The 121,896-nt window shown below is 40.7% G+C and overlaps 2 long non-coding RNA genes across 3 annotated transcripts; one reads left to right on the top strand and one right to left on the bottom strand.

Moving 5' to 3' along the window:
* The first annotated feature begins 9,970 nt into the window (after positions 1–9,970).
* LOC102553498 (uncharacterized) lies at positions 9,971–93,379 on the top strand. 2 transcript variants are annotated; one of them, XR_010054068.1, is made up of 6 exons: positions 9,971–10,196; positions 15,961–16,100; positions 35,858–36,000; positions 65,286–65,353; positions 70,532–91,944; positions 92,686–93,379. It is a non-coding gene; the product is annotated as an uncharacterized LOC102553498 (long non-coding RNA). The 2 variants fall into 2 exon arrangements; XR_356050.5 differs by lacking the exons at positions 35,858–36,000; positions 65,286–65,353; positions 70,532–91,944; positions 92,686–93,379 and adding an exon at positions 19,461–19,650.
* An 11,733-nt stretch (positions 93,380–105,112) lies between these two features.
* LOC120094357 (uncharacterized) lies at positions 105,113–108,860 on the bottom strand. The gene is made up of 3 exons (XR_005488706.2): positions 108,713–108,860; positions 108,224–108,327; positions 105,113–105,340 (listed from the first exon to the last, which is right to left on the bottom strand). It is a non-coding gene; the product is annotated as an uncharacterized LOC120094357 (long non-coding RNA).
* Between the last annotated feature and the right edge of the window lie 13,036 nt (positions 108,861–121,896).

Below are 121,896 nucleotides of genomic sequence, written 5' to 3'. Positions count from 1 at the left end.
ACAAACTGGTAATGAGCATCATTCCTTCATTGCTTCTGCATCAGTCCTCATCTCTAGATTCTTGCCTTGAGTTCCTGACCTGATTTTTCTTTGTGATGGAAGGTGACTATAACATAGAATAAGCTCTTGCCTTCCAAGTTACTTTTGGTTGAGGTATTTTGGCATAGTCATAGAAACCCTACCTAAGACAGTCTATCATATACAAGGCCTTGGGTTTGATTTCCAATATGGGAAAAATACCCCTTTTCCTCTTGGAGGAAATGTGTAGACATGAGCTCTATGGACTCTCCACACAAATACTTGCAGGCATGCTCATGGTCTGGCTTTTGTCTGTCTCATGCATAAGACTATTAAGTGATACAGTTTCCTAAGCTTGCCTGCAAAACGACCAAGCAAGACCTAAGCAGACTGCTCATGTGGCTATGACTACATTTTTCATGGTAAAGTATAGAACTATTTTTAAAATTTTGCTAATCTTTGATTGAAGTTTTTAATACTCTAGAAAATACCACAGTGAAGACTACCACTGTATCAGGCACTCAAATTGAGTTTTTTAGAAACTGGTATTTGAGGTCCAGTCTTTGGCTGCAGCTTTATCTGCACCTTGTTTGATGACTCCAAGCTTAAGTCTCTCTGACCCCCATGAACTCAAGATCCTTATCTTACACGAAGCTTCATACTGAAGGTTCTGACTTTGCACTCATCTAGTCTGTCACTCAGGACAGCTCACATTATCTTCCAATTGTGTTTTCCCTTAGGGATGTTAATGAGGACATGTAGCACAGAAGACTGGATAAGCTCTGAATGAGATGGTACATGCTTGGCCCATTGTTATACAACTCATACATGGAAGGTCATGGTTTATAAACATTCAATTTAATGTCCCTTGTACCTATGAGGAAAACAAAGTTGTTATGTAGATTTTCGAGACATTGCTGTCAAGGGCAGAATTCCACTGTTTTTAAACGGTTGACTTCAAAGACTCAGTAGATGGAAAATTCAATTACACCAAAGATATGCAGTTCTCCCATCCCTGGTTCAGCTCCCTCAGTTTCATAGAACTTTAAGCTAGAACATTTTATCGGGGTTTCTGGTCTCTACATTTTGACACGTTGTCTTAGAATGAAACTCTAGGGCATAAATATGTAAATGAGGAAAGGTGATCATGGGCCAACTTGTGGTGGAACAGGCCAGAGTGAATTACCATGATGTGACCCGATTATAATAAATAGCTAAGTCCCTACAACATCTTACACTAAAAGTCCCTCACTGGGTGTGTGGTGGGGGTCTGTCTAGCCTGTAATTGTGAAGCAAACTATCACCTGTATTTTCATTAGTTTTTTCTCTGTCTTTTTTAAAGTTTATGGAAAATAAATCTATGAAGTCTCATCTTTGATAGATCTTTTAGCTCCCACTATTTGGTGGACGTAGCAGGCAACTCACAAATCCTGTCTTTACGACAGGGGAAAGGACCCAGTAAGTTAATGCACTTGCCACTAAAGTATGAGGAATGGATTTCCCCAAGACAACATATCACATATCACATACAAAATGATGGGTGTGTTGGCCTGACTGGGTAAATCTAGTGAGTCAGAGCCAGAGAATTTCCTAGAGTGGCCTGGACAGTATGATAAGACCAAATGGCAAACTATAGGTACAATGACAAGCCTAACTTCAAAATATTAAAGGAAGACACATGAACCTCAGGCTTCCATGCCAGAGTGGTCACACAGATGCATACAAATGTGCAAAGATCATTCATACTACATACATGCATCCCTCTATTTACATGGTTCATTTGGTTAGAAAGGTATAGGAAAAAATTCTTAACCCCTTGACTGCTAGCCATCTCAGTAGACCCTACTGAGTCCTGGTAGCTTTCACTTTGTAGATTTAAGCAGTTCAAGTTACAAGAGCATCCACTAGTCCTTCTACACAAATAGTTTACACTTACAACCAGACCAAAAAATACCCCAATGTGGTTTCATACAGGCTTCAGACTTGTAAGCAGCATCAGTGGCCAAAAGTCACTCTTTGTCCTCTTCAGAGACAGCAATTTAATTAGGATGTTTATTACCCATGTTAACATTTTGATAGCAGAAATGCAAACATCTATGACATCAAATATTTAAGGAGCATAATTTCCTCCAGAAAACAGATTGCCAGGTTTCACTTACAGAAAATGCTCTGCCTTGAGGGCTAGCTCTTCAGCAGCTGCCCTTCCCTTTCTCCGCAATTTAGCAGAACATAAATGAGTCAAGGTCTTGGAAACCAAACTCAGTTACCTGGAAAGAGTAGCAAGTGCTCTTAAGTGCTCAGCTACCTTCTTAGTCACATCTAGGTCTTTATTCTTCCACTTCTCACCATAGTAACCTTTCAGATGGGAAAAACGCCATTACTTAGTTATTCATTAGTCAATTCAACAAATACATGTATCCTGCTAGGCCGATAGAGACCCAGGAGAGAACACTATTGTCTCAGTTATTAAAATACATAAATATGCTTTTGTTTGAGGGTAAGAAGGTGTTGCCCAGAACCTTCATAGTGCTTAGCTCTAGGTTCTCTTTAAAGAGGAGACACCTACCCTGAGAAATCCTTCATAGTGCTTAGCTCTAGGTTCTCTTTAAAGAGGAGACACCTACCCTGAGAAATATTGTCCCCAAGCTAAAGCTTACCCCTTTCATAACAGCACCACCAGGATTTGTTCAAGCTAATGGTCATATACATGTTGCACCTGGGATTAGAAACACTGGGTAATACCTGTGTGTGTGTGTGTGTGTGTGTGTGTGTGTGTGTGTGTGTGTGTGTATACATTTGTATATGAACATTTGTATACATGTGTGCGAGTACATGTATGTGTACATGTATGTACATGTGTGTATGTACATGTGTGTAAATATGTGTACATGTGTGTGAGTACATGTATGTGTATGTGTGGGGTGTGTGTGTGTGTGTGTGTGTGTGTGTGTAGGGTAATTGTGGTAAACTAGTCATTGGCCCTTCAAAGGGTCAAATCATAACTGTGTGACAGAGCCTATGAGGCGTGCCCTTTTCCTTCATGTTGTTGCTTGTCTCTCTTCCAGCTTCTAGCCTTTACATGCTGTTTTATGCCATATCCTCTGTGCACAAATGCATTGATAGTTCAGTGTCTAACACTCCAAAGCCCTCCCACATCAGTCTTCAGTGCTGCATGATTCTTACAATTTCTTTCTTACATTTCTCACAGGTATTGCATATTTATTTTATTATTTGGATTTTATGCATTTCACCCAACATCACCGAAGTACCATGAAGAGAAACACCTTGCATATTTTATTCACTGCTTCATCTTCAGTGCCAACCAAAGCCTCTGACATCATACAGAGTCAATCCTTTTGTATTGAAAAGGGTGGCTTTAGGCCCAGGCATACCAGTGGCCTTTGTACTCTGGAGTTTCTGAGTGCCAGGTAGACACTCGCATCTTCTTTTGCAGAGCATCTGTGAAGGTGACTAAGTTTGTTCAAATTCACTGACTGACAGCTCTGGTCTGGACTGTGCTGTCACAGTCTCAGGTTATACACTGTGCTCTGGTTACTTGAATTTAAACTAGTTCATTCCAATGTGGAACAGCATAAACTGTCAGCTTAATTATTTCTGTAACAGACAATGCAAATCAACCTCCAGCACTTATTATGCCTTCCATCCTTTCCTGGTGAAAGTCTCAACAACAAAGAGTACCCCAAATTAAAGCAAAGCTATGGGGGTGGCTTGTCTTGTCTCCCAGTTCCTTAAGTCTTCATCTCTGAGTACCAACTAGGGCAAGAATTAGGTGGGACACCAGCAGGTACTGCAGCGCTAGTCAGAAGGCCATGTGCAAGACCTGTGGGATCCTGCACCCTCTAGGCCATTGATTTCTGCAAGCACAGTAGGCCTGCTACATGGAAAGCAATTAATCCAGGCATTTTATGCACACTCCAGCCAGCAGGACTCCCTTTCTTATGTAGAAAACACTGGATGCCTCCTATCAGCTTTACAAAGATCAAGAGGAGGAGCTGAGGAAAACTGGGAGGCAAAGACAGATAATTTGTAAAGTACCTTGTATAGCTTCAAGGTCCCTTTTTCGCAGGGCTCTTTCTGGTTCTACTTCATCTCTCTTTTTCATTTCTATTCTCCATCCATTCACTCATGTACTCCTTAATGTAACATGCATTATAGGGATGCTTTCCATTTGCAGGCACCAACAAATATAAAGATAAGGAAGGATCAACAAAAAGATATAGTTTGTGCACTTAAGAGTTGAATGTATGATTTAATTTGCTTTCCTTTGATATAATAAACAGCCTGACAAAAAGCAAGCTAGAGAGAACAGTTTTACTTCATTTTTTAACTCTCAGGTCATAATCCAACACTGAGGGATGTCACGTCAGGAATTTAAGACAGAAACTAAAGCAAAGGCCACTGCAGAATGATGCTTGCTGCCTTGCTCCCCTGGCCTTGCGTAGTTTGCTTTCTTATTCACCTGGAGACCACCTGCCCAGGAGTGGCACAGTGGGCTGGGCTTTTCCATATCAACTGTTAATCAAATGCCCTGCCCATTTGTTCTCAGGCAAATCTAGTGAGGGCAATTCCTTCAGAGGCTTGCTCTTCTCAGATGATTCAAGATGTGTCAAGGTGACCTCGAACAAACAAACAAACAAGCAAACAAACAGGAAAACAGACAGACAGACAAATAACCTGTAAGTGCAATCATATCATACTTTCTGGCAGGACTGTGTATTTCTGTTTGAGTCATATAATCTGTGCATCAGCTCTGTGTAGAGTAGAGTTTAGACACTGAATGTATCCATCCAGAAGTAGGATAAACAAAACCATCTCATCTTCCTTAAGAAGTTCATAGTCTAGGGAAGAATAGAACTCTGAAGAAGTCATGTAAGAGAATAGAGTGCTCAGTTAACTGCAGGATCAGAACAATCCTACTAAAATCTATAGACTTTTAGAAGAATTTATATCCAGGGTTATATTTAGAGTTTATGTACAAGTAGGGAGTGTTAGGTGATGCTTGGTGAAGAAGGGGCCAGTTCATTAGAAGTTGAAGGATGGCTGGAATTATTCTCACACTGAACTTAAATATAGGAAAGAGGGTAGCAGAAATGAATATCAGTTCTTAAATGCCTGAGTGAGGGACTAACGCTATGGGCTTTCTTCACTTCAGTTGTTTTCTTTTACTAAAGATTCCCGTGGAGAGAAGGAAATCTAATTCTTAACCATGTGAGGGATTACTGCTCACCTGATTCACAAACAAAAGTCCCCACTGGTCTCTAGAATGACTGACCAGTGACAGATCACTCACAGTGTAAGGTTACAAGGAGGTACTGATTGAAAGGGAGGATCCAAGTCCTGTGTCTAAGGGATATGTATGGTTACGGTGAACAGGAATCTTGTGGGCTGAGTATGGTGGTACACTCCTTTAATCCTAGCACTCTGGAAACACAGGCTGGCAAAACATCATGACCAAGAAGCAAGTGCCAAGGTGAGTCTGGTCCACACAGAGAGTTTGGAAACAGCCAAGGCTATACAGAGAAACACTGTCTTGAAAAAACAAAGCAAAACAGCAACAACAAAAAATGGGCCTGGGGGCTGGAGAGAAGGCTCATCAGGCAAGAGCTCTAACCGCTCCTAAAGAGGATCAGGATTTAGTTACCAGGATGCAGCACCGGGCAGCTCTAAATTTTCTATAACTCCAGATGCAGCACCCACACCTCACCTTCATTAATAAATATGAAATAAAAATAGATACTAAAGTTTCTTTGTACCCCTTTTTATGGATCTCCCTCCCTTTTATTAAAAACAAAACAAACAACAAAAAAACCCATGGTTCTATAATTAGGTGATAAAAGAACAGATCTGTAGAGGCTCAATCTTTTCATAGCCACTGAGGTGATAAAGAAAATGCCAGTGGTGGAAGTTTACACAGGAAACCTGATGGCAGAACGTGGCCAGCCACCTTGGAAAATAGCCTGAGTAGTTTGTTTTGCTCGTGGCTGATGGTGAAATTAATTAGCAGGGAGGGAAAGATGCAGTTCCAGGGAGTCACTCTGACCTAGATACAGATGTAAGTGTCCCTGTAAAAGGCTTCCAATACAAGCACAGCTCTTCATGATCATTGATAGCCACTGGTAAAGTCTTAGTGGCTGGGTCAGTAGAAAGGGTGGTTAGTTGACTTGTTTGACAAGTGGAGAGGCATTGCTTTGCAGTGGAGTCATGGGAGGACTTGGGAGCCTCAGAGTCATAACAGTAAACAGAGAGAAGCTACTACTAACATCTAATGGGGTGCAATGCAGTCCACATGGTCTTTTAACTCATGGACACCTTTTCTTCCTACCTAAACTAATCCCCAGATTCCCTCATTAGAAATTCACTCTTTACCCAAGGTCAGGAAAAGCTGACTTCAGTTAACTCATAACTTTTAACATCTTTATTTTCCAAAATATTGAAAGAAGAAATGGGGCAGACCTTATTTGTTTAGGCAAGCTGTTTCTTAAAACTGATATTTGGAGTTCAATCTGAAAAAAATCATATTACTCAAATAATTAAAGTCAGTGCAAATGCTTATCACGCTTCCCTGAGTCCAATCAGATGGCAAATATTATCATTATTGCTTGGAATTGGATGCATTTAGAGCTCATAATTGACTTTTAATTAAGTGCCGAACTGTTTGCCTCTGCGACACATCCCCTACAGGTTTCTGCACCACCTCTCATTTACTTGAGGTACCTTCCCAGAGCAACGAGTGCTTCTGAATGCCCTGACTACAGACCCACAAGAGGAGGCTCTATGCTACAAAATACCACCTTTAAGAGAACTGCTAAGAACTTTCTTATGCTTCATGTATACAGATACTCAGTAATTATTTTGAAATCGAAAGGAAAGGTATAGTTCAAAAGTCAGTTCTCAAAAAAAAAATTGAAAGAACAGGAGCTGAACCTGCTACATCCCCCAGACATTTGTAGCAAATGTGCAACTTGCTTTTCATATATGTCCCTTAATAAATGGAGCATGGGCTGCCTCTGACCCTGTAGCTTGCCATTGGATCCCCTTCCCCTAGCAGCACTGCCTGGTTGACCTTAGTGGGAGAGGATGCACTTATTCCTACCTGGACTAGATGTCCTAGGGTGGCATGTACCCAAAGGGCTTCTCCTTTTCTGAGGTAGAGGAAGTCATAGAGGGAGGAATTTTTAAGGGCATGATTGGGAGGGTGGGGGTATGGTTGGGATGTAATGTGGATAAAACAAATAAATTATGAAAAAAATCATAGGCTTACAAAATGGTTCTTAGGCCTCCTTGGCATTGTTCAGAACAGGAAGAAATACTGACATGTTGTACTATATAACACAAATCATGGGAAAACTGTCTCTGTAGGATATTTATGGCTAAAAGAAAATTAAATTGCCAATAGGAAAGCAAACCAAACTTTGAGAGCCCAGACAATGGAGGGAGACCACATAGCATCTCCAGTGTCTTCAGGGATAGCACATACTCCCACCTTCAAGATACCGTACTATAAAGACTGTCTAGAAATCTCTTCATGCCTCTGGGTGTCTTCACATTTAATTGTTCAGATGTTGAACAGACATTGTCAAATCAGAGAAGCTGTCTTAGTTAGGTTTTGTATTCTCCTGCACAAAACATCATGACCAAGAAGCAAGTTGGAGAAGAAAGGGTTTATTCAGCTTACACTTCCACATTGCTGTTCATCCCCAAAGGAAGTCATGATAGGAACTCGCACAGGGCAGAAACCTTGAGGCAACAGTTGATGCAGAGACCATGGAATAATGCTGCTTATTGGCTTGCTCCTCATGGCTTGAGCAGTTTGCTCTCTTATAGAACCCAGGACAACCAACCCAAAGATGGCACCACCCACAATGGGCTAGGCCCTCCCTCTCTATCACTAATTGAGAAAATGGCTTATAGCTGGATCTCATGGAGTCATTTCCTCACCTGAGGCTCCTTTCTCTGTCATAACTCCAGCTTCTGTCAAGTTGACACACAAAATCGGCCTGTATAGAAACCTTGCATGAATGCCTATGTTTGTAACTTTTCTCGATGCTATGATGAAGAATCTAGACAAAGGCAATGCATGGGAGAAGGATTTACTTAGTTCTCCATTGTAGAGAGGGTCTACCATGGCAGGAATGTCCTAGTGTGAGATGTTCATGTGGTATTCGGTCAGGAAGCAGAGGATGAGGAATACTCAGAGCTGGTTAGCTCTCTCCTTTTTATACAGTCCAGTACCCAATCCCAGGGAATGCTAGATCACTAGCACCCATAATTAGGGCGAGTTCCCCCACCTCAGTTATCCTACTCAAGATAATCCTTCAAGGAGTGCCCATTGGCTAATCGAAAGAGCCCCTCATGGATATGCCTGGCAATTTGTCTGCTAGGTAATTTCAGATCCTCTGAAGCTTGCCCACCCTACCCTATATGAATAAGTGGTTTTATTTTCTTCCATTAATTGAGACAATTTATAATCAGGGAGTATATATGTTTGTTGAGTGAATAAATTGTCCTTCTTAAAAACATAATTCAAATGAGCATTCATCAGTCATAATAGCACTAGCGCTAGCCGCGTGTTTCGCCGCGTGTTTCACGTTAAGCTCTCTTTAACTGATACTGACACACATTTTTCATCTCCATTCTGGCTCTTTGTATTTGTACAATTTTCCTGTCCAATGCATCATCACCCACCTCACCAAGCAGTTGTGTGTGACAGGCTTTTTTTACTGCCAACTAGTGTGCCATATACTGGCATATTTATACACATGTATATTGCAGTTTTTAAAAAAAAGATATAGAACAATCAGTCTATTACAAGACTCCACCCCTCATCAGCCCACCAGACTTCAGTCTTGAGACACTGACTATTGAGGAGATTTGCATCCACATCTCCTCTCATTCTCACAGTGTAGCTAATGAGTATGTTTGTATACCTTGACATACCACACCGACCACTGCCTTCTTTCACAGGGCAGTCCCACGAACGAGCACGTCATCTGAGCACATCTTAGGTGTGTGGGGTATATGTGTAGTCTTTGAATGCAGGGTTTAATTTCTTCTCAGGTGTTAGTCACCATTTTTTTCTCATCTTTTTCATCTTTTCTCAGGGCAATGGAATTGCAAGCATACACCACTATTCCTGCCTGCCACTTTAATATCTGATAAAACTCAAATTGTTGTACTTGTGAAACAAGAATTTTACAGATTGAACTGTTCCCCTGGCTTCCTTTCCCTGAGATTTTTGATGTTTTAATAGTCTGCCTACAACGAACTGAGTGTCAGAGGGTTGGGATGTACTCATCCACAGTACCAGAGCTGGTAGATCAGTTCTGAGCTAAATATTTTTTCATGTAATTTTTAAATGTCTATTCAGAAACTTGGTTGTAAGGAATCTCATTACAACCGATATAATTAAAAAGAGGATCCAACTTAGATACACAGTGCACATATAAAAGTCAGGTATTAAAAGCAGTATCTTTGGCACCAGTGGTGGAAGGCAGATAAAGGCAGATTCAGTGAGAGAGACTGTCTCAAAAGTAAAGAAAAAAAAGGAGGGGGAAATCTGAACAAGAGAGGAATACACATGTTGGCCTCTAGCCACCACGAACTCACATGCATTTATGTCCACCCCCAACCCACCCCCATTCATTGTGTTTACATTGTTAGTAGTACTTTTCACTAAGAGATATTTTCCTTTGTGTAAATGAATTCTCTTTGGTCTTTCTGGTCAGCTTTATTTTTCTACATGTCATCCAACCCAAATTTCTTTGCCAAGTGTCTAAATCTTCTCTCAGGATGTTCATAAATGTCCAGTTTTCTATAAAATTTTCCATCCCCAAAGCCACCTGCCGACCCATTTCAACCTGACCTAGTTTCTCTCTGGGCTTCGGTCCAACTTTTGTGCAGGGATGTCCTTGTAATAATCATGTTTCTCTCTTCTGCCTGTGGAGTTCCTGTTCCCAGTATCATCTGCCCCATTCCATGGTCTTCCTTATCTTCTAGGGAAGAGCACATTCTTTTTCAGATTTGTGAGAAAGGACTCAGGGGCATTCTTTTGAGGCAGTCTACTACTCAGTAAGCTTGAATCCTAATGTCTGACTTAATGTGTGAATGGCTACAGAATTTTTAACTGGAAGATGGCTACCAGTGCTTTTAGGTATTTGGTGAGTATTTGGAATGCTGTTTAGAAATATGAGCTTATTCTGACTTTGGGACTTTTGCATAGAGCTCAGTTTTGCTCTGAAAACTTAGGAGTCTTTTCGTGAAGATGAGACTCAGTGTGAAGGTAAATTTAAACATAAATCTGAGCAAACTTTGGATTTCTTCAATTTAGAAACCCTTATCCTTCACTGTGAGAAAAATCTCCTCTTAACTTCCAATTTCACTTACAATGAGTTTATTTTGTGATTTATTCTGATCTGATACCATTTTTCCATTTGTAGTTTACTGGAGTGAGCGTTTTAGAGACATTAGATTCTATTGGAAGTTGAATCCAGTCTGCTTTCTTTATCACAAAATTGTAATTCAGTAACATTTTTTTCTTCAATGATTTTTTTGAGGATAAATAATTCAAGTATAATTTGGTAAACATCATATATACTTAGATTATAGTTTTACGTTAGAATTTCCTCCAAGGAATAAAATCTGAGGTGAGAATTTGAATGACTTATTAAAGATGGGATTTTTTAAAAGGAACTAATGAGGCAGTAACTAGAATGGAGGGCAAGGAAGGTCTAGAGCTTGACTTAGAGAATGATGGCAAGCTCGTAAAAGAGACATGAGCACAACGAAGGCAAACAGAGGGGTCATGGTGTTTATCATTAATTGCAGATTCTATTTCTTTAAAAGAATAAACTTTAATGAGAATTTGGAACATAGGGAAGATTTTGTTTTCCTCACTTAACTACGCTAAGTCACTTTTAACTGACTACTGTGAAATCTGAAATTTTACTTCTTGCTGATAGGGAGGAAGACAAGTCTTGAATTCTACCACAGATCAGAGGCAAGCAATGAGATAGACCCTGAGAGACAAAGTTTGCTAGGACCCTAGACACAGCCCACTCTAGGAAAAGTCCTGAGAGAAGTCTTGGGGGAGCCAGAAAAGAATGAGAGAGTGGGGGCATGGCAGTGCTACCAGCCACACTTGTATACCGCTTTGATTTGCTTGGGAGAGGAGGAGGGGTGGACAGAGGTTTTAACCCCTTTTCTTCAAATAAGAGTGAACCCCTCTGAGAGGCGGTTAAGCTACAGATGATAAGATGGTGGCAGGGACATGTGGGCCTTTGATTATGTCCCTGAGCACAATTTTTAGTCAGTAAAATGACTGTGAGTCTGCTTGATTAACCTGTGGATAAAGTTACCTTATTTTTTTTCCATTACTCCCATGAAAAACAGTGTGGTTCCACTGATCGCTAACATTATGTCTGAGCGAACAGGCATGTTCTGTTACATATATATAGTTATCTCATGAGGAAAGGTAAAGGAAGAAGGGACAAAGGAAGGGGATGGGGAGGAAAGAAAGTAAACCAGCGAAAGCTTACTTTACAGAGCATCTGCTATGACACAAGACTTTATTGATCTTGATTTTTAACAAATAAATTCTGGTACCAGTGCAAAGTAGCCATTTCTCTGAGTGAGATCATTTTTCTTCTGCCAAATCAAGGCCTTGTAGAAAGTTGTGTTGTAAGTATGAGAGGAGCTTCAGGCTTCTGGGTTCCTTCCATTTCCAAGATAAGGTCCTGCTCAAGAGGACTTTCTTCTACATCCTCCTTCTGGGACCTGATGGTCACAGAAACTGTGTGTGTGTGTGTGTGTGTGTGTGTGTGTGTGTGTGTGTGTGTGTACAGGCATCCATGTAGTGTGTTTGTTTACATATGTGCATGTATGTGTGGTATGTGTGCAGGTGTACATATATAGTATATTTACATGTGTTTATGTGTATTTGTATACATATGATATTGTAGATTTGGTTTATTGCTTATATTATGTTAATTTGTTTCCCAGAATTACATGGAATTTGTAGGTTGATGTCATTATGCAGGTGAAGGCAGGTACAGGATAGAATGAGGTCTGTCATTGGACGAGAAGGAAAGATGGGCAGGAGAAAAGTTTTAGAGGAGGAGGAGACTGGAGCAAGAGGAGAGCAGCTGAGGGAACATGACAGCAGATGTTAAGATTTCTGCACATCTACAGGTTGTTATGACTATTCTTAAGGGATGAATGTGTACAGGATTTGTGTGTCTAGATGAACAAACTATAACTTATCTCGGTGGGCAAGTATATCTCATCAATTAGATCAGAGCTTATTTTGCTGTGTCTTCTTTCTGGTGGTGATTTAATTGAATTCAAAAGAGTGTGTGGTGGCAGGACACTGGGCCCGCCACAGAATTAGGATGTGTATGTCTGGCATGGTAGCAACCTGCCTTGGGAACTGGATGGGTAGACAGATTGTTGTCAGGCTCAGAGAGTAGCCATTGGCAGTGTGATATGGGATGGAGCCTAGCAGGTGAGATGCTATGTTGACTGTGATGAAACTATCCTACAGATGCCATGTGTCCCTACAGTGCTAGCACTAGTTCGGGATAAAAAGAAACCTTATTTAGTTTTAGTGCTACAGGGATTCACAGGTTTGCATGTAAGATGCTAAGGGTTCCTGCCCTCAGTTGGCTTTGATTGGTAAATAAAGTTGCTGGGTAGGGAGACAGAGGTGGGACTTTTAACATTCCTCAGCAAGAAATGAAGTAGAGAGAGAAAGAAGGTTTGCCTTGCCAGGAAAGAGATAAGATCCAGGCTTGAAAGCAACAGAAGAAAAAGTATACCAATCATGTAAGAGTTGGGGAAGGTGGCTCTGGGGGCCTCCCATTGGGTCTAGGGTAGCAAAGATTAAATATGGATTTTAGTAAGTAGTAACTCAGGAGTATTGGAGGGGAGTTGCTAGTAATGTGGAAGTTTGGGAATGGCCCAGCCATTGAACTGATTAAGGCATATTAAATATAGTGTGTGTGTGTGTGTGTGTGTGTGTGTGTGTGTGTGTGTGTGTGTGTGTTTCATTTGAAAATCCAGAGCATTGGGGGTACTGAGGATCTCATGCTGCTCTACCTTTGGGGGAGATTAGAGTGGTTTAATCAACTACAAGTACGATGTGGTTTCTAAAACACCAAAACAACCAAAAGGACATCATTAGGGCAATATCAAGAGGAATCCCTACAGGTACTGCTGGAGAACCAGAAGTGATTGCCTAAATAGTGAAGTTTCTTTTTCTCAAATCATTACATATGAATACTTACATTTAAATTAGTTTTATCATTAAACCAATCCATGTTTTTATCATTTACTGTAGCCATGGAGTAGAAATTATGCTTCCTCTTCATCATTATTTTTCTCCTTCAAAATATTGATATTTATCTCAACATTTAAGTTACTAAATTGGTAAGAACATATCAATGGCTGGAATGGTTTTCTCTCTTCTATACCCATATGCTCACCCACTGAAGCTTCCATTGGTTAGTGAACTTGTGAAGAAGTCAAGGAAAGTGTTCTGACAAAAGTGGGAACCACATGGAATTTTCATTCAGTTCAGGATTTTCTGTTTTGTGAGCAGGGGGAATGTGGAAGTGGGTTGAACTGAACCACCTTGATTTTTCACAGCTCTATTGATTTGCCTTTGAGCAGCAATTATGCAGCAGTCACCTCACTCCATCCCTTTCAAATGATCCAGTCTTCTTGACAGATTCCCCTTGCAAACAAACTAGCCCAGGACCTTCCAAGATATAGAGAATCCATGTGATGGATGTAGTGCCTGGGATAGGCAGGCTGGCACATAGTTTACCATCAATTAGCAGGTCCTCAAATGGATGTCTTTATTCTTTTCAAGTTCTGTATACTATTGATGGGCAGAGTTGCCTGTTTTTATCATGTCTATCCAAAATCCAGTCTCAGATGACCACAGATATCTTTACTTATTGTATAGAAGATATTAGTGACTTCAAGCATAGAAAACTTTGTTTTTATCCTACTGTGTCTGTTTAGAAATGAATAGTTCAAGGTGGTTGAAGGTTCTCTGTTCTGAGATTGAAAGACCTCCGGAGAGGACCTTTCCCTCAGGAGGAGACCCCAAGCGCCCAATGACCGAGCCGAGTCCACTCGGATGCAATCAGCAAGAGGGTTTATTGGAAAACACAGGTACCTGCGGGCACACAGTCTCTTCAGAGGACTTGCGCGCCCAGCAGCTCCAGCATGGGGCTTTTATAGGGTTTGGGGAAGCAGAAGCGGGCGTACAGAAGCAGATGCGTAGTTACGGGGATTGGTGGATTTAAACGAGGCATATAGACATGTTCACATGTGATTGGTTATTTCACATGATGAGGTAATAAATAAGGTATAGCTACACACATTGGCAAGGTTTGAATCATATTCGAATGAGGTTGTAACATGGTAAAAGAGTACGTGCGGGCTGGGACGTCCTGAATGTCGGGGGTTGGGGGTTTATCCCTTCCTGCCAGATCCGGTACTCCTAGTCTGTTCTGTATTCCGTTCCTTTTATGGTTTGTTAGTTTTAACGGTGACTCGGCCCTAGGTATCTGGGCGTGCCTGGGCTCGTTCAAGCCTGTTGCAGCTCTGATTTAAGACTCATGGGGTGGGTCTTTCAAGATCATCCTGGGACTAAGCATTCTCTCACTGAATTAAGTCAACCTCAAAGCTTTTTGTATTGTTCTTCCATCCTGAAGGTTCAGGTGTAGTTGGTGGGGCTGAGATCTTGAGGAAATGGTGTGGAGAACTGTGGTGCATCCTTTCATTCATAAGCCTTAGGTGAGCCTTTAGTTAAGATTGACAACCAACTGCAAAGGAGGCTAAAATAGTATTGACCAGACCAGTTAGGCAACTGGTATCATTGGGTTTTGTACACAGCTAGAAGTTTGGGCCCTACATATTTATAATACATTTGTCTTTCTACCAAATGGACCTTTCTTGGGTGCTAGGCAACATTTCTATAAATGACAGGGTTCATCATAAGTCAGCCACCTGCTTAATGAAGGCACTCTCTACAGACTCAATCTTTTACTTCAGATAGTGGAATCTGTTTCAAGTACAGCCTTGGCATGCACACAAGTGCCCAGATGTATGTGGAAGAGCCCCTGGGGCAATCTCATGTAAAATATTTCATTTCAGAGCAAGAGACTTTTTTCCCAGACAGGAATGTGTACAGAGGACAGGAGCAGGTCCACAATGAGATAGAAATTCAGCATGGGGGCATGAGAAGGACCAATAGAGACTGAAAGTGAAAACCGAATTCACAAAGAATGCTCCTTTAGAAAACTAAAGGCAAAAATAGTGGTCAGGTGTGCTTGACTCACTTAGGTACACTACGGACTTAATGACAAGAGGGAGATCACTAAGGAAGTAAAGAGTAGTTGCTAAAGGCTCTCTTGTAAAAAGAAATTACCAAATGGAAGGTAGACCACTTGAGGAACTGAAGTCAACACCTTTTTGCAAGACTTAACTCCTGCAGTATCAATCAAATCTAGTGCAATAGGGAAGACAATGGACTCCAATGAGAGAGCAGGATGTGCCAATGGGCAGTCACTGGAAGACATTTGACAGAAGGTTGCTCAGTGTGGCCTGGCCTTCTGTGTTTGGTAGTTTTCTCTTGGAGCTGGGTTCCTACATACCTGTAGATAAGATAAGGAACCCTATCTTGATAATTATTGTTCCAACTTTCAAGTCTTTGGAAAAGACATTTCTGAGTTATAACAAAGGCAAGATACTGAGAGGCAATGAACAGTTCAAAAGGCAGAAAATCAACACACAATTAAATGTTTTCTAATGTAAATGGCTTAAGGGAGGGTTGTAAGAGTCCACAGACAGGAGGAAAGCTGCCTATACTTTAATTGAGCAGACAGTCTATGAAGAGTGCTTTGTGTCTCACAGGCTGGTCTGCTGCTTCCTCCCAGCAATGCCTATTCTCATGGCCAAGGAACCACAGCTGCTAGCCTATGGAGATGTCTCTGGTACACTTTACAGAGCATTGTCCAGTCTCCAGCAATCACAGAGACCTTCACTTAAAACAGGTAAGATTTCTATTGATGTGACCCAAACCAACTTGGGACAGGTTGATTTCAGGTTACAACTCTCAGGTCACAGAACATCTGTGAAGGAAGTCAGATCAGAAACTCAAGGCAGGACAGAAGAAGAAGCCAGAGAGGAGAGCGACTTACTGGCATGCTCCCCACAGTTTGCTCAACCTGCTTTCTTATAGTACCCAGGACTACCAGCCCAAGGTGGTACCATCCAGAGTGGGCTGGGCCTTCTCACATCAGTTATTATTGAAGTAAATGTCCTGCAGAATCTCACAGGCCAATCTAGTGGGCCATTTTCAATTGGGAATATTTCCTTTTCCCAACTGACTTTAACTTGTGTCAAGTAGGCAGGACACATACCTTCTAATGTTTTAACTAAGGTAATCTTTACCTTAAAAAACAGTTGTTGACAGGGAAACTACGAATGCATCTAGTTAGCAAACTAAGCCCAAGTCTTCAGCTTCAAATACTTAAGGGACAAGAAACATTGCTGCTTCTTCAGCAGTGCCGCCTTTGGACGGATAGGGGTATTAGATGCTGGGAGATGAACACACACTGTTCATGATACACTCTAACACAAGTATCCATTCTTGTTTTTCCATGGGGAGTTCACAAAACTGGTTCAATTTTATTTTTAATTAAGAATATACAATTCATTAATATTTTCACTTTTATTCAGTTGGCCAACATACATGAAAACACTACTCCCCCCTTCAGGCCACCTTACTCTGGCACAGTTCCCATATCATCAAATCTACCTTGTTTCAAATTGAGAAAGAGGGGGTAGTCCTCTTGTTCGAAACAGACATCATGAAGTTTGCTTATTTACCCAGATTTTCTATTTACCAGCTAAGAAAAAAAGTTTTTTAATAATTGAAAATAAATTTTCCACCCACTGAAATTATTTTTGTCTTGTGAAACAGAAGTCTCTTACTTCCATGAGATAGTTGGATAGATCAGTGACATAAAATGAAAAAAAAAATCACAAGGATAGGCAAGAGTCCATAAAAAAGTCTTTTGATTCTAAATGAAGAAACTGAGCGAGGTGTTCTTCTGTGTGAATGAGCCTAGTAGGTAATTGCAAAGTCAGCTTTCTGGTTGTTCCCGTGTAAGTGAACACTTAAGGAGACGTTCCAGTGCAGCAGGCAAGTGCCAGGCATGCAGAACTTGAGCAGGGAGCAAAAGCTTTCCACTTCCTGGTGGGACGATGGACTCATCAGGGCTTAGATTCAGACTAGACTAGTCCAAAACAGCTACAGTCTAGTGTGCAGAAATGACAGCTGAACAAAGCTCACGGCTTAGGAAGTAGGGCTTTGTAATTGTAGAGTTAAAGATGGGATGTTTACTGGAGCAAAGATGTTTCTTATGGACCCCGTGCTAGGTTTCACAGTTGAAGGAGAGAGGGAAATCACTGACCTTAAGCCAGGTCTCTTAGGGACGCACAATCCTTTACCAGTCAGTTGGGTTGGCACCTGATGGACTCCTCTGTGTAGAGCTGAGCCTTGCCCAAGATACACAAACTGATGGTGAGTGAGGTAATTTCCAAGCCCCAGTAGAGGTCCACCTAGTGAGGTCATCCCTGAACCAAAGAGCAGAACGGCCTAAAAATGCATCCTTGAAGCGTTCATCTCAGCATATTCTTTCAGCATTTTGTGTATAGGTTAAAGACATCTTCGTTTTCCATTTTCTCTTAAGCACTTTCTGCAGTTTTGGTTTATAGCAGGACTTTAGACAAGTTAATGCAGACATAATCTAGGGTGATACCGAGAAAGACTGAGCCTCGGGTTAAATTCCTGAACTCATGTGGAGAATTAGTCAGAGATTAGTGAAAGAAAATCAGCAAAGAAGTCATGGGCCAGTCTGTAACCACTGGTGGAAAGGCAGTGGCTTAGAAATTCTACTGAGATCCCATGAGGTCCTCAAATATGGAAATCCAGTCTTCGTAAAGGCCTCAAAGAAAGCCAGTTTGCTGGGAATACATGGAAGGTTGTGGGGAGCAACATTGAAATAAAAATCTAAGGAGGGTACAGAAAAAAAGTGTGAGAAAGGAGCGGGGCAAGACACACGGAGAAAATGATCGACCAGGGACCGAGTCTGAGAGAGGATAAATCTGCCCCGTGGGTGGAGATTAGGGCAGAGTTAAGGGTGGAGAGTGCTTGCCTGCTCGACTCATGACGTTTTGGCATTCCTCTGAGCTCTGTTCACGACTCCTATTCAGTTGCTAAGCTTCAGTCCATTCCTCTTCCTCCTCACCACGCCCTTTCTCCTTATGGACCCCAGGAAATGAAATCATTTCCTAGCTGCGGTACCAAAATTTTTCAAAGGCAGAGAGACAAACAATTCTCCCTTGCTCAATCAAGTCTATGTTTGATCCCCGTGCAAGATTTGCAGCAGGAAATTATTTTAACTGCTTTGGCTCCTGGCAGATCACTTGCGCTGCACCTGCGCAGGAGCTCTGTGGATTCTCAAATGAAAGACATGCATGCCAGCTAATTTTGATATGCCTCAACTACCTCAGTGGCTGAGCACTTCTAAACCTCCCTGCAGCTAGCACATACCGCTCTGGTGTTCCTGAGTTAAAAATCTTTTAAAATCTGTATTTCATCTCTGCTACCCGAGACCCAGTGGGGGAGTGGCCCCTAGGGCCACTCCTGGATTCTTACATGTTGGCGGCCGTTAAGTTTCATCTTTCTGCTTCCTTGTCATGGTGATTCTTCTCCTTCTCCCCTCTCTCTAAGTCCATTGATGGCACAATCTAAAAGTCTCGCCCCATCTTCCTGCCCAGTCATTGACTCTAAGGCTTGTCTTTATTACCATTCGAAGTCATTCCATCCCTCAGGTCTGGAAGCATAGCCTTGGGAGCTGAATTAAGACAAAGCATTAGAACCAATTACCAACAGGGACTTGATAAGTTTATGGTGAGAAGAATAACAAACTGCCTTACTGTTTAACACACTGTACTTCCATATGAAAGAGGGAGCTGGATCATTTTCATCAAGAATGTCAAATTTGCCTGGGGTCATTTAGCTGGTCACCACCCCAGGCCTTTTGGGGCAAGGACAGGCTAGTCTACCCACCTACAGGAAGCCTCCTGTCATTACTTGAGGTGTCCTGCATGCAGTCTGAGTCCTTGGCAAATTTCTAGCCTGCCGTGAACACAGAGGAAGCTGAACCAGCAACTGATCAGTTAACTGAATATCATTTTTCCCTCTTAGCTGCTACAGGGCTGTTTATGCATTAGGTCCCTGGGGAATTTGCCTTTCTCTTCAGTAACAGCAGGACTGACATCTTTCTTCTGGGGGCTCTTGCTGCTTGCTTGTTCTGCTAGTGCCTGATTATTCTTTCCTTAAGGTGCCTGGCAAGTGACTGGAGTTCCCTCCCTTCCCAGGAGTTGCAGTGAGGCCTTCTACTTTATATCCATATCATGAGCTATGGAATTTTCCTGTCACAGTATGGAAGCTAAAGACACAGTTTGGGCTCAGGGTTTGTATCTGAGAACTGCCATTGAAAGTTATTAAATAAAGAACACTAAATTAGTAAACCTGACTGAGTCTCTTACTTGTCAAAGATAATATGGAAATTTAATTGGTCTGGTTTTGGCATTTTATGACGATTTTACCTACAAAATAACTGTCTGAGGTGGGCATGGTTGTTCTAATTGGTGGATCTGTCGTAGCAGAGGCAGGGGATCTACATGAAAATAGAAAGCAAGTGAGTGGATACGTGCATAGTATAGCACCTCATGTCTTCAGAAGAGGCAGAGGGCCAAGTTAGGCATTTGAGGTAAGGTCTCCAACCACTGGGCAATCCTGCTGGAACCCACACTGTGCCTAAGTTCTGATCTACTTCCTCATTACGTAAGCCAGGCCCCTACAGTTGTCTTGAAAAATCCGTTTCCTGCCTGGATTTTGCCAGAGCCATTTCAGGGATAGGGTGGAGCTGACCAACTCTGTGCTGTGTGACTGTTGACTCTGAACACTGCAGGGTGAGCTATGTCATTGCTGCACTCCTGAGTCCTGCAAGTGTAAGTTCAAGACTGACTATATAACCTGGAAGGCCCCATGCAAAATGGAACCGCAGATCTTCTTGATCTAAAAATATAAGCTTCAGGACAGAGGTAACAGAGTTAAGTCATGCCAAACACCCTCCCGCATGCTATATTGCCTGGTGAAGATGAACTTCGGTTTAGCCCATCCAGTTGAAATAGTTCACTTTCTTCCTTACAGCAATTTTCTGAGCAGCATGATTTAGGTTGAAAGACCTGGTATGAAACAAAATGCCAAAGATCCTTCTTAACTTGTCTGATTCTGCAATATATTGGTTGCTTTCTTGCCTATGTGACAGAAGCAACTTAATGACAGATTGCAAGGTAGTCTGTCACTGTGAGGGAGACAGGGTGGCTGAGAGGTTCTATCTGTGGTGGTCATGGTTGTGGGCAGATTGTTTTTAGACTGGAAAGCCAGGAAAAAAGAATTTCAGTGAAAGCAAAGAGAATCCATAATCCCCAAAGCCCCAATCTCATGACAGAGCCATGCCTCACAGCCTCCCCAAATGGTGCCAAAAATTGGGGATCAAAGAAGTAGGAGCTCTAAACACACGAGAATTAGACCATCAGTGGAGTGCAGGCCTCCTTCAGGGACAAATTGTTTGACTGGAATGTATTGAAGAGTGAACCAAACACAAAAGTGAAGATAAATCTGCAGTTAGAAGAGAGAAAGAGAAAGAGAGAGAGAGAGAGAGAGAGAGAGAGAGAGAGAGAGAGAGGTGGTTGAACCGGAGGAGCCCTGTATTTGGAGAAGCCAAATTATGGGCAGGTCTTGCATTACATTATGCACTCCATTGAGTTCTGAGCAAGCAATCCAGTATATATGGAGTATATATGGAGTCTGTGAGAATAAGGAAGGGCTTAAAGTTAGAGAAGCTGTACCCTGAGTTAGCTGCTTTTCATATCTGTGATAAAATGTCTGTCAAGAAATTATTTAAGGAATAAAAGCCTTATTTATACTCCCAGGTAAGGATGATACTGTGTATCAAAATAGGCTAAATTAGGCACAACCAGACTTAATATTTCAGCCATTGTGTGGGTACACACTTTTAATCCTAGTACTTGGGAAGTTAAGGTAGACCAATCACTGTGACTTCAGGGCCAGGGTTGTCTACATAACGATTTCTAGGCCAGGTGGAACTACATAGTGAGACCCGATCTCTAAAACTATATCTATTTGAAATGCTTTAATTGCACATTTATACTTAAAAATAATACATTTCATAAAAGTAATTTAAGTTTAAATAGAAAGTCTAACTTTAAAATACATAGCGGAAAAATTACCAATTCATTTAATAAAAACATTTTTTTTAGAATCAAACAAGCTGCACTATGGCAGCACAGTTATTGTGAGGGAATTGCCTAAAGGACCATTTTCTCTGAAATCTTTAAGTCCAGAGTGAGTTTTCTTAGCACAACTATGTAGTACATTTTGTGTGACTGTGGCAAAATACTGAAGTCTACAGGCATTGTAAGGAAATAACTTCATATCAGCTCCCAACTCTGGAGGGTCAAGAGAAAGCATTTTGATTTGCTCAGGAGCAAGTGACAGGAAGGGGCTGGCCTTGCCCTTTATACAACCCTGGCCAGAAGTGATCTACCTCTATGAGACCTGACCCACTTCCTGGGCCGAGCCTTAATTCTTATTTCCCAGTGACCTAATTATTTTCATCTGGACTCATCCCTGGACATTTCTACCTCCTAAACTCTGGCATCCAAGAGATAAAGCTTTCAAAATGAAAATCGTAGGGGGAAGCTATAACAAACCTTAGCAATCTCAAGACTGAGAAACATGAAAGGTTCAGAGAATTACTTCAGACAGTTGAGAGCCGAAAGATGGAATTCCAAAACCTATGATTTTTCTTTCTCTACTGAGGCAGCAAGACAAGAAATCCTTGGGGGAACTGGCAAACCAGTCTGTCAGCCCAAGAAGATGCTGGAATTTCATCACCGAAGGCTCACATGATTGGCAGGACTGCAGCAGATCCAATCTGTTCTGTTATTAGTAAATTTAGATAAAGCCAATGGCGAGCAAGCCTCCTGAGCTTGTCAAAATTTCTACAGTTTTTCAGTGAAGAACAATCTAGAATAGTGCAGAGTAGTGCCAGGTGTCAGGTACTGCACCAGTTTTCCACACACCAACTTTGTGATGCTAAGCAAACCCTTTGAGCCCCGAGAGCGGCAGTTCACTCACCCATGAGAGGCACAAGGATTTCCACACTGCTCACACTGGAAAATGATCCATCTTCCAGCTTTTGGGTGTGATTGCCAGTGCTTGAGGCCAGCTCTGTGAAAAATTCTAAGGAACAGTCAGTGAACAGTTCTGACGACAACTGCCTCACAGTCTCGTCCACACCTTCTTGTGGCCATGTATGATACCTGTGCTTTCCAAAAGACCTCTGCCTCTGGGGATTTTGTACTCAATCTATCAAGTTAGCACAAGTTCTGTGTGTGTCTCCCTCATATACAGCGAATCTTCTTAGAAGATTCAAGAAGAAACAACAACAAAGAGAATGGTTAAGGAAGAGAATTTAGAAACATATTTAGAATGTTTAAAATGTACCAGTAAGATGATATGTATTTTTTAGTTTTCCCCATAAAAATATAACGTTTAGTGCTATGTTGTTTTCATACTCAAAATAAGTTATTTTAAAATGATTAGTTTCCCATACTATAATTTATTTCATGATCCCTCTAATGTTTACTATCACTGTCTCCCTTTTATGTGTTCTGATATCTAAGGAGAAAAGGTTGGTGTGAGGAGTGCTTCCAAGGGTCTCTTGAAAGTTTTACAGCTCTGAGGGAAATGGTGTCCTGGCAGTGGGAACCAAGGAATACAACAGAATCATACCACACAACGAAGTTGACACAAGAGATTTATTGGGAGGGAAAAGCCCAGGAAGAAGGCAAGAAGCAGTAGCAAACTGAGCAGAAAACAGGGTTTATACAGAGTTTTCTGTGGCAGGTGGATTAGAGGGATTATGTGGCAAATTCAGCTATTGGTAGGATTTTTTTCTGTAGGGAAGGGCCTAGCCACTCTCCCACCTCTGGAGCCTGAGAATGCCTGTTACAGTCATAGGACACCTGGTTCCTTCAGTCTGATCAAGTCTGGCTGCCAGAGTAGTCTAGGGGTGATGGCTGGCAAACAGAGATCACGAGGGTAGGGTTCACAACAGGAAAGCTATTCCTGACCTCAAGCTGGAATGAACAGCTATCAGTGGACACACAGTAAGTTGTACATATCACGATTGTTATTAAACAAATAAATAAACATGAAGACCAAGGAAATATTGTATTCATAAATATCAAGCAGTTTTTTGTGAGGGTGGAGTAAGTGTATTCTAAGGTGGGCAGGTTGGTGAACAAATCTCGAACACCAGAAAGAGAGACAAGAGAGACTTGGGCTCAGGCAGTATTTTACCTGAGAAGGCAGGCTCTGGGCACTTTGCAGAGACGATAAAAAGCTATGGAGTGGGAGTTAGTGGACAGGACTAGGTAGAACACAAAGCACAAAGCAAGGCATGGAAGGTGAAGAGGGAAAATCAAAGGCCTCTCCCCCTTTCTTCTGTTATAATGAGATCGATGGACTCCTTCTTGATGGATCCTTTGCCTTATTAATTCCCAGGATCTGTTTGGTGGAGGCAGCAGAGGATAGTGGCTCATGCTATACTTACAATTCTCTGGTGCTTTTAATCTTTTTTGGGTAATGCAACTTTTTTTCTGTTATTTCTCATTGAAGGCTGAAAGAAAAAAATAAAACCCACCATGAGCTAAATTATGCTATCCTCCATGGAGAAAAGGCAGCAGTATCTTACAGGCAGCAATCATTTTGGCCCATTACTACTTGGAAGCAGTCCTTTTTGGGAAAAGGTGTTTATATTTGTTTAGCCAGGGAGACAGAATTGTTGTCATTGACTGATGGGCTAAAATTACCTGTGACTTCTGCCTCTTCCATGCCTGAGGCCAGGATAAATACCCAGAAATATGACAGCTTGGGTTAATGGTGTTTCATTGTTACTACTGCTGCTGTTGTTGCAGCAGCAATAGCAATAGCAGCAACAACAGCAGCAACAGTAGCAGCAGCAACAACAGCAGTAGCAGCAACAACAGTAGCAGCAGTAACAGCAGTAGCAGCAGCAACAGCAACAACAGCAGCAACAATAGCAGAAGTAGCAACAGCAGCAGCAACAACACCAGCAGCAACAACACCAGCAGCAGTAGTAACAATGAAACACCATCTATCCAAGCTGTCAGATTTCATTCAAAGGACGTTAAGTTGTGATCTAGTAGATCGTAACTCTGTATTCACTGAAACAATCATTTACAATAGCTAAGATATAGAAACAGCCTGATCTCACTGTAGTACACTGTAGTACACACACACACACACACACACACACACACACACACACACACACACACAAACACACACACAAATGTAATCAGACATTTTAAAAGGATATATTGCCACGTGAAACACCCTGTTGTCCCTTAGGTATGTTGTACTAAATGAAATAAGCCATGGTAGAAAAGCAAATACTGATTACATAAGGAATGTAACAGAGTGGACCTCACAGAAGCAGGAAGGAGGATGGAGACTGCTGGAATAAAGTAGGGAGCTGATGCACAGAAGACAAAGGTTCCTCATGGAAATGATGAGGCTCTATATGTCAACATTGTATTGCAATTATGTATCTGCTAAGAGGCAGATCTTATACTGAGTTTCTATTATAAGCTGAAAAAATATACACAAGACAAGGAAAAATTCACCTGTTGCTATTAACAAAAAATTAAATTAGGTATTTTGTGATAAAAATAGAAGAACTCCCTTTGGTTCATAGTTTAGGAGGCAGGAATTCAAAGTATGGTACTTATATCTGGATCATGCTGTTCATGAAGGAGTAGGTTTTCATCTTCTTGCATGTGGGTCACAGTTATTAAACTCATGTGTGTGTTGACAGTAGAAGCCTCCACCTTCGAAGCTGAGTCAGTCCTGATTAAAGAGTTTGAAAGAAAAAGATATTGTTCTATTTATTCATTGGAAAGCCATTTGAAAGGGACTTACAAACAAACAAGCAAGCAAGCAAGCAAACTATATTTGAACCTCAATGTATTTCATTCTAACTTGCTTTAAGTAGAACGGTAGGATGTCTATAGAGATCTCTCATCAGTGTGGGAGCTTGCTGTCTCTTGATAGCCTCAGATAGTTCTCATTACTTACAAAGGCATATGCATAAAAGACTTGGTCACTACCTGTGATTCTGTAGAGCTGGTAGGAGTTTTAGGAGACAGGAAATACCCGGAGAGGTTTTGATTAACTGCAGCATGCTCTTGAAGGGTCCATTGTGATTTGGTCTTTTCCTGTTTGCCCTTTTTTTCTACAGCTACCATAGGTTAATATCTTAGCTGCTTGCTTCTGTCATGATGCACAGGCTTAATGTGTGACCTGAAATCTCAGAAAGTGAGGAATAACAAGTATTCCTGTCAATAAATTGATTATTCCAGATATTCTGTCACAGTGACAGAATAGATCTAGTTCTGTTATCACAGACTCTTGGTTCATGCCTACCACAAGAGAAATTATTTCCAGTTTTCACCCACCCCCTCACCAATCTCTTAATAAAAAAATGTTTTCAGGCATTTTTAAGTCAGGAACAGACAACATTTAACAAATAAATGCAATACCAGCCATTAAAGGAGAACTGAGAGGAACAGCTGTAGGCTGAGTTCTGCCAATGTATACTCTAGAGTATGGCGCGCGCGCGCACACACACACACACACACACACACACACACACACACACACACACACACACATCAATAAGACTGTTCTCCTTCTTTGGGTTAGGGAGTTCCAGCCATTTGTGAGTCACTTGTTTGGGTGCTGGGAACCAAATCAGGTTTTCTGGAAGAGCACTGGCTCCTTTTTGCCACTAAGTCATCATTTTAGTCCTGGGATTGTTATGTTTTAAAGTACTGTTTTGGAATGAATTAGAGAAAAAAAATAGAGATCTAAAATCCCAGGAGAGAGAGAGAGAGAGAGAGAGAGAGAGAGAGAGAGAGAGAGAGAGGGAGAGAGAGAGAGAGAGAGAGAGAGAGAGAGAGAAAGAGAGAGTGTGTGTGTGTGATTTTATAATTTATGTTCCTATAGAAAATACAAGAAAAACATGTGAAAGGAATCATGACCTGCTTTTCTAAGACTGATTTAAGTTACTGAATAGAAGGGGATAAAGGGAAAGGCAAGTGAGTATGGAAATGAGGTTGCACAATGTGTTGTATGTGCTTGTATAAAAATATTTTTTCAGACACAGTAACATGTACAATGCCCATATGAAGTAAAATGTTTAAATGAGAGAGAGAGAGAGAGAGAGAGAGAGAGAGAGAGAGAGAGAGCCAGCCCATGGGATACCATGTCAAAACAACAGTATGTATGTCTACAAGAAGGTGGTATTTTATCTGAACTGCCTGCCGAAAAGCAGACACATGGGAGGATTGTGGAATTGAATGGCTGAAAGCGGGCATAGAAGTGTATAAATAATAAACAGTATGACCAGTACTTCAAGGGTTATGGTCAGAGCTGCAAACAGGTTGACTGAAAGTGACATAGACCAGGGAGGAACACCGGTCTAACCTTAGCACCGTTATTGCAGTTGCTGGTTCTGGTCTGTCAGAACAATAGCTGTGTGCTTGTCCCATCAAACTGCACCTGTGAGAGGATGAATGGAGAAGGGGAAATGGAGGAGGAGAAGGAGGAGAAAAAAGAGGAGGATGAGGAGGAGAAGAAATGGTAAGGTACTGTTAGACCGTAGTGTCCAGAAAGAACTTACTCCCTCATTGGTCTTGGTTTCATCTGAAAAGATATGAAATATGTGTTGTTGAATTAAAATTCTGTTTGTATCCTCTCTAGGCAGGGTTAGCTTTTTGCTGGTCCCACAGATGTGTTTTCAAATTGTCAACCAATTAAAACACACCAACTTAGCAAATTGGTTACTCGTTTCCCCCCAAATGTGCATTGAATGTGTTGTAATGAGCATGCTTTAGAAAGTTCAGTGAAGTAGACGATTCCAGTTACTGGTAATGACTTAAAATACAGCAATAAGAACGGCACAGCCGAGCGTGGTCTTTACTCTTCACTTTGAGTTCTTGGTGCGGCTCACTGGAAACTGTAATTGAAATGACTGTCTGAGCTATGACTACAGAACTCTGCTAACATGGAAAGAAGAGAAGATAGGGAGTGAGAGGTAGAGGAAGCAAGCGTGCTGGGGGAGGGGACTGGAGGAAGGAGATTACTTGCATTAGACTTGTCACAACTCAGTGGTGCCTGAATCCCCAAGCTTTCCAATCTGTCTGCCTAATGAAAAATAAGATCTATGCCTCTCCAGTATCAGTTGGTTCACACCACAACTGTATTTCAGATTAAAATATTTTACTTGAGTCGTATTATCAAACCTTGCAACATAAAATTTGAAATAGTTGTAAGAAAGACTTGTCTGTTTTAGATCCACATGGGCTCATATGGCCAAACATAAATTAAAGGGAGAATTGTCTAGAGGACTTTAAAACCATAAAAGGAAACAATACTCAGAGTAAGGCAATAGGAAATTTATAAAGAAGGGTAGGTGGTCCCATTTCTCAACTAGGGCTATGCCTAAGCTCTGGATATGGTCTCAACAGGTTCTTTCTCCCCTTTGTTGGGTATTTCAGCTAATGTCATCTCCATTTGATCCTAGGAGCCTCTTGCTTTCCTGGCATCTGGGACTTGCTGGAACCCCTAGTTCCCCATCTCCCATTGCTACAAACCTCTGTTCAATTTCCTGATCCTCTGTACATCTCCCCTGTGTCGTCTCACACCAGATCCTGCCCTCTTTGTTCCTCTCTCCCTCCTCTCTTCCTCCCAAGTCCCCCACCCTCTACCTCCTGTTATTATTTTGTTCCCCCTTCTAAGTAGTACTGAAGCCTGCACACTTTGGTTTTTCCTTCTTCTTGAGCTTAATGTGGTCTGTATCATGGGTATTCCGAGCTTTTTTCCTAATAGCAACTTATCAGTGAGTTCATACCATGTGCGTGTTTTTGTGACTGTGTTATCTCATTCAGGATGTTATTTTTTAGTTTCATCCATTTGTCTGAGAATTTCATGAAGTCATTGTTTTTAATAGCTAAATAGTACTCCATTGTGTAAATGTACCACATTTTCTGTATCCATTCTTTTGTTGAAGGACATCTGGGTTGATTCTGGCTATTATACATAAGGCTGCTATGAACATAGTGGAACACTTGCACCTGTGGCATGGCAGGATATTCTTTGGGTATATACCTAGGAGTAGTATAACTGGGTCCTGAGGTAGAATTATTTCTAATTTTCTGAGGAACTGCCAGGCTGACTTCCAGAGTAGTTGTATCAGCTTGCAATCCCACCAACCTTGTAGGAGTGTTCCTCTTTCTCCACATCCTGGCCAGCATCTGCTGTCACCTGAGTTTTTGATCTTAATCATTCCAATTGATGTGAAGTGGGATCTCAGGGTCATTTTGATTTGCATTCCTCTGATGACTAAGGATGTTGAGCATTTCTTTAGGTGCTTCTCGGTCATTTGAGATTCCTCAGTTGAGAATTCTTTGTTTACCTCTGTACCCCATTTTTAAATAGGGTTATTTGGTTCTCTGGAGTCTAACTTCTTGAATTCTTTGTATATATTGTATATTAGTGTGCTATCAGATGTAGCATTAGTAAAAATCTTTTCCCAATGTGTAGGGTGCTATTTTGTCCTGATGATAGTGTTTTTTTTTGCCTTACAAAGCTTTTCAATTTTATAAGATCCCATTTGTCTACAGTTGATCTTAAAGCCTGGGCCATTGGTGTTCAGTTCAGGAATTTTTTCCCTGTGCCAATGTGATTGAGGCACTTTCCCAATTTCTCTTCTAATAGATTCACTATTCCCTATTGCTGCTGCTGAGAAGTGCTTTCTAACAAAAGCTTGATAGAGCTGTCCCCTGAGAAGCTCTGCCAGAGCCTTACCAATATAGATACGGATGCTTGTAGCCAATCATCAGACTGAACAAGAGAACTCCAATGAAGAAGTTAGGGGAAGGACTGAAGGAGCTTTGTTTGCAACCCAGGACAACAATATCAACCAACCAGAACCCCCCAGAGCTCCCAGGGACTAAATCACCAACTGAAGAATACAAATGGAGGGACCCATGGCTACATCTGCATATGAAGCAGAAGATGGCCTTTTCTGGTGTTAATGAGAAGAGAGGCCCTGGGAGTTGTAATTTGTCATGGAGTTATCTGTATTTTGATGCTAATTCCACTGCCCCAAGGACAGCTGCCTAGTCACTACTCAGGACTCAGGTGACTTCACCAGAACCTTCTCACTTATAAAATACAAGTGAGGGGCAGGTACAGGATAGAAGGAGACCTGTCATTGGATGAGAAGGAAGGATGGGTGGGAGAGAAGTTTGAAGGGAGAGGAGGGGACTGGAATGGAAACGAAGAGACAGGAGGGATGGCGACAGGAGCCGAGGGACAACAATGGAGGCTAACATTAAGATTCCACTCTGTGTATTTACAGGTTGTTATTAATGTTCTTAAGGTATTGTTGTGTATTGGGCTTTGTATGTTTAGGTGGGCAATTATATCTTATCAATTGGGCCAAAGGTTATTGTGTTGTGTGTTCTTTCATGTGTATATTTAAGTGTAATGGAGTGTGGGGTGGCTGGTCTGGGCCACCATGGAGTTGGGATGTCTGGCTTGGAAACCTGCCTTGGGAACTAGATAAGTAGAGATATTGCTGCCAGGCTCAGAGAGAGGCCTTCGGCAGTGTGATATGGGATGGAGCAGAGGGGGTGAGATGCTTTGCTGACTGAGAATTAAGATATTCAGCAGATATCTGAGGGCACCATGGTGCCATATCTAGTGGGGATAGAAGACATTTTTTATTTATTATATTTTTACAACAACACTTGGTCCTGGGAAGGCCCCAGTGTAGAGGAATGCTAGGGCAGTGAGGTGGGAGTGAATGAATGGGTGGGTGGGTGAGGGAGCACCTTCATAGAAGCAGGAGGGAGGGGAGTGTAATACGGGTTTGCAGAAGCGGAAACTGGGAAGGGGCATAACATTTGAAATGTAAATAAATAAAATAACCAATAAAAATTAAAAAAAATAAAAATTATTAAAAGCAGAAACAAAGAAAATTTATAAAGATGATATTTCAAAATAGCTGCTATTTTTTTTAAAGTGTCCTACCCAATTCCTCAAGGGCTAAATTATTTACCAGTTGTTTCAACTATGGAGACAATGTTTTATCAACATCGTGTGGGAAGAGAACAGGAGTGATGGTACATGACCTCCTCCCAAAGCATAGGGTAGTTTTCCACAATAAGAAATTATCCAGCCCCAAAGTTCAACATGCAAAGCCTGAGAATTCCTGCTTTGTGCTTGGCATGATTTTTCCAGCGTGTTCTTACCAACTGGAGAAGATGATTGCTGGCTTATTATCAGGGACTGTTACCTTCTTCCCAGTCTAAATATTAGGTAGTCTACTATTATGTAGATGTGTGCAACATAAGGATTTACTAATTAATAAATTGTCTAGTAGAAAAACAATATAATTTATCTAAGGAAGAATCAAAATATTGACATCTGTGGCATGCGTTTATGAGTGTGTATGTCCAGGTATGTGTACTTTCCTATATCCAAGAACTTTTTTGGAGACCAGTTTTGTCTACACAGTGAGACTATGCTAGAAAAAAGGATGGGGATTGGGGAAAATTGGAGGATGATGGAGGGGTAGGGGAAGAGACTGCTATCTTAGAAACCTGCTTTCTACTATCCTAAGGTTCTCTTTGTTATCCCTGAATGCTTTATAGGTCAGGGGTTCTGCAGGAGGGATTTTTTTAACCATCTTTGCCCATTCTTTCCTCTTGTGATTTTCACACATGCTGCGGTACCAGTAATGTTGTCACCTTCCAAGCTATGTGCATTGTTCTTTGAGATCTGTCTGTTTGTACTACAGTGGGCAGGTATTTGAATTGTACATGGCTTGGTGCAGTTCAAATAACATTGCCATGTTCCTCTTCGTGTGCTACGTTTCCTACATGTTTAGAAAGAGAACCTATAGTCAGGATTATAGGACATGAGGATGGTTGACATTAGGAGATAGTGTCAAACTCTTTGTTATGGTTACATAAGCCTGAGCTTCCCCACGGAGTTAAGCACCTAGGGTCTCGATTCTTTGTCAGACCTTCTCATCCTGCCATTCTGAAGCTGGTGGCATCCATAGATTATATTCTGTACTGTGTTTGCCTGATGAGAAGCCGTGAATGCATTATCTTTGCCTACTTGTCATTTACAGATGCTCTTTGTAAAGCATCTCTTCAGCTACTTGCTCACTTTTCCAAAGAGTTATTTGTACTTCCAGGGTTTTGCAGTTCATTACATATTTTTATTATGAGTGTCTTATTTCTTATTAATCTATCATTTCCTCACCTGAGTTGTCCTTTTACAATCACACTCAGACTTTATTGAATAAAAAGTATTAATCATAATGTGACCAATTTATGTATACATATAATTTTCTCATATAAGATAATTTGGTTTTGTGTCTATTATGAAGAAGGTATTTATTTTATTGAGATACCCTTATGGATGTAAAGTTCTTTCACAGAACTTCCTGGAGATAAAAGAAGGAATGTCTAAAAGCCTGCTATTATAATTTTCTTCCCAATTTCTCATTATATTTTGATAAAAATACATCTAATAATTGGACCAGTTTTACTTACTGCTGTTTTAAATGGCATATTTCTGTCAGAAATAATAGTTTATTGTAGAAATCTTCTGATTAAGTTTTTTACAACAAATTGTTCTTGGTAATGTTAAAATTCATTTATGAATTCTAATAACCTCCCTGTGGGTTATGTAAAATGTTTTGCTGCCTTGCTATATAATTTTCTGCTGTAAGAGATTTCTGTCTTTGGAGTTATTATTTTTTAACTTTTTTTTTATTGGATACTTTTTATTTACATTTCAAATGTTAACCCCTTTCCCGGTTTCCCATCCATAAACACCCTATCCTATTCCCTCTCCCCTTTGTATGAAGGTGTTCCCCCCCACCCAGCTACCCACTCCTTTGAGTCTTCCTGCCCTGACATTCTCCTACACTGGGAGGTCCAGTCTAGGCAGGACCAAGGGCTTCTCCTCCCATTGGTGCCCAACTAAGTCATCATCTGAAACATATGCAGCTGGAGCCATGGGTCTGTCCATGTGTTCTCTGTGGGTGGTGGTTTAGTAACTGGGAGCTCTGGTTGGTTGGTATTGTTATTCTTATGGAGTTGCAAACCCCTTCAGCTCCTTCAATCCTTTCTCTAATTCCTCCAAGGGGGCTGGCTGTCTCAATTCATTGGCTGGCTGCTAGCATTTGACTCTGTATTTGTCATGCTCTGCAGAGCCTCTCAGTAGACAGGTATATCAGGCTCCTGTCAGCATGCAATCCTTGGCATCAGCAATGTTGTCTGTGTTTGGTGACTGTATGTATATGGGATGGATGTCCAGGTGGGGTAGACTCTGAATGACTTTCAGAATGGCCTTCAATCTCTGCTCCAAATTTTGTCGCCATATCTCCTCCTATGAATATTTTTGTTCCCTTTTTTAAGAAGGACGGAAACATCCATACTTTGGTCATCCTTCTCGAGCTTCATGTGGTCTGTGGATTATATCTTGGATAATCTGAGCTTTTGGACAAATATTCACTGATCCCTGAGTACATACTGTGTGTGTGTGTGTGTGTGTGTGTGTGTGTGTGTGGTTTTTTTTGTTTGTTTGTTTGTTTTTCAGTGGGTTACTTCACTCAGGATGATATTTTCTAGTTCCATTCACTTGCCTATGAATTTCATGAAGTCACTGTTTTTGACAGCTGAGTAGTATTCCAATGTGGAAATGTACCACATTTTCTGTATCCATTCCTCTTTTGAGGGACATCTGGTTCCTCTTCACTTTCAGGCTGTTATAAATAAGGTTGCTATGAACATAGTAGAGCATGTGACCTTGTCATATGTTAAAGCATCTTTTGGGTATATACGCAGGAGTTATTCACCTGGGTCCTCAGTTGTGGTACCATGTCCAATTTTCTGAGGAACCTGCAGACTGATTTCCAGAGTGGTTGTACCAGCTTGCAATCCCACCAAAAATGGAGGAGTGCTCCTCTTTCACCACATCCTTGCCAGCATCTCTTGTCACCTGAGTTTTGATCTTAGCCATTCTGACTGGTATAAGGTGGAATCTCAGGGCTGTTTTGATTTGCATTTCCCTGATGACCAAAGATGTGGAACATTTCTTTAGGTACTTCTCAGCCATTCGATATTGCTCAGTTGAGAATTCTTTGTTTAGCTCTGTACCTCATTTTTTAATAGTGTTATTTCATTTTCTGGAGTAGAACTTCTTGAGTTCTTTTTATATATTGGATATTAGCCAATATATATTGGATATGAGATGTAGGACTGATAAAGATCTTTTCCCAATCTGTGGTTGCTGTTTTGTCCTTTGCCTTACAGAAGCTTTGCAATGTTATGAGGTCCAAATTGTCAATTCTTGATCTTAGAGCATAAGCCATTGGTGTTCTGTTCACGAAATTTTCCCAAGTGCCAATGTGTTAGAGGCTCTTCCCCACTTTTTCTTCTATTAGTTTGAGTGTATCTGGTTTGATGTGGAGGTCCTTGATTCACTTGGACTTGAGCTTTGTACAGGGTGATAAGAATGTATCGATTTGCCTTCTTCTACATGCTCGTTCCAGGTGAACTAGCACCATTTGTTGAAAATGCTATCTCTTTTCCACTGCCTGGTTTTAGCACCTTTGTTAAAGGTCAAGTGAGCATAGATGTGTGGGTTCATTTGTGGGTCTTCAATTCCATTCCATTGATCTATCTACCTGTCTCTGTACCAATACTATATAGTTTTTATCACTATTGCTGTGTAATACTCCTTGAGGTCAGGGATGGTGATTCCCTCAGAATTTCTTTTATTGTTGAGGACAGTTTTCACTATCCTGGATTTTTTGTTATTCCAAATGAATTTGCAAATTGCTCTTTCTAACTCTATGAAGAATTGAGTTGGCATTTTGTTGGAGATTGCATTGAATATGTTCATTGCTTTGTGCAAGATGGCTATTTTTACAGTGTTAATCTTGCCAATCATGAGCTTGGGAGATCTTTACATCTTCTGAGATCTTCGATTTCTTTCTTCAGATACTTGAAGTTCTTCTCATACAGATCTATCACTTGCTTGATTGGAGTCACACTGAGATATTTTATGTTATTTGTGACTATTGTGAAGGGTGTCACACTGAGATATTTTATGTTATTTGTGACTATTGTGAAGGGTGTCATTTTCCTAATTTCTTTGTCAGCCTGTTTATTCTTTGAGTAAAGGAAGGCTACTGATTTGTTTGAGTTAAATTTATACCCAGCTATTTGCTGAAGTTGTTTATCAGGCTTAGTAGTTCTCTGGTGGAAATTTTGGGGTCACATAAGTATACTATCATATCATTTCCAAATAGTGATAGTGACTTCTTCCTTTCCAATTTGTATCCCTTTGACCTCCTTTTGTTGTCTGATTGCTCTGCCTAGGACTTTGAGCACTATATTGAGTAAGGAGAGAGAGAGAGAGGGGGGGGGGAGAGAGAGAGAGAGAGAGAGAGAGAGAGAGAGAGAGAGAGAGAAGGCAGCCTTCTCTAGTCCCTGATTTTAGGGGAATTGCTTCAAGTTTCTCTCCATTTAGTTTGATATTTGTTACTAGTTTGCTGTATATTGCTTTTACAATGCTTAATTATGGGCCTTGAATTCCTGATCGCTCCAAGACTTTTAACAGGAAGGGGTGTTGAATTTTGTCAAATGCTTTCTTTCTCAGCATCTAATGAGATGATCATGTAGTTTTTTCTTTGACTTTGTGTATATAATGGATTATGTTGATGTATTTCCATACATCCTTGAATCTCTGGGATGAAGCCTACTTGATCATGATGGATGATTGTTTTGATGTGTTCTTGGATTCAGTTTGTGAGAATTTTATTGAGTATTTTTGTGTCCATATTTGTAAGGGAAATTGGTCTGAAATTCTCTTCCTTTGTTGGGTCTTTCTGTGGTTTAGGTATAAGCATAATTGTGGCTTCATAGAAGGAATTGAGTTGCATTCCCTCTATTTCTATTTTGTGGAATAGTTTGGATAGTATTGGTATTAGGTCTTCTATGAAGGTCTGATAGAATTCTGCACTACACCTATAGGGAGCCATATTAGATTTGGGCCTAGCCGCTTTTTGACTGCATGACTCAAAGTGGCTAGGTGACTCTGGGCTGTTTGGCCACAGATATTCACCCCTAAGATGACTGCCATAAGTCTTAAGATTGTTGGACAGAGGCCTTTCCCATGAATTTACGGCACAGGAAGATAACATTCAAGGGATGCCTCAGCTCGAGCAGATACCAGTTATCTCCTCAGTCAACACCCGGTGTCTCCACCACCTGACCTCATCGCCTCACCTCTTTGCCTCCAGATAACACTGCCTATACCCTCATCTCCCCCTCCTTCATGTTTCACAAAGGTCACTCCCCCTACCTGAAAGCCTTAAAAGCTGTAACGTTCATCCGAATAAATGAGACCTTGACAATAGAATCTTGCTTGGTCTCCTTCTTCTCTTCACCCTCATTTGGCCAACAGGTAGAAAGCCTCTTTGGGCACCAAGTGGCGCCTGAACAGGGACCCCAAAGCAAGGCCGACTACAGGACGATGGAGATAAGAGAGCTGCAGCGGGAATCAAGGACTCTTCAGGCCGTACCGCTCGTGCGTCGCTGGAGAGGGAGGTAAGGAAGGACCGGTCGAATAATTGTCGTCTAATTGCCATGGGGAAGGTATGGATTTAGGAGGCTTGATTCATAGTGAGATCAAGCGCTCACTCAGGGAGAGAGGAAAGAGTTAAGAAAAAGGAGTTAAACAAATTTTTTAGTTTTGTTGATGAAAAGTGTCCTTGGCTAGTTTTAAGCGGCCCCGATATACACCCCCTTACTTGGAATAAGGTGGGTCAAGACATCAATAAACTCTTGAAAGCCAGTGACCCAGTGTCCGTGGCATTTTTCAGTTATTGGGGTAAGATGGGCTAGAAACGGCCTTGATGATTTGGGCTAGCGTAAGTAAAACTTGTAATAAAAAAGGGACAGGGTAATGGTAAAGTGTTTTTGCATATGCATTCTTTTAGAGTTATATTTTAGTCTTTGGACCCTGATTAGAGATAGTTTACACCCTAGACATGAGAGAAAAGGGGTTTGGGAAAAACAGTCCTCCCGGACTCTCCACGGATGCTTTGGAGAAAGAGAAAAACTTTCAGAGCTCTCCTGGGAACAGAAGAAAGGCAGGAGACATCTTGCCTCTCTGCTGGCTCCTATTGGAGAAATGCTTATTTCTGGTTCTGGGTTCCATAGGTAGGATATCTGGGTCCCTTCAGTGAGACACCATCTAGTTTTTCCCTTCTATGTCTATTGTCTTTCCTTGGTGCACCAAGCTGTCCATGTCTGTCAGTTTATGTCTGTGGTTCTTGTTTCTTGTTGTTTAAATATTTTATGTTTCATGTTCAAAAGAAAAAATGGTAAAAACTTTATCTGCCGGTCGTTCACACCTTGATTTGGGTTTAATTCGTTTCAAAAAAAGGGAACAAATGAATAAAAAACAGTTTCAATAGGCCTTTGGAGCCCTGTACCTGTAGCTAGGAGCCTAAGTCAGCCGGAGAAGCTGCCTAGGGACTGAGGGTCTGCAGGAGCTGATCTTAAAGGTGCCAGCAGCTCCTCAGCTTCTGTGATATGGGAGCTGATAGCTGTTTCTCTTCGAAAAATCCTTGACTAATTATTAGACTTAGCAGGTGACAAGGTGCTTCTTTTAAAATCACAACTAGAAAAGTAAAAATGGTGCTTGGTCTAAATATTAAAGACATGTGTAGCCACTTCAATTTTGTTTCTGACTGGTTCTAAATGTATAAATATGCTCTACATGCCTTGGTCATGGATTATTGGCTTTTAAGTTTTGGATATGGTTAAAAAATTATAACGTCGGTAACAAAAAGTTGACATAAAACTGTAGTTTGGATGAAGTCATTCTAGACAACATGTGGCATGAGCCAACCTAGGGAAACAGGTCTAAATTGAGATAATATTTTTATGGAACTCTTATCCTAGAAACCAGGCTTCTAAAAGATTTTAGGGCAATGTCTCTTTGTTGAGGTATCGGAGACCGCACCATCGTGCATTCATATGTAGGAATTAGCAGTCAAACTTTGTAGCATGAAGGATAGACTCGGTGTCTTGGAGACTGGATTTTGGAGACTATTTTGTTGGAGGTTGAGTTTTGCTTTCCAAAGTTGTGGTTTGCCCTGAAGTTAGTATTTTGATGCTAATTCTACTGCCCCAAGGACAGCTACCTAGTCACATACTCAGAACTCAGGTGACCTTGTGGTTGTGCTCTGGTGTTACAAGGAGAACTTAAGGATTGTGACTAAAGATTGCCAGTGTTACATTGACTAACTCAAACTTATATATATATATATATATATATATATATATATATATATATATATATATATAACAGGTAGAGATTGTTACAAGATTTATGAAGGATTGATGAGGTTTTAGAACTTGTGGAGTAAGCTTGTTTGCTTACTCCAACTGCCATTTCAAGATAGATTTAGACGATTGATTTTATACAATTTGTTTACGTCCTGGCGATTGTGAGTTTTCATTTCGTGAGCTTGCTTATAATTTTAGAGAGCCCATAAAGTAATATCATTAAAAATTTTACAAAAAAATGGTTAATAGCCTTATATTATGTCACTTCTTCAATGTAAGAAGTTAGAACTTTGAATCTTTCAGTGTACATGGAAATTTTTACTACAAACCTTTGCTCTCAAAATGAGCTTTAATATTTGGGGAGTAGCTGTTGCACTACTCCAGAAAAGAATATTTAAAACTAATTTTAAGCTTCTAAGGATATGTTAATTGTCTAAGTACCTCACCTTACCAGAGGACTTAAGCCTTTGTTATCCTCATTGGAGATAAAGCTTTTATCGTATTAGTACAAAATTGTAGGCTAGAGTCATGGAAGTATTTTAAAAAGAAATCTGGTGAAACATACCTTATTCCAAACAGCAATTGAATTGGTTATTACTAAATACTGATATTTGGCCTATTACATATACAAATTTTCAGGCAAAATTGATAATTTTACTCTTTGCATGCTTTTCTATTTACTGTAAATTTGTGCATGCAACCCATAGAAAATGCACTCACTGTTTTTATAGGTGGTTCATTTAATGAAAAGGCTACATGTATGATTGGATCACTTGTTTATTCTCTTGAGTTTCCCCTGCTTCAGCACAGACTATTAAATTACGTGCTGTAGCCACTGTTTTTTAAATGTTAAAAAATCAAGTTTTTATTCATATACTGATAGACAATGTGTGGCTTGTGATTTACGATTGATTTCAATTAGTTAATGCTTTATTAGAGGCAGGTTTTCTACATAAAATCAGTGAGTGATGATTTCAGTGTAAATGTCTGACAACTCACTGTCCCAGTGCTCTGGCTCAGACAACTAAACAAAACCATAGACCCCCGGTGTTTACCGGGAGTCCCAAACCTGCGGATCCCGGCCCGGAGCAGCTCTCTGCTCCCAAACCCCGTGGGAGAGAGAACTCACCGCCTGGTCAGGTGGGCACTCCTGAGGCTGCAGAGCGGAAGAGACCACCAACACTGCCCACCCCTGCCCACATCCCTGGCCCAAGAGGAAATTGTATAAGGCCTCTGGGTTCCCGTAGAGGGCCCAAGAGCAGCAGGATTGCTGCGTCTGAGACACCGCCAGAACCTGAAGGGATCTACCGGATAAACAGTTCTCTGCACCCAAATCCCATGGGAGGGAGAGCTAAACCTTCAGAGAGGCAGACAAGCCTGGGAAACCAGAAGAGACTGCACTCTGCACATATCTCTGACACCAGAGGAAAACACCAAACACCATTTGGAACCCTGGTGCACAGAAGCTCCCGGAAAGGGCAGCGCAGATCTTCCTGGTGGCTGCCGCCTCGGAGTGCTCGTAAGCAACACCACACGAGCAAACTTGAGCCTCGGAACCACAGGTAAGACCAACTTTTCTGCTGCAAGACCTGCCTGGTGAACTCCAGACACAAGCCCACAGGAACAGCTGAAGACCTGTAGATAGGAAAAACTACACGCCCGAAAGCAGAACACCCTGTCCCCATAACAGGCTGAAAGAAAACAGGAAAACAGGTCTACAGCACTCCTGAAACACAGGCTTATAGGACAGTCTAGCCACTGTCAGCAATAGCAGAACAAAGTAACACTAGAGATAATCTGATGGTGAGAGGCAAGCCCAGGAACCCAAGCAACAGAAACCAAGACTACATGGCATCATCGGAGCCCAATTCTCCCACCAAACCAAACATTGAATATCCAAACACACCAGAAAAGCAAGACCTAGATTTAAAATCATATTTGATCATGATGCTGGAGGACTTCAAGAAAGACGTGAAGAACTCCCTTAGAGAAACACAGGAAAACATTAATAAACAAGTAGAAGCCTACAGAGAGGAATCGCAAAAATCCCTGAAAGAATTCCAGGAAAACATAAATAAACAAGTAGAAGCCCATAGAGAGGAGTCACAAAAATCCCTGAAAGAATTCCAGGAAAACACAATCAAACAGTTGAAGGAATTAAAAATGGAAATAGAAGCAATCAAGAAAGAACACATGGAAACAACTCTGGATCTAGAAAACCAAAAGAAGAGACAAGGAGCTGTAGATACGAGCTTCACCAACAGAATACAAGAGATGGAAGAGAGAATCTCAGGAGCAGAAGATTCCATAGAAATCATTGACTCAACTGTCAAAGATAATGTAAAGCAGAAAAAGCTACTGGTCCAAATCATACAGGAAATCCAGGACTCAATGAGAAGATCAAACCTAAGGATAATAGGTATAGAAGAGAGTGAAGACTCCCAGCTCAAAGGACCAGTAAATATCTTCAACAAAATCATAGAAGAAAACTTCCCTAACCTAAAAAAAGAGATACCCATAAGCATACAAGAAGCCTACAGAACTCCAAATAGATTGGACCAGAAAAGAAACTCCTCCCGTCACATAATAGTCAAAACACCAAACGCACAAAATAAAGAAAGAATATTAAAAGCAGTAAGGGGAAAAGGTCAAGTAACATAAAAAGGCAGACCTATCAGAATCACACCAGACTTTTCGCCAGAAACTATGAAAGCCAGAAGATCCTGGACAGATGTCATACAGACCCTAAGAGAACACAAATGCCAGCCCAGGTTACTGTATCCTGCAAAACTCTCAATTAACATAGATGGAGAAACCAAGATATTCCATGACAAAACCACATTTACACAATATCTTTCTACAAATCCAGCACTACAAAGGATAATAAAGGGTAAAGCCCAACATAAGGAGGCAAGCTATACCCTAGAAGAAGCAAGAAACTAATCATCTTGGCAACAAAACAAAGAGAAGAAAAGCACACAAACATAACCTCATATCCAAATATGAATATAAAAGGAAGAAATAATCACTATTCCTTAATATCTCTCAACATCAATGGCCTCAACTCCCCAATAAAAAGGCATAGATTAACAAACTGGATACGTAACGAGGACCCTGCATTCTGCTGCCTACAGGAAACACACCTCAGAGACAAAGACAGACACTACCTCAGAATGAAAGACTGGAAAACAACTTTCCAAGCAAATGGTCGGAAGAAGCAAGCTGGAGTAGCCATTCTAATATCAAATAAAATCAATTTTCAGTTAAAAGTCATCAAAAAAGATAAGGAAGGACACTTCATATTCATCAAAGGAAAAATCCACCAAGATGAACCCTCAATCCTCATCTTCGGTTGGTTTATATACAAGTGTGCAATTTCTAGGCTTGAAAGTAAAATGATGCTATCTGGTGCTGGATAGAGGAGCCTTATTTTTTATTATGGCAGCTTGCTATTTTTGTAACATGGTGATTTGGTTGAACACAATAAAGTACAGTAGTAACTGAAAAAAAAAGTTGCCTACATCAGTACCAAGTGCACAGCTCCTTGGCCTTTAATCTCAGGCCCGGACCTGAGTTCCGGGGCCAGCTAGGGCTACTAAATGAGACCTGGTCTCAAAAAATAAACAACAAAAACAACTTCCTGCACCAGGTCGGAACAATAGAAAGGGTTCCCTGTGGGAGAGAGCCCACCAAGGCAGGTTCCAATTTGTGAAATGCAAACTTACCCTGAGGGAGAGAACCAGAGAAAGCCCCCAAAGGGGCCTCTCACTCCAAACAGCTCACGGTCAAAGTCCACTGATGTTCTCTTCTTTAAAGAGGGGGTCTGGTGGGGTTGGGGATTTAGCTCAGTGGTAGAGCACTTGCCTAGCAAGCGGAAGGCCCTGGGTTTGGTCCCCAGTTCCGAAAAAAAGAAAAAAGAAGAAAAAAAAAAAAAGAGGGAGTCTGGCTGCTTCTCAAGCAGGCAGTGGAATTTGGCAGCTTCATCCCAGAATGCTGAATTACACGGGTGCAATGCGAGAGGGAGGCTCACGCTGAGCCAGTCAGGCCAGGCAGCGTGTGGAAGGGTCAGAGTCCCTGCAAGGAGACCTCCAGACGCCATTTCCAGTAGCCGTGAACGTGAGACCTAAGCCGCCTGCAATGGAGCCCCTGGGATGTTGGAGATGCTAAGACCATGAGAGTGATGGCTTTTCTCAGTTGTCAGCCTGACGGTACCTGGAATGCACTATGACCCGGAAATGAAGGGCACACCTGTGAGCCATTTTCTGCTCGGTTTGAAGGGGGTGAATCCACTTCCAATCCTGTCCTCTGAGGTAGGAAGACACACACCATTGATCCTGATCTTGAGGCAGGAAGACACATTTTTAATACGGGCCATATCATCTGCTGGAAGTATAATTGCATAAGGGAGTGGAAGAAGGAAGCTTTTGCTCTGCCCTCCCTTTGCTAACACAGCCACTCCTTCACTGGCATTAGAGCCGAGACTATTTCTCTTTGGGATTCCAGCATGAACAGAAAAACAGCTGAGACAGCTTTGTGGGACTGAGCAACCACTGGAATCTTGGACTTTTCATCCATAGCTGCCCATTGCTGGATTAGTTTGGACCACAGCCTATACGTCATTCCAATTAATCATATATACATATATTCATATACATACATACATACATACATACATACATACATACATACATACATATATGGAGAGGGGGGATTCATTCCATAAGTTCTATGACTCTAGAGAGGACATCTGCCAAGAAGTAGAGCCCAGGAGAGAGACACTATGTGTTTTTTTCAGACAGAAGCAATGGAGCGGTAAGGCTATCCAAGCCCTATGGAATCCAAAGATTCCATCAGGAGCCCCAGATGCCAAATCGCTACAGGATTTAGAGTTTCCCTGCTGGGATTTGGTCTTTCTTCGGTCCCATCATTTCTTCCTATGAGCCCATTCCTCCCAGTTGAAAGTTTATTCCATGCTATTATGTATTGGAATTGTATAATTTATTATTTTGTTTTTACTTCAATGGCCCTCAAGAGAGTGCCTTGAACCTCAGAAAAGACTTGGACTTATGAAATAGCATTGGAACTGCTGGAGGTTATGGGGACTTCTTGAAGTTAGACTAAATGCACTTTTCATCATGAGATGGCGCTGAGCCTATAGTGACAGGGAGTAAAAGGCTATGGCTTCAAAATGGTAATGTTTGTGTCAGGGTGATGAGGGGTAGACTTGTGTTGGCTAATGTAGTCAACTTGACAGGCTCTAGAATGACCTGTGGGAAGGTCATTTGTGCTAACTGTACGGGAGTGTCTAGATTGTGTTGACTGAGTTGGGAAGACATACCCTAAGTGTGGGGGACAATATTCCAGGAGCAGTGGACTTGGGCTGAGTTTAGAATGAGAACGCTGAGCACCCACCTTTCTGTGGCTCCTTACTGTGCATGCACTGTGGTCAGCCGCTCCACGCCCCTGCCACTGTCTCTTCCTCACAACGATGGGCCGTACCCTCAAATCCTGAGCCGACGAACCATTCCTTGAGTTGCTTTTGCCAAATATTTTATCACAGCTGCAAGAGAAGTAGCCAGTCTATCACAGAAGACGGTGGTTTATGTCACACAGATCGGTGACCCAGCCCTGGCACCTCGCATACTCACCAATTCCTTTTCTATAGATGAGAAGTAGAATCTTCCTGAAGGTAACGACTCCGGGCTCACTTAGAACATGTCACCTCAGGGCTGGAGAGATGGCTCAGTGGTTAAGAGCACAGACTTAACCACTCCAGCCACTCCAGTCTTAACCACTCCAGACTTAGCACAGCTCCAGAGGTCCTGAGTTCAAATCCCAGCAACCTCATGGTGACTCACAACCATCTGCAATAGGATGCCCTCTTCTGGTGTGTCTGAAGACACCTACAGTGTACTCACATACATAAAATAAATAAAATGTTAAAAAAAAAAAGAACATGTCACCTCCCCACATGGGCAGAGGCAGGGATGGGAGTGTAGGCCCCAGATCTCCTGCTGATAGGTTCTGATATCCCATGTGTCCAGGGAGCAGGTTTCTTCTCTGTACAAGAGGCCTCAGTGGCCTAGAGCAGGGAAGAATGTGGATCCCTAGCATACCAGCCTTCCCTAAAGCTTTAGATTCTTCATTTTTAAGAATGGATTTGGGTTGGGGATTTAGCTCAGTGGTAGAGAGCTTGCCTAGGAAGCACAAGGCCCTGGGTTCGGTCCCCAGCTCCGAAAAAAAGAACCAAAAAAAAAAAAAAAAAAAAAAGAATGGATTTGCTTAGGTCAAAATCAAAGCAATTCATATGTGCTATAGTTAGTTGTTGTTTTATTTTTTAAAGATTTATTTTACCTATGTAAGTGCTCTGTCTGCTTGTACACCTGTGTGCCAGAAGAGGGCATCAGATCCCATTACAGATGGCTGTGAACCTCCATGTGGTTCATAGGAATTGAACTCAGGACCTCTGGAAGAGCAGTCAGTGCTCTTAACCACTGAGCCATCACTCCAGCCCCTTGTACTGTAGTTTGAATAATGCCCTCTCCCCAAAGTTCAGGTGTTGCCAAGCTGATATCCTAATTCATACGTTAATGGCTTTGAAGGTGGAATCTTGGGTAGTGATCAGGATTAGATGAGGCCATGAAGGCAGGGCCTTCTGTGTGGTAAGCACTGGCTTTGGAGGTTGAAGAGCTCCCAGATGGCCTGCCTGCTCCATCTCAGTGCGAAGCCCTTATTCTGCTGTGGCAAAAGAAGAGGGCCCGTACCAGAAACCAGCACCATGCTCTTGAACGTCTCAGCCTCTAGAAATGGGTTTTTGTTTGTTTTGGTGTGTTCTTTTTTAAATTTGTTTATTTGCTTTGTTTTATACATGATCTCAGTATGTAGCCCTGACAGGCACAGAACTTGCAATGTAGACAAGTCTGGCTTTCAACTTACAGAGATCTACTTGCCTCCGCCTCCCAAGGAAGTAAAGTTTTGCATCAACATAAAAATAAATAAATAAATAAATAAATAAATAAATAAATAAATACAAGTGCTCAGTATCCTCAATTTAATCCTCAAGGACTTATCTTAATAAATAATATCTTAACTATATCTTAATAAATAAAAAAGGGGAGTTGTCCCTGTATGCTAAATAATGGTCCTTTTATTTCAATTTTAAGATTTGTATGCCAAGGAACACTCTGAGTTTATTGCACCCTACATCTAGGCGTACTTCTGCCTAGGTGAAATAGAAAGATCCACAAATTGACATGATCCTATACAGGTATTTTTATGGGGAAGAGGGAATCTTTTGTGTTTTTTCTACAGGATGCTACAGGAGTGTGCCAGCTGCCTGAGTGGCTGGTGAGACTTGCTGATCCTGGGAGCATGAAGATTCAGCTCTCATAGTTCGAGTCCCTGGAGTCATTCCTGTGCCCTTAGAGGAAGATGGAGGATTCCCCCTCATCTTTTGTCATCACAGAGATTTTGGCATTGCTGTAGTCATTGTGTCCCATTCCACTGTGGCCTATGCTCAGATCCTCTGTGCACTGCTGCTTGCTGGAGAAAACTGGACTCCAGCTGTTACTTCTGCCCCCCTCATTCCCCTGGTGACTCTTGCTGCCTTAACTGGTGTTGTCATTTTGCAGTCTGTAGCTCCACAGGAATGCTGTCTGCGTGAAGCTGCTGTGGACTGGGGAACTCTGCCCTGGTTCTGCCGATCTCAGACATGGTTCCATTGCCTGCTGGTTGTGCCAGTGAAGAATGACTGATCCTGAACTGTCCTGGGAACGACCTTGGCATTTTCGCTGCTATTGTAGCAGCCATTACTGCTGCAGCCATTGTGTCTGCAGTGTCTGGAGTTACCCTCCTCCAATCTATTGTTAGGCAAGCACAGTGGGTGAACTTTCTGGAGTAGTTGCTAACAATTGGGAATTCTAAATTTTATTACAGGAGCGACTTGACTTGACTATGGCTTTTGGTAGTAGCAGCTGAGGAGAACCAGAGAGACAATGAACTAGATGAGGTGCCCACTACTTCGGGAGAGGGTCAACTTCCACAATCTCTTAAATTAATGCCATCTGACCCCTACTCTTTTGCCCCTGGGCTCATGTAAGAGGAATGAGAAGATGATCCAATGTAGCTATCCTCAGCGACGGCAACTTCCTCTGACCCTTGACCAATCTAAGACATGGTGCCTTGGGGGTGACAAGATGATCCTATGACAGATAAGGCTGGGGTTCAAGAGGTCGATCCTAAGACAGAGGTGGCTACACCCCGTTTAAATGTACGGGCCGGTCAAATGCTCCTCTGCCCAGTTTCTCCCCCAATAAACACAAACGTATAGGCCAGAACGGTGTGTTACAGCATAAGTTCATTCCTAGCCATTGGGGTGCCGTCCTAACTGCAAGAGTGGCTCGCCATGGCTGAGCTGGGCACTCTGTGAGGCATGTCTGATCTCTCTCAGACCACTACTTCCATCTAATGGTCTTTTTAAAAAAAGAATAATGGGGGAGATGTAGGGAGCCATATTGGATTTGGGCCTAGCCGCTTTTTGACTGCATGGCTCAAAGTGGCTAGGTGACTCTGGACTGTTTGGCCACAGATATTCACCCCTAAGATGACTGCCATAAGTCTTAAGATTGTTGGACAGAGGGCTGGAGAGATGGCTCAGCAGTTAAGAGCACCCGACTGCTCTTCCAGAGGTCATGAGTTCAATTCCCAGCAACCACATGGTGGCTTACAACCATCTGTAAAGAGATCCGATGCCCTCTTCTGGTGTGTCTGAGGACAGCTACAGTGTACTTATATATAATAAGTGAATAAATCTTTGAAAAAAAAAGATTGTTGGACAGAGGCCTCTCCCATGAATTTACGGCACAGGAAGATAACATTCAAGGGATGCCTCAGCTGCTCTTCAGTCAACACCCGGTGTCTCCACCACCTGACCTCATCGCCTGACCTCTTTGCCTCCAGCTAACACTGCCTATACCCTCATCTCCCCCTCCTTCATGTTTCACAAAGGTCACTCCCCCTACCTGAAAGCCTTAAAAGCTGTAACGTTCATCCGAATAAATGAGACCTTGACAATAGAATCTTGCTTGGTCTCCTTCTTCTCTCCACCCTCATTTGGCCCACAGGTAGAAAGCCTCTTCGGGACCCTGAATAACTGGGTCCCCGCTGGTGGGGACATACACCTATCTGGTCCTGGGCTTCTTTTGGTTGGGAGACTTTTAATATCTGCTTCAATTTCTTTAGGAGTTATGGGACTGCTCAGATGGTTTATCTGATCTTGATTTAACTTTGGTACCTGTTACCTGTCCAGAAAAATTTCCATTTCATCCAGATTTTCCTGTTTTGTGTATATAGGCTTTTGTAGTAGGATCTGATGAATTTTTTTCTATGTCCTCAGATTGTGTTTTTATGTCTCCCTTTTCATTTTTGATTTTGTTAATTTTGCTAATTTTGTTAATTTGGAGAATTTACCCTGAGGTGCTGAGAAGGAGGTATATTCTTTTGTTTTAGGATCAAATATTCTGTACATATCTGTTAAATCCATTTGGTTCATAACTTCTGGCAGTTTCACTCTGTTTAGTCTCTATTTTCATCATCTGTCCATTAATAAGAGTGGGGTGTTTTATTTTCCCACATTTTTTGTGTGAAGTGCAATGTGTGCTTTGAGCTTTAGTAAGGTTTCTTTTATGAATGTAGTTACCCTTGCACTTTAAGCATAAGATATTCAGGATTGAGAGTTCCTCTTGGTGAAATTTTCCTTAATGAGTATGAAGTGTCCTTCCTTATTTTTAATTTTGTTTGAAAGTTGATTTTATTTGATATTAGAATGTCTACTCCAGCTTGTTTCTTGGGTCCATTTGCTTGGAAAATTGATTTCCAGTCTTTTCCTTTGAGGTAGTACTGTCCTTGTCACCGAGGTTTGTTTTCTGTGTACAGCAAAATACTAGGTCTTCTTTCACATCCGGTCTGTTAGTCCATGACTTTTTACTGGGGAATTGAGTCCATTGATGTTAAGAGCTATTACGGAATAGTGACTGTTGTTTCCTGTTTTTGTTTTTGTTTTTGTTTTTGCTTTTTGTTAGAGGTGAAATTATGTTTTTTTGACTCTCTTCTTTTGGGTTTGTTGTAAGATTAATTTCTTGCTTTTTCTATGGTATTATTTTCTTCCTTGTTTTGGATTTTTCCCTCCATTATCCTTCGTAGAGGTGGATTTGTGGAAAGATATTGTGTAATTTTAGTTTTGTCATGGAATACCTTGTTAATTGAGAGTTTTGCTGGATATAGTAGCCTGGGCTGGCACTTGTGTTCTCTTAGGTTCTGTATGACATGTGCCCAGGATCTTCTGGCTTTTATAGTCTCTGGTGAGAATTCTAGGGTAATTCCTATAGGTCTGCCTCCTTTGTCTGTATCCTTTGATCTCCTTTTGTTGTCTGATTGCTCTGGCTAGAACTTCAAGAACTATATTGAATAAGTAGGGAGAGAGTGGGCAGCATTGTCTAGTCCCTGATTTTAGTAGGATTGTTTCAAGTTTCTCTCCATTTAGTTTAATGTTAGCTACTGGTTTGCTGTATATGGCTTTTACTATGTTTAGGTATGGGCCTTGAATTCCTATTCTTTCTAGGACTTTTATCACGAAGGGGTGTTGAATTTTGTCAAATGCTTTCTCAGCATCTAATGAAATGATCATGTGGTTTTGTTCTTTCAGTTTGTTTATATAATGGATTACGTTGATGGTTTTCTGTATATTAAACCAACCCTGCATGCCTGGGATGAAGCCTGTTAGATCATGGTGGATGATTGTTTTGATGTGCTCTTGGATTCGGTTTGCCAGAATTTTATTGAGTATTTTTGCGTTGATATCCATAAGGGAAATTGATCTGAAATTCTCTTTCTTGGATCTTCCTGTGGTTTAGGAAAAAGAGTAATTGTGGCTTCATAGAAAGAATTTGGTAGCACTCCATCTGTTTCAATTTTGTGGAATAGTTTGGATAGTATTGGTATGACGTCTTCTATGAAGGGCTGATAGAATTCTGCACTTAACCCATCTGGACTTGGGCTGTTTTTGGTTGGGAGACCTTTAATGACTGCTTCTATTTCTTTAGGAGTTATGGGGTTGTTTAAATTGTTTATCTGTTCCTGATTTAACTTCGGTACCTGGGATCTGTCTAGGAAATTGTCCGTTTCCTGCAGACTTTCAAGTTTTGTTGAATATAGGCTTTTATAGTAGGATCTGATGATTTTTTTTAATTTCCTCTGAATCTGTAGTTATGTCTCCCTTTTCATTTCTGATTTTGTTAATTTGGACGCACTCTCTGTGTCCTCTCGTTAGTCTGGCTAAGGGTTTATCTATCTTGTTGATTTTCTCAAAGAACCAACTTTTGGTTCTGTTGATTCTTTCTATGGTCCTTTTTGTTTCTACTTGGTTGATTTCAGCTCTGAGTTTGATTATTTCCTGCCTTCTACTCCTCCTGGGTGTGTTTGCTTCTTTTTGTTCTAGAGCTTTTAGGTGTGCCGTCAAGCTGCTGATATATGCTCTCTCCTGTTTCTTTCTGCAGGCACTCAGAGCTATGAGTTTTCCTCTTAGCACAGCTTTCATTGTGTCCCATAAGTTTGGGTATGTTGTACCTTCATTTTCATTAAATTCTAAGAAGTCTTTAATTTCTTTCTTTATTTCTTCCTTGACCAGGTTATCGTTCAACTTCCATGTATATGTGGGCGTTCTTCCCTTATTGTTATTGAAGACCAGCTTTAGGCTGTGGTGGTCTTATAGGATGCATGGGATTATTTCTATATTTCTGTTTCTGTTGAGGCCTGTTTTTTAACCAAATATATCGTCAATTTTGTAGAAAGTACCATGAAGTGCTGAGAAGAATGTATATCCTTTTGCTTTAGGATAGAATGTTCTATAAATATCTGTTAAGTCCATTTGGTTCATGCCTTGTCTTAGTGTGTCTACGTCTCTGTTTAATTTCTGTTTCCATTACCTGTCCAATGATGAGAGTGGGGTGTTGAAATCTCTTAATATTATTGTGTGAGGTGCAATGTGTGTTTTGAGCTTTAGTAAGGTTTCTTTTATGTATGTAGGTGCCCTTTTATTTGGAGCATAGATATTTAGGATTGAGAGTTCATCTTGGTGTTTTCCTTTGATGTATATGAAGTGTCTTTCCTTATTGTTTTTGATGGAGAATTGGGCTCCGATGATGCCATGTAGTCTTGGTTTCTGTTGCTTGGGTTCCAGCGCTTGACTCTCGCTATTAGGTTTTCTCTGGTGTTACCTTGTTCTGCTATTTCTGACAGTGGCTAGACCGTCCTATAAGCTTGTGTGTTAGGAACGCTGTAGACCTGTTTTCCTGTTTTCTTTCAGCCAGTTATGGGAACAGAGTGTTCTGCTTTCGGGCATGTAGTCTTTCCTGTCTACTGGTCTTCAGTGTTCCTGTGGGCGTGTGTCCTGAATCCACCAGGCAGGTTGCTTGCAGCAGAAAAGTTGGTCTTACCTGTGGTCCCGTGGCTGAAGTTGCTCCTGGGGGGCTGCTTTTGATCTCTCTGTGAGGGTGGCACCAGTGTTCCAGATGGTGCTAGGTGTTTTCCTCTGGAGTCAGAAATGTGGGCAGAGTGTAGTCTCTTCTGGCTTCCCAGGCATGTCTGCCCCTCTGAATATTTAGCTCTCCCTCCATGGGATTTGGGTGCAGGGAGCTTTTGATCAGGTTCCTTCTGAGCCCGGTGGTGTCTGGACCACAGGGGACCTGATGCTCGAATGCCTGGTCTCCCTTTTTGATTTCTTTTTTGTTTCTATTTCCATATTTAGATCCTGGATTATTCTGTTCAATTCCTACCTGTTTTTTGTGTTTTTCTCTAATTTTTTAAGGGATTTTTTTTTGGTGTTTTCTCTTTAAGGGCTTCTACTTGTTTAATTGTGTTGTCCTGTATTTCCTTAAGGAGTTATTTATGTCCTTCTTAAAGTCATCTATTGTCATCATGAGATGTGATTTTTAAATCCAAATCTTGCTTTTCTGGTGTGTTTGGATATCCATTATTTGTTTTGTTGGGAGAACTGGGCTCTGATGATTCCAAGCAGTTTTGTTTTATGTTGCCTATGTTCTTGTACTTGCCTCTTGCCATCAGGTTGTCTCTAGTGTTAGCTTGTCTTGCTGTCAAAGACAGGGACTTCTCCCTCCTGTAAGCCTCTTTGTTAACACTCCTAAAGCCCGGCTTTCTCCCAGTGTGTGGTCTCTCAGGTGTGTTAGTGCTCCTGGTGACTTGCTTTCAGCTCTGGGCACAGACAGAGACCAGAAGGATCCTTTCCCTGACTGCTCCTTGGTTCCTGTGTTCAGAGGGTTCTAGGCAGGTGCCTCTTTGACCAGGAATGAGAGTACAAGTGGTGATCTCCCCTGAGCTCTCAGAATTTTCTGCATTTCTGAGAATCCTGCTCTCTAATCCATGGATTTGGGTACAGAGAACTGTGGGACTGAGTCAGCTTCGGGCACAGGCAGAAACCAGAAGGGTACTGCCAGACTGCTCTTGGGTTCCTGTGTCCTGAGGGCTCCAGAAGTGCCCTTGGAGCAGAAGTGATGGTCTTACCTCTGCTTTCAGGTGTATCAGCATTCCTGGTAACTGGCTTTCAGCTCTGAGCACAGGCAGAAACCAGAACATTTCTCTCCCTGACTGCTCCAAATTTTTATGTCCAGAGGGCTCTGGGTGGGTTCCTCTTGGATCAGGAATGTGAGAAGAAGTGCTGCTCTCCCTTGAGCTCAGGATTGCCCATACTTTCTAGCTGTCATTATTTTTAAATATAATTTTCTTATCTTACTAGCAGTAACCTCCAGTGCAATGTTGAATAGTTGTTATCATAGCTGGCCTTGTTGCTTTCTTCCTGATGGAAAAGAAATTTGTCAGTGAAGCCTATACTGAAGACTAGAAGCATCAAGTCAAGGACATTATCCCCAACTTGTAGCTTGTTAACAGTTTCTGCAGTTAATAATAAATGTATTTCATTAATTGATTTTTGAATCCATTAAAATTACTATTTTATTTATTTTGTGAACGGACCTAATTTCATGGACAGATTTATAAAAATAATAGTTAATGGAGTTTGCATTTCCAGATATCTCCTGTAATGTAGCCCCACCATATTGAGTACTTTTTACACGTTACTAGACTCAGATTGATAATATTTTTTTTTTATTAACTTGAGTATTTCTTATATACATTTCGAGTGTTATTCCCTTTCCCGGTTTCCGGGCAAACATCCCCCTCCCCCCTCCCCTTCCTTATGGGTGTTCCCCTCCCAACCCTCCCCCCATTGCCGCCCTCCCCCCATAGACTAGTTCACTGGGGGTTCAGTCTTAGCAGGACCCAGGGCTTCCCCTTCCACTGGTGCTCTTACTAGGATATTCACTGCTACCTATGGGGTCAGAGTCCAGGGTCAGTCCATGTATAGTCTTTAGGTAGTGGCTTAGTCCCTGGAAGCTCTGGTTGCTTGGCATTGTTGTACTTTTGAGGTCTCGAGCCCCTTCAAGCTCTTCCAGTTCTTTCTCTGATTCCTTCAACAGGGGACCTATTCTAGTTCAGTGGTTTGCTGCTGGCATTCGCCTCTGTATTTGCTGTATTCTGGCTGTGTCTCTCAGGAGCGATCTACATCCGGCTCCTGTCGGTCTGCACTTCTTTGCTTCATCCATCTTGTCTAATTGGGTGGCTGTATATGTATGGGCCACATGTGGGGCAGGCTCTGAATGGGTGTTCCTTCAGTCTCTGTTTTAATCTTTGCCTCTCCCTTCCCTGCCAAGGGTATTCTTTTTCCTCATTTAAAGAAGGAGTGAAGCATTCACATTTTGATCATCCGTCTTGAGTTTCGTTTGTTCTAGGGATCTAGGGTAATTCAAGCATTTGGGCTAATAGCCACTTATCAATGAGTGCATACCATGTATGTCTTTCTGTGATTGGGTTAGCTCACTCAGGATGATATTTTCCACTTCCAACCATTTGCCTACGAATTTCATAAACTCGTTGTTTTTGATAGCTGAGTAATATTCCATTGTGTAGATGTACCACATTTTCTGTATCCATTCCTCTGTTGAAGGGCATCTGGGTTCTTTCCAGCTTCTGGCTATTATAAATAAGGCTGCGATGAACATAGTGGAGCACGTGTCTCTTTTATATGTTGAGGCATCTTTTGGGTATATGCCCAAGAGAGGTATAGCTGGATCCTCAGGCAGTTCAATGTCCAATTTTCTGAGGAACCTCCAGACTGATTTCCAGAATGGTTTTACCAGTCTGCAATCCCACCAACAATGGAGGAGTGTTCCTCTTTCTCCACATCCTCGCCAGCATCTGCTGTCACCTGAGTTTTTGATCTTAGCCATTCTCACTGGTGTGAGGTGAAATCTCAGGGTTGTTTTGATTTGCATTTCCCTTATGACTAAAGATGTTGAACATTTCTTTAGGTGTGTCTCAGCCATTCGGCATTCCTCAGCTGTGAATTCTTTGTTTAGCTCTGAACCCCATTTTTTAATAGGGTTATTTGTTTCCCTGCGGTCTAACTTCTTGAGTTCTTTGTATATTTTGGATATAAGGCCTCTATCTGTTGTAGGATTGGTAAAGATCTTTTCCCAATCTGTTGGTTGCCGTTTTGTCCTAACCACAGTGTCCTTTGCCTTACAGAAGCTTTGCAGTTTTATGAGATCCCATTTGTCGATTCTTGATCTTAGAGCATAAGCCATTGGTGTTTTGTTCAGGAAATTTTTTCCAGTGCCTATGTGTTCCAGATGCTTCCCTAGTTTTTCTTCTATTAGTTTGAGTGTGTATGGTTTGATGTGGAGGTCCTTGATCCACTTGGACTTAAGCTTTGTACAGGGTGATAAGCATGGATCGATCTGCATTCTTTTACATGTTGCCCTCCAGTTGAAGCAGCACCATTTGCTGAAAATGCTATCTTTTTTCCATTGGATGGTTTTGGCTCCTTTGTCAAAAATCAAGTGACCATAGGTGTGTGGGTTCATTTCTGGGTCTTCAATTCTATTCCATTGGTCTATCTGTCTGTCTCTGTACCAATACCATGCAGTTTTTATCACTATTGCTCTGTAATACTGCTTGAGTTCAGGGATAGTGATGCCCCCTGAAGTCCTTTTATTGTTGAGGATAGCTTTAGCTATCCTGGGTTTTTTGTTATTCCAGATGAATTTGCAAATTGTTCTGTCTAACTCTTTGAAGAATTGGATTGGTATTTTGATGGGGATTGCATTGAATCTGTAGATTGCTTTTGGTAAAATGGCCATTTTTACTATATTAATCCTGCCAATCCATGAGCATGGGAGATCTTTCCATCTTCTGAGGTCTTCTTCCATTTCTTTCCTCAGTGTCTTGAAGTTCTTATTGTACAGATCTTTTACTTGCTTGGTTAAAGTCACACCGAGGTACTTTATATTATTTGGGTCTATTATGGAGGGTGTCGTTTCCCTAATTTCTTTCTCGGCTTGTTTCTCTTTTGTATAGAGGAAGGCAACTGATTTATTTGAGTTAATTTTATACCCAGCCACTTTGCTGAAGTTGTTTATCAGCTTTAGTAGTTCTCTGGTGGAACTTTTGGGATCACTTAAATATACTATCATGTCATCTGCAAATAGTGATATTTTGACCTCTTCTTTTCCGATCTGTATCCCCTTGATCTCCTTTTGTTGTCTGATTGCTCTGGCTAGAACTTCAAGAACTATATTGAATAAGTAGGGAGAGAGTGGGCAGCTTTGTCTAGTCCCTGATTTTAGTGGGATTGCTTCAAGTTTCTCTCCATTTAGTTTAATGTTAGCAACTGGTTTGCTGTATATGGCTTTTACTATGTTTAGGTATGGGCCTTGAATTCCTATTCTTTCCAGGACTTTTATCATGAAGGGGTGTTGAATTTTGTCAAATGCTTTCTCAGCATCTAATGAAATGATCATGTGGTTTTGTTCTTTCAGTTTGTTTATATAATGGATCACTTTGATGGTTTTCCGTATATTAAACCATCCCTGCATGCCTGGGATGAAGCCTACTTGATCATGGTGGATGATTGTTTTGATGTGCTCTTGAATTCGGTTTGCCAGAATTTTATTGAGTATTTTTGCGTCGATATTCATAAGGGAAATTGGTCTGAAGTTCTCTTTCTTTGTTGTGTCTTTGTGTGGTTTAGGTATAAGAGTAATTGTGGCTTCGTAGAAGGAATTCGGTAGTGCTCCATCTGTTTCAATTTTGTGGAATAGTTTGGATAATATTGGTATGAGGTCTTCTATGAAGGTTTGATAGAATTCTGCACTAAACCCGTCTGGACCTGGGCTCTTTTTGGTTGGGAGACCTTTAATGACTGCTTCTATTTTATTAGGAGTTATGGGGTTGTTTAACTGGTTTATCTGTTCCTGATTTAACTTCGATACCTGGTATCTGTCTAGGAAATTGTCCATTTCCTGAAGATTTTCAAGTTTTGTTGAATATAGGTTTTTATAGTAAGATCTGATGATTTTTTTGAATTTCCTCTGAATCTGTAGTTATGTCTCCCTTTTCATTTCTGATTTTGTTAATTTGGACGCACTCTCTGTGTCCTCTCGTTAGTCTGGCTAAGGGTTTATCTATCTTGTTGATTTTCTCAAAGAACCAACTTTTGGTTCTGTTGATTCTTTCTATGGTCCTTTTTGTTTCTACTTGGTTGATTTCAGCTCTGAGTTTGATTATTTCCTGCCTTCTACTCCTCCTGGGTGTATTTGCTTCTTTTTGTTCTAGAGCTTTTAGGTGTGCTGTCAAGCTGCTGACATATGCTCGTTCCTGTTTCTTTCTGCAGGCACTCAGCGCTATGAGTTTTCCTCTTAGCACAGCTTTCATTGTGTCCCATACGTTTGGGTATGTTGTATCTTCATTTTCATTAAATTCTAAAAAGTTTTTAATTTCTTTCTTTATTTCTTCCTTGACCAGGTTATCATTGAGTAGAGCATTGTTCAATTTCCACGTATATGTGGGCATTCTTCCCTTATTGTTATTGAAGACCAGTTTTAGGCCGTGGTGGTCCGATAGCACGCATGGGATTATTTCTATCTTTCTGTACCTGTTGAGGCCCGTTTTTTGACCAATTATATGGTCAATTTTGGAGAAAGTACCATGAGGAGCTGAGAAGAAGGTATATCCTTTTGCTTTATGATAGAATGTTCTATAAATATCTGTTATGTCCATTTGGCTCATGACTTCTCTTAGTCTGTCGACATCACTGTTTAATTTCTGTTTCCATGATCTGTCTATTGATGAGAGTGGTGTGTTGAAATCTCCCACTATTATTGTGTGAGGTGCAATGTGTGCTTTGAGCTTTAGTAAGGTTTCTTTTACCTATGTAGGTGCCCTTGTATTTGGGGCATAGATATTCAGGATTGAGAGTTCATCTTGGTGGATTTTTCCTTTGATGAATATGAAGTGTCCTTCCTTATCTTTTTTGATGACTTTTAGTTGGAAATTGATTTTATTTGATATTAGAATGGCTACTCCAGCTTGCTTCTTCTGACCATTTGCTTGGAAAGTTGTTTTCCAGCCTTTCACTCTGAGGTAGTGTCTGTCTTTGTCTCTGAGGTGTGTTTCCTGTAGGCAGCAGAATGCAGGGTCCTCGTTGCGTATCCAGTTTGTTAATCTATGTCTTTTTATTGGGGAGTTGAGGCCATTGATATTGAGAGATATTAAGAAATAGTGATTATTGCTTCCCTTTATATTCATATTTGGATGTGAGGTTATGTTTGTGTGCTTTCATTCTCTTTGTTTTGTTGCCAAGACGATTAGTTTCTTGCTTCTTCTAGGGTATAGCTTGCCTCCTTATGATGCGCTTTACCATTTATTATCCTTTGTAGTGCTGGATTTGTAGAAAGATATTGTGTAAATTTGGTTTTGTCATGGAATATCTTGGTTTCTCCATCAATGTTAATTGAGAGTTTTGCTGGATACAGTAACCTGGGCTGGCATTTGTGTTCTCTTAGGGTCTGTATGACATCAGTCCAGGATCTTCTGGCCTTCATAGTTTCTGGCGAGAAGTCTGGTGTGATTCTGATAGGTCTCCCTTTATATGTTACTTGACCATTTCCCCTTACTGCTTTTAATATTCTTTCTTTATTTTGTGCGTTTGGTGTTTTGACAATTATGTGACGGGAGGTGTTTCTTTTCTGGTCCAATCTATTTGGAGTTCTGTAGGCTTCTTGTATGTCTATGGGTATCTCTTTTTTTAGGTTAGGGAAGTTTTCTTCTATGATTTTGTTGAAGATATTTACTGGTCCTTTGAGCTGGGAGTCTTCACTCTCTTCTATACCTATTATCCTTAGGTTTGATCTTCTCATTGAGTCCTGGATTTCCTGTATGTTTTGGACCAGTAGCTTTTTCTGCTTTACATTATCTTTGACAGTTGAGTCAATGATTTCTATGGAATCTTCTGCTCCTGAGATTCTCTCTTCCATCTCTTGTATTCTGTTGGTGAAGCTTGTATCTACAGCTCCTTGTCTCTTCTTTTGGTTTTCTATATCCAGGGTTGTTTCCATGTGTTCTTTCTTGATTGCTTCTATTTCCATTTTTAATTCCTTCAACTGTTTGATTGTGTTTTCCTGGAATTCTTTCAGGGATTTTTGTGTCTCCTCTCTATGGGCTTCTACTTGTTTATTTATGTTTTCCTGGAATTCTTTCAGGGATTTTTGTGTCTCCTCTCTATGGGCTTCTACTTGTTTATTTATGTTTTCCTGGAATTCTTTCAGGGATTTTTGCGATTCTTTCAGGGATTTTTGCGATTCCTCTCTGTAGGCTTCTACTTGTTCTCTAAGGGAGTTCTTCACGTCTTTCTTGAAGTCCTCCAGCATCATGATCAAAAATGATTTTGAAACTAGATCTTGCTTTTCTGGTGTGTTTGGATATTCCATGTTTGTTTTGATGGGAGAATTGGGCTCCGATGGTGCCATGTAGTCTTGTTTTCTGTTGCTTGGGTTCCTGCGCTTGCCTCTCGCCATCAGATTATCTCTAGTGTTACTTTGTTCTGCTATTGCTGACAGTGGCTAGACTGTCCTATAAGCCTGTGTGTCAGGAGTGCTGTAGACCTGTTTTCCTCTCTTTCAGTCAGTTATGGGGACAGAGTGTTCTGCTTTCAGGCGTGTAGTTTTTCCTCTCTACAGGTCTTCAGCTGTTCCTGTGGGCCTGTGTCTGGAGTTCACCAGGCAGCTTTCTTGCAGCAGAAAATTTGGTCTTACCTGTGGTCCTGAGGCTCAAGTTCGCTTGTGGGGTGCTGCCCACGGGCTCTCTGCAGCGGCAGCAACCAGGAAGACCTGTGCCGCCCCTTCCGGGAGCTTTAGTGCACCAGGGTTCCAGATGGTCTTTGGCTTTTTCCTCTGGCGTCCGAGATGTGTGTGCAGGGAGCAGTCTCTTCTGGTTTCCCAGGCTTGTCTGCCTCTCTGAAGGTTTAGCTCTCCCTCCCACGGGATTTGGGTGCAGAGAACTGTTTATCCAGTCTGTTTCTTTCAGGTTCCTGCGGTGTCTCAGGCAGGGGTCCTGCCGCTCCTGGGCCCTCCCCCACGGGAGCCCAGAGGCCTTATACAGTTTCCTCTTGGGCCAGGGATGTGGGCAGGGGTGAGCAGAGTTGGTGGTCTCTTCTGCTCTGCAGCCTCAGGAGTGCCCACCTGACCAGGCGGTTGGGTCTCTCTCTCACCGGGTCTGGGAGCAGAGAGCTGCTGCGGGCCAGGATCCGCGGGAGATTGATAATATTTTGGTTAACATTTTTAAGTTTGTATTCTTGGAACAGTTTTTACTGTGCATTTTAAAAAAATCCTTGATGCCAATCTACTGTAATTTTCAGGGTCAACTAGTAATGTTAATATCTAAGATGGTAGGAAAATGGAGTAAGAAAATAAATCATGGTGGTTGCAATTATTAATGGCAGAATATTACATTCATTTAAGAACAAATACATATATTTGTACATACACACTAACATATGAATATACATAGAGACACATGAATACATTCATACACACACACACAGAGGGGAGGAAGCACATTTCTTGATAACTATCATGTACTTTCTACATTTCAAGTGTTATTACAAATGCTCTGTAAAGCCTTCAACAACCTCTAACCATCAGTTGTGGTCCAAATATGAAGAGGCTCCCATAAACCTGCAAGTTTGAACAGTTGCTCCCCTGCTGCTGGCACTATTTGGGTAGGGTGTGGAATCTTTAGAGGATGGAGCCTCACTATATCATTAAGGGTATTGATTGCCTGTTTTGTATAACTGAGGATGCAGTGACCTACTGGTCTCTTGCTCTGGGCTTTATCTTCCCTGTCATACATTCTATGTATGCTCTCCCAATTTAAGCCAGAATAAACTTGTCTTTTTTATAAAATACTGTGTGTCACACACACACACACACACACACACACACACACATACACACACACATACACACACCATCCTTAGCTATCATGGGAATAGAAATTAATACTACACTGAAGTTCCTGCTTACCTTAGTCACAATCACCATCATTTAGAAAATAAGCCACAATAAATGCTGTTGACAAGGATAGGGAAAAAACTTACTGCTGATAAAAATGTAAATTACTGTAGCCACAATGCAACTTATTATTCTAATTTAAAAAAATGGTATGATCCAAATATAACACTCCTGGACATATACATTCAAAAGAATTGAAGTTTAGTTTCATCTGGTGATACGTATATACCTGCATTTATCAACAGATCCTTCACAGCAGCTCAGTTATAGCACAAGCCTTGGTGCACACTACATGGACAATGCATTTTCTATATACAAGGGCATTTTATTCAGTAAGGAATAAAACATCAACAATCACAATTAACAATCAACAATTCAGTTAAAAATGAGGCATGGAATTCAATAGAATTCTCAAATATGAAACATGGACACAAATAATTTTTAAAATGTTCAATATCCTTGGCTACTGGGAAAATGCAAACTAAACAATAGCTAACACCAAGAAAGCGAATGATGACAAATGCTGCTGAGGATATGGGGGAAGGGAAGCACTTACTCACTGCTGATGGGAATAAAAACAGGTAAATCGCAGTGAAAGCCCGTGTGGAGGTTCCTGGAAAAGGTAGAGGTAGATTTGTCACAGGACCCAACTTCTTGTGTGCACTTCAATTCCTACTCTAGAGAGACCTGCTCAGCTATTTTCACTGCTGTTCTATACACAATATCCAGGAAATGGAAACCACTCATTCAACTGATAAATGGTATAATTAACCTGGGATAATGAGAAAGCATTTACATATGGAATATTATTCAGTGGTCAAGAAAAACAAGATTATGAAACCTTAAGTGGATGAAGCCAGAAACAACCATTTTAAATGAGGCAGCCCAAACACAGAAAGAAAAATATTACATGTTTTCTTTCATTTATGGACATTAACTTGGACTCCTCAGTTATATGTGTTTTATTTGAAATACCATCTAAGATTAGGAAATTAGAAGAATGTTACGTGGGATGCTTTCAAGGGAGGAGAGAGAGAGTGCAGTGGCAATAAAGGGTTAAAGTGGAATCATGGAATTAAAATAAGTAAACTGGGGTAGGACATTGGATAGAGGAAACAATGCAGGAAGGACAACTAACACTAAAGACAGTCTTATGGAAACTTACTACTGTAAAAGCTTCCTTAATTATGCAAAGGCACACAGATAAAAATAATTGCTGGAGTGAAGGCTAAACTATTATGAATAATGGATGCTCTTCTCACCAATAACCCCAAGCCATCATTCAGTATTTACTATGTTCCAACTGGCTTGCTCTTAACTCCAATTAGGCAGCCCTCTGGGCCATGTTCTCCTGGCCCCTAACCCATGGTAGCTCTCTTTTTCCTGGACGTCTCTAGCCCCATGGCAGCTCTGCTTCCTTTCTTCTCTCCTCATTTTCTCTTCTCTCTAAGTTTGTGAAAACCTTAACAAGAGCTATACCTCTTCTCCTTAGCTATTGGTTACTGACATATTTATTTACCAATTAGAATTAATTGGGAGCAGGGTCACTCAATGTCTTAAGTGTGGACTCTCTTGTTTGTGGGGGAAACAGTTTTGGGGGATCCAAATTAGCATTAGAATATAAATAACATTCAGCCAACCCACTACATTTTCCCTTTTGTCCAATTAAATAGCTCTTTTCTCTCAGATTTAAGTTGAACATAATTTTAACAATTATGCACATTATAAAGTATGATATTTACTTATGACATCAATTCTAGTATACTTGGCAATTTAAAGTATTCTACCATCTACCCTAACTTAAAGAGTTTACAATTCTATACCTAAATCATGTTTGATTTCAAATTGTATCCTGAAAACCATCTTTTCAAATTTAGAATATCTTCAATGTTAAACAACTTAGGTTTAATTGTGAGACTACAACTAATCTTCAACTCTGTCAGAGATTTGAGAAGGACACAACTTCCAAAACTTAAGACAATTGACAGAGATGGTTGACTGTAGGCAGTCCCCAATATTCATTGTAAGGCTGGAGCATCTATAGTTTGGCCCTGAACATCTGACAGACCTTAAGTGAAGCAGAAACTATGAAGGACTAACTTATGCTATACTGGCAGAGCTTAGCAACCAACTATCCTGCATCCGTTTGTGCCTTTTGGATAGCATTCTATCTGCAGATGAAATTAGGCTATTTCTTGCTCAGTTACTGGCTGACCACAATTGAAGTTACTCCAAATGAAGGTATTAATACTCATCTGCTTCCTTGAAGTGGAATGGGAGTACTGTCATGAGCAGACCTTTTAATAATGAAATTATTTTAAATGTCATATCCTGTAGATCTTTGATACCTTTGAAGACAATCTATCCATATATAGCATAACTAAGTTGTTAAAGATTGATATTTTTAGCTATTTACTATATGAATTACCTCAAAAACACTTTATTGTAATTATCTCAATTAGAATCTAATATGACCATAAGTTTACCATCTGACTATATAACTTGAATTACTTAATCATCCTAAACAGTTTGTAATAACAGCTATTAAAAGGACTCTAAGCCTTATATTCTTAAATGAGTTGCATAGGCAAAATGGCTATCTAATAGTGACAAAATTAATTTTATGTTTGTATTAATATACAAAGATTTATACCAATACTTAAACCAGTATCAATATATAAATTCCCTACCAATGTAAGAAAATATAATTTCAATTCTGCATCAAAATGTAAAGATTTCTATCATTGTAAGATTATGGCTATACAATGTTTTAAGAGTAAATTTAGTAGCACGTGCTTATTAGTTTAATTTCTATAATATTACTATAACCCCATTTTTCCTTTTAACCCACTTCCCTTTACCTAAGAAAGAATGATAGAGAAGAGAGAAGGAAAGATAGAAACCCCTGAGTCTAAGCTCTTTGTTTAGTTTCCTCCATGTCCAAAATTACAGTCATTTCAAATTATCTATAATTTTGACAACATATGTACAATTTATAGAAATAACCAAAACCAGACATGCATAAGACTTGTGCGAGTTCTGCCAGACAAAATCCCAGCATGGAGAGAAACATGGACTTAAAGTCCCACTCCTAGCTGAGAAGATATTACAATTCGTAGCTGCTGGGAGAGGGACAGTCAGTTTCCTTTTTCTTTTTCTTTTTCTTTTTCTTTTTCCTTTCTTTGAGTCAGTTTTCTTTATGGTCCATCACACTCTAGCGAAAGACACAATCCAAAAAGTATATATGAACCACCAATTGGATTTGAAAGGTTTAAAACAGAAACTTCAAGGCTAGGTGGGCAGGAAAGTAGGTTGGTCTAGGAGGAATTGAGAGGCAGGGTATGATTGTGATCAAAGTACACTGTAGAAAATACTTAAAGAACTACTCTGAAATTGCCAAAAGGAGACAAGAACCTCATATTTATTTGATATGTGTTGTTTAGCTACTGTTCTATTGCTGTGATGAAAGACTGTATCCAAAAGCAACTTTGGGAAGAAAAGCTTTATTTGGCGTACACTGTTTATTATTAAAGAAAGTCAGGTCAGGAACTTGAACACAGGAAATGATGCAGAGGCCATGGAGAGGTGTTGCATACTGGTCTGCTCAGCCTGCTTTCTTACAGAACCCAGGACCACTAGCCCGGGGGTACTGTCTCCTATGATGGACAGGGCCCTCTTGCGTCTGTCACTAATAAGGAAATGTTTTACAGACTTGCTTTCAGCATTTTTTGGAGAGGCATTTTCTCAGCTGATGTTCCCTCCTCTTTGATGACCACAGCTTGTGTCCAGTTGACATAAAACTAACCAGCCAATGCTTAAACTACAAAAACAAGGAAGGTGTGAAACACAAAAAGGGAGCATTACTGAGATATAGTGGGGGAAGTGGAATGGGAGAGGGATTAAGAATACTACAGGGGATAAATACTATCAAAGCACATCAACATTGCACATATATATGAAATGCCCAATTAATTTGATATCTGAAAAAGCATAATGACTCCTTGATGCTGTTCAGTAAACTGTGCTTAGGAGTTATAGTGTAGGGTTTGAAGATCAGCTTGAATTTTGTTCAGGATTGCCCTTGAAGTAGTTGGTTTTACTTAGTAGCTAGTAAACACAGGGGACTATGACCCAGACATAGAATAGAATGTCAAACTAGATAAATTATCTCTTCCTCTACACTGTTCCCTCATCACTGACTGTTATTCCAAACTGCTCTTACTGAGTGTAAGGTTTTGTTCCAACATCTTTTCTGCCTACATTTACTTGGAATGGTACTACTCATTCTGTCAAGAGACCTCTCTGGGACAGTGCATATCAATCACAAGTTAACCATGGTTGTTGTTAGGACTCTAGAACCTCAAGCATTTGATTCAGTGCAATAGTCTTTCCTCGAGACCTTCGGGTTAAGTGTCATACTTCAAACTCATTCTGTAGGGATGGTTCTGATGTTGTCCTATTCCTCAGTTGGTTCTTTATCTGTGAGTAAAGACCCCATGGGCCAATTGTTGGGTGGTAGGAACAGGCAGAACTTCCAGGTTCCTGGAGGAAAAGAGACAGGTGCAAAGGAAAGAGAGAGAGTTTGCCATGCTTCTGAGGGAGGAAAGGAACAGCCATGTGAGAACTCGAAATTGAGTGGCCACACAGGCCGCTTCTACAGGTGGATGATCAGTAGAGTTTAGAAGGGACAAGATGAACTGTGTAATTAAAGTTTGTGTCAGGTTGGAGGTGAAGAGATAAGAATATTGCCAAGGGCATGCTTTTCTAGGTTGGAGATAGTAACGCTCAGCAATTGTGCCAAGAAGGCAAGTTGAAAATAAACAACCCCTGTGTGTGTCTTTTATCCATGGATTCAAGGGAAGCAGGGTAGGGGCTAGTAGTGTAGTAAGTTCTAGAGCTTAGACAGGGTAGCAAAAGCTATGCACAACACTTTGTATATTTATGTAAACATAACTTTTATTCTGCTGTATTGTTGTCTGGGAGGCTTACTGACTCTGTCTGCTAACCTAGACCTAGTACTGGAACTTTTTAGACTACATACAACCAAATTTAGGCCTAGAATGTTCTAGCCTCTGAGACTTGCTGCTGAATAAACTCATCCTTTCTTGTTTTTTTCTGTACTCAAGCTGGCTGGCCAACTCAGCTGTATTGGCTCTTACTCCTCTCCTAACTGACTCATTCAATCTGGATTTTTCTCTTGCCCTCTGAATTGCTCTGCTTGGCCTCATATTAATTCTAGGACTCTTTTATAATTTTTGTCTCCTCTTTATTCTCTTTCTTGTTCTGTCTTTGCCTGTGCCTTGCTTGCTCTCTCTTCAATCTGTCTTTGGAAAACTCTCCCAGTAAAACTGCCTCCTTCTCCCTCTCCGTGCTGCTTTACTTTTCCTCTCACCTCAACTGTATTGCTCTCCATGAACGTTGCTGTATTCCTATACTGCAGTTTCTTTCTCTTGTACTGTCTGTCTCTCTCGTAAGTAACTTCCCTGTCCTCTCTGGTCTTGTGGGAGTTGGGTATATACTAGTCCAACTTTTTCTGTGACTCACTAGTTATCACTTTCAAACATGGGTGCTTCCTTCTACAAATCAGCTTTGTCTTCATTGCTTGGGATTAGAGGTGTTTGCTAACGGTGAGGCACACGATAACACAATCCCAGTGTTCACACTGTGATCTATGTCCTGCAACATATCTAGGTGGCACCAACTCTCTGTACAGGAAACTAGACCTGGTATGGCATTCAAGGTAAAGTTGTGAAGTGAGAAATAAGGAAAGAGATGTACCTGGGTTTTCAGGTAATTGCTTTATTTTCTGTCTTCAGTGGCAAAAAAGGTGAATTTTTCTTCTTTCCACTCCCAAGCAATACACTTCCACAACTGCCCCAAGAAAAATAATTTGTCACTTCCTCATTGGCAGCAAAGTCCTGGAGTCCAGATGAAAATAACCTTTCTTATTTTAATAAGCACTTGGTCTATAATTGCAGAATCCTTTCCTTTCCTCATTTATGAAACATTCATGAAATAAAGAACTGTTTTCCTGACGGATGTTTAACTCTTTCTCCACAGTCGTGCCAGTGATTGGAGGGAAATGGGCAGGAGGTGCAGCTTAGACGGATGCTGATCTGCATGCTGGGGTAAGCAGGCCTAATCACAGCACATTTGCAAGGAGGCCTTTAAAGATCTGATAATAAACTTGAATCTTTCTTGACTCAAATTCTGCAGGAGGCATCAAAGAGACTGTATCTACCGCTCCCCTTAATATCGCTTTCTAAGAGTCATGCATTTTACGTAATCATGAGGACAGGGCACTTTTAAAGGAACTATAAAAGGACATGATTCATATGCTTGATCACAGCAGTTCCTGTTTAATGGAGATTTTATATTTGAATAATTTCTCTCAGTTTGTCTTCTTGGCAAATACATTTTTGATTGGTAATAAATGATACCAGCTATTTACTCTCTGGCCTACAGACTAATCTGATACAAACTTCTGTCTTTTATGTGTGGCCTGGATTGGTGTTTTAAAAATCACCTAGGGATACTGCAGAAGAAATTGTCTGACATGCCACCTGAGGAGATAATGTGATGAAGCTGCAGACAGTGGATGCAGTAGTCACTCTGGCAGTTATGGGCTATGAGAAAAACAAGTTTCTTTTTTGTGTGTGAGAACAGTGACAGAAATTTCTTTTCTATTTTCTATATTGTCTCTCCAAAACTGATTTGCAAACTCTCTTAAAAATTCTATTTACCAGTTTTGAGATGATGATGGTGATGGTGATAGTGATGATGATGATGTTGATGATGGTGGTGGTGGTGGTGATGATGATGATGATTAGAGATAGGATCTCATTTTGAAGCTCAGAATGTTCTGGAGCTCCCTCTGTATATCAAACTGGCTTTAAACTAACACAAATTCTCCTGCTTTAGCTTCTCTGGTACTAAGACTACAGACTTAAGACATTATGCCTATGTCAATTTTAAAAATCTTTATGGTTGTAGAGATTGATCAGCAATTAAAAGTATAGGTTACTCTTCTAGAGGACCTAGATTCTGTTCCCAGTAGCCAAATGGTGGCTCATAACCGTCTGAGCTGTTCCAGAGAATTCAATGACCTCTCCTGGTCTCCATGGGCACCAGTCACACACAGTATATAGACACATATTATGCAAGCTATCCATGCACATAAAATAAAAATAAGCAAATACATCTTTACAGGATGGAGAAAAACACATCTTTATAAAGTTGGGAATCATTGGTAGTGGTAGAACATCTGCCCAGCTTATACAAGGCTCTGGCTTGAATTCCTGTATCACACATATCAGCACCCCGCCTCCCAATCTTTGTGAACATTCTTCCAAATGTACATGTATTTAAAGACAAATATTAATAGACTCCCCAAGTAAACTAATGGAAATATAGGAACGGTTAACTTAATATTTAATATAGAGCACAGATTATTGATGATTAATGATTACCTCAGTGTTCCATAATCCTCACAGTTGGCTACTGACACCTGGCTTCCACCTACCTAGAAGTTACTAGGTGATACTATTACGGAAGCACCAAGCACCAATATCTTGCCTGTACATCCCATGGAATCTTCACAATACAAATAAAAGGTATTTTATAGTCCTTTTATATGTAAAAAATCTTGGACTAAGACTAAATTAAGAAGCTTGATAAGGCAACCAGGGTAAAAGTGCTAGCCGTAGGGCATTAACCCAGGCATTCTGATTTCAAAACAAGGTATTTAACCAGATGTTCTGCATCTGTCCAGCTCCAGTAGAAAACAAGGCAGTTAAGCTTATTTCCATTGTCTTTAAAGGAGAGGATGTTACTGAGCCATTAGACTTGAGAAGCTCTTTCCAGAGCAGCACTCCTTAGCTTTAGTGCCATAGAGGCAAATGATTGGTCTGCATTAAATTGCATACAAAATGCATTATAATTCATAGGCTACTAATTTTCATACACACACACACACACACAGACACACACACACACACACACACACACACACACACACACAAGTGATTTAAATATGGATTAGGAGAAAGTCCAAAATGGCAATGTGGCCAGCATATATCCTGGAACTAGACTGCTTGGGTTCAAACACCAAGTATGCCACTTTTTATCTGAGTAGCCTCAGTTAATATGGAGCCTTTGTGTCTTACTTCTTTAATATTTCTAATCACTGTTAGGGATTAGGCTCAGTTAGAAGAGTGCTTGATTAGCATTCATAACTGACTCTGCGTTTGATCTGGCCTGTTAGCATATGGCTGCCATTCCAATACTCTGGAGGTTGAGGAAGGACGTTCAGAGGTGTGAAGTCATCTCAGCTGCATAGTGTAGGCTGCATGAAGTTGTGTCTCTTTCAGCAAATAGCTATGTCATAAATCATTGGTGATGACACCATAAACTAAAACTTACATAACAGTTAAACGACTTTCTGCTTCTAACAGGAATCATGTGCTTTGTTTCCTTGGATACAAAAAACCCACTGTAGAAGAGACTATCCACAGATCTTTCATATGCCTTTAATCCCACACCTTGGAGGCAGAGACAGGCAGATCTCTGTGATTTCAAGATCAAGTCTAGTCTACAAAGAGAATTGCAGGACAGCCAGGGCTACACACAGAAACTTGTCTTGAGAAACAAAACCAACCAAGCAACCAAACAAAAAGAATCATGGCTGTAGGTGGACTTAAAGACCCATCGTGCTTAGTTCTCTGATTCCAGGTCTGGATCCTTCTATTTATACTTCTCAATGTCACCCAGCATGTAGCTCTCAGAGGAGGGAGAAGCTGCCTGTCAGAGTAATAGGGGTTCACATGCAAAGCATTTACACTCAGGGACTGAACTAAAGTCAATAAAAGCATGACTCCATCTCGGTAGAGTAAAATCTCCTGTAAAGGAAAAGATGACGGAGAAAACAGGCATTGACAAAGATATTACTCAAGGGAAGGCAGAGAGAGCCCAGCACAGTTTCCCTTTGTTTCTTAATTTATTCATTTCAAACACTGTACTTTCACCTTACTTCTGAATATCAATAAATAATTTCATGCTAAGTGAATACTGAGCTCAGATTCTACATTAATTGCTATCTCTCTTCTCAAATGAAAACTGTTCTCTGCTGTGTGTGCTGCTTGACAAGCACAAGACTCATTTATATTCACAATTCTGCTGCAGCATACTGAAAGCCATTTCTTGGCAGCCCAGGGTAATTGCAGATAAAAAGGCTTCCAGAGGACTTCCCTCCCTACAGGAAAATGAGGAAGGATGCAGCTGACAGTTGTAGAGAATTCTATCTCAGTCCAACGAGGCAATAATAAAAGGCAAGAAAGACCAGTTAGCTGTTTCCTATGTCATGAGAATTAGGAGGTCCTAGGATTTTCTAACACACACACACACACATACAGAGAGAGAGAGAGAGAGAGAGAGAGAGAGAGAGAGAGAGAGAGAGAGAGAGAGAGAATCCCCTACCCTACCCTATCCCCATACCAGTTCAAGAAGTTTAGAACAGAGACAAATCGAAGCCGCGGGTCACTCAGGCACTGGCACCTTAAGGCTAAGAACAGAGGCAGGTTTCTGGATAAACCTCTCGTGGGCAAACTGAGAGGTTCCTATGTGATTTAATCAAAGAGCCTCAACAATATGTGGGAACTGTATGCAGTGACACACAAAAAAAATACCAAGCATTTCCTACATATATTCTCCTTGTCTTTGAAAGGACAACACAGGAATGAAAAAAGGAAAACCATGTCTGACATACCCTCTAGACCAAGTCCTGCCTTCCAGTAAATGTGACATCTCAGAGGAGAGTGTCAACATTGCCTTCTCTTAGCAGAATACTTTGTAGGTAGGATGGCGCCTTCCTCAGCACCCAGACCACATTCCCCCCCACCCCACATTCCATAAGCTGCAGACACATAAGGGAGGGCAGCCACTGTTCAACATTTTTCAATGATAACATTCCAAATATGACCCCTCTTTAAGACCCGTGCTTCTCCGGATTCAGTGTGTATTCACAATCAGGAGGTTTCCTGTATGGAGTCACTGCGGTAATGGGTCTAGAAAAGGCCTGGTGCTGCAGTGCTACTGATTGGAAAGACACTTGTAGAAATGGGATTGAGTTTTAAGAGCTGCTATTTGTGAACCTTGGAATACTCTAAGGGCCTTTAAAATGCTGTCTGGCATTGTCCTCAGAAATGCCACTTTCTGGGATAAAAACTAAGACTATAAACCCTCCCACATAGCTCAGTATTTGTTCTGTTTGGGCTCTCTTCTACCATTCCTGTGACCAAATAGCATTAACACTCTCTTTCATTTATCTCTCTCCCTCACTTTTTTTCCTATATGGTAAGCAGATTCACCTTGGGTCAGTCCAGCGTCTGTCATTCCCTTTCTTCATTTTTGGTGCTAGGCTTCTCTGGAGAAAATAAGGTAATCACATCTAACTATGTGTCAGCATGGGTGTGTTACAAATGAGCATCTCAGATTTCTGTTGGGCCCAGAGCCTTTCCTATTGTCATTACACAGACATGGTTTGCGTGTGTGTGTGTGTGTGTGTGTGTGTGTGTGTGTGTCTGTGAGCTGTCACCTGTACTTTCTCTTATGCCAGGCCTTTTTCTCTATTTTTTAAAGATCTCTTAATATCTTGAAATTAATATAAACGGTGTTTCCATGGGAACATTTGGCAAGGTGTGGAAGAGTCAGATAGCTGTGGTGATACCTATATAGAGTACAGGCCTAGATGTGTATTGTTAACCTTCCCACAGTGCCAGGAATGCCTGTCACCAAGAGCAGAATCTCAGGCTTCAGGAGTATCAGTGTTGAGAAATCTGTTAGCATTCCACTAATTAAATCTGCAACTCAGAATGAAGTCAGAGCCCACTATCCTCTCTCATAAAACCCACCCATGAAATTTCTCACTGTTGATTTAGTTTCTGTGGACAAGCCAGTTATCTGCAGGAGACCTCATGCTCATATTCCACCCCCAGTTCTCCTAATATGCCTGGCAGCTATGACATCCAAATGCAAGTCCTCATTTTTTTCATGGAATTATTAATGTGAAAAACCATTCTCAATTATATGTAATGTACTATGCAAAGTAGACAGACAGGAAGTAAAGCAGAGTAAACCAGATGCATCCTCTGGATAATCAGTCATGACGTCCAGTTGAGAGGAACTATCTTAGTTCTAAATAATTGCAAAATGGAGCCAGTGTAGAGCAAGCCTCTCACTATTGAATTTGACCTAATTTCCAGGGTCAGAATAACGCTCTCATTGAACACTGGTTGAATTTCGTTATCCAGGTAGCTGAGAATAAATGAAGACTCCAAACAAAGGAATCAACATCCACGAGTCCCTGAAGCTCACTGATGCAGAGGATAGCAAGGCAGAAGGCAGGTGCTACCCTGGAGCACTCGGGAAGGACAGACTGCTGGAGAGCAAGCCTGCGGCCAGTTGCTCACTTCTTTCCTTCAGTTGAGTAATGCCTGTAAGCCAGCTCCTGCCCGGTACACTGGGGTTTATACCTAGAATTTCATTCTTGTAGATGGTACAAATGACAAACAAAAAATTTTAAAAAGGTGTGGTTAACCAGAGAGGTGCTGAGAATCTCAGGGTAGTGAGACGTGTCTGTTCTTACACGAGTGTTAGCACTTGAGCAGATGCAGGAGAATCACAGAAAATATCATGTCAAGCAAAGAGCACAGAAACAGCTTCTAAAGAGAACAAGCTCACCATGTTGGAACACCTTCCTGTTGGAGCCATATAACAGCTGACACATATAAAAGTCACCTTCCCAGTGACCACGTCCTGAACTTCCCAAGCTGTCAGAACCTCGGAGTTGATGTTTTAACACTGAGTACTAAAAACAAATTCTTATCCCTCCATTCCTCTACTAGAACTTCTCTGCTTTTCCTCTCCCTTCTTCTCCCTCTCCTTTTTCCATCTTGGCTCCTGACTCTTTCTTGATAGGTGCTCATGTATGTATGTATTTACAGGCAGATCTTGAATGTGAACACATGAACACATGCATATGTGTGCATGCATGAGTGTATGGGTGTACGCAATTCTCTTTTAAGCTCTCATTGTGTTGTATAGTCCATGATTATTCTTTTTCAACATGAGGCTAGAGCCTTAACTTTATACTTTACCTTTGTAAATCATCTATCAATACATTGAATGCTTCACACATGTGCCTTCATGTTCATAACACAGATTGTGTCGTAGGGCTGCCAATCCTGAACTTCTGGCCCAGTGCACGTGTGCTAGCCAAAGCACTGGATTGTATGCCATACTTACGCAGCATCCTTCAAAAGATCTCGTAAATGAGGAAAAAGCACATTAATCTATGGAGATATTTCTAAGGTCCCACCTTACAGTCCATTTTGACTCCAGAAGGCCTGCCTTTAGAAATGTGTGGCCCATCACTCCATCTGGGTGTTTAATCTGTATCCAGTTATGTCTTCTCTTCTGCTTATTTGCAGCACCACTCTCTGCAGTCAGAGCCTCACGGCCTCCTTGGACTCCAGCTCTCTGGTCTGTTTCATGTTTATACCAGTCAGTTAAGCCCTCATGCTCATCATGACATGATTTTTTTTCATGTTCTCGTGGATATTTCTTACTATGCAGGCCCTTGTTTCCTCTCACACGGATTTCTCTAACCAGTCTCCTGTGTCCTATTTCAGAATAGCTGCATGCTAATGAGCCACTCTTCCCATCACTACCTTCAACATCTTTCTCTCTGAGAATAAGCCCAAGCCTCTCTCATTTTCTTGGTCTCCAGAATAAATGGTACATCCCTAACCTGGCAGAGGCTACCCCAGCTTTTCTAAAGCCATCTTCTTGGGTGGTTTTCCTCTTACTATATCTGTGAACTGACCTGCAAACTTAACTGCCTGCCTCCTACTGAAATCCCCTCCAGCCTCAAAGACCTCAAAGACCATGAAGCCTTGGCCTACCATCTGTGGAGGTCTGCTGTGCTCAATCAAGTTCTCTAGTTACCCCTCCTCTTGTCTTATAGTCATTTAGGAAGACTGTCCCTTCTTTGTAGCTTGTGAGCTTCTTCAGAATAGCAACTTGTTTTTTCAACTACATTTCCTCTAATATCCAAGATTAGATTCAATAAAATAGAGGCTATGTATATAATTAGAGAAACTTGAATGACAATCTAGTCAAAGTAAAAGGCTTTTATGTTTTGTTTGCCCAGAAACCACTTTTCATTTAAACAGCTTTCAATAACTGCTTTTAAAGTGCTGCTCAGTCAAGGACAGGGATGGGTGCTTGCAATCCCAGCACACACAAAGGAAGGCAAGAACATGAGTGTTTACCACATTAGTATGCTGGTTTCTGGAAACAAGAACTGCAATTGAACTCAGTGCTAGAGAGTTTGCCTATCAGGAATCAGGCCCTGAATTCAATCCTTAGTGTCACAAGAAAGAGAATAAAAATCATGTTGCTTTCATGGGCATAGGTTCCTGAAAGTTTATATTGTGTGTGTACAATTTGTCTGCATGCACGCAAATGTTTATATTTGCATATGTTTTGTGATTTTGCTGTGATAGATATAATGTTAACAAAGGGCAAAGAGACCTTAAAAATTCACATAACGCATTGGGATAATCAATGAATTCTCATTAGGTATTATCATTAATCCAAATAGACTATCTACTATAGATTAATAAATCGAAATTAAATAAATAGAAGTCAAACTATGGCCGCCATCTTGGCTTCCTCATGCTGCTACTAGTTACTCTTATTAGACTACACATATCTGAAATCAAACAACTTACAAATAGTATTACCAACAACTTACAAATAACGCTTATTTTTGCTAACAGGTCAAGTGGTTTCAGTCTCTGACTGGTTAGTTCAATTGCTTCTGGGTCTATGGCAGGGTAGGAATGTGTTGACACACTGTTTACCACATTGCCAGAGCAAAACAGAAGAGCAAGGCCTAGCATTTGTACTGCTCTTTCCAAGGCATGCCCATATCCTGAAATGTTTTTCACGATGTTCTGCCTTTCAAAGATTCTACCATCTCTTATAATGCCATAGGCTGGAAATCAGACTCCTAGAACATAGGCCTTTGAGTGTCAGGTATCAAACCAGGGCACCTTTTTTCCTTTGTTGCTGGGAATGAGCCCATGACCTGGCTTATAACAATCTAGTGTTCTACCCATGAGTTCCCTGACCAGCCTCAAACCACGCATTCAACCTCCGGCCCCCAAAGACTTATGTTCATTCGTGAAATGCAAAAATCCATGTGGTCCCTTTCACAGGCCCTCAATGTTTTAATCCTTTCATCTTTGTTCAAAAGTTCAACTTCAATATCTCCCCCAAGATCTAAAGCTAACTCATCTGCAAGTTCTTATACAATCAAAAGTTACACTAAACCCAAAGTTTCCATGAGCAGCCTGGAACATTCTGGACACAAAGGCTGTGTTCTTCTAAGGCCTGGGCAGCTTCACTTCTGCAGCAGTCCTGACTTCAGTCTCCATGCCTGCTGTTGGCCAGTATACATGCTGTCTACAGCTTACCTCAGGAAGAATTTTGAACTGCTGGTATTCCTAGCTTCATGGGGTCTTCATTGCAGCTTTGACTTTATTCTCATAGGTCCATACACCATGCTGGCAGGAGCTATTTGCAGAAACTCCAATGCTGCACAACTCAGTGCCTGGCCTTCTAGTTCCTTCTCTGAAATGTTGATAGAGCCTCCTTTTATCTTTTCCTTATTTTCTTCTGTCTACCTTGCAGAACTAGAATGACCTGGAGGGTATCGAAGTCTGCTATTTGCTGGCTTGCACTTGGGTGCACTGAAACTCCTCCTGAGGCAGCCTTTGAGGGTCTCACTGGCTGAACAGAGGGCAATGAGTCTCTGGCTGATCCTGGGTAAGTAGGTCACCTCTGGCTCTGCTCTGAAAAGAGCAAGAAGACATGGAAGATTGCTGTGGAATAGTATCTTATGGACATGCTGGGCCTTGAAAGCTCGAGTTCCCTGCATAAGTCCAGCACAAGATGAAGCCAGTCAGATTCCAACATGGATGAAGAGGGACTCAGGAGGAACTGCTGACTAGATGAGGATATACTGGCAGTTGATGGCTGCTGAGAGAGGAGTTTCTTGTTAAAGGTGTGTCCCCTGGTAAATTAGCCATGTGCTACTGGATAGCTCTACTCCTATTAGAGCAGCAGTATTTTGACTCACCGGGTTCCAAAGTAAAAGGAGAAGAGTACATGAAGTGGGGCAGGATATGAGAGCAGGCATGGGAGTAGCACTGTTTTTGTTACAGTACATGTTCTACGATTTTCTTGTTTATCTATGATATGATTTGTAGTGCTCATGCTGAGAACAATTTCACAATTGTTCGTGTATCATTCATTTTCTTCATTCTTTCTCTTAATATGTATTTTTAGGAATAATTAGGCAAGGAGATAAAAAATTATCTCCAGGGTTGCTTTAAGTCTAAGTTCTTTCAGCTTGCTAGAAAGACAGGTTTGTATTTATCAGAGTGTTAAATTCTCTGTGGATGAAGAGATGCTCAAAAGGAATTCAATTTATAAGAGGTCAGAGAGAGCCTTCCAGAAATGCTGAAAGATGTATAGGAATGGAACCATTTTCAGTTTACTGCAATTAGTAGTGTAACAATATTCACAGAGATGGAGACAGCAGCAAGCTGAATGGTGCAAAGAAGGGCAGGAGGTTATGGTTGCCAGGCATGGAGAGCTGGTTTGGGGGAAGCTTGACATTTCTACCTTCCGTCTTTGGATTTTCTTTGGGATAAGAAAATATTGGAATATTAAGCCAGGGGCTGCCTTCTACCCACTTTTAGATACCACATTGTATGCTACTTAGGCAACAAGGTTGAACAGACAAGGTATCAGGTAATGGGCCCAGTTCTCAGCAACATGCAAATAAAAAACCTTATTGCTAGTCTGTCAGAAGCTTTAGAGTGACCTCCCTCCTTATAATATAAAAGGTTATTTCCAGTGAGACCAAAATTTTAAGGTAGAAGAGAGTAAGTAACTTAAAATGACATTGCTGACATTTAATTATACTTTAAAGTCTGAGAAGATTCCAAAAGTTGTCCCAGCTGAGCAATGAAGAGCTCATCCTAGATGTGTAAATGATTGTCTGGGTCCTGGATAAGACCAAAGGAGGAAATACCACAGCCAACTGGGGTTTCACTAACATTCCACAGACCTCTCTCTGACCATCCCTTTGGTCTAGTCTCAGTTCGTTTTCCTGTAATTTTAGTTCATTTCCTCATTTCCACCCTTGGGGAGGGTAAGGAGCAGATGACTGTAAACCACCAGATAAAAACCCTTTATAAACTGAAGACACATGAACTAATCTCTCAGCCTGTACCTTCCTGGGGAAGGCAGCTACAGGCCTTGGATTCCTGAGGCAGAACAATAGGAACCCTTCAGGTTCTATTCATAGACCTGCCCTTCTCAACCCCCTACTTTGTTTTCCCCTAGTGACTGGCCTATTTTGTCTCACAAGACTACCCACAAACAGGATGGATGAACATCTTCAACTAATGCATCCTGCAGAAACACTTTGTTTTGCATTGCTGAATCTGTGAATAGCATTGAGTGATGGGTTATATTGTTTTGTAAAGCAACATGTTACTATTTGAGACCAAGACAATTCTATATACATTTTGTGTGGATCTAATAAGCCATATCTTCCATATTACTCCAATACTTCCAACCTCCCAGAATTCTTGCAGCCATAGACATCAGAAAATCCATTGGCATTGATCTGTTGGAACACAGTATTTTATTGGGCCTTTCATTCACATGAGTGTCACTTCCAGGTGGATGAGATATACAGCTTCCTTTTCCAGAAATTGGCAGAGACTGTGGTATAGACTTTGTATTTGTAGATAAGTCTTGAGTACACTGGCCAGAATTTGTCCTATGGAGTTAGACACTATAGTCTCAATCTGGTAACAAGATAGTACTAGCTGAAGGACAGTAGGAGTTTAAACTACAGAACAGTTATCGGGAGCCATTTCTAGTCATGTGTGATGGAGACAAACATGAAATATAGGAAAGTAGAGAATAAAGTCTGTAGAATACATGCCCAACATTTTGACTTTGCCACACAGCAAAACAATTCATGCTTGAGAAATAAGTAATTAATCTTACTCTCCTTTACTCCCAAATCTTACAATATGTTAAGTAACTTTCCAATTTTCTGTTGAGCTGTACTCTTTTAACTACATGCTACCTGTGGGCTGCAGGCTGGCATATTATTAGTAAATCAATAACAACAACAAAAACAGCAACAACAAACTCAGAAGAATTTTGTTGTGAGCAGCCTGGAGTATTCTAATATAGTAAAGTATAATGCAAAAGAAAAAGACATGAGGAAGCTATCATTGTAAGGCCATTTGGATTTGGGGAATCCTAGAGAAGTAGGGAATTATGTCACTATGCCACAGTGATACAGAGTTAACATGACCTGGCTTCTGAGGTAAAGTTTGATATGCAACATTTTGTGCTACTCAAGGTGGACTTTCTTGCACAGTCTGTGAGAATAGCACCCCTTAAGCACAACTTGCAGTTTTAGAGTTGAATCTGGATCTACATTAGATCTGGGATTCCAGACTGTATAGATTTAAGTCACATCTTTCATCAACCCAGACACCCAACTGAGACCTCAGAGTCCATGGGTAAATTAAGTGACTATTACAGAGGTTCTCCATTTCCATCTCTCTTTGTGAGGAGACTTTGGAGCCTCCCAAGGGAGGCTTCAGTTTTGGGCTCTTGCTCTCTGAGCCTGGAGCCTTGAGCACTTTTGTTGATTCCTTCCTCTCCTGTGTTCTTGTTTAGTTTCCAGGCAACTGGTTACTTATTATAGAGCAAGTGCTCCTGTCATTTCTTTCATCCCTTGATTTTGGGTTTTGTTTTCTATGGTGGGGACACCAGCAGGCTGTGATGCACTAATGTGTGGTGACAGGACCCGGCCATCTGACAACTGGGGCCCCAGTTCAGAACGGAGACCTTAGCACAGATTTTGAACCAAATTGATCCCATGTCTCTGATCCAGCTGACATGACTGTGCTCATGTGAAAGGAAACACATTCTCACCCCCACTATCCTCATGCCTTGTGTGTTTTTGATATCCTCAAATCCTTCAGTGCTCACTCCACACTGTCCTTCATCCACACCATTTGTAATCAAGCTTACACTGTATCATAGCAAGATCATCTGAGGTTAATGAGCTCAGTAGCCCATCTATTCTTCCAATCCTGATAGATTTTGCTGAATGTTTTTTAAATATAAACATGAAGACAATCACTTTATTATCATAAAAATTTAAAGTGTACATATACTAGAAATGTTGGGGCATGGCAATATCCAGAAAAACTTACCTTAAATCCTACATTCATCTTTATATGCTACAGGGTTTCATGTGTACTAGACCGGCCTCCAATGCTAACTTCCTATCTATGCAAAGCTCCTGACTCTACTCCAGAATGCCAGGGTGAGAGTCACATCCCACCATGACTATGTATTAGTGAGATTGAACTCAGGCCTCCTGCCTGCTAGGCAAGCCCTCTTCCAACTGAGCTCCTTGCTTACTTCACTTATTTTATCAATAAAAATTATAGTGTCTTTTAAAGACATTTCAATGATATTCATTTTATATATTTGAAACAAAGTGTACTACTAGTGGAATCATATTTTAATATAACAGAATTATCCATTTATGCTCCCGTGTATGCACCATCACTGTCAAGATAACAATTGGGTCCCCAGAGCTGCCTAATACCCATCTTTAGGCCCTGCTTGTGGTTGGCAATTATTTACTTCCTGTCGCTACACATATTATGTGTTCTTATGTACTTCTTCCACTAAATGTTATGGGAAGGACTTTGGTTCAATCATCAGGACATGGGCTATGAGAAAAATGTCCTGGGGTCTCAATATCTGGCTTTAGTTGTTGATTCTTTGATATATCCTTTCAGCCCTTAAGCTGAGATTCAGAAGTGGCTCTGTAGGGCAGCTATGTGCATATAGCACTGAGTCCTATATACTTTTTGTTAGAGAAAGTTCTTTCTAAGACCCCAGTGACTATCATTTCTTAAGAAAGTAGTTGGTTCATTCTCCTCAAGGATTCTCCAAGTGAACATGGCTCACTGCATCAACTAAGCAGGGAACATGTGAGCTTACAGAGACTGAAGCAGCAAGCATAGGGCCTGCATGTGTCTGCATCATGTTCTCTGTGTATATGTTATGACTGTTAGCTTGGTACTTTTGTGGGACAGCTAGCAGTGGGAGTGTGTGTATCTCTGATTCTTGCATGATCTTGTGACTATTAATTTGTCTTGCCCAGCTTCATTATGAGGGTTTATTCCTAGTATTTTTTCATCTTGTTATGCCACGTTCAGTTGATTTCACTGGGGAGCCTGCTCTATTCTGAAGAGAAATAGAGGGGAGAGTGTGTGGGTCAGGGGTAAAGGGATGTAGGATGTGCTGAGAGGAGTACAAGGAGGAGAAACTGGTCAGGATGTATTGTGTAAGGGAAGAATTATTTTCAGTTGAAGAAGGAGAAAGGAGGAGGAGGGGAAGGAGGAGGAGGGGCAGGAGGAGGAAGGGGAGGAGGAGGAGGAGAATTCTTCAAGTCCAGCTGCTTTCTATAGAGAATTCATTTGACCCTTCATTGAATTTTCTAGATACGTCAGCAAACACATAGTTTATCCCTTCAAATCATAACATTTTTGCAAAGAATCAGGATTCTTGATACAAATTATTATAAAATTAGAGAAAAAATTATTCCTAGGGAAAGACTGTGTAGCTAGAAAGGTTAAATCAGACACTGTCAGACCTACAAGCTTCTTCCAATAGCCATCTTACATGGAGAATGAGCTTTTGACATGTGTGTCTCCAGAGATTGGTGGTAAAAAAGAAAGAGGTCCATAAATCATGGAAAGAACTGCTCCTGCGAACAGCTTCTGGGGAAAACTCTCTCCAGAAAGTGCATTAGCCTCTGCTTCCTGCAGGGCTCACATGCTGTTGACTCTAGACCTTCAATGTTGATACCTGTGTGCTCCTTCACAGATTAATACAGGTGAGGTCCTGATCATTGATCTCTGTCCTTCCTGACGACTTACATTTTAGCTCAATCCTTTGTTGTCTAGTAAACACACACTGGATTTGGAGGATGAAACAGAGTTCAGCTGTCTTTAGGACATTTGAGCGCTTCAGAAAAGAAATGGAGAAAAGTTTAGGCCATGGATACATGGATACCATTGAAGCCACAGATAGCCTCATGATAGACCTTTGAAAGCAAGTCTTGCAGATGCAACTATGTTATTATCGTTTCTGGTGCCCAAACTCTTATCTGTTATTTCTTAAAACAATTTCATTTCTACTTCAAGCCAGTATTTCTAGGCTTCTTTAGGATGACTTAAAACAGATCAGTGATTTGTTTGTTTCTCAAAACTTCAACTCTGCCACATTCAAAATCCCCTTTTGCTCTCAGTACCTCTATAATAAGAAATTAGAGCAGTATTGAAAGGAAACCACCAGTTGCTCATATATAATATTTTGAAATCTTTGTACCTCTCACTTAGAACAAAACTGTTAGGCTTAAAATGATGACAGTTAAATTTTAGGGATTGTTTTCTTCTACATTCATCATGGAACACAGTCAGCTTCATCTCTCTCAATTAAAGGAAGACGTACATAGCACTGAGACAAAAATAGGTTCCCATTCTTGGCATCGTAGTTGTGGAAGCCTGACTGAGGCTTAGAAAGGCAACTCAGGAATGAGGAGACCTACAGGAGCTAGCCATGGCCTTGTGCAGGCTGCTCCTATGTCTCCTGCTCTTAGGGAAGAGACTTAGGACTCAGAAGGCTTTCCCAGAGCCTCATAGGAAGACTTGGTGTTCTCCACCTCCTCTATGAGCTGGAGCCACTGGCCTAGCTTGAACTGAAGGCAAGTTCCCCAGACTTCCTCCTTAACTTGCCTACCAACCCCCTGTACCCACTCATTAGTCAGGCCCAATTCTCTCCTTACCTCTACTTCCAGGGAAGCTCCTTGTTTCACCTTATTCTATATTGAAATCCTATATACAAAGGATTTTCTTTTATGTTTTCTTAAGTAATATTTCAATATTTTAGTTTTGTGACCTCTCATCTGACATTTAAGTATGTAGGCATATCTCTTACATTTGTTTGATTACTGCACCTCTGACCAAGAATGATAATGGAGTCCAGTGATGGTTTAAATAGATGGTGATTGTCTTGAAGGGAAAGACCATGTCTGAATAATCTTTGTACCCTACCCTATGTTCTTAAAACATAGCAGGGGCCCACAGCATAGTCAGTGAGTACATGACAAACTTATCCTCTTTGCTAATGAAGAATGCCATAGTCCTTATCTGCTTGTAGCTCAAATGAAAGCTGACCTCAGTCAATCTGTAGTGATGAACTATATGTAAAATATTGCATCTTGGACCCACTACTCACTATGTGTCTTAGAAAAGTCTTGCATCTTGAACCTACTGCTATGTATCTACTGCAAAGCTGCAGGGGACTGAAGACTCAGAAACTTATTAGTGTCAGCCTTCTAATCAGAATTTGGATTGTGATTTGAAAGAATGCCAAGTTCTATTTGAGTATTTCTATTTTGCTCACATTCCCTGAGTTATCTAGTAGCTTAATGTTGAATTATACAAGACTTGATTTATAAGCATATCTCTAATGCTATATGTTATAGTTTATTGAAAAACAAACTAACAACCAAGACTTGAGTTCTTTGGTCAACCAGAACAGACTCTTTTCTGAGGATTATGTTGCTTGCTGGAGGGTTCTTCTGTTGACTCACCACAGCATTTCTCAGGATAGCCAATTCTGAGAGTGCTGTAGACAAGACTGCAAATGGTTCCCCTTAGAACAAGAGAAAGGATTAGCACCTTCAGTCCTGCAGAATCTGTTCTGGCTGGGAGGGGGTCTGCCAGGATGGAGTACTCCTGCTTTCACCATTTGTGTTTCACATTTAAAAACTGGGCTACTGAATCATGTTTTACTCCCCAAATATCCAAAACCGTGATCGATTCAGTGGCAACTGAGAAGAAACATCCCCATTAACTGATAAACTTTTGTTAAACAGAGCAAAATGCTATCCATATTTCAAAGGTTAATAAATATCAATGGGTCTTTACTAGGGAGATGGTGGTGATAATAATGTTACATACTGTTATGGTCTGAGAATTTAGAAATAATCCACTGTGAAAACCAAGTTTGAGCCAATAAAGTTTCTTTATTCAAAAAACTGATATATTAGGGAAACAGGTGGGTTCAGGATCAAAACATTGTCATGGGGTGGGGGAAGACAGAGCAACCATTTAAAACAAAGCAGAGCAAAGCAGAGCAGAGCAGAGCAGAGCAGAGCAGAGCAGAGCAGAGCAAAGCTCACAAATTAGTTGGGATGTGAGCAACCAGTTGGGTAGATTCATATGTTGTAAATTTCCAACCATTTCCACACCTGGCACCTGAAGTGGCTAATTATCTATTGAGTACCTCAGACAACTTTTATGATATCTTGGCCTGGATTGAGGCCAAGCAGAGCCTCTTTATCAGCTGCTAGGTTTCAGTTCTGGCTGGGTCCTAAGCAACAAAACATACAGTAAGGTATTCTCTTGAGGTACCTGGGACCAGAAGCTGTTCTAGAAAATCAGTTATTTCTTAGAATGCAGTCTAGTACAAGGTGGAAACTATATACAGGATGTGATCCCTGAGACTAAAGTGGTCTCTAAGAATATTAGTGATTTTTCTCCTAGTATTGAATAGAAGCTAGTGCTCCCTGAGAGTCCCAACTTGGTGTTGGGACTCTGCTTGCTTATTTAATGATTTCAAAACTATGTCAAGAATTCAAGTGAGAAAAACTGTTCTTTGTATATATGTCACTCAAGTTTTCCCCAATAGTCAGTCTTAAAAATGTACTTCCATTATTTGCAGAATCTGGCTTTACTTAACTTACCTAGTCTCACCATACCATTTGCTGAGGATTTTCAAGTTCTTCCAGGCTATTACAAACTACACTGTTGATTTTCATAGTGTGGAGCCTGGGTTTAGTCCATGCTTATTTCTTTCCAGGTTTGAACAATATTCTTGTGCTGGATTCTTCTAACTAGTGACATATGGTTAAGAATATGGCTTATGTAAAATTAAGTAATAGACATAGTATGTGTGGAAAACTTTGCTCCACAGTGGCACATATTTGCACTGATGGAAAATTCTCAGAAGGTGACACTCATTCTGAATTCCTAGAGTCACACATGAAGAGGCTCTCCACAAGAAACTTAGAGCACAGGAAACAGTCAAGGCATGATTCAGAGTAGTCATGGTTGAGTGGTCCAGGTATCAGAAGTATCAGAAGACAGGTCATACTGTGAAAATTATAATTTTTAAAATATTCAAGAAGATTTATTGTAAACATGTTAATGGCACCATAATATTAATATATACAATAGAAAAACTAACATTTATTAAAGACTTCTTTGTGCTAGGTAAGATCCTAGAAGAGACACATTGAAATCTCCTCAATCAATACCATGTTTACTTATAGGCCACACAATGCTCTGTGCACAGGTGTAGGAGCAGTAAATAATACCCAGATTCTCTTCTTGTGGAACTTACATTCTGATATGACAAATGCAAGTTCATTATTCCCCCTTTTCAAAGTGAAAGGAAACAGTTTAAAATTGCCCCCTAGACAAAAGTTGAAGCCAAAAGCAGGCCCTGGAACTGCCTATTCCAGGAACTAGCTGATCACAGAAAGAGTAATTGCACCAGCTGGTTCAGCCACTTTGTTCCAGGAACTAGCTAACCATAACAGCAGCTGACCATAATAGCAGGAACTGGTTAACCATAAAGTTAGATTAAAATTTTAAAGAACAATCATGAGAAACAGGAGGTTCTTCCTTGTGATTCGATATGGTTTTTCCTTTAAATACCCCTTCTTCCAACCATTTAAAGTCAAACTCCTCTGCTTCTGTGTGGGATATGAGTCTCTACCCCAATGCACTGGTTTCTGTAGTCCCTGTCAATAAACCTCCTGTGATTGCATCAAGATTGGTCTCTTGTGAATTCTTGGGGGGGGGTCTCGTCATCCCGAGACCTGAGTGAGGGTCTTCCCGCTCCTGGGGTCTTTCAAAAGCATTTACTACCTCTCTAAGACATCTGGATCTATAAATTGAAAAACAGGTAAAACATCAATAGTAAATATTTTCAACAACAGATGTAAGAAATGTTGCTAGGAGTCTTCATACAATGTGGAAGGAGCTCTTCATAACCAAGAAACTTTCCTTCAACTCCTCTTTTTGATAGCTCCTTCAGCCAAGAAGTCATTGCACTTTATTATTATTATTATTATTATTATTATTATTATTATTATTATTATCTCCATGCAATAAGCATAATAATGACTTTATAAGTACATGCTGATGACTAAATCAGAATATATGTGTACATCTCTTTATAGAGTGGATAAGGTGGCATGAATCCATGGATGCTGTAACAAAGTAGGACGTTTGATTGGTGCCTCCATGGATAGCAAGCTACAACTGACAGAGAACAAAAGATGACTTGTTTATCAAGGAACAGTCTTGATGGGAGACATGACTTTGGAAGAGCACAGACTCTGGAGTACAGTGAGCTGCACAATTTGGATGTAATAGTGAGTTCATGCAGATAAGCAAGACAAAAGTCAACTGGAATGATAAGTAGCCCTTGGATTAATCACAAAAGAATTTATGGAAGTCAAAACAGATCTCCCACATAGACAGTGAAAGACAGTATAATTAGGTTAATTAGCCAAGATTGTATCACTAACAGAAAAAGCAGAATTCTGACATCCATCTGGCTCTCTCTCTCCTCGATGGCCTTCCAGTTGTTAAGACAGTGTCTTATCATCCCCATCAATTTATAGCTGAACGACCATAGCCTGATAGACATTCCTCATAATATATAGCATCTTTTCCACCCTATCCTCTAGTTTAAGTGTTACATTCAAGGCAAGAAAAAGTAATTCTAAAAGCAATTGGGGGAATGAAAAACAAGGGGCCATTTCTCAAAAATGAGATGGTGCTTTGCAAGAATGAACTAACTTTATGATGCCATCTGGAAAATGTTTTATATTCCCAATACAGTGCACTGAGCATAAATTAAATTTGACTCACCAGCTCTGAGATGCTTTTCTGTACCTTTCCATATGGATGTGGGTCTACAGTAGTAGGTTATTAGTCCTTGGTCAGGGCATCTGGTGTGACTTCTCAAAATAAAAAAAAAAAGATTGTTGGGTGACTTCCAACAGTGCACATTAAGTTAACTTTCAAAACTTTTCAGGGTTGAGCTGATTGAGCTTGTTAGGAAAGAAACTACATTTAGCTCTAAGACAGAGACTCTCCTTACCTTCCTGTGCTCTCTCTCTCTCACTCCTTTTAGCTCTTCTTTCTCACGTTTATCAAGTACACACAAGGCAATGTAAAAATCTCAGACTTCAGAATCTCAAATGGTTTGAGCCTGCTACTGTCCATCACACTCCTGCTGCTTTTTGTTTGTTTTTCAATACAGATTTCACAGTGTGGCCCAGGCTGTCTTGGAACTTGTTTTGTAGACTAGGCTGGCCTTGAACTCAGAGACCCTCCTGGCTCTGCCTCTGAAGCGCTGGGATCATAGGTGTCACACCTAGTGACGTCTTGCTGCTTTAAATGACAGATGTTGAGCAGTTCCTTCCATACTAACGGCAGTCTTCAATCTTTTGACAAAATTATTTACAATTGGATTTTGGAATTACAAACTGAAAAAAAAATCTTCCTCAAATTTTGTAATGGACCCAATGTTAAGACAAGTAGAAAAGGTTTTGACTCCTAAATAAAAGAAACTTCCATTAATTTGGCTAGGAATTCAGGCAAAACTAACTTTGCTTTATAAAAAGGTTCCAAGGAAACTTCTAAAGAGGAACATTTAATTTTCGGCAAAGGGTAAATTGCTATCAAACAATTAAAAGCACCAGTTTATGGGAAAACAACTGATATGTTAAATACCAACCATTCTTCTCTGTTTATTGAAGGACCTTCTCAATAACTTTTCATGACATTTAATTAGCTTAACTTGAATTGCTTAATCTAATTGAAATGACTGGAATTGTGTTTCTTTTAAAAATTATTAATTGAAACACCCTCCCCCATTTAGTCTAGAAACAGTGGTAATTTATAAAAATCTATTCTTTGACATCAATTCTAATGGTGAGAGCACAAGTAAAGCAGGAGAATTGATTTGGTGGCTTGTTAGTTATTTGAACAATTTCTCCCTATTCTAATGTCATTTAACATAGTTAATTTATGTTATGTGTGAGTGTATGCATGTGCATGTGTGTGTGTGTGTGTGTGTGTGTGTGTGTGTGTGTGTGTGTGTGTGTGTGTGTCCCTACATGAATTTATGTACATCCTATGTGTGCAGGAAAACATAGAAACCAGAAGAGGTCCCAGAGTAAGAATTAAAGGCAATTGTGATCTACCTGATATGACTATTGGGAACTGAAGCTGGGGCCACTAAATGGATGGGCAATTAAGTTCTTTTAACTGCTGAGCAATCTCTTCAGACCTTTATCTGCATATTTATTTGACATGGGAAACCTCCTCACCATCTGGCCTGAAAGAGTATAGCCATTGCACTGACAAGACATTAAAGATCGAGTTTGGCTGATAGGCTGCATTTTAAATCAAAAATATGATGAGGGAGAGCAAAGCTTGAAATAAACATCTGAAATTAAACAATTGAAAGTGAAATGAAGATAGATATTTATCTAGCAGACTAGACTCCTTGCATGTTTAGTGTGCACCAGATGCTGTTCTGTATGTGTGAGTGTGAGTGTGAGTGTGAGTGTGTGTGTGTGTATGTGTGTGTGTGTATGTGTGTGTGTGGTCCATTCTGTGCACACACATTCCATTATTACAATTGTTATTCCTGATGTAGACATTTTTATAACTCCAATCGACAAATGAAGAATGGAGTCACAGATGGGTTGATTGTCACTGCAGGGCCAGGAGCTGCTGCCAGACTTGATTTTATAAGTGCGTATAGAAGCAGAGTGGTTGGAGTGCGGGAAACTCAGCCTTGGAGTGTCACTCAGGGTAAGGGCATGGATTTCTCATATACTTCTCAGCATTCTCAGTCTCCTATAGGCTTCAGGAGGGTGGAGGGTCCCAGGCATCTCTGCTAGTCCCCTTTCCTCATCTGCAGTTTCTCAGGTGACCTCCTCCATCTTTACTCTTTTACTCAGCATCTCTGACTTCCAGCTCCCAATCTCCAATGACACTCTCCAGGACTTCCTTCAGATGCCTTGTTGTCCTCTTGTGGTTTTATGCCACAACTGTCAGACAACTTAAAATTATATAACCTCAAATGGCATAGCATACTTGATTTGTCTCCTTCAAATTGATTTTCTTTTCTAGTTTCATGAAGTGATATAGCCCCCATCCTTCACAAGAAACCCAAGATTCATCCTATTTTACACAAACCTTTTCCACTTTAGCTTTGGGTCAGTCAGTTCTACGTTTCTATAACAAAATTCCTGAGAAAATCAGAGCAGAAAAACTGACTATGGCTCCTGGTTTCAGAGGTCTCTTCTGTGCTTGCCTGGCTAGTGGGTTCTGGCCAGTGGTGAAGTGGCATGAGGAAAGATCATGGTGGTGGAAAGCTACATCATGGCATCCAGGAAGCAGAGAGAGGGTCAGGAAGGGTCTTGGGATTAGTTACATCCTGCAAAGGGACATATCCAGTAACTTACTTCCTTCATCCAGGCCCCACCACCTTAATAGCCTATTTAGTATAAAGGCATCAATTGATTATGTTCTAATTACTGCTCAATAGGGAATCAATCCTTCAACACAAGAGCCTTTGCCAGATATTCTTAATACTCAAAGCATAAAAGGGTTGGACTTTTCCCATCCACACTCACCCAGACTATGCCAAACCACTCTCTGTTTTGTTTGATGACATTAGGAATCTCTCACCAACTATTTTCCTTTCTGGCCTGCCACATAAACCTACTGTCTGGCCAGAAACAGGGTCTTAATTTTATAATATATCCCAGATCAATTTACTCTACTTAAAACCTCAAGTATCTTCCCACTGTGTCTAAATTAGACTCAAGTGCTCATTCATAAAACCATGCATTATCTGGGTTCTACCCATATCACTAACTTCATCACAACCATTAGTTTTCTTCCATATACTTTTCCATCCATTGAGTGTCTAACTTAGGTCTGATATTTTCAAGCCTACTTCTGTTTTGGAGTTTTGCCTAGCTTTTCCTCCTTGTAGACTCACTATATAGTGGGGCTCTTGTGTTAATTTCTACTGTAAATGCCATCATTTCAAACACAAACATAAAACAAACAAAAATACAAAACTTTTCTGATGTGACACAGTTCCATCAAGGCATCCCTTTTATTCTTTACACTGAGTTATTTATAACCTGTTTTAATTTTATTCTCCCTCCATGCTAAGGGTTGTATAGCTGTTCTTCTTCAAAGCTAGTTCGTTATTGTTGGCTTTTCACTGCCAACTAGAATGGAGTGGTAGGGAAGGTTTTCCCTTTCACAGGTGGATACACCTTTTGTAGGCCCTGTTCCTGGACACTTCCATTGGCAGTCTCCACCCCTAGATGGAGAAGCAGCGCCTGATCCCACAAGGGCCAAGCCAGAGGTCAGACCCCAACCCTGAGGAGCTCCAATGACTAGGCCTTGTCCCTGAGGAGCTCCAGTGGTCACACTCTGAGACTTCTCTTACAGTTGTAATTGTTGTCCCCAGCCCCAGCCCTTGAGGGAGGAGAGTGGCTAGGCCTCACCACTTCCAAAAAAGAAAAAAAAATCCCATCAATCCCTGAGCTTGTCCCAAGATCAGCTTTAAAATCCCAGGGTATCCTAGAAAGTACCCCCTGTGGCCCCCCTGCAAAGAATTTGTATATGAACCTCGTCTTCTGCTCAGTTCTCTGCTGCTTCTAGACTTAGTAGAGGCAGATGCCCTCCTGTGTTTTTCCCCCAATGCAAATATTACCAGCTCTAAATTGAAAGGTATCCTGGTAGTTGGGAACCAAGGAAACCACAAAATCACACTGCATAACACATCCTCAGAGTTATTAGGAGGGACCTTTAGGAAGTAGATATGGTGAGAGGTTTTAAGCTATTCTGGGTGTTAGATATAATAATGGACTCCTGGACAAATCACATCACACCAGCACAGGTCCCACGTGAGAGGCTTTATTATCAGAGATACCTGTGGGTGATGAAAGGGAAGAAGTGAAGAATCAAGAGCTTCGATGGGCCGGGGTATGTGTCTTTTTATCCAGGATGTGACACAGGTAACACATGCGCAGAGGTGTGTGCGACGGCTGCCATGGCAATGGACACAGGAGCAGCACTGTCTCCTAGAGATGATGTCTTTGCTGGGTTTAGGAGCTGGCTGTAAACAGCTTCTGGCTGTCCATGGATGGTCTTGATGCTAACACTGTTCCTTATTTTCTTATAAAGAATCGAAAAATGGGAGGAAGGCCAATGGGGGGTGGGGGGCGGTCGGATCTTTTAGCCTGCTTTCTGCTGTTTAGAGATTTCATCAATTTTGGGGTGTAGCTGACTTTCAGCACCAGGGTCCACTTGATAGTCAAGTGGGCCAGACTTCTCTGTGAACAGTGGCTGGTAATCCTCTAAAAGGAACTGATTAATTGGTTAGCAATTTTTTGAATTTATCATCGGAAGAATGTGGAGATGAGGTTAATGAGACAGGGGGCAAATAGTAAAGCCAGGGAAATGAGAAGAGGCATTAAGAAGGGCAGTATCCATTTCCATATAGAGTTTTCAAAAAGCCAGATATTAGAGGCCTTACATTGTTTCCTACATCTCTCAATATGATTGTAGCTGCTGGATTATTTTTTCTCACTATCCCAGATTCATTGACATAGAAACAACATTCTTCTTGGAGAGACAGACAAAGAACATCTTTAATTGTAAGGACATCTAGTCCCTATCAGTTCTAAAGTACCACTGCTGCCAAAGAATCCATCTACTTTTGGATGGTGAGATAATTTGGGTTCCTTCTTGAAGACCATTGTCAAATTGAGAAGAGAACTTATTGTATAGTCAGTCCTGCTATTCCAGTGCCAGCACCTACAGTTATTCCTGAATTGACCAGGAATGGCAAGACCTGAACTGCCCTCTTGTTATGTTTACAAGGCATTGTGTTTACAACTGGGATTGGTAGAGGTCTTTTGTGTGTGTGTGTGTGTGTGTGTGTGTGTGTGTGTGTGTGTGTGTGTGTTGCTCCTAATTCAGGGAAAAAGAACACCAAGATGAAAACTCCTGACCAACTGACTGCCAGGTAGATGATGATATATCTGAGTGCCATAGATAATTGATGTGTTCTGGACTGCAGGAGACTGTGGTATCAAGGGTTCTGGTTCTACTGCAATCTAGGGAGCTTAGCATTCCTACAGATTGTGTCCCATGTGATTTAAAACAGTCTGCCACACCAAAAGGAGAGATAGAGAAAATGTTTGGGGTCATGGCAACATCAGAGTTGGGGCAGCTGATAAAAGCTGAGGTGAGGTTGCTCCGCAGGATCACTGGAGAAGTAAGTACTTTTTAGTTAGTTAGTTTAGTTAGTTAGTTTAGTTAGTTAGCTTAGTTAGTTAGTTACTTTAGTTAGTTAGCTTAGTTAGTTAGTTCCAGGGTGTATACATAGTCAGTAATCTTTAAAATGACCAGGTCAAGTGATGTTAAGCAGTTGGCAGGCTGAGGTCAGGGTCTGAGGCAGAAGGCAAAATGACAGGTTAGTACCGTTTATGAGGGGGGGGATGTCAAGGAAGTAAGAACCTCAGAAGAATGCTTGATTACTTCTATTTTTTCTATATGTAGAGGTTGGACAATTGAAACACATTTTCTCTGGATGTGAGTAGTACTCAGTGGGACCCAGATTGGTTTTTATGATAGAGCTTACCAACAACACTTGTTTCCCACATGGGATTCCATGGGGCTTGGATATAGACGAAGAGGGTTTTGTGTTGTTGATAGAAGAAGTGATTGGTTGGTTTGTAGTCCTGTTATATGTATCTGGCAAGACCAATATGGACAGTCTCCATATTCATCTGGTCAAAGAGGAAGCAAACAAAGGAGTTTTACCCAATCGAGGTGAGGTTCCTGTGATAGTTTGACAAGTAGTTTTTAGGGAGTGGTTAGTTCTTCTGCCTTTTCTGAAGACTAGGAGTGATAGGTAATATGAAAATTCCAGGGGATTTCTAGAGCTTTAGACAAAGTTTGAGAAATTTGGGAAGTGAATTCAGGGCCCTTGTCTGACTAGAGGGAGGCTGGAACACCAAATCAGGAAAGTATCTCAGAGATCAGCAGAGACTTTCTGAGCTCTCTTGTTGGTGGTGGGGAATGCCTTCGCCCACACTGAGAAGGTGTCCACCAAGACCAGGAGGTTCTTGATACAGCTGACAGTGGACATAGCCACCTGGTTCTAGGAGGGGAACTTCTAGTCTGATGGATAGAAAAAGGGGTGCTACGATACCTGGAGTTAGAGTCTGACATCTGACAGATTTTGCAAGAGGCAGATATAGATTTTAAGAAACATAAGTCCTTAGGAGTAGGCTGTAGGTGGGTTTTTATAAAATAAGACAAGTAGCTATTAGGATGGTGAAGAAAGGACAGAGTGTCTGGGGGTGAGAGAGGAGGGGTTGTGGGTTGTAGTGGAAGAATGTCCTGGGGAGAGTGAGATGAGTCTAGGATCCTAAAGGCCACAGCTCAAGCTGCCTCATCTGCTCAGGTTTTTCCCTTGGAGACAATACAGTCAGCTGTCTGGTGGGATCTACAGTGGACAATTCCAATACCTGGGATACCTCTCAGTCTAATGGTCTAATTCACAGGCTAAACTGGGCCCCTATACCCATCAACCAATAACTCTACATAGCGACTTAAAGATGTGTTTACAACTCACCAGTGATCAAGTGATCCATAGGCCCTTCCCCTTCATTTTCTCGCTGCTTACTCTCTGCTCTTCTGCTTGCTCTCTGCTCTCATTCCCAGCCCCATGATTCTGCCACTGCAGCACACTGACACCCTGCCCTGCTTGCTTGTCTCCAGTTTATACGGAGCTGCCTCCACTCCATAGCCCCGCACTCTTGGGCTATGTCGGGTTCTTTGCTCTGCTGCTTGTCAAAGTCACTTAGCAATTAAGACAAGGTTTGTATTCTATCTTGCCTTGGTAAATAATGATTTGTAAACAGTAAAAGGTTAAAGATCACTGCCTTAAATATACATTTAGCTTTGTTTTTGCTACTGCCATTAAACTACTTTGAGCTCTCTGTATTTGCTAGATACACTCTCAAACAAGTAATTAAACAAATGCAGGTTGTTTAACTCAGATATACTTAATAGAATAGCTCTCAATCCTGTCCAAAAAATCTGCTAAATGTAATGTTAAATGTTTGAGCTTGTGACAGAGACATGCAAAGCCTAATAGAGACCCTCCAACATCTCTGAGAAGACATGGGCACAGCGACAAGATTCTACCTGGATTGTCGTTAGATGACCACTGAGAAACACTGCTGAATGATTGCTTTGCCCACTGCCAGGGCTTGGCCTACACTGTGGACAAACAGAGGATACCCAGAGAGTTAATGTTTCATATTGTCCAAGTCAAGGTGGGTCATTTCTCATTTTGCATGTATATACTCCATAGGAAAACACTTTCCATCTTCTGGGTTTGACAGCCAGACTGATTCTGCTCAACTTGCCATGGAGACCACAAGGACCTGGAAACTGTTTAGGTAGAGGACTATAGACCAACTTTGGTCATTTTAATTAATACATGATTCCTGTTCTGTGGGTCAGCACCACACTCAACTCACATCATGGGGCTTAGCCTGGATAAGCCAGAGGAGACATTTGAAACCTATTACCAGGGTTTTCATAGAAGTTTGTGGCAAGGATGGAAACCAAGCTCAAGTAGTAAGGCTTCATCTAAAGGAAAGGGTTGGAGAACAGAGTCTCAAAAGCCATGAGGGCCTAGGGGAGCTGTGGGATTTATAGGTGGCTCAGAAGTCAATGTAGGAGAAAATGGTAGGAAAGGCCACCATAGCTCCGTTATTCCTAAGGAAAATGCAGAATTGCAGCTCTGATGGGGTCAGGTGAAGTGGGCCATACTACATGCAGGCCTAAGATAAAGTTCTTTGGTGGCCCAATGGCTGACTTTACTAACACCATCCCAATCATGAGTGGGATAATGCAATAAATGATCACACTCACTTAGGTAGAATTGTGTTGCAGCTCTGAAGGCTTCCATTCCCAGGCCAGTGACTGCAGAAAGAGCCCCTGGAATTCTCTCAGCACTGAATCAAGAAGACATGTAGACTAGTCTTACTCATTGCTACTTTATCTTCCAGATTCTGAAGCCAATTGAAGCAGCCTGGAGATGTGAGCCCACCTCAGCAACAGACAACTCACAGTAAAGTGGGCTTTGATCCTAACCCAATGCTGTGTTCGTTTCACTAGGCTATGAGCTCAGCATATTCACAAAACAGTATTTGTGGCACTAGGTGTGTCACATGTTGACATGTGATCACGTTCGGAGGTGGCCAGAATCCTGCAGTGCATAACCATAGGCCCATGGCTGTGGATGAAACACTTGAACCTGAAGTGTCCCAAAGGGATGCTTAGGGGAATGGATTAGCCTTGTTATGTATGCCTCTGATTAATGCTGAGCAATGTACCAAGAGCAGGTTTGACATAATTTGAACTTGGATTATCCTTCAGTGTCACAATAACAACAACACATCAACAGCAGACTTATAGAACCCTGGCTTTACAGTGTCATCTAGATTTAGAGTAGAGGATTGATTTACAGGGTAGAAGAGGATAATAGACAGCTAGAAAAATCACCAAGGCTAGAACATACGCCTGATCCTTTAATGCCCAGATGGCATGCGCATCAAGCTTCAGGCAATTTTGATCTTAACTGATAGTCAATATAAGCTGCCGGAAGCTGACCAAAGGTAACTAGTGTGCATTAATTTCTGGTTGAGATCTTTTATGGCAGCTCAACCCCACAAACAGATAATAATTTGAAGCTTAGTAAGTATGAGAAAATAATAATAATAGTAACGATGATGATGAGTAGAAACACAGAATACCCGAGTTGAAAAAGTACACCAAGCAACATAAAAACAAAAACTAAGAAAAAACCAGTTATAGCAGAATAGTTCAAAGGAAGAAAAAGAGCATGGCAGGAAGACAGTCTATTAGAAAACATATATCTGAGGGAAAGAGAAAGAGACGAAAGGGCAGTGAACGATTTTGGTATACCTGTAGGGAGCACATACTCAGGCTGAGTGTAGGAGGGTCTAAAGAATTGCATGCTTCTTTGGGCATAACATTCTTTTCAAGCCTCAAGAAGGACTGAAATATACAGGGACAGGAAGATAAAAGGTCATAAACCAGAGTTGACTCAGACAGAAGATTTCTTCAAAGAAACCATACAAACCATTCAGGGTGGGTGACTATGTTATGAGATTTTTCACAGCAATGAGCAGGGCAGGGGAAACTGCAACTCAGGATTCTGCCCACAGTAACACTTCCCTTTAGAAATGCAGAGAGAGAAATGCTGAGAGAATATGACATGTCACTCTCCCTTTGAGAAACGCCCAAGGGAATTCTTCCAATTGAAAGGATGTTACAGGAAGAAAGCATCCTAAATCATAAGACTGGAACTGGAACACCACATGTGAATTCCGAGTTTCAGTATTATAAACATTGAGTCTTACCTCATTAACATGGTCAGTTTTTCTTCTTAAGATTTAATCTAAAAATAAGTTTACTAATAATAAAAGAAAAATCCAGGGGTGTTTGAAGATTAATGTAGACATTTTAAGAGAATCCTAATTTTAACTCTTACACTTTAGAAGTGTTAGTATATTAACTGATTAAAGATATTCTTTGAATTAATAAATGTCTTAAACTGTAGATGTGGGTCTTTCTTAGCATGAGAGACAGCTTGCATCTTTTACACCATACATATTTAATAACAGGGTTGGGTGTGGCTCAGTTAACTGCTTCTTACTCTCCAGTTCACTGGCAGAAGCTGAAGAGTCATTTACAGCACAGCACCAAATTCAGCAGAGAACAGTCCAACCTGATGAGGGCTTTATCGATCACTTTCCACTGCACCATATTGCTGTCAGCCAGAAGACCCAAGAGCCCATCTTTTCGCCTGCTGCTTTGATCAATACAATAGATCTTTCCCTCAGAGGTGTAAATCCTATTATCCTGACTCCATGCATGTGGAGCTAAGTTAATAATGAGGACTAGTGGGCTTCAGAGCTTTTGTAAACTGCTACCATCACCATCCACACCACACTTTATTGATCTTGGTATCCACCACTGTGTCAGTTATGAAGATCCTAGAGGAAGCCAATGAAGTAACCTCCTCTGTCTTCTCTACCAATAACCACAATAGGCATCGGCCCACTAAGAAGCAGCATGGCTCTGCCCTGACAGACTCTGAATAGAACGATTAGAGCTGTGTGCACTTAGGTGGAACCAAGTGTGTTCCTCAAGGGTCAGGGCAAAAAGGAGTTTGACGGGAGATGAGCTCCACATACTGGTAAACAAAATGAAATTAGCAGTTAACCGAAAAAAGACACAATTGATTATTAACATACAAGAGCAAACAAATCTGACCACTGACCTATCTTTATTCACAGATGGCTTCATGTTCCTCCATCAGGGTTGCCTTGGAAAACATTTGAGTCCTGCTATTTTGATCTAGCACAGACTTGGTTTTAGTGCTTCCTCATGGATTTGGTGGGTGGTAGTTGGTGACTCTTTCTAGCTCCTGTCAGTGTCTAATCATCTAGGCTGTGGGTACCCTCTCTGCAAACTTGTATATCTCTTTCTTCACCCTTGGATTATTCAAGAGCTCAGTCAATGTCTGACATAGCAAACAGTCAAGAAAGAATCATGGAATAGGGACATGAGAGCTAGTTATCTGGGAAAGAAAAATCCTTGGAATTCCACGCTTACAGCTCTGCTACAGTTTTTGGAAAACTGTAAAATGCACAAGCTATTGTTGCTCAATGTAAATGAACTTTAATAAACAAGTCTTATCATCAGATAAATCATGAGTTCATGAATTCTTTGAGGTATATGCAGATACACACATATGTGAATGTATGTGTAGACATATAAGTGTGGCTGTGTTGTGACTATTTGCACGTATGCATGCCCAGTGTATATTTTCTCATATATCAATGAAGAGGTAGGACTGCATGGTCTTCTGTTGTTTTCTTCACCATTTCACATATCAAGGAATCATTAAGTGCAATGCTGCCCATACCAATGCTAAGGGATAACAAAATGGTCTTAATTTGATTCTCACTTCTTCAGGTCTTCAAACATTAGAACTGTCATCTGTATGTAGACAACCAAAACGGGAGCAACCTTTTGTTTTAAAAGAGAACACATCAGAAGGATTAAACCTCCTCTGAACAGGAGAGAAAAACATAGGAATATCTCGTGTGCAGTAAACGAAGGGTTTGAGCTGGATAAGCTGGAATTCTGGGCGGAGGAGGTACTGCACTGCGTACAAAGGATGTGTACCTAAGTGGGAGGGCTAGAGTGGCTCACCAGGTTAGACAGCAGTCCTCACCAAGCCCATTCCACATTGTTACTGTCACATAATTTAAACACTGTTCACCTTTAAAAAAGCCCCATTGACTATAAGCAGAGACTGTAACGTGAAGAAGCACCTGCCTCTTCCTTGGTAGAGGCTTTTTTCTCTTGTGAAATCTACAACTTCCAGCTGTGGATGCTAAGAAGGGACTCCAGAGCCCAAGTCTGCTTAAGTACCTGCTAAGGCAATGTGTGATTATGACATCATCTGCTTTAACCACATTTACTTCCTCAAACTCCCCAAATTCTGCCTTGCATAATAGCATTGCACTGTCATTCTCATAGCTTGAATCCCAGAAAGCGTATTTAAATTATTAGATGGTGAATGCCGATTTTAGCCTCATTATCTTAATCATTATAAATTAATGTGAAAACTAGGGACTTGGAAAGCTAGAGATAAATTTGGTTCCTATTCTTTTCCTCAAGTGACATCCACCGTCCAAGAGGCTTTTGTTTTATTTGAGATGTGTCTTTCCCTGACCTGTAACTCACCTAGAAGTCTGGCTGAGTGACCAGCAAGTCTCAGGGACTCCATTTTCTTTGAGAACCCAGTGTTCAGATCACAAATGTGTGCCACTATGCCCTTAAAAAAAGGGCATGGATTCTGGGGATCAAATCAGGCTTGTAAGGGACACTTCGTCCAGTAAGCTATCTCCCTATTTCCAAAATGAATACACACTGGAAATGTTTGGGGTTTGAGGCTCGTCATTTTTGGAGCAAATCTCTTCTTTTCCTCCCAAGATTTGAATAAAGATAATATATGTCAGGAAAGGTCTCCATGTTTAGTGTGCTCTGTAAGCATTCCTCAATTACAGCTCAAATTACCAAGCATTTATTTTTAATCAAGAATCATTTTTCTCATTTAAGGAATCATTTTTTCACAAGTAGAAAAATTACATATAGCATTAATAAGAAGTGCTCTTCTTCACAGCTCCTTCCTGCCTAAGGAACTGTACAATTTCTCAATCATGATGTTTTTATTGATTAACTCTCACTGGCAACAAGGGATAGAGTAAGGGAAAATATTTACACATATGTGCCTCTTGGGAATGAAGAGAGATATTTTGATACGCATGGTTAACTCATTTAATGAATGCTCCCACTCACTCAGAATGTCATCAGAGCTCACAGTGCTTGCTTTAAGCCCCTTCCTACACCCTGCCAATCTCCTCAGCAGCTCAGTCATGCACATTAACGAATCGTATTAACAATCACTCAACAGAACTAAAACAGTCGTCCCTGCTTCCCTGAAGACACAACCCCTGTAATTTCTCCTGTAAACTTTTTATTTCTTTGCATTTATTTGTTGTGAAATGTATATTAAATTTAATTTTTCTTTATGGGTACAGAATTATGTCACTATAAATTCCTTCATAATGTACCTTTCCCCACTGACAGGAATGCCATTTTTGCCTTACAATGAATTTGTCTTTCTATACAAAATAAATTTCACTGCGGAGTGTTTTGGAGGAAAGGCAAAAGAAAGATCCTACCTTCCTCGATGTGTGGAACTCTAGTGCCATTTTCATATAATAGAAATGCAAATACTGGCTCTTTCTTAGATGCTTTTTTTGTTCTTAATGACTTTCATGCATATTACAGTGAAATATTTCTTTTTATTTCCCCCTCTCTATAGTTAGTTTTATGTCAACCTGACACAAGCTAGTGATCAGAGAAGGAGCCTCAGCTGAGAAAATGCCTCGATAAGGTAGTGATCTAGGTAAGCTTACAGGGCAAGTGTTAGATTAGTGATTGATGGGAGAGGGAAGGGCCATTGTGGGTGGTGGCACCATTAGGCTGGTGAAAGCAGGCTGAGCAAGCCATGGGGAACAAGGAAATAAACAGTACAACTCCATGGCCTCTGCATCAGCTCCTGCCTCCAGGTTCCTGCCCTGCTTGAGTTCCTCCATGACTCTTCCTTTAATGATGAACCTTGATGTGGAAATGTAAGCTGAATCAACCCTTTCCTCCCCAAGTAGCTGTGTTCATGATGTTTTATTACAGCAATAGTAACCTTAATTAATACATGGGGTGGTAATAGATCCCATGAACACAGTAAATCTTATAAAGGAAAACATTAGACTGGGATTGGCTTGCAGTTGAGAGGTTTAGTCCATTATTGTTATGGCAGGAAGCATGGCAGCATGCAGGCAGACATGGTACTAGAGAGATATCTGAGAGTTCTACATTTGGATCCAACAGCAGCAGGAGAAGAGAGTGACACTGGGCCTGGCTTAGTCATCTGAGACCTCAAAAGCCCAGTCCTAGTGACATATTTCCTCCAACAAAGCCACATCTCCTAATAGTGCTGCAACTCTGTACTGACCTATGATGGCCATTTTCAATTAAACCACCTTTAAACCTTGTCTCCTCCCAACTTCATGTCTTTTTTTTTTTTGACAACTAGGTTTAATTAGTACTGTCTACACGTGCAGGGTTGTGGGGCCTTATACTGGACACTTGTCAGCAGCCACCCCTCTTAGATGCTTTTGATAGAGTGTTTAGAAACATAACCATCATCTTGTCTGTGAGGGTCTCCAAGAATGATACCCCTTCTACTAACTTCATCCAACTTGCACTCAAACTCCATCTTAGAGACAATCCCCCACTGGAATAGTCTGATGCTCCTTGGTTGATGTTCTTTTGAGAGCAAGGCAATTCCAACCCTCATTATGCCAATAGGCATGCAGTTTCCTGCTTTATATCCTCATCGCGCTCTCCATGCCAGTTCCAGGGAATGCATATGAGCTTTATGTGATTCCTGCAAGTATAACTGCTTTGGTCTGTAAGAAGAAAAAAAATGCTCTTTCTGAATGAGAGTAGGAGAGCATAAGGACACATACGGTTCATTCATACATACCATATTCACTCATCCAGGAGGCAAAGGCCTCTCAGCCAATCTTCTACAGCACATCCATGCTCTACTCCCTGTCCTTTTTCTTGGAGATGGGTGGTAGATACAGTCAGAAGAAACTGTTTTAAGTTAATTTGGAAGTTATATCTGAAAGAGGAGAAAGATCTTTACAGACAAGGTCCCTTGAGACCTTCACTTTTTTAGGGTAAATTTGGGGAGCTGCCTAAGAGAAACATAAACAGATGCCTGTTTTATAAACTCCTGGGGAAACAAAGCTATTTACTGTTGTTGTAAAATTATTGTAAGCATGCTGTCTTTTATCCCCCACTAGATCCGGCAACGCAGTGCCCCAAGATGCGAGAAACATGCATCCCAACTCTGTGACGGCCCAGTGTCTCTGCTGCCACATGCTCTCCCAAAGTCAAATCGCCACAAGAAAATGCACAACCCAATAACCTCTGATCCAACTGATAAGATATAATTGCCCACCTAAGCGTACAAAGCCCTGTACACATCCATCCCTTAAGAATATTCATAATAACCTGTAAATGCACAGAGTAGAATCTTAACGTCAGCCTCCATGCTCTCTCGGGGGCTTCTCCTCCTGTCTCTTCCCATCTTCCATCCGTTCTAGTCTCCTCCTTCCCCCTCAAACTTTTCTCCCACCCATTCTTCCTTCTTGCCCAATGGCAGGCCTCATTCTATCCTGTACCTGCCTCACCTGTATGACATCATCCCACAATTAACCTGTAAGATAACCCAGTGCTAATGGAAGGCTTTTAACTAGTTTTGCCTGGACTTTCTAAAATTACTCCTGGAAAACAAACCTGGAATCAAAGATTTATATACATAGTTCCCTGGAAAATGTCATTAAGATAAATAAGGATCCAAATGTAAGTAATGCCTTACATATAGTGTAAGGTTGCTTGGGTCAAAGTGAATCTTCATACAGTATAAGCAGTGGGAAGCTTCACGGGTAGGCTTGGACTCCTCCCTGCTTTGACTGTGACTTGTGTCCTTGGATGCAGAAAAAGATTTCTCAATCACGAGAGTCTGAACAGACTACCCCATCTTCTGAGTCATTTCAGATGACGGAGCTCTGCATTTTATAGAATTGGATCCCTTTAAATCTATTTTATATTGTGTATTAATTTACTCACCTCTGTGACATAATATCTTACAAAAAGAATTTAAGGAGGAATTATCAGAGCATCTAAGACTTTTATTATACCAGATGTATTTACTTTACAGGCAATAAAAAAAATCAATGAAACTTCTCAAAGTTCTTTGTCTTTATCGGGGACTCAAGTTTGAAATTGACATCTTTCTTATTATAACATTTGGTATTGAAGACCTTGAAGGATGCATATTAGCAATTGGTAAGTCACTTTAAGGGAATTGGCCTATATGGGACCAGAGCCCAAAGCTCCTAAGAGAAATGAGTGGCTGTGCTTTTAGTTAGATTTCCCATCTTGTTCTTTGCTAGAGTTTATGAATTAGAAACGGGTCTGAAATAACAATTACTTTTATTTAGTGGCCTTATTCTTGACTGCCAATAACATTTTCATGCAAGCCTGGTGATAAAGAAGACATTGGAGAATGGCTGATGTGTGAGCACATGTGTGCATGTGTGTGTGTGTGTGTGTGTGTGTGTGTGTGTGTGTGTGTTTCCCCAGAAAGCTCCATTTGTTTCAGGCTTGTAAACAGAAGGCAACTGTTGCAAGTAGTTTTCCATGAGACATGCCCTTTTGTTATTGGCTAAAAATCAAGACACTGGTTAATGGAACTTGTCCCACTTATTTCTCTGGGTAGCACCTTCCAGACAGTGGGATGACTCAGGGATTATACAGCCCTGTACTTGATTGTCACTTTGAAGCTGTGGCTGTTAAGGAAGTGTCTGGGAAGCTCAGGATCAGAATTCATCAGCCTTTCTTGCATGTAGTGGTTCAAAAGGAAGACATTTTCCCCAGGTAGAAGACAGGGAGAAAATGATAAGAAACCATGTTTAAGGAACATGAGAAGGCAGCATTTATCAAAAGGTGGAAGACACACTTGTGCATTGAAATACAAAGAAAGAAAGAGGGCTCTGACTTGGACAGTGGGAGCAAGGGTCTGAGTTAAACAGTCTGAAACACAGAAATGTTCATGAGACAAAAGAGAGGAACTCACCTACTCCTAGGCACAGAGTGGGTGGTACGAATTATTGGATATGTTTAAATATATTGAGATCGCTATGAGTCATGAGGATGGGTTCTTCAAGCTTGTACTGTAAACATTCCTTCTGATACTCAACTGTTTGTAAATAAGGAGACATAGAGATAATTGTACTCTTCTTTGCCACATAGACTCTGAACCACAGGACTGTCCATCAAGTAGGTGACCAGACTACCTATATAGCATCAGTTATCTGGAGTACACATGGGGCCTTGTGACAACTGCACAGAGAATGATACTAGTTTCCTTGACTGCAGAAGTCCTTGCTCCACCCAGGATGCTCAGTTCCCTTGGACATTGCAGAGAATTCTGACATCACAGTGTAGGCACAGAGGTTAACGCCATGCTGCCTGAGACTCAGCATCCACCAGTGCTGCTCATGAGTTCAATACTTGTTGACTATCCACATGGACTTGATACTAGCTGACTTCTGGTACAAGTTATTGAGCTCCTGAACAGCTCAGCTGACATTCCCTACTCTCTGGTCCTGGCTTCCAGCACAATTGTTCTTTGACAGATAAGGAGGTCAAGGGGATCAGACCCATTTTTCCAATTCCTAGAACTAGACTTTTGAGCGTCCCAGCTTGTATCTGTTATAGGTTTCCTATCTCCTATCCCAAGGTCCTAACCCTCCAGGACAGACCATTATCAGACACAATTACACTGATGAAATAGCAGAAGCCTTATACCTTCTAGAATACACTGACCCTGCCCAGAAATTCTGTCTCCTAACATCCCATCTATTGCCAGGTAGAAGCCTGCTCCTGACTGAGTAATCCCAGAGATACCCAATACCCAGTTCTTGAATGATCCACCAGATTCTTTGGCTCTCTAATAGCCTCCGATTCTACTCTAGTTTGGAGGTACTCTGGGTAGAGATAAGCTTACAGTGAATCTGCTCCAACAGTAGCCACCAAAGATGCAGCAGAGCAGTTCCTGAGTGACTGTGACAAGGCAAGAAGAAAAGAGATGATGAGGAAGAGTGGACTGCTTATAAAAGGTTTTAAGAAGGGGCAGTCAATGAACTAAAGATTTCCAGAGTTGTCTCTAGGGCTGAAGGTCTCCATTCCCATGCTGGGCACAGTGATAATGGGTACTGTCAAGGGCAAGGGTCCCAGGACCTAAGACAGAAGCAACAGCTGTAGCTGAGTGGTCCTTCCTCCACTGCTCAATGCTGCCAAACACCGAAGGAAATGAAAGTAGCCAGGGACCAGCTTCCGGTCAGTTTACACCTCCAGGGAGCAAAGGAGTTCTCAGCCAGCCGACTGGTGAGGTCCATGTTCACACCCTGGTATTCATAGTGTTATCCAGATGTTATTGGGCTGGGGAAAATATTGATCACAGACAACCACCAAATATTTGGAAAAATCTAAGCACTTATTTCTTCAAGTCTACTAAAATGATAGAAAATGGTCATCCAAGAAAAATGTGGGACTGGAGTAAAGAAGATGAAAGAATCATGGATTTGGGCATGTCTGCTGTAGCAGAACTGTGTTAAAGACTAGAGGTGATGTCAACGTGCATCAATTATCATGTATTGAGTGCTTTGCAAACCCATTAGGAAGGTTTTAGAAACAGATTTAGCCTGGGCTTCAGTGAATTCCTACCAGGAGTTGGGAGGTTCCATGAGACATTGCTTTGAAGCATTAGATTAGGAATTTCTAAATCACAGTCTATACAGCCTCTTAGAGTCATCAATAAATCAGTCCCTGTGTTCTGTACCTCCTGCCACTTACCCCAACTTCAGATCACATCTTGCAGCTTTAGGCCAGCTGGTAGAACCTAACTGGCATCTGCACTCTAGTGCAAGGGACTCTGGGACACAGATCTTTTTGTTTTCTAGTTGAGGAGAACGCAGCTAACGTGATTGTCAGAACCCATCACAGCCAGTGTTCAGAATATCCTCTTCATCCCTTACTTTATTTTGTTATATTATAAATATTTATTGAGTGCATGTAATGTGGACATCAGGACCTAAAAACAGCAAAAAGCCAGCAGGTGATTTTCCCATCTTTTCAGATGTAAACTGTGAAGAAACATAGTTTGCAATGAAGGCACTTTCTTGGAGATACTTTGTCTGGGAGAAGGAAGACAGGTCAAGGAGTAGGCAAGAGACATAGGAGCCTGGTGCTAGCTGCTTAGAATTGATGTGTGCTCAACTATTAGCAGGAAGGAGGGCAGGTATCATGAGGCTGTTGAATTTTCTAGCTCTGTTCACCAGTGTGAATGGAGGGATTTTGACAAGCTCTGCACAAGATTGAATTTATTTGGTAATAATGTCCCTGATTTAATTGCTGCTCAGAAATTAAGTCTGACCTTAGGAGCTAAAAGGAAGAAATTAGAACACCCAATTGAGAAAAAGCACAATCACAAATCCTGAGAGGGCATGGTGCATACTTACAGTAAATGAACAACAGCAAGCAGAGCAGTTTTGTCCTCCAGCTAGGTGGTGTAGGGTGACAGAAAAAGACACATAGGGAGTGCACAGGGAGACCCAAATGGAAAGGACTTTGTAAAAATGAAAGGGAGAGTAGTCATGAGAATGCATCGCAAGTGGTTAAGATCCAAATATATTACAAACATGTGTGAAAATGTCATAAAGAAAACCATAATTATGCATAATTAGCATATTCTAATAAACATTAAAAATGAAAAAAACATTATTTTGTAGAAAGATTCTTTCAAAGAATTGGTTTCCTTTGTATTTTTGCTTTAGACTGGAACTTCTGTGAAGACAGCCATCATGCAAAATTGTGAGGAAAAATGCACAAAGACACAATGAAATTAAATATTTGCCTGTCATCAACAGTGTGGATGCTGAGATTGTGAATTTGAAGATAGCCTGGGTTACATTGCAAGACCATGTATTTAAAAATGATCAAATTTTATAGTGTCTTTTAAAAATTATCAAATTTTATAGTATTTTAAAGTTTGGGGAGTAGAATGTGATTTAATATTGTTGACCTTGGGTTTTTACTTCTCCTGTAGATCAATTTAGAATCACACAATCACCCTGATAAACACTTTATGAGCTAAGTGGAAGGGATAGATTTTATTCCATTTTTTGAATCATAGATGATAACTGCTTTATTGCTCTGAGGAACTGCCTTAAAGAGAGGGTTGAAGTCCTTTCTACTCTGCATAGCTACTCCTCACAACAATACCAGGGTTCTTTTACAAACAAGGAAAGGGAGGTGGGGAAAGATTTTTAAAAAATTCCAAGCAGCTACATATCCAATAAGGCTTAGGGATCAGCATCCTTATGAAGCTGAGGTGATTTTTAAAGATAAATGTAACTTATCATGGTTTTCCAGTTCCTTTTGTGGCATCATTATCATAGCCTCACACTGAAATCCCAGGCTTGCAGACTCCAGCAACAAGCCTCCAGACTGAAGGTCTTGACACTGAGTCAAACATTTTATTAACTCGACAAATCCATCAATTCATCTGTCCACGAACACAAAGACAAACATTTGACTGGGCACTCACTTGACATCGTGGACACCTTTCTTTCTCCCATTTTTTTTACCCTTTTTAAAAACAAAACAAAACAAAACGAAAAACAACCTTATAGGCTCTTTCTTGCTTTATATAAATGTGCCAAAAAATTCTGAACCAACCTGTCCTTCAATAATGTTTACACAGTATCTTTATATAAATATTCTCCAGGGTCCTAGCAGGACTTAAGTGGACTTGAGTAATTCTATAAACAAAGCAGGATCTGCAGATTGGTATGCCATCTGCATAATTTGATGCCTTTGGATCCATAATACTATGTTTAACTTAGTTGTAATTCAAAAACTGTAATTTTGTTTCAACCCAATATTTAAGTGCTGTCAATGGCCAAAAGCAGAAGAAAAGAACAACTCCTGGCACTGCAGAGGGTCCTAAGACAAGACCCTCTAATCTGCCGGAGGTCTTCCACACAGGTAGGATCCTGCACAGGGACTCATGTTGTAAGAGCAAAGCCTGACCATTGAATTAATCATCATTTTTTCCTCAAATATTTTTTAGCTTGGTAGTATTAATACACTAAAATACAGTTTTTTTATTAAAATACTAAAATATAGAATATTAAAACCAATTTAATTAAATTTAATTAAAACCAATTCTCAAGAGAGAAGCCACATTACTGCACATCAGCATAGCTAGGAAGTTAAATGTAACTTAGGAAAAGGGTTACCCACGCTCATTGGAGCCAGAGCATACCACCTCAAAGCCTAGATGGCAGGCATGTCAGTGCAGGGCACAGTGTCTACTCCACATGTCTTCTCTGGTGTAGTCTGCTTAGCAATTCTCCGTTCCTGTTGTTGAAATAGGAATGTATACTATTTTCCACTGCACACTGGAAATATATAATTTTCCTCCTCACAGGGCACGCATCTAAGAGTTTGCCTCAAATGCTAGAAAGGACTTTGGACTTAACTATCAAAAGGTGTCAACCGTGTCTTTTATCATTTTATTTCTATTTTTTAAACATGTTCTGATTTTGACAGCTTCATACATGCATGCACTGATTTTGAATTTTTTTCATTTCCTATGACACTTTCTCATTGCTGCTCCATCTCCCATTGAAACCCTTCTTCGGTGACCTTAAAACTCTTAAGCAGCACTGCTTCCCTCAGTGTTCCTTGTTATGATTCTGTGTTTTAACACAGGACTAGAAAAACTATAGCCAAGAAATATAAACTAAAAACATTAGTCAACAAAATGCTTCCTCCCTTGCACTGCTTTTTCTGGGACATTTTTTCAGGGTGATGGAAACCCAGTTTACCAAATTAAATAAAAAAGGGGACTATTTATATACCTAAGTAAGTATTTTTTTTAAAGACACAAAAATAAATACCCAAACTCTATGAAAATGGCTCAGTATCATTAATTACTTTGGAAATGCATAGCAAAGCTATGGTAAGGTATGCTGCCTCACTCCAATATGAAAAGCTATTGTTAAAAGACCCAGAGACAGCCAGTTTTGGAGAGGATAAGGAGAAGTAGGCACCCTAGGATATTGTCATTAGGAATGCTAATTAGTACAGCTATTACATAAAATCATGTTAATGGTACCTCCAAAATTTGAAAATTGAACCCTTTTAATAGTTCATCAATTCTACTATTGGGTGTTTATTCCACATTTATCAGTTTTACAGAGAAACATTTTGACTTCCACATCCATGCAGCATAATTCTCTTAAAAACAAAAGCAGTAAGAGCCTAAGCACCTAACCATTGATTAATGGATAAAGGAGTTTGAAGGGACTCTAGCCAGCCTGGGTGTGGCCAACAGGGCTCTGGCAGGCCTAGCCCTTCTCCCCATTCCCTCTGCCTTGCTAAAATCTGTTAGATTTCATTCCTAAAGCTAGCCACAAAGGTCTAGCTCCTTAGTTGGCCACTTACTTCCTCTTCCTGAGGCTGACTCCTTAGGTCCAGCTATCAAATATTGAAGTCGAGCAACCAAAAACCCCTTTGGCTCACCTAATTAACACGCCCAATTAAAAAACACCACCTCATCCTAACTTGGGGTTTCCCTTTTACCTTTACAAACCTCCATTTGCCTATGGACCTCATCTGTCTCCTGTATCCAGAGGCAGTCCTTTGTGCCTCTGAGGCAAATATCCCTTTCTCCTCTCCCTTGCTCCATTGCTGGCTTCCCTCTCTTTTCCTCAATATCTTTGTCTCTTAGTCCTTGCCCTCTGTCTCTCTGGGGACAGATAAATCTCCTTTGTACTTAGAACTGGGTCTAGGGGGTCTTGACTTGATTCAAGTCCCTTCAGAATTTTGTACAGATTCATGATAAAGTACTATTTAGCCATAACAAGGAATGAAATACTGTTCCAAATAATAACACTTATTAGACTAAAAATCATTACATTAAAGGAAATGAACTGACAAAGAAAGATAAATGCCACTTGATCAAACATATACGTGGCATTTGGAAGTCTTGATCTCAGAGAGGTTGAACACCGAATAATGACTACTGGCAGCTGAGGCATCAGGTGACAGAGGGGAATAGGGTGGGGAAGGTTGGTCAGTGGACAACAAGTTATACCTGGGCAGGAGCAGAGATACTCTGCAATGCTACCACACAGGAGAGTGGCTATAGATGACAATGGTACTCTGAAAATTAGCAAAAAGTGTCCCCAAAGTTGTTGTCAGCCATTGAGGAATTAGGTATGTTTAAATGGATTTAAAAATCATACAACCTATACATCTATTACATGATATATTATTAATATGTGTAATTTTGGGTTTTATGTACTAGTTAAAAAATAATTTTAAGGATACCAGGAAGAAGTTGATAAAGTACTTGTGTAAGACCCGATCAGCCCTATGTCCTGGAGGTCCCACTGGAGAAAACACGGAGATGGAGAGCGATTCAATAAGCAAGAGGTTTAATGATCCAGTGCACTGGGGTGGCCCTGTAATTGGGATAGAGGCGACCCCGAATGACAAAAGCACACATTTTTTATACACTTGTGGAGGACAGCCTTGACATTTACATTCATCAATGGTGAGATATTTTTGGCACAAGGATGGGGGACTGTTAAGGGCGGTTAGCTCATTTCCAGGGTGTTATCCTAAATTCTTTAGACAGTGTGTTAAAGTCCCAGACACCTGGTATTTACCTAAAACAGCCTTTGTCCTTAAAGTTTGAGTCTTACACTTGCCTCACAAACTTTAGACCTGAGTTGGAGTCCCAGTACTCCATATCCAGCAGATACTCACAGCCAAGCACTGGACTGAGGTCTAGGACCCTTATGGAAGAGTTATAGGAAGACTTGAAGGAGCTAAAGGGGATGGCAACCCTATAGAAAGACCAGTGTCTAATAACCTGAACCCCTGAAAGCTCCCAGAGACTGAGCCACCAACCAAAGAACATACATGGGCTGGTCTGAGGTCCTCAATACATATGTGGCAAAGGGCTACTTGTATGGCTTCTGTGGGAGAGGATGTGCCTAATCCTGCAAAGATTTGATGCCTATGGTGGGGGAAAAACTGGGGGGGATAGGGGCGTCCTCTCAGATTGGAAGAGAGGGTAAAGAGGGGAAGAACTCTGTGAGGGAGGATGGGAGGTGACATTTGAGATAAATAAAATAATTGGGAATAAATAAAAAGATTAATTAATAAAAATGATTAATGTGAAAATAAAATAATTACAATGAGAGATAGAAAAAAAAGAATCCCCCTTACTGTTGTAAAAGTCAGGTGCAGTGGTTTGTTGTGCAGTGTGACTTTGTGGCATCTCTTCGCTCCTGTTTCCCAGGATAACTCTTGGAGCAGATCTGTTACACATTCTGGGGAGTCAAACAGAGCTTTCAGTGGGGGAAATTTCCCCCTGCAAGAACAGAACTGTTACATTCTCACTGGGAAAAGCCTTCCCCTGCAGAGGAGAGCTATATCATCTCTGCAGGGGAAGCCTTCCTTTCAGAGCTGTACCACTTCTAAGACTGTCTTGATTTATATTTCAAGACATCTACTCATTCTTCTTCCTCGAGATTATCATCTATTAATATTTAAAATTGTGGCACAAGATGTGTTCAGGTTTTTAGTTATTTTTTCCATGAAGAAATAGACGTGGAAATTGTCTTCTAGCTTGCTAGTCAGATTTTTTTATAACTCATTACTATTGTTAAGCTGTTTAGTTATGTTCCTTAAGCCAAATAAATTTATTTGACTTACTGAAATTGTGAGAGGCCCAAGATGTAACTAAAGAAGTCTATTGATGTCATTGCTTGGTCCCTGGGATAGAATAGCCACTGGGTAATAATTACAACCCCCTTCAGTACAATGGAGCTGCTCTTTTTCCAGGGAAAGGATGTGGTGATGCATTTCTGTTTTAGGATTATTAAAGAGAACACACACATCTCAGTGACTCAGTAACTGTCTTCATTGTGACATCAGAAAGGACCAAAAGAATGTCAAGTGATATACAAAAGATTACATTATAGCATTTCTGAGAGATCTGGACAGGAAGTTATTATAAATGTTTTTCTGAGGAAGAGCTGGTTATCATAGGAGCTCATGCAAATGTTTGCCTCCCTTCCACTCTCACCTTCTATACAGCTTTTACTTAGAAACAGAAGCTGAGGTTGTAGGCAGTGAGTGTAGTTCTTATGACTTTTGAATTTCCTGGAAGAGCAGGGCTCAAACAATAGTCCTTTAAAGGCCTGTCCTGTTCTCCATAATAAACACATAAAAATCATCAGGGTACTGTGACATCCTGAACCTCAGTCACTGAATACACAAAGCCATGTTCTAGAGACACAAAAAGTCACAGACTAGACATGGGATGCCATTCTCAAACTTGACTTTTTGAAATACAATTTAGCAGTAAAAATCTTTTGTTGATTTAACCTGGTATGAATGAAAATATTTAATCTTTAGTAAAAAGCATGATGATGTTATAGAAGGGTCCTCATGTGTATACTTTTTAAAATAAAAACTTTACGATTCAGATAAATGTGAAGTTTTTATTAAATTTCCATGGAGATGTGTTCTAGAATCTTTACACTATCTTGTATGGATATCTCTTATGAATACTCTGATAGAAAAGTTTGGGGCAGATTGCTTTTAACAATCTGACCTTCCTCATGAGTAAATGTGTTAGACTACGACTGGCCAAGTCAGAGTACCAGAGAGGGTCAACACTGGGGAATCAATACCAGTGATTACCAAGCTACCAGGGAGGATTTTAAAAAAACAACACCATCTGTCCCTGCACCTTCAAAATTCTGGTGAGTAGTTAGGAAAAGACAAGAGTATAGCCTTTTATTGGTCATAAAAGTGTTTTTAGTTAATCAGAATTATTATATATAGCTCTTAACAAAGCTATCATTGCACAAAGAATAAGTGATATTCTGAAGACAGGATGAATCACACTATGGAATATGCTATGTGGGGAGTTGTGTGGTCATCCTCAGGAAGGGTGGAAAAACAGTTTGAATGGTTATCAAATGACAGGGATAGAAAATGTATGTAGGGGTTGGGGATTTAGCTCAGTGGTAGAGCACTTGCCTAGCAAGTGAAAGGCCCTGGGTTCGGTCCCCAGCTCTGAAAAAAAGAAAAGGAAAAAAAAAAGAAAACGTATGTGGTCACTGGTCAGAGGTAACAAACAGATGACAGACACCTCAGTGGATAACCAACCTCAGAACTTCTAATAGAGACTGGTTTGCTCCCAAAAAGAACCAGTGAGAACAGTTACAGATTTGCTCAAATTATTTAAGACTATTGGCATGATTTGGGACAAGAGTTGAAGGGTCAAGTCTCATTTTCTTAGGATTATATGGGTTTAAAGAGATGAGTCTCATTATCTAAGAGCCAGTAAATGTTCTTTTCCTGAGAGTAACTGTTACTACCCTTGCTATCATACGAGGAGTCATATGAACAAAATAAGCCCAAAGCTTATTTTCATGTGGGCAAGGTATGGCAACTGTGGACACCCATGATGTAGAACTCTGAGCTACAAGGAGACATTTCTAAAATCCACAGCAAGTACCAGTCCCCTTTTCAGTCAGTTACAAGGAAAAATGGAGTGTTTTCTCTCCATTACCCTTTCCTCTCTAGTTCTCAAGCACTTTCAGGTGAACCACAGTGGACTAGATATCTTACTGCAGACATCTTAGATAGCTACAATGGATTGCCCTACAGATCCTTTAACTAAGGTGTTTATGCTTGTAATCTTAACAACCCTTGTAAACTTATTCCTGCTTAGCTGGTGAAATGCTCAAGTTTATATTGGTTTCTAGTTTGGGGTCACCAATACACATTTCCTCCCACTTACAGGGATGGTCTTTTTAGCACAGTGTGTGATCGATGATCTGAGACTAGTACTCCAATGTTAATATGTGACTGTGATACAAAAGGTTTAAGGCTGAATCCTGCAAGCTTGCAATTCTAGAAGGTACCAGGCAGTGCTGAGGCTGGAACTCACTGTGAAGGGCAGGGCCCTCAACACTCAGAAGGCAGGGAGACTGGCTTTGCACATATTCACTGCCTATTTCTTGCACTTTATACAACTAATGAGCATCACAGTATTAGGTCCTTGCACACCTCTAGCTTTGAGGCAGCTAGACTGATTCCATGATGGACTTCAAATTGGCAGTTATGGAAACTAGGTCCAAAAACTGGGCAAATCTAGTCAAACCAAGGCAACTTAATGTGTGTATTATAGAGATGCATGCACATGTGCATGTGCTTATGGAGGTCATGGAACAAGCATAACTGTCATTTGTACATTCCATCCACATTATTTTTTTAATCTTAGTCTCTCACTGACCTGTAACTTTTTAAGCAAGCTAAATTAGATTGACTAACCAGTCAGCCCCAGGGATCTCCTGTTTCCACCCAACTAAACTATGGGATCACAGCTCTTTTGATTTGAATGAGAATGTCCTCTAAAGATTCTGACATTTGAATACTTACTTGGTTTTCAATTGGTGATGCATTTAGCGAGGTGGTGCAACTTAGTTGAAGGAGACATCTGTGGCTGCTCTGAGAGATTATAGACTCACCCCACAGCCATTTCACCACCTCAGCTTTGTGTGTAAGGTTTAAAATATAATCCCTCAGCTTCCTGCTGCTGGACTCTTTTTCCCTCTGGCACCAAATAAGCCAAAATAAACCCCTTTATACATTGCTTTCAGTCATGGTGATTTATCACAGCAATAGAAAATTATCTAATATAGCAAGAATGTGTCATCCCCCACCGTGTGTGTGTGTGTGTGTGTGTGTGTGTGTGTGTGTGTGTATCTTGAAGATCAAGCTCAGATGATAGTTCTTGCTACCCAGTTGTTTTAAGAGTATTTGAAAGGCCCAGCCAGCTCATGCTGAATTCTAGATGCACACTGGGTAATTAATCCAGCACATACAGGGATTTTGTTAATGAGGAAATTTCTGTCACCCAGCTCACCGGGAAAATAACACATATAGTTTATGAAAGTATAAAATGTTGGCATTCTGTCTAAGCTCCACCCCCACAGTTACCTGGCAACAGCCAGATATGCCTGACTCACTCTAAAAAGGGCAGATTGCCCCCTCCTCACTCTCCTGCTTCTTGCTTTTTTGCTCTTGCCCTCTTCCTCTCTTCCCCTTTGTCCCTTCACCACCCTTAATACCTCATCTCTGCCTTATGGCACTCACACCATGTTGGTACTCCTTTTCTCTGAACTAGGAGTAGACTTTGACCCTTGGGCAAGTATTCCCTTGAGAGTGATTCTGGATCCCCTCCCTCTTTTGGGCTCTTGCAGTTGTAGAAACTCCCAGGCCTGAGTAGAGACGCTTTCTGGTGAGTCCGGGACTCATCGTATGGCCTGTAGAGGGTCTAAGTGATGACGTAGACATCTAGCCTGGCAGAAATTTTGGGGGTTGAGATTATTCTCAGGACATCGATATGAATAATTCAATATAATTTAATATCTCCCTATGGGTAATTCATTGTCTTCTAACTGGATTTCTCTTAGCTATTAGGTACACACCAGATGACAGTACAACCCTCACTCTAGCTAATGAACTTTCTTGATAGAGAGCAGAGTGGGTTCCTATACCTCTAACTTCTCAGCCCTTATTGAAGAGTTTCAGTACATTACTCAATCTTATAGCTTGACCTTCCACGATTGGTTAAATGCTTCATACTTCCTCTTGCAAAACTCACCACTATATGATTCAACTGTAATCACAAATTCTTCCTCTGCTCCACAAAAAGCTTATCTTAAGGAATATTCATGTTGTTAACTCATGTTATCTCTGTGGTAAACTTATAAGCTACAGGAAACCCACTCAGACCTACCTCTCATGAACCAAATAGACTCTACCCAGATAAGTACATCTGCCTAAGGTTTCTACCTACTACCTATTTCAAAGAGTAGGATTTCTCTGGGTTGAAAATGTACATCTAAGAAAAAAATTTTTCCTTTCTTCCAAATGGACTTAATCGTATTCTCTACATATAATAAATATGTGTGTGTATGTTATCTTGTCAAGTCAAGATAAGTAATTTGTTGTGCTTACTACAACCAGGACATCTCCAGAGAAGCAACCTTCAGATGTTCTAATCTCCTCTCACAGACACAGATGCTTCTATTGGACCTGTTCCTTCTGACCTATCGTCAGATGGATCTTCCCTGAACAACAAAGAAACAGCTAACTCTAAGACTGGACAAACATCCCATATCCACTTTTCTAGGTTCCCTGCAGGCATGTTGCTCCAAAGCAAGCAAGAGTAGTCAGAGATCACAAAGACCCTATTCCTGCCCCACCATTGCCTCTAATTTTTCTTTTCAATTAAACCAAAACAGGGGAATGTTGGCATCCTGTCTAAGCTCTACCCCCACAGTTATCCGACAACAGCCAGGTATGCCTGACTTACTATAAAAGGGGCTACTTGTCCCCTCCTCAGTCTCTCGCTTCTTGTTCTCTTTCTCTTGCCCTCTTCCCCTCTTCCCCTTTGTCCCTTCTCTCCCCATTTCCCTCCCCCCTTCCCTCCACATACTCATGGCTGGCCTTTACTCCTCTCCTCTCCTACTCTTCTTCTCTCATTAAACCCTTTCCATGTGGAACCATGTTGCCCTGGTGTGGTTTGCCCGGACGAGAGTCGAGATTTCTACCCCAACATAAAATATTACCAAATTATGCATCTGTGATTACAAAAGATTAAGGAGAGAGTCAATGCCAAAGAAAAGCCTGTTAGCCACCAGTAATTCAGCTAATTTCTTCATTCTTAGACTCTTGTCCTTCTGAAGAACTTAGTGCTCTATACGATGGTTCTGAAATCCTCTGCTTTCTTCAGAGTAGGGAGACAAGCGTTACACTACTCTCTACAAACGGCCCTTTTTCTCAAATGTATTTATTCGAAATCTCTCTTGCTTTTTATACATGGCTTCTAAAGTTAACTTCCTGGAGCATGTAGATAATTTTCATCAGCATTATCTCCAGCAAAAATGCTAAACTCTCCTTAATGGCTCAGCAGTTGTGCTGTCAACCACAGTGTATGAGAACTGTTATTGCTGTTTTCCATGAGTTTATTCCAAAGTCCAGTTCATATCACCTCCAAATAATCATCATTTTCTTCCAGGGTCAAGGCAGTGGTCAGTGACGGCTGTGCTAGGGACTGACAACTGCAGCCTCCCAGCTCCCATCCAGCATGAGGGGGCCCAGCAATGCGTGCTGCATCATTCACTCTGTGGACTGCAGCTTACACTTTGTGAAGCTTTGGGGAATTGCACCAATTCAATGTAAAATCACGGAACATTCATTATATCCCAGAGACAGGATACACATTCTTCTCCTCTTCTTATGGCTCTATCTCAGCCTCCAGACGAAAGAGGACACACACACCAGTTAGTTTGAGCACTACATGCAGGACGGAAATTGAAGCGTAAAACCTGGAAAGGCAAATGGCACTTAGCAGTGCTCTGTGCTGTGCTGAGCAGCAGTGAAGCCCCAGGCAAAGGGATCTACTGCCGTAACACTCAACTTGGCTTTATGAAAAACTGTGGATTTTGTTCTAGAAAGATTTTCTTGGCATCAATTTTAATTTTCAACTACACTAAAATATTTATCTTGATTGCTGAAGTGTTTATATTTTGTGTCAAGGATAACCAAGGTAGTCTCATTCTTGTCATTGAACAGACATAAAGATAAGAAAACTAACAAAGAAAAGACTAAGTTAATGTCATTACATAATATGACAGAAAAGGGAAATAAAAGAACCTGCTCGTCATCCATAGTGGTAAGCTTTCCAGCTGAGAGAAGTAGGGCAAGTCTGTGGTCAGTATGTTAGGGCTTCATGGTATGTTAACAAAATCAGCTTCTCAGAGAACAATTGTTGATGTAGTTTATTTGGGTTTCCCCTATAGGTCTACTGCAGCAGCTTACAACGTACCAAAGTCAGCCTGTCTGTCTGTGCACAGACATGGGTACTGTATGTTTACGCTGATATTTATCTTAGAAGCAGTGGCCCCTCTAGCATTCTGATGTGCCCTCTACAGTCTGATTTGCCTTTGTGTTCATAGTCTAATTCCTTATACTTAGCAACCTGTCCCCTACTCTGTGTTATTGGGTCTTTCCCCAAATCTCATCATTGCTTCTTTGTCTTTGAAAATTCTGTGTTTAGAGGGAAAAAACTAGTGTTTTGGCAATGATAAGTATAGAATATATCCTTCAAGAAATCCATGATGGGGCAGAAAGCAATCAGAATTGTGCAACCTGAATTCTAAGAAGTGATGTGGTCCCAAGCAAAACAAAGACTCATGAACCAGGGTCCCAGATCTTCATGGATTTAGCAGCATGACTATCTTTGTCAAACCTAGAAGCTTGCATCTTCCTAGGTTATGAGGCAGGAGCCAAGCCTGACAGTGGCTTTAAACATCCTCATGGTTGAGAGTCAGGTATGGGATGACTGCAGAACACAGGATGACCTCATACTTCCCTTGCTGTGCTGCTTGGCTATTACATAGGATGGATGAAACAAACTCATTGATTAGCATAATTTGTTAAAGCTTAATCATTATAATACTTAAGCTTGCAATTGAATTTTTCAAAAGCACAATTAAGAAATAGCACCCCTACCCACAACCTGTCACAGTGGCTTAGAGGAAGACAGAAGAATGGGATCAGGTTTATGCTTTTGATTTGATTTTATCAGTGAACCTGTGTGGTAGGCAAATCATGTGGAGACTTTAGGGTTTTTCCTTCTCACAATCGACACAGTGATTACTTTAAGGGTTACCATGGTGATTAAATTAGCCATTACAGGGAAGAACTGACTACAGTAGGCATTTATTATCTTACATCACTTTCAGTCACAAGTGCAGGCACTGTATGGTTGAATTCTCTGCTCAGCAGCTTTCAAGTTTGAACAGGAGATGTCAATTCAATTTATTATCCTCTAGAAAGTTGCCTATTCAAGTTGCCAAATCCTTTCCAGATTCCACTGGAGATCGTTCTCAGCTCCTAGAGGTGACCTTCAAGTTTTTGTTAGGCTCCATTGAAACTCAAAGCTAAAGACAGAAATATTCTCTCCCACAACCCCTTTTTATTCTTTACATCATCCTAGCATCAGAAAATCTCACTTGATTAGGATAGCCCTGGAGGATCCTCTCCATTTTGGCTACCTCAAAATCAACTGTTTCAAAGTCTCATGATGGCAGTGGTATCCCTAGATATGTGCAGGTTTGCCTGCACCAAACAGGGAGTAAATCACACAAGGCACGTTCACTGCAGGAGCAGAAGCTTCAGCAGTCATCTTAGTATCTTGTCCTTACTATGTTCTGTGACATAAGCTGCTATTGCTGCTATTACTGCTATTGGGGCATGAGCTAGATATTCCTGGAGGAAAACATTGGGTTAATTGACTTTCAAGCTGTAGTGTAGTGTTGCATAGAAATGAGCTGTCTGCACAGTAACCTCTCCTGTCAGAACACCGTGAGACATTGGGAGGGCCATGATTCCTCTGCTCAGGGAGCCATCTGACTGGGGATCTAGCAATAGGTCAAGAACCAGGTATGAAATGGCATCCTGACTTCAACTGCACAGGGAACAGAAGACAAGAAAACATTTAAGTCAGAACATACAGTTGTAGGATTAGCTGTATGGAAGATGAAGCAAGATACAAAGATTTTAGAAATTAAAATTCCTTTCTGGGGTGGTTATTTACGCTCTGTGTCTGCTATTCTAAAGAAGGGGGAATAGCATGTATTCCTGGAGGCTTGAGGCTAGCACTAACTGAAGTGAATGGAGGACAGGTATTGAGTGGCTCCTTCCTGCCCTAGGCTTCTGGATAGAGAGGAAACCTATGAAGTCAGTGCTCACTAAAGGATCTATCCCGACACTGTACTGTGACTGTGGGAAAGAACAAGGAGAAATCAGGACTCTGTCAGTATGGTTAATATGAACTCTGATAAGCTGGTCTGTTGCCAACATCACTTTGGCAGGGACAACAGAGGATTGTCACAGAGCATCAACAGCTGAATTCTGATCTCTTGTCCCCCTCCACCCACCACTAGATCCCATTTTGGTGAAATGAGAACAAGACATAATGTCACAAACCCTGGGTGTTTGGTGTTAGTATGTTATTATGTTGACCCTGCCCAGATATGCACGAAGCTCACTAATCCACAGATTCCAAAGTCAAAATGCTTGACCAATTTAATGTCTATTTATAGAATTCATTTGTATTTTCTACATTGAACTGTGATAAATAGGTTCAAGAGAAAAGGTCCTAATCCCATGGGCCATTATGAAATTTGTGTAATGTTTTCAGGTGTTCAAGAAACAGACAGAGCTGTGTTATCACCTGCTTAGTCTATTTGCATATCTTCCTTGCCTTTTCAGGTCTCTCTCTCCAGTTTTTATTTGAAACAGGAGTCTGATTACTCTCAGCTTCCCTGAAGCTTCTCAGAACCCTTGAAGACTTGTCATTTTAACTCACTAAAATGCATACTCTGATAGCATTGCTTGGCAGTTTAGACAAAATGAAGTCAAACAAAAATGCTATAAGTTAGAAAATGAAGACAAGGGATGCAAATAAGAATATCGATATGCCCTTAATTCTCATGAGGCACACAACATTTTCCTCCCATTGAAGTTTCAAATATCTGCTCTTAACTTCAATAAGCACTGTGACTCATTAATCTATCTGGGGAAACTGAAAAGGTATTCCAGGAAGACTCTATGCCTTTAAGTAACACATTAGATTTTAAAGAAAAATAGAACAATTATATAAACATTATCATGTTTATATCACTTAAAACCATGGACAGGGGATAAAAGACCATATAAATAACACAACAGTAGAGGATTTAAGGAGAGAAGTTTAAACTAGTGGTTAGTTTACTCTGGTGACAGGGTCCCTGAAGATGTCAGGGAATTAAACCACAGGAAGAGATAAGAACAAAACCCATGCAGACTGACTTCATCAACCTAGATCATACTTTAGGCTAATGCTAGGCAGTGCATTGTCTACACATTTAAAACATTGGAAAATTTGGGAGAAGGTTTCAAGGCAACAATTAGTCCACCTAGGTGCACAATAAGGGATTTATTGGTGACTTCATAGGAAACTTTTTACAGAGTACATGTGACTGTGAGGGTGGGTTCTATAGCTAAAAGGCCTAGAAGCTAATGTGGTCTTTGGCCGAGAAATCAGATATGTACTCAGATAAAGTACACATGATATCTCTTCTAAGAATGGGTAGCAGTTTAGAGAGGGAGAGTCTGGGGTAATCATTCTGGGGAATTTGGGTGAGGTCTTCCTCCACAGAAATCAAAGGTCACCGGGCTGTGAAATAAAGTGACTCCCAGTCTTTGAGTTATCTTATCTCATCTATTAGAAAAGATATGTGTTTAACATTCCTGGTTTCCCTGGTGATCTATGGGCACAAGGACCTTTGTGTCCCAACACTCTGGATATCTGTTTTGATAGTGATCCAAAGAGGAAAGTAGTAAATATTAGTAGTTTTTAATAAAACTGCTTAAGTAGGCCTTCTCACTGAGGGCAGAGAATAGGGTAAGAAATATCTGTGAAGTGATGGCTTATAGACACACTCTGAGGTACTAACCATTTCTAATGTCTCATGCTAAATCTTTCATTCTTTTCCTTTTTGAGGTACTTTGGACTTTGCCCAGTCTCTGTACATGTTCTATCCTCAAGCTGTAGCTACAAACTTCACTTCACACATAAAATTCTACAAGAGAGATGATACTTGAATGAACAATAATCTCTAGGAACCTCAATGCATTTAAGTGCCTATTACTTTGCAAAAGAAAAATGTTCGCTCAGTTGAAATTTTTTCTAATGATGTTCTCTCTTTCTCAGATATGTTGGGTGGGACTTTGGGGAAAGTGTAGTTGGGAACTTCTTACCTAGAGTCTATTGAGGGCATAGTGGAAAGTGATACCAATGGGACTTTGGTCCTGAGCTGACTAAAGGATAGTATCTTATGACTAGAACAGATATTCTGGAGGCCTAATATCACCTAAATAGAATCTAGAAGGTCTAGAGTTGTATTTAGGAGTGGAGCTGGCCTTCCTTTGTCCATTCCTACTGGTTTTCTTTTCTCATCGAATGAATGGAAAACTCCAAAGGCTGAAGTCAATCTGAATGAGAGTTCAAAGTGCAGTCATTTAGTCGCCAGATATGCTGAAGTGATGACAAGTTGTAGAGAGCATATATAGACCATCTATGTACAGATTTTACCACAAGGGGAACTTTAAACTAGAAACAAAGCATGTGCTTTTGTTTTTAAACTTCCAATACGTGTACGATTCTCAAGAAAGTGAAGCAAGTTAATTTAGAGCAGATGAAATAAAATAAAGTAGAAAGGAACATTTTTGATGCCTGAGGCTCAAAGACTTTCCACCAGGAGCCAGACATACAGCAGGAAACTCACCGAAGTCACCTTTACACATGTGTCTACTAAATATTTAGACGTATGAATCAACAAGATGTATGAATAATAACATATAAAATGAGCTTGCTTTAATTTCTCTTTTGTTCTCAAGAATACCAGATATAGTTAGTCATGTTGCACATCAAGTTGAGGTCTTGATTTTGAGTATATTTCATAAATTATCTTTCAAATTCAGATATTGGCTTAGGCCATTTGGAAGGTTCCCAGATCCTTGCTTAAAGGAAGAGATTAAACTCCTTATTACTTCCTATGTTTATGCCAGGGAATATTATTTGTATAAGAAAATACAATAAGAAGAATATATGATCGGTTTATTTCCATAGGCAGCATAATAAAAAAGATTATCTTTTGCTTTTCTTTTTAAAAAAATAATATTAAAAATCAGGTGATTGTGATCTTATGGCCAATAATTTTTATATAGATTGCTACTATTATGTTATGGTGCAAGTTAAGTTTTGTTTGTTTTTATTAATTCATAGGTGTACACAAAAGTTTTAGTTTTCTTTTAAAACTGCCATGTACATGATTTGTTAACCATAAAATATTCCAGTAAAACTGATAGACATAAGCGGTGATAATGATGGTAGTGGCAGTGGTACTGCTGATAGTGGTAGTGTCTGTGTGGAGATGTGCGGATGGTAACAATAGTGATAATGGTGGCGTTGATGATGGAGGGAGTCATCATGACGCCGATAGTAATGATAATAATAATCATGGAGGTAAAGCAGGTGGCTCTGATCATGGTGGTATCTGTCAGTGGTCCAGCTGTTACTATTTGCTTTGTTTACTTTCCGCATATTTGGTGCTAGGTCAGACTTTAAGTACCCTATTCCCATCTACTTTATAATATTAGTTCATTTTTCAATTCTGCCAATTCTATACTTCTTGGTAGAAATATCTTGTAAAAAGTCCCAGAGCTGATGAAAGAGATCTGAAATTCAGTCTATTTCATAGATTTATATTTCTGTTTCCTTTGATATTCCAATATAGCATTTCATGATAATGGGTTGCTAACTTAATGTGTTACCTTCCTTTCTATACTTTCACTTCAGCAGATGACCTGCAGCAGAAAACAGCTTTAAACAGACAGCTACAAAAGAGGCTCTCCAGTTCCTAGCATGAGGAATAGGTTAATGAAGAGAATTCTTGAAAGTTACTGAGAGAGGGCTTCCTAGAATCTCCCAGGTCATAAAGCACATTATGCAGCAAATATTTCTGTGATTTATGTGACTGAAATGGGACTTAGGAGATCCAAATAATAGAACCATTTTTTTCTATTACCCACCTATAGGCTTTGAGTTCCTCATATATGAAAAGAAGAGAGGGGCAAGATTATCCTCTGGGCTTAACCCAGTGTCTACATCTATTTTGAGTAATTGGTCTTTTGTTGAATGAATATAGTGAAGAACTTGGATATCTTGAAAACCCAGCTTCCCACTCTTTAACAAATTCAGTAGTTTGAGCCTCATGTAAGATTTTCCTGAGGTGAAAGACATTCTGTAAAACAGATTTGGGGCAACCTTTTATTCAATGTCATTGTAGCATTACAACTTTAACACTAATTCTTCTTCCACACTATTCTCATAGATTTTGGTTGCAAGGCAAGTGCTGTCCTTTCATCTTCAAAGCTTTCTTTAAAACATTAATTAATTTTCAAAATGTCACTAATGTGAGTCCATTCCAAGTGCTGCCACTCTTCTGGGATCACATTGTCAGTTATAATCTTAAAATGGTGACATTAGAGGACACTAAAGATTCTTTAGCTGTAAATCAAATCTGGTGCTTGGTTTATCATCATCATCATTATCATCATCATCACTATTACTATTATTATTTCAAATTTACTTTCTTTATTCAATCCTCCTACAGCCTCTAGCAATCACCATTTTAACTTCAGGCTGACTTAAAACAAAACAAAACAAAACAAAACCCCAAATGTTTATTCTTCTCTTATCCATTACATTCCGTTCCATCCACTCCTCTCAGTTCCTCCCCACCCCTTTCCCTCTTCCTTATATCAACTCCTCCTCTGTTTCCCTCCCACACTTGCCCCTCCATAAAAAGAGAGAACATGGATATCAACCAATCAGGAGATAACGAGTTAGATTAAGACTAAGCACAAACCCTCATATCAAGACTGGATGAGGCAATCCAGTAGCAGGAAAAGCAGTGTAAAAGCATGCAGCACTGTCAGAGACAATGGCCACTCCCATTGTTGGGAGTCCCACAGGAACACAAATCAATGCAATTTAATCTATGGTGTTTGGTTCGTGACAGACATTCTTACATTCTTGTTAAGCATTTATCCAGTATAAAAGACTGGTTTGTAGGTGTCTTTCCAACCCAAGGGTAAAGAGCTAACCTCTTTGTCCCACCCAATCAAAACCAAAGTGTCCAAAATGACGAGGTGATTCATTCTGAATCCCTTGCATCTAGTCTTGATGGACCCCCTTAGCA

Source organism: Rattus norvegicus, chromosome 8, assembly GCF_036323735.1.
Source record: "Rattus norvegicus strain BN/NHsdMcwi chromosome 8, GRCr8, whole genome shotgun sequence".
In the NCBI taxonomy this organism is placed as follows: Eukaryota; Metazoa; Chordata; class Mammalia; order Rodentia; family Muridae; genus Rattus; species Rattus norvegicus.
Note: the sequence above shows the minus strand (reverse complement) of the source record. Positions and strands in the feature narration are given on the sequence as shown.